Here is a 144,179-nt window from a genome sequence, read left to right on the forward strand (position 1 = left end):
CCAAGAGGACCATAGCAATTAGCAAAAATATGCCATTCAGATTTTAATTTGAATTCAGAGCATTATGGACCATCCCATCCCACCCCATCCCTCTCTCTCTCACACGCACACATTGAGATAACCATGCGGAAGTTCATGAAAGCACTGTCTATCATGACGGGATGAGGCCACATGTCCTCCGCCCCTTTTCAGGGCAATGTACACATCTAAAGCCACATGAAGGAAATGAGAAAAGTTGGAGACAGGGGAAAGCGGAGTGCACTGGGAGGTGGCCCTTGGTCAGTCCAAGTGTTTGAGAGGAAGAATGAAAAGCACAAGATACTGTGAATGAAAATGATCGTGTCCAGTAATTCTCATTCTGTACACTGGGATGCAATTTAATAAGGACCAGCGCTGCAGTAAATGGCGTATTTTAAACATCCATTTGAACAAAAAGCTTGTTTTAAAACATAGCCTAAGGCACTGAGCTCTTTGGATAGCTCAGGGGATACCAGGGAGAGTTAAAACTGCACAGCAAACCTGGTCCAGAGAACAAGTACCGATTGCAAGTATGACTGCCGTGATTTGTGTACAAACTGGCAAATAAATAAATAAAAAAATAAATAAAACACACACACACACACACCATACTTCTGTACGACTATCGGTTTCCCTAGCTGGCTGTGTTGGTTTGTATCCCTAGTTGTTCTCTTTTTGCACACTTAAAATCCTAGTAAGAAATGCAGTTTTAAATAAAACAACTGGTCATAATTATAAAAGCTTTCTTAGGAAAATGGTTTCCTCACCATTTGGATCAAGCTGTGTTTTGTGAATTGTTCCTTCAAGAAAAGCAATTTATTTCCAAAAATCCTTCCCAGCAAACTAACAAGCCCAAACCACAGATCAAAATAAAGGTCATAAGCCAGTAAACAGCAGTTGAATGCATCTAAACAGAAGCTATTTTTGAAAACAAAGAATAAAAGATGAGAGAAGACATGTAATTAAAATTAGATCATGGGTAGAGGCTTCACTTTGGATTTTGATCACAGACTACAGTTATCTATGATGTAAATTCTCTTGGCTTTAGTCCGTCTAGATGTTGAATGTTTTCAGGTAAGTAGAATTCTTTAAAAAAAATTTTGTTTATTTATTTTAAATTTCATGTCATTGCAAAGCAGAACCCTATGCTAGTCACAGTTTCACTTGGGGAAGCAGGCTTCCATGGAGTTAAGAATAAATAATAAAGTTCTAGTTTGGACATATGATATTTAATTTAGGATTTGTGATTAATATTGAATGTGATATACGACATACTAAGATTATATTTTAATACTTCTCACCTTTATTACTTAAAAAAAGATAGCAAAATACTATGTTAGAAACCCATGGATGCATTGCACAGAGGTTGAATCTGCAGTAATGTTGAAAAAAAAAATCAGAATTGTTCAGTCGGCAAGAAAGGTGAGGTGACCTTAGAGGTAGCCACATGGAGGGCCAAACCTGAAATCTCCTTAGACTAAGAGTGGTAACGTGACTTTCATAAAGGCTAGTGTCCTAAATGACAACACTGGAATGAAGGACTAGAGGAGCTTTCTTGAATCACTGAACTCAGGACACCGTGTCCTACAATCTCTTTCAGGAACTCTTGCCAGTTCCCATCCCACAGATTCAGAACACAGGAAGATCTGGATGGTTTGAAGGTATCTCACAGTGTTGTTAAAGTCCCCACCTAATATTAACTCCAAATTTCTTTGCTTTTTTAAAAAACAACTGAAAGTATGTATCCAAATGCTTGGTCCCTTCCTCAGTGAATTATGCTATGATATGATTAGAAGTTCATCGGTAAGCACAAAGGATCAGATGATCAACAACTAGGAAGACCACAGATCCTGCCAGATGCTAGAGCAGCCAAATGCAAGAGCCCAATGGGTGTGGGGCTGCTGCAGCTCCATGTCCCCATGATCAGCCAGTAGCAAGGCTCAGCACACATTCCAAGTGGACGTACATACACCCCTATACAATGGCATGTAACATGTATATACACATAGCCAGCTGCACAGGCCAACGAAGACAAAAAGCTGTGCCTTACCGGCACACACATCAACACACAGCTCTCACACAAACATGAATGGCACATGAGCCCAGGAATGGTCTTTCTCTCTGGCTGATCAGGATGAAATATATATATTTTTATGTATATGTATGAATATAGATGATATAGGTCCCTCCAGGAGCTGTCCTTTGACACGCAGTCTGAACACAACTAGCCACTTTTATCCCCTTATCCTTCTGTTCACGCATGCATACTCCTCTCCCAAACACATTGATCCCTCCTTTTCGCTGTCTTTGGTCCCCCCTGTAATCATCCCATTTGTCTTGCACATTCTCACAATCATCCTAAAGATATCCCACAGTAAATTTTACACAATACCCAAATGCTCTTCACCTGCATCCCACAGTCAGTCCCATATTCCTGTAGGCAGTAACCTGCTCAGCCTGCAAGGCCTTCCAGGAAGAGTTTCTCTGGCTCCTCTGGGCTGACCCCAGCTGGTGGGTCTTACCTGGAATATGGGCTGATGGTCCTGCTAGGGTAGCTGTGGGAGCAGCCAAGTCAAGGTATTCCCTTGTTGCTAATTGCATTACTGGAGTTCCTCTACCCATCCATGATCTTCAGCTTCTCACCAGGCCTTTGTATTTATGCTGATTAGCCCTTAATCACATAGACTAACAGGCAACTTCCTGCCCGCTGCCTACTTTATTGGTCCTCTAGCCAGTCCCTGCACAGTTCTCAACACAATTTTCCCATCTGCTGATCTGCAAATATCATTCTCTTCTGCTTCCCCATGTCTAGGCTACATTAACTCTCAAGGCTTGGGGAGCTCTGTCTGGCCAACACCTCATTGTGTTCTCTTCCTTTCAGCCAACCCTTATTAATCACCAGCTTCCCCTTGTCCATGTTTATGAAGGTTTTGAGATCCTTTAAAACTCTTCCTGGCATACAACATTTGTTATTGTGTGCCTTTCCCTTTGGATCCTTCCCTCCAATTAAGACACTAGTCCTTCCCTTGGGTTCCCATCTCATTCACTCCTTTCTGCGTCAGAGGCATGATATACAATCTACAACTCTCCCTCATTCACATGTCAACTCACAGCTCCTTTCATTGGAAAACTCACCAAGACAGCTGATGAAACATCTTCTCCACCCCAGCGTGAGATGGAAAGGCAAGAATGAAGCAGTAAGTGAAAAACAGTAAGTGAAAAACAGTAACAATTCTGCTTGATCAAGCAGATGTTTTAGATTTTGCAGACTGGTGTCATGGTAAAGAAGGAATTGATTTTCAGTCAGGGTGTAAATGAAACAAGTTTTATTTTTTCTTTATCAGATTTTATTACAAATATTGTCAATAATCTCCTTCTTCCACTCATTTCAGAAGCCAAGTAATCCATGCAATCATTCTGCTTCAAGAAATGACTGCAATCAGAGAAAAACCGCAAAGCAAGGAAAAAGCTCCACCTCCAGAGTCTTGCATCATAAAATTTAGCAAGAGCTCATACATGCCCAAGAGCTAATACTTTGCAGCCTCTAACAAGAACCGATTGCTCAATTTCCCCCCTCATTTTACTGGCCATTGCAAGGTATACTTTTTGCATTGCCGTGAATTTCTGGAAACCAAGCTATTAGGGCGTAATTAGATTCTTAGTTGGATAATCTGAATCCTTTGGTGTTACTCTAAACATGTGTAAATTGTACACCTCAGCTGAGGTCAGAGATCTAAACGCAGGGCCAAGTCTTTGGACATTTCACCTTGGCCTTTCCAGCAAGCTCATGTAATTTAACCCAAGTCCATGAACTAAAATAAAATTCACAATTCATGGCTGGTTACATTTGTGCTTATGACCTATTCCTATCCGAACAGGAGTTGGACAGGACAAAGCACAATGCACTTCCTTGCTTTTATTGCTTTCATTCACTTCATGTCATGCCAAAGAAGGTTGATTTAGGAAGCTCTAGTAATTAACTGCTGATGTTTTTGACTGCTGTTCCCAAGAGATTTACAATGACTTGCAACGGTTGTTCTGTAGGAAACTCTTTTCGGAACAATTGTAAATAACAAATATTCTCCGCATGGCTTTGCTTTTGCAAGGGCTGGGCTGGACTTCACAATCTTTTTAAGCAGGGGACATTATTTTTCCCTTAAGCAAAAGTCACCTGTTCCCTGCCTCCCAAAGCCCTCATAAATCACCTTCTCTTTTCAAACTCTACTGCCATTTTGCATTTCTTTCCCGAGAAATAAAACCAATAAACGCGCAGCAATGTATGCATTTTGCTTGTCCCATTTGCTAATTGGAATTATAATTTTAATAAAATTGGATTGTTCTGTACAGAGCAGACTCAGGAAGGATACCACATATGATAAGAATTTAGCACTGACTCGAGGAGAAGGATGTCAGTCATAATAACACTGTTTTATATCAAAGTGCTCGTAAAAGACCAGCTGTCTTCATACGCCACGAGAAACTGTTATAGAGCATTACTCACTTGTCACATTATCTAGAACTGACATTTACCATCCCCAGTTTGCTATTGTTATATTTTACCCTTTTACTTCTATTAACCAAATACAAACAATGTATGACAGCAGATTTAAAATCATATGAACAAAGTAATAGTCAGTTAAAAAAACAGAGAGATGTATTGTAGCAATGAGACAAAAAGATAGAAACCATGAATCTTTTCCTGAGCCAAAATATAATAGCATGCAAGGCCACTATCTTCGTGTGAGATAAATAAAAATACTGAGCACAGTGAGAATGGTATTTAGCTGGTTTGCACTTGGTGTGAGTTTGGCTCTTAATACACTTTTCTCCTGAATGTAGTGGTCAATAAAGTAAGGGAAGCATAGGCCTAAAACTGCATCACAAAGAAGAAAAATCTGAGTAACATAAAATCAGTGATTCATGATGTTCTATTTCTCTAGAGTAAAATCATTTGTAGCTTCTTCTTTGTTCAGTATTTAAGGTGGTTACTTTCTGTTTACATGGGTTCATAATAATGATTTACTGTTGTACCTTCCACCTCCACCTGTGACGGCTTTTCTTTGATGTTTACGATTTCTTTGCCAAATTTACTAATGTGAACCACATCATATGCACAGTTGAATGACTGGCTACTCAGTAACTCCACGCTCTCCCGTTGGGTTTTTATGTTCTCTTTGGGAATAACTGTGCAGAAAGCTAGACATTCTCGTGGGAATTGTGGCAGACACCATCACAGAATCACAGAATAGCTGAGTTGGAAAGGACCTCGGAGATCACCTAGTCCAAACTCCCTACTCAAGCAGGACCAGCCACAACAGGTTGCCCAGGACTAGGTCCAAGCCAGTTTTCAACTGCTCCAAGAACATAGAAGCCACAACCTCTCTGAACAACCTGTTCAGTGTTCAACCACCCTCACAATAACAAAGTGTTTTCTTGTTCCAACAGAATTTCCTGTGTTCCAGTTTGTGCCCACTGCCTTTCGTCTGGGCACCACTGAGAAGAGTCTGGCTCCATTTTCTTTACTCTGCCATCAGGCATTTACACACATGTATCAGATCCCCCTGAACCTTCTCTCCTCCAACCTGCACAGTCCCAGCTCTCTCCACCTCTCTTCATGTGACAGATGCTCCAGTCCCTTAACCATCTCTGTGGTTCATTTGCTGCACTCACTCCAGTAATTCCATGTCTTTCTCATACTGGGGAGACACGTCCCCTCACTGGACACAGCGCTCCAAGTGTGGCCTCACCAGGGCTGCATAGAGGGGAAGGATCACCTCCCTTGACCTGCTGGCAATGTTCTTCCAGGACACCCTTGGACTTCTTGCCACAAGGACACACTGCTGCCTCCTGGTCAACTTGTTCTCCTCCAGGACCACCAAGTCCTTCTCTCAAAAGCTGCTCTCCACCTGCTCAGCACCCAGCCTGCCCTGTGAAATATGGTTATTCCTCCCCGGCTGCAGGAATTGGCACTTCCCTATGTTGAAATTCATGAGGCTCCTCTCCGCCCATTTCTCCAGACTCTTGAAGCCCCTCTGGAAAGCAGCACAGCCCTCTTGTGTATCAGTCACCCCCTCTCACTTTTGTGCCATCTGAGAACTTGCTGAAGGTGCTTTCCATTCCCTGGTGCAGGTCATTAATGAAGACAAACAGTGTTGACCCCAGCATCAGTCCCTGGGGGACACCACCGTGACTGGTCCCCAGGCAGACATCGTACCATTGACCACAATTCCTCTGATCCTTGTAGTTCAGCCAGTTTTCAACCCATCTCAGTGACCACTTACCTAGCCTGCACTTCATCAGCTCTTCTATGAGGTTGTTATGGGAGACAGTGTCAAAAGCTTTATGAAAATCAGTGTCCTTGGACTTGTGCACGTTCAGTTTGTTAAAGTGTTCCCAAACCTAACTTTCCTCCACTGAGGGTAAGTCTCACAGTGCTGATTCCTGAAGGTCAGTTTTACTAGTAAAGACTGAGGCGTCTAATACCTCTGTGTTTCTGGCACCTTTTGTTACCAAGGCCTCTACCCAATTTAAGAGCCGGCTCACGGTTTTCCTAGTCTTCCTTTTGCTGCGTATGTACTTACAGAAGTCTTTCTTGTTGCCTTGTGAAGACTGTGAACCACTCCCTTCCCTTAGACAGAAGCTATATTTTTCCATGTTCCCTGCAGTAATGAAACAAAATTCAAGGTCTGGCGACCTTGGCTCATATCCACAATTCTTAATAAACCAAGTACATCTCAGCAAAAGGTATGTTTGCAGAATGTAGCTTTTAACCTTATATTCTTTGTATGCTTTCACAGAGGAGGTAAACTTTTTTCTTTTTTTGGGACGCATTCTTTGCTAGTGTTTTGTCAATGAATAAATATTTGCTGAATTCCACTGCATAGAGTATTTTTACAAATTCCCAGAATATTTTTCAGATTAATTGGAAGTCCTTGCCAAATGATAAGATAGTGATAAGAAAATAAGCAGAACACTCATATAAGGTATTGGTATCTTGGGTGTTTTATCAGGATTTAGGATTGTGACATAGTCCCAGAAATGTTATAGAAGAAATCTCTGCTTACAACATCTCGTGCCTAGGAGACTTTCCAAGTCTCAACTTTGATATGCCTCCTGTGTTCCCATTTGAGCAACCTAATTTTATTAGCAGCTCCTTCTCCAAATGCTGGAAGGTTCCTACTGCTAAATCCTGTGGTTTCTTTCACAAAGACATTTCTCTAGCTCATAACTAAAAGCTGGGAAGTGGAAGACAGAGGTTAGAATGTTGCAACAGCCAAAATGAATCTGTAACCTGCCGTCTCATCCACTTGTTCTGTCGATTACACGGGTCTATAAACACACACTTTTTCTTTTTTGACTTTATTATTCCCATAGAGCGGGATTCATTTATTCTAGCCTCCCTATAACCAACATAATCTGTGAAGATCCAGTCAGTAGCAGGCAAAGAAGTGAAAAGTGCAATTCATTTCATCCTACAGCCGGCACCTAGACCAGGTCAGATTACTCATATCCATACAGCACCTATTTCTTACCAGTGTCTGTAAAGGAAGTCCTGGATCACTACTTTACATGAAGAAATCTATCCTGCAGACATCTCTGACTAGACTAGATGAATCCTACCTGAGATTTAAAGATTAGACTAAATCTCCTACAACCTTTATTTTGAGGCTTTTTACTGTGGATGCTCACCACTTTCCAGTCTTGTTATTGGCATGGATATGTCAGGCCACCAGAATATGTTACAAACATCTCCCAGTAAGCACTGCATGAACCAGCTGTGAAAATTAAATCAATTTGGCATCTGAACCCATTAGCCTTGTCGCATCTGAGCCAATAAGCCTTGATTACAAAATGAGGATTTATTAACTCAGCTGCAGAGCAATATTAATGTCACTATGCTGCTTCCATATTTACTGTCTCTGAGTATCTGGACTGTCCCATATCAATCTGTGGCTAGCTTGGGACATCACTATCACAAATAATCTAAGGTTTCTCAAAAAGACTTTGAAAATTGAAGCATCTAGATCCATGAGTTGCTGTGAAATATCTTAAACTGTGCAGATCCAGGATCTGCTACATAATGGGTGCTGAACAGCATGTGCTGTGTGCACTGCCAGAGAAACCACACACTGGCCAAAACTCACCTTGATGACAACAGCTAGAGCTCAAGGAAAGAAGGCTTTAGTTTGGGGGGCATAGTGAAGGTCTCAGCGTTATCTGTTCTTCGCACAGTAAAGAATTCTGCCTGTAAGCACAACTTGCAGCATGTGTCAACTGTTGCAATCTAACGTAACTCCTTCAAGTAAATGAAAAAGCAAATGAAACTTGAAATCTTGGACTGCCGATGAATATTTATCTAAGAAAAACAATAATACGTAACTGAGAGGGGTTTTTCTCTTTTAAATCAATGCTTGTTTCCATTTTGATACAGTCAACAACTATTGTTAATGTAGGACATCACAAAAATAGGTTACTTTCCACTGTAACAACAATCCCATCCCACCCTGGTTGAAAGGACAAAATATTTGAAAATGTGATTGAAAATGTGCTTTTTCCTTTTCTAGTTTTATAAACAAAGCTGCTAAGGAGAAACTACTTCCTTATTTCGGAGGTAATGTTGGATTTATTAGCTTTCAGCCAATGAAAACAAATAGATGAAGAGTGCTAATATATACAAAGTGTTCTTAATGGGATGAGTTTTCCTTAGGTTATGTAGCAGGCTGGGCTCTGGGTCATACAGACATGTAGGAGCAGTCATTTTCTTTCCATGGCTAAATCTCTATGTTATCTACTAGATCTTACTGATCAACAGAAAAGCAAAATAATGCAAAATAATACGAGTTAGATTTCTACAAGCATGCATTGCAGGAACAAATTATTGTGACACAAACTTTAGCATTGATTTACTTTTTTCACCTGATCCACTGTAACTGCTCATGTACCAGGTCTGGTAAAATGGAAATAACTGGACACACCTTCCTCCTCGGTAAACTTACCCTGGGTTAGGAAAATCCATGCAGGTAGCTGACACATTAGGTAAATCTACAGCTTGTGTTGTAATAAGTTTCCATAGCCATATTCCCAATCACGTAGGCGCTCTAAAGTGCCTCCTTCAGAAACTCTTTCAGAAACCGTCAAAAAGGTTTTTAGAAACGATTTGAGGCCCACACGCTGGAGATTCCAGCCACCACAGAATATCTGGCCTACTACGAGTATTTCGGGTTCAATACGTGAACCTTTACAGCCCCTAAACCAAAAATCACTCCTGAAAAACTTAGCTTAAAGCTATGTCGTTTTTCAAATCTCTTCAGCTTTTCTCTGCTTTCTACAGTGATCATTTCCTGTCCTTTCAAATTAACCCATTAGATATACCAGTGATAAAAAACAAAATGAAATGATAGAGATAAATGAATTGAAAATAAGACTCAAGGTGTAAGTTTTGCACTATTTTTTTTTAAAAAAACACATATTGACACCAGAGATTCATTCATAATATTCTGCCAATGTATCTCAAAGTTGTCCTAGATTTGACCATTATGATAGGGGCAGACATGCATGATCTTCATATTAAGTCTGAACTTTATTCATAGCAATGAATTATCACAAGTGAGTGCTGCTAAAATGATATTAAAACAATTTTTGTACTGTACAGCTGACCTATGGAGGGATAAGAAACCTAGTGGGTGTACCATCACTGTGTGTACATACCCACTCTGCACAGACTACCAAATAGAGCCCTGTAATGTGACTACCCTTCCCCTGATTTTGATCAGGATGATGCTGCTCATCTCACACTGAGCTACCAAGGTTGAAGAGACCTTTGCAGTTTTCTTTCACTACCAACCTGGATGAGTTTCAAAAATAACATGGTGGGCATAGAATCATAGAATCAGTAAGGTTGGAAGGGACCTCTGCAGATCATCTAGCCCAACCTCCCCACTCAGCAGGGTCACTTACAGCATGGTAGACAGGGTTGCATCCAGGCGGGCCTTGAAGATCTCCACAGAAGGAGACTCCACAGCCTCTCTGGGCAACCTGTCACTCTCACAGGGAAGAAATTCCCCCTCACGGTCAGGCAGAACGTCTCGTGGTTCAATTTCTGCCCATTGCCTCTTGACCTGTCCCATGGGACAACTGAAAAGAGTTTGGCCCCATCCCCTTGACACCCTCCCTTCAGGTACTTGTACACATTGGTAAGATCCTCCCCCTCAGTCTTCTCTTCCCCAGGCTGAAGAGGCCCAGCTCTCGCAGTCATTCCTCAGAGGGCAGATGCTCCAGCCCTCTGATCATCTTTGTAGCACAACGCTGGACTCTGTCCAGTAGCTCCATGTCTCTCTTGTGCTGGGGAGCCCAGAACTGGACACAGGACTCGAGATAAAAGAATCATAGAAGGTTGGAAGGGACCTCTGGAGGTCATCTAGTCCAACCCTCAGCGTAGCCCATACAGAGATTTAACCCATGACCTTGGCACTAGCAGCACCATGCTTTGGAGCCAGACAGTACCTCACATTTGAATCTAGCTTCAGACCACTGGCATAAAGACCTGTAGCTGCCTAGGTGTAACACCACCGAGCTCAATGCGGGCTTTCTACCACTTCTGAGCCATCTCCAGCATTATGCTACCATTCCGCTCTCAGAAGTAGGAGGCTTAACTTTTCATTATTATTCTGCTGAACTGATGAGGCCCACGAAACATTTATAGTCCGATATCTCTGACTAATTTCCACTAGCAAATGAACTATTTAAAAAAATGAGGAAAAATCTGGGTTGTTACTATTACCATTCCTTTGAATGTTTTATTTATACAGGACATTCTGTACAAGACAAAGTTAAATATACATTTCCACAAAGGTGACATATAAAACACCTTACCATAATAGCATGTTTGCTTAACTCTTCATCTGCATATACAATATGCCATGTTTGTTGTCAGTTAAGGGGTCAATTTTCAGCAGAGGGTTTATTTATTATACCACAGAAGGAAAGAGAATGAAATCAAGCCATATATAGAGCCCAAGTACCAAATGTTACCCAGTGTCTTTTCATGCACAATTACCAAACAGTTGCTGCTTTGTTAACTTCAGGAAGTCACGTTCATCTGGTTGTGAAAAAGAAAATGGGAAACAATGAAAAGGAAAACATAATTAAAAAAAACTAGATGCAAGCTGCTGGAACAGGATATGATTCTGCACAGATCCCTCCCATATAACATACTGTGGTCTTCTGTGACTGTTTGAGTCAAAAAAAAAGGCCGGTGAGGGTGAACAACCACTTGTGTTTTACATAAAATAAAAAGATGCAAATATTTTGCTTCATGCAGATAGTGACAGAGGGAATGCTCTGATGTCATTTTTTTTTTTTTTTTTTTTTGGAAGAACTAGATTTAAATGAATGTTTCAGTTGCCCAGTTCCTCTTTATGGAAGGGTTCCCTAGTAAATCTTAAGTGCCCTTTCTCTTACCTAGAAAGGATACTACTACTGAACTCTGGAGAAGAAAAATACTGGAAAGGGCTTAGTAATGCTGAGCTTCTCTACGCTCCAGTTGGGTCACAAGAATCGCCCCGCACATGTGGTGCAGGTGTGGTGATATAGTCTACGGACATTTATTTCTGCCTTTGTGAGTGAAACTAGAGCTGAATCTGGAAGGTGTTCAGCTTAAACAGATAACAGATAGACAGTGGATTTTTCAGAACAAATATATATGCACATAATTACAGATAATGGATAGGAAAGATCTGGCTCTGCAGAATTCTGTGATAACGGACATAAATTTCAGCAAAATACTCCCCATAACCTGTGATGAAGGAGCCTCAAACTCTCTGCAGCCTATTTCAGAAAGAGGCTTAGAGCTCAGGGCCTACCCTCATCTATTTGTCCCCTAAGGTTAGCCATAAAATACAATCTCTTTCCTAACTTTATTCACTAATTTCCACCTCTTTCTTATACCTTGAAAAACCCTCATGTCTTCATGAACGAAATTCATCTGAGGCAGTCACCTTGGGCTCCCGTTAGCAGACGCCTGCTCAGCATACAGCCCTACAGTCGGGTGCACAACTCTTCTCACCCTAAAGCAGATGTTGAAACAAGGCTTGATGACTCACACCTTAACGTGGCCTGTTTCTCCGTGCCAGCTATAGAGAAAGCCCAGAGGAACAGCTCATGTGAACACAGCTGCACCATAGACATTCACATTTTACTGAGATGAAACTCAGGCCAGTCACAAGGCAGCTCCCTGACTTTCCCACAGAAATGCTTATCTTTGCTGCACTTCCACCAGGCCATGGAAGTTTATCTCCAAACTGGCATACTTTAAAGCAGTGCTTTAAAATAATTGGTGTGGGTGTACTAGATTAGAAAACCCAGGAATTTTTTATGTTTTACATGATCCCCAAAAGTTTTCCATCATTTTTCTGTCACTACTATTTTCTGTCCAGGGTCAAACACATTCTGAATATTCTGATTTTTTTTCTTACAGCTGCCCTGTGAGGTAGGTGGGAAAAATCAGACTCTGCAACATAAAACAAAGCGTGGGCTACAGTTCATACAAAATTTAAGCAGGCCAAACTTTTACCATAGGCTGATGGATTGACTGACACCATGCTCAGCCATCCTTAGCTGTGATTTTTTAGGACACATAAGAGAGAGCTTTGCATCTGGGATCTTTCAATGTTTGTGATCTCCCACTTGCAGGAACTCTTAACATCAGTTACCTTGAATTACCCTGAACCTTGATGCAATCTCTTAGTGGAGAATTGTGGTGTCTGCAGTTTACATGATGAGTGAATTTGATCTACAAAGGCAGTCTTGAGCCCACGATACAAACATGCCCTGAAACCCAGAGATAAAGGGGTTTACCAAAGGCCATATAACATTCCTGTAGTAGAGTCAGGAATGGATGATAAAAAGCAAAAGTCCTTTACTAAACTTTCATGATACAGTCACTCTCCAGATAAAGCAGTAAGTTATAGGCACACTATTTATCTGCAACCTTTCCACTAGGAAATAATTTTTTTTGAAGTGTATTTTCCAATCTTCAGTTAAGTAAACCGTTTCCATTTTGGTAAAGTGTTGCCACAGTATGTCACTTAAAGAATTTATTTCAGAATACAACATGTTGTTTTGGTATCTCCAGATATCTTCTCATTACACTGTTTTCATACATGCATTTTATTTAATCATGAAGAATGGTATCTATCACAGATATGCATGCCTTAAATGTTAATCCTAAAACTTTTGTGTTTTCCTGTAACTGTGGAGAAGCAAACCACCACAGATCTTATCCAGCATTTTGGTACAAATAAGCCCTAGTGTTACATCAATGTAAAATTAAAGACACTGGTATAGCTTTCTCTCATCCCGAAAGGAAAATAAGACACATCAGTGTGAGGCACTGTAACATACTTAACAGTTGCACCAAGTATAAGGAACACAGTTTTACTATTATTATTTTACTATTATTCTGATAACACAAAACCACTAGCCTTACTGCAATTTTTATGAGACTGCAAGAACTTTGTCAGGCTATAGCTGAAAAGTCCATATGGCTACCAATAACTTCAGTGCAAAATGACAGCTGCTAATATCAGGGAAAGAAGTGAATATATATTTCTTGAATGACATTTTGTATTTATTCTGGAGTTTTCCAGGTGAAGAACTAGGCAGGATTGAGAAGGCAAGGAAAGTGACAGAAATCTCAGTACAGCTCCTTTCATCAGATTTTTTGGAAATAATTGCAGGATAAAGAGTGGATCCAGAAACAGACCTCAAGGGGATGCTGACAACTTTACTGCTTCATCTGAAAGCTTTATTTGGCAGTGGAAGCTCAATCTGCTCTCAGAAACTGTATGATAAAGGCAGTGACCAAGAGTTTATGTAAATGCTGTTTATGTTACAAGCAAAATACCTGACGCATGAGGTGAAACTCTTTCAGCCTGCACACAACCATGTCATTCTGCCTCACGATAAACTGCATAACTCTTGTCCTATTTCCTGTATTGGTGGGAATAGGAATGTGAGAATTCAGTCGTTTCCTTTATTTCTTTACAAATAAAGTGCGGGTCACGCCAGTCACAAGATTGGTTCTGTGCCGTTCCAGTCAATAACAGCTCCGTGCCACCTAGAAATGAAAGCAATCATTTTACATCTGTCAGTTAATCACATTATTGGAGTGGTAACCCAACATCCCTCAAACAAACTACTTTAGAGCTTTGGATGGACTCCCTTGGGGTAACCACTTATATCTTCTCCAAGGGAAAGGAAGGGAAATGAGGTATTTGCATCCACTACTTTCAGTGCCCAACCTACACTTACTCTAGTCTTTTTTAGGCAATAGAGAGTCCTTAGCAGCAGCTGACTCCAAACAGGCCCCTTGGCTTTACAGAGACGGTAGGGAATCCCCAAGATGGTTATGAGAATTAACCCTGTACAGCCAGAATGCTCAGTCTCTTAGCTGTTATTAGGCAACTTGCACATTCCAATACAGACAGGCCTCCAACCAGGAGCTGTGCGGATCTGAGATCTTGAGACCAGAGGACTCCATTTAGCAGCTATCCTTGTTTCTGTCTTTGGTTCCTTTCAACTATTCAATGGTACACTTCAATGACACAGTTTTGCTTTCTCTGTGGTTTTGTTCTGCTTTTTCTCTGCCGTTTTTATTCTTGGCTCCTTTTTGGCTGCTACTGCTCAGCTGCCCACTCCAAGAATGTGACCAATACTGTGAGGGCAAAGAAAGTATCTATCCTTCATTTGTCACCAAACGTGCTTTCAAGGCATGGTGAAAGATGACGAGGTGATCCAAGACCCAGTGAAACCATGATGAGTCTCTCCAATGATCTTGCTGGGTTGAAGTGAGTTAATTCACTGTATAGCTGGAGTCATTCATTACATGAATGGCAGTCTGGTCCTCGGCACTTCTTGTATTTGCAAGTTCATGTTCCAGATCTTCTTAGAATTAAACTCGACACCATTCCCAGTGTTGACTATTTAGATCTGTTTTGCAAATTTGTGCTCAAGAGCACAGCATCAAGACACTTGTGAGGGGGTAGGGACAACAGTGTTTTGCCAGAGTGCAAGCCACATTCTTTCTGTCACGGAGGAAAGGATGTGACAGCAGGGGTATGACAGCTCAGTCTTTTTGTTGGGCAGGTTAATTAAGTGGAAAACAAAACCAAAAGCTGAATCCACACAGCATTCAAGCCAAAGTCTTAAGGGAAGTGGCCACCTCAGGGCTCCTTCTCAATCTGTAACTAGTCACATCAAAACTGCAAGTAAATTGATATGGAAAATTCAGGCTGCTGTGAAATTTGTCCTTACTTTTTCAGCAGAATATTCTTTCTTTTTTTTTTTTCTTTTTTTTTTTTTTTTTTTTTTTTTTTTGCTGACCACATGAAAGAAATGCAGAAAGACTGTCCCCATCCTGGGGGCATAGTAGGAATACACAACGGTGATCTCTTACTGCTTGAGTTAAAAACAGAACATACGCTAGCCAGGCACAGTCCGCTTAGTCTGGTATTTTCCAGCGTTATCAAACTATTCTTTATCTTTGTGGACAATCTTCCCAAGGAACCATCTTCTTTCTCACCACAGTGATTAAAGCTTTGAGAGGGATACTGGAGCAGCAAAAGCCAAATGACACAGAATCAAATCTGCTCTACGGACGTACTGTCCTCTGTGAAAATAGTAGCATGGCATCACTGCTGCTGACACCATTTTTGCTGGTATGGGATAAGATATGGCAGATCACTATGCAATGAGGAAATGGCCTTTTCTAAAACAGGTTTTGAATAAGGAGCTTAAGCAGAGAAACATATTCCAAAGCAGGACTGAAGGTAACTTTCATAAAATGCCTGATCCTCTGTATTTATTTTCCAACTATTTTTCTTGAGCTGTTTACAGAATGAAAAGCAGCCTATGGTTCTTTGCCTGTACAGAGAGGGCTTCAGAACTTTTTTCATCTAATGAATCTGCACAAGGAAAGGGTCAGATAGTCAGGGACCTCACTCACAAATACTGAACAAGTGTTTTTTATGTGGTTAGAAACAAAATGGTCTGGACAACGCACTGTAATCATTGTGCCACACTATCCTACCACAGTGCAATTCAAATAGAACCTAGATTCTTGCTGCTAATTCAGTTATAATTTATCAGATAAACAACAAAAATCAACATTTGCCTCATCTGGTTCAATTATAACCACATCCAAGGTCACGGAAGTTAATGGGAATACTTCTATTGAACCTAAGAGGAACTGGTTCAGGCCCCGAAGAATGCTCAATCTGGAATAACATGCAGAGAGTACTTCTTGTAGTAGTCACTTGATATTGTTATAGAGCATACCAATAATTCAGGCTTAATTGCCCATGCTCTCCACTCCTTTAATCCACCAAATATCCACTTGTCTCACTTCAAAGAAAAATTAATGTACTATTTATCACACAGCCCTGCCACCCCAGAGGAAAGCTGACGCTAGAGGGTTAATAAAATACTTTACTGAATTCAGATTATACACTCAGATCAAAGTTTTATTCCCCTCAGGCAGGGCTAACAGATGTTATTTCCGCTAGTGGAGACAGTGGCTAAGGATTGTGACTGTGATATAAGAGTATTCTTCAGGGGAGAATGGAATAAAGAAGTCTGCACGGCATCTCCCAAACAACCCAGGGAAGCACATTCCAGACATCCTTTGGTCAGAATCTGACTACTTCGACTGATGTCTACAGTTGAAAGTCATAGTAAAAAGACATGTGCTTGCACTGACTCTTTGGTTGGGAGCCTGCAGGTTCAAGCAATACCTGCTGGTGACATGCTGTTCTAGCCCTCTGAGGTGTTAGCTTCTTTAAACTCAAATTTCTCTCATTTGATGTTTTACAGTATGGGAACTAAAAGCATGAGCCTCACCTCCCTGCAGAAGCAAAACAACTCTTCTCCTCTAATAATAATAATAATGAAAAAAATCCTAAATATAGAAGCATTCTATTACATATGCAGTTCTCCTTTTGGAAGAGGATAAAACAAACATCAGACAGATGTTAGGCATATAACTCAATGCACTACGAGACGATGTTCAGGTATTAGGGTAAACAATGGGTAAGGAATGGGCTAAAATAGAACTCAGTATTCTGAAAAAGGAAAAATCTTGATCAAAATTTGGAACATGGAGTTAAACTCCTCAGTTCTGATTGTTCAGGCTGGGAAACTCTGCAGTGCCTGAGAAATTGTCCTGCATTTTTTGGTAAGAAAGGATTAGTAAGGAATTGCATTATGGATGCTTGGTCAAAAGGAGTAATGACTGCATTTTGTTTGTTTGTTTGAACACTTGTTTGAATAAAAATTAGGGGTATTTTCCATGCTTGTATGATATAAAACTTACTTTTGTACCTCCCAATTTGTTCATACCTCTCAATTTATTAACAGGTTAGCTAGTTTGGTTTCTTTCTACTTTTTTGTATATACTGTCTAATAGTTGGAAGAAAATGTTCTTAAAAAAAAAAAAAGAAGGAAAAATGTGATATGAAAAACCTTTAACAGCAAGGCCATGATCAAATAAAATACAAAATACTGAAGAGGCTCAGACAAGAAGCCAGACTGATCAGGGTAAATCAGATAATCTTGAGAATGGTACAAACAAAATAAAATGACACTGGAATTTGCTGGTAATTTACTTCTGCAAAAGATTAAAGTACAGAATTTAAAATAAACAAACATCATCACTACGAAAACTGTGCACAGCTTTGAGGCTATGCCAGGAATGGAAGCCATTTTAACACCGATTTTAAGCTGCATGCATTATTCACCTCATTGTGTGGGGTTCCTGAGACTATATATAATGTATCTTAATCTGTAGACAGTCATGCATATGTTTCACTGGAACGGAGAAACCAATACAATATATGTGTGCAGGGAGCCTGGGCTAATATTACTGTTGTCAAGTTACAGGATTTCTCTTCTACTTCTCTGTAACTGTATAATGGCAGCCCTGCATGAACAAAGAATTTGGCAGCCAATGCCTTCATTTGTTGTTTTTCTATTTTTTTTTTAACAGGAAAAAATGTGGCAGAGAGATGAGGGAAATGACAAGAGAAATCTGAAGCCGCTTGGCTTGCAGATGTAACAAATGTTACGGGCTTTGACAATGAGGCTTTTACTTCTTGCTCCAAAGATACGCAGATAGCATCTTTCAAAGTCCTGCTGCTGGAGTTGATATAAAACTGATTTTTTAATCCAGTAAAATTTCCCCATTGTGCTTCCTCTATATCTCACTAGAGTAACTGAAAAATGTTCCCATTAACTTCAGCATGACTTGGATAAATTTCTTAGAAGTCCATCGTTTAATATCTTACAGACCTCAAAATGGTCATGAAAATCTTAACAACTCAGGAACTGGTCTTGTATTTAAGGAGAGAATATGACATAAGAACTCTCAATGATGGCTTGACAAAACATCAAAAACACTATGTTTTGGGATCTTGAGAAGCTTTTTGCTCTTCTTGGACATATGAACAGTTAGAACAAACTGAAGCTTTTGAGCACAGGGCTTCGTGCACAGAGAATGGTACCCAAGTCCCTCAGTGCAATTCTAGTTTTTAGAAAAGACTATTGATGATGGAAGAATTTTTCACCTTTTCTCATTATACTTCTGTAACAGGAGTCAATCACTATTAGGTATCCAAACTACAAGCTGAGTTCTCAAACTGATTTTAACTGAGTAAGCTTTGGTGATGTAATGAAGGTACCCCTAAAACTGAATTGAATGTCTTAGCAAGTTTCCTATTAATTACAATAATAAAACAAGAAAATGTGTAATACATATTATCACAGCCTGGCCCTCTGATACCTGTTCTAATTATTAACCACTAATTTTACAAGACCATCTATTGCAATATTTAAGTTTTACAACAATCCAGCCTAATACACATTATGTTTATCAATAACTGAAAATACCTGTGTGAATAATTTCAGCTCTCACTTACTTTGTCCTAATACAGTGCTCAAGCGGCGGAGTAAGATCATTGTCTTTAGCTTCAGTGCACATCTGCGTTGTGTCTGCAGGGACATATCAGATACGATTAGTGTCTGGAGTATATTTGTATTCGTCTCTGTACTGCAGTGGTTTCTAGGAACCCCAACCAAGGAAGTGAGAGAGAAGATGAAGAGTCACTACTGCTCACGCTGCAAAGCACTTAGCCCACAGTAAGCACATTCCTACTTCAGACTGAAATGAGTACCACTCCTGGCACTTGAACGTCAGCCCACACTCTCATTCACATCATCTGAACGGAGTGGGCACGGACAGGGCCAAGAATGCTCTGAGTAGATACCACATGCATAGCTTGTTGTAGATAGCATGGACTTTATAACCGACCTTTATAGCCCTGAGTGGGCTATATGCAGGTCATGGCACTCACTACTTTAGTCATATCTTGTATCCTCTTAGCTCACGGTCTACAACCTGTCCATGTGAAGGCACTCCAAAGCCTGAAAGAGGCTGACTGAATGCAAACTTTATATTGGGAATGACCCCCAGATTGTGCCTAGGAGTTTTGGGGGGAGTTAATTGGTTCATGCTCAAAACTTTTGCAGGAATGTCCTGACTATTTAACACAAAGGACAATCATGGAACAGTGTTCTGACCCATGTTCTGACCCAGGTTATTTTACTAATATAAACATGTCTCAAAGAAAATATGGATCAAAAGGTGAGAAACTGTGCTGGAGGACTGTCGTGGGGTGTTTATTTTGCAGCTGATGTGATGATTACTAAAAATGCAGTTTTCTTATTTACATGCTAAGGACAAATGTAGTTCTAGGCTTGAATAGGAAATCCCAAGCCCAGTTCAAACCAGGTTAAGATCTCTTCCCCTGGAACGGAAGATGGTCCCTTGACTTTTGGGAGAGCAGTGCACGAACCAGAGAAGATGGTGTTGTACTAGATGTAAAAGAGCTAGCACGAGCTCTGAGCATATCTTTGGGACGGAAAGGCAGTTGCATTGTTCCAGGGAAACAGAGAGGTCAGTGTCTCAGAAACTGGATCTGTCAACAGTGAAAGTAGTTGCTGAACTTCCCAGGGAGAAAACATCCTGAGACTAACTTGGATGTCAGTCTCCTCAGCTGTTTCCTGTTTTGGAGTAAAACATTTTAGACTGCAGCAGACCAGACTTTTTCGGTTTTTGTATTTTTTCTACCCATCATTCAGCCAGTGGGCAAGTTGTGAGGTACAAAGTATGCCGAACCAGAGTGTAGGATATGGACCTGATTCACTGAGACTGCTCTAGACAGGACGGGGGATGATTGTTTCCATATTCACAGTTGCAGCTGGCCACATTGTACCATGTGTCTGGTCTATGGTTATAATGATGCAGTGGGTACTTTACCTCAATTTTCCTAATATGCTGAATATCATTGGCATAAGTGAAAAGGCATTTGCTGTATCTAGATGTGTGTGAGTTTGTTGCATTTTTTACTGTACCATATAAAAACAATTCAGCTCGGGGAAAAGTGTTGCTATGTCCTATGGTTCAGAGGGAACATTGATGGGTCTGCACTAAACTACTGATTAGCCTGCCAAAGTATTCTGCAAGCCAGAAAGGTAAAAACTAGCAGTGCAATCAGACACTATTTATGCCAGTCTCAGTAAAATCTGGCGTAAAAGATGACCTGACTCTCCCTTGCCTGCTGATCTTGTCAGCATAAACACACACAGAGAAAACTCTGAATGATTTTAGGGGCTGGAGTAATGAAAAACGGATACAGTTTAGAAGTACATAAAGTAATGGCAGTTTTCTTTCTGAACCCCAGGAATTTAGAGGTATGCCTATTTCATCCTAACATTGAAGAGTTTATAACAGATTTTAGAGGACTCCAATAGTATTTGGACCTGTGTGAGACTTCCTGATGCTGACATTTCACATCTTCTCATAGTGAGAAGCAACAGCCTCTGGCCTGACCACAGCACTGGTAGTAGAACAGGGATTTGGCATGGCTGCCTTTCACCGTCATTGACAACCTGCTGAACTTCGTGAATTTTAGACTTGAGTTCTTCCAAGTAGGAGACTTTGAGTGGAGGTATTTCATAGTAAGGAATATGAAAATGTATCACTAAAAGTTTCATCTTACGGAGGCAAGCAAGGAACTAAGTTAACTGAATGAAAAACTGAGCTAAAGTGTTTCACATAACTCATTCGAAGCAAGGAGCATTGATGCCACACTGTTCCATCCTGAAGTTATCAACAGAAGAAGAATCTAAGTAAGATAAAATACAGTTTCTTCACTTACATTCTAATTTAAACTGAAACCTTAGGAAATTATGTTTTATTATCCACCTTTCCAGAAACCTTCTGCATATTGGAACAATCTCAAATGTGGGACAAAGCTATTTTGAAAGAAATTGTTATAATCAATATACTAGGTTGCCTAGTAGCTGTTTCCAATACCTGAAAATCTGTAATTTCAGTGCTCACACTACCTTCAGAGGGATTAGCAAAGGACCTGAGGATGGTGCCTATGGCTCTGAAAGAATCTTCTGAGAAATCTTGCTACATTTTTTCTTAGCAATTATACAACCACTTTTCAAAAACGTTTTTGAAAGGATATCAAGTTCAAGGGAGGTGTCAATTAGGTAAAGTTACATAGACAGGCACTAATTGTATACATTAAGAGGTGAAGTATTTCTCCAAGTAGCACAACATACTTTCATACAAGTGCTCTGTATGACATTTATCAAAAATCCCAGAATCTCCAGCAAGTCTCTAAACAGCTGACAAAAGCACATGTGCAAAATGCACATGGGGATTAGTTTAGATACACTGACTTGTCTTCTTTCCCTAAATATCAGAAATTTCTACCAAAATGAAAAAAAAAAGGGGGGGCAGAAGAACCCAGAAGAGCCTTTGTCTGTTTGGAATAGCATGTAGAATTTTTTAGCAGATGCTGCCTGCTTTCAGAAAGGGACTTTGTATTTCTTTCCATTTTGGTAAATGATCATGAATGGTAGAATCAGGGCAAAATCCCAGTCCTGGATAGTTTCATTGATGATTCCACGTAGAAGAGGAAATGTTATTCTCCTCAAAGTATTATTTTGCTCTTACTTTCTGTTTTTAACTTCTTTTTTGCCCAGCATAATTTCTTTGAGATTTTCTGCAAAGTGACCTTGATTGTACCCTTCCTAATATAATCTCAGTTTTAAGGAATTCCCTTTCTTTTATATGCTAGTCAAAAGCAAACGACCATGCTAATCAGCACCAGTGGAGATGTATCTGTGCTGTACCCAGGACCTCACCTAGCATCTCTGTTTAATGCTGCCTAATCATCATAGTTTGTTGGTATTTCCACTATGAAAATACCAGCAATGCTTATCATTGTAGTATTCCCACCTGGTACTGTGCTGCATGTTTTAGATATATCAGCAATGTAACCTTTAAGAGGTAAAGGAATTTCAGGTTTTTCTCCAGACCTAACAAAGGATTATTATGCAGCCAGAACTAGGAAAGCTTTTCCCTGGAATGACGAAACTATTTGGATTTTACAGCCTTTTGCAGAATTTCACAGATAACAGAAGATTTACTAGGACACATCCATGGAAGAGGTTACACAACAAAAAGATGTCTACCTCTTAATGCAAGTTTAATCCTCGAGGAGAAATAAATGCAACAACAGGTTGAATAGTAAAGGAAATAATATATACAAGCTCTAACCGCTTTCTTATCCTGGGATCTCAAACTGCTTGGTAAGTCTGGATTTTGGAAATGTTCATTTATTAATGAGGAAAATGTTCATTTATTAATGAGGAAAATATAGATGAGGAACCCTGTTCAGGACTGTATGTTACATGACAGAACAGAACAGAACAAACGTGTCTCAATGTCTCTAGTCCTATGCTGAATTGTATTATCTGTGTCACTTACTTACAAAGAATTCCCTTACTTCATGAAAATTTCCTTCTTTATTTAAAGTCACAATAAATAATTAGGGATTCTCTTGAGTCATTGGAAAATAGTGAGACTGTAGTCACCTCCAAAGCACAAAACTCGCAAAGAGATTATTTTTCTCACATTGACAACATATAATTGAGAAATAAATCATGGAAAAAGTTCATCCTAAAAGGCATGTTTCAGAAAATTAGGAACCTATGAAAAAAGCTAATGTTTTCTGGTAATTATGATTGACTTGATTGTAGTATGTTAACATACTACATTTACATAACATTAACATAACATTTACAATATGTTGCCTCCAAGCGAAGAGATAGTGAGTTTTTGTACGATCTATTTCAGTGTATTTTCTTTTATCTGAAACAGGCCACGTGGCAAACTGTCGGCAACCACAGTCCTGTGGAGGTTGATCAATTTGTTCAGATAATAAATAATGTGATTACTAGAACAGAATGACATGGATTCAAATTAAAGTAAGAGGATAAATAACAGGGAGAAAGACTTGCATTCACTACCACATGTTGAGAGATGTTAAAGGCCTCCAGCACTCCCATCACACTAATAGTTTTGGCACATGGTCTTAATTAGAACGTACAACACCCATTATAAATAATTCTGTCTAAGAAACAGAATGTAGGTGCAAACAAAACATACCGACAGCTTATTTTTTAAAGGATGGACTATAATACAGTGGCTCCCTAAAATTGAGAATAAATTTGTTTCGAGTGTATAAATATATTGAAGGAGAGACAACAAAAGTTAAGGAAGATACTGTTAGCAAATAGGAATTAAAGGGCCAAGAATAACTTGACACCACCAGAGACGAAATGCCCAATAATGCCTTGTACATACCAACTGTTAACCGTATCTCTTCTTCTTGGTTGGCCAAGCCATCGTAATAATACAGATCAAATCTCTGTTCTGTTTTGCAGTCATCCAATAAATTCTTTTCCAAACAAAAAAGCACACTGAAGTGGCTTTCACTGCATACCAACCAAATAGGGTATTTAGGGGTCTTCAAGTAACAACCAACCTGAAAAAAAAAGATAGAACATAAAAAACTTTGGGGGGAAAAATACAAGAAAAAAGATAACTAATTGTGGAAAACAGTAAATGTATTTTTTAGTTATTTATTCTGGTCAACAAACACTAAAGAAGGTTTATTATATACTACTGATTAAGTAGACAAGTAAACAAGGGAACATACAAAGCAAGTATCTGGCCTTAAGTTATAAGCAGGTCTTTCATTTTAGGACCATTAGTATATTTTTACAGATATGTAAAGCATTTTCATATTCCAGATATGTACAATATTTTCATCTACTAGAAGAAAGCAATAGTGGAATAAGGTTTTTTTCTGCTGCTTTATCTCATAGTCTTTAAGGTTCAAGTCCAGCAAAAACCTGAAGCTAGTCATATGCTTTTTCAGCTCTTACCTGTAGATTTCTCATAAAATTCAAAGTGAAGCTAGGAACTGCTCAGGAATTCTGAGTTGAAATTCTTCATGGGATGCCATATAAAATAAATCTCCTAAAAAGAATTTTGTCACTTTTTCCTCACAAATGAATACACTTTATAAGGCAGAACTATATATGTTTGAATACCTGGGGTTGTGTATATATGGCTTTGAAATTTCATATATGCTAATTATTAGCATAATAATAATTATAATCATTTCATAAAATGATTCATGGCAGTTTCCTGCATCCACTGAGTAAGTATCTGACAAGTATTTCTCTCCCCTCGCACTAATTTGTTCTGAGATAGATAACATCCTCCTGCCGCATACTGCTGCTTTAGATCAGCCCTTCAGTTTTAAATAATAGAGAAAAAACTAGTTATTAGATTGTTTAATGTAGCAGAGAAACCTTGCTTATTCCAGCTGGGATTTTAACATTTAGCTACAGAAGATATTTATTGTAAGCTATATTCCTGTCATTGAAAAAACCTTCTAAGTTCAAAATAGAATTGCTTTTTCCTAATGAACTGTTGATTTTCAAATCTTCCATAAATTGTCCAGGGAAATTCAAAACAAAAATACAGCTTTTTGCTTTCAGTGGAATGATTCTGACTATGGCTGTTCTTTGTATTCTTACAGTGGCTGGAATCACTGCTGTGTTGGATAATGTATAAATGTCAACATCAGAAATCCTTTAAGAATCAAGTGATCTTCCAAGATCCATTGTTCTGTCTTCTCTTGTGTACTTAATCTTGTCTACTGCTAAACAGATATAACTACTGTGAATAGCCTTTGATTTATTTCCTGTTTTATCTATTCTTTGCACAACAGTTGTTGCACTGCTGGTATGCTATTAACCTGCAAAACAAGGATGGCAGCTAATTTTACTAATATGCAAGATGAATTTCACAGAATCACAGAATGGTTCAGGTTGGAAGGGACCTTTAGAGATCACATCGTCCAATCCCTCTGCTCAAGCAGGGTCACCTACAGTATATTGCCCAGGACCCTATCCAGACAGTTTTTGAATATTTTTGAGGATGAAGACTCCACCGCTTCAATGCAATTTGTCTCTGTAATACAGACACATGGGTCAAAGAAGCTCTGCTGGTTCAGAGGCTCAGTGAGTTTCCAAAGAAGCTTGCTTCATAATATGGAAACTGAGATTATCTACAGAAATCACCTCTGCCTACTGCTACCTTTCCCTTTATACAACTTAAATCATGCTTCTGGATATGAAAGAGGTGCTAGTGATTGGCCATGAGAGACAGGATCCTATTTTTAAGTAGATGATTGCTAATGTAATTTGGCAGTTGTTTTATTATTCTGTTTTGGGGACTGATTAAGCTTGTCTAAAACAGCTTTTAACAGGCAAATTCTCATCCAAGTTTTCTAGAGTTTTATCATAGACATCACATAAAGAGTACTGCCCTTAATTCTTCATCTTGGGCACAGAGGTGCAAATGTGATTCAATATACAGGTAAGAGGCAGAAGTCAACACATATGCTGTTGTACTCTAAAAGTCTAAACAGCATCTCCAGCAATAAGGGTTATATTTTTTTATTATTATTATTCAGATTCAGTATTTATGCTTGAAGTGTTATATGAGTAAAAAAAAAAAAAAAATTATCTTCCCAAAGCAGAATTTCTTCTCATGTTAGATAACAAGTCTCTAGCTAATTAGGTAACTTCTCTGACTCATTACTTTGCTAATATCTATTTAAAACAGCCTTTTATACAACAGTTTTGCTTTTACATAAATTCTTGGCTTAAAATACAGAAAAAAATGTGAAATCTTACAAAAATACTCTAAAAAAGAAGTTATCAAGAAGGGAAATACACAGATACAACAAAAGATGACAGAGTAGAGAGAAACGGATAAAAAGATTCAGTTTCACAAACATCCGTATTTTAGTTTTCGTATAAATAAAATCCAAAAAGCAACCGTCAGTCACCTTTTAAAAATGTTTTTTCCCATAAATGTGTGCTAAAATAACTTCCAAGCTTCATAAAACAACATTTGACAAAACAAGATTACAGAGATAGAGAACAGTTTCAAAGCACATATTCACTCCAATTCTCTCTCCTATGAATAGTCTCATTGAAGTCAGGACAAGCTGTTCAGATGAGTGGGGTCTGTAGGAGCATTTTTCATATATGTATAGTTTTCAGTTGCAATGCTTGCAGAAGGATTCTGTGGCATGAACTTTAAGACAATAAGGAGAGTATAAAAACATTGCAGGTCAAATCCTCTTCTCCAATAAAAAGGGCAAAGTCTTAATTTCAATTACATCAACTAGCTGAGGATCAGCTGCTGCCTTTGACATCAAGCTGTGTTCTGGGTATTGGATGGTTAGCTTCTTCCACAGACCATGGGTCACTGTCCCACTGACTATGATCACCTTCCAGGGATTTCTCTAAATACCTCAGGCTATTCCTCTGCTAGTAGATTAAACAGGTGGTCCAGAATTCGTTCTCCAGCTTTAAGGTCAAGTGGCATGGAATGGTTTATGTCCATATGGCTAAAATTTCTTCTCTTGCCAAAACAGATTGTTGTGCCCATACTTCCTATAAGGAATATCCTGGCACATAGCATTCCCCAAATCATGTCCAGGCTTTTTCTGGAACACGTCAGTTGGCACAATGCAGCACCATGCTAGTGAACATGCTAACTATGAAACAGTAAGGACAATCAGATCCACACCGTGTGCTTGGTTAGCCTTTTATTACAGACTTGTCCTCCAGGAATGCTAAAACATTATTGCAGTTGTCCATCCATTGACTAGCTGACTCTTCCAGAATGTGTTTCTAATATCTCCTCAACTTTAATTATCCATGCAGTTCAGTTCAACACTGAATTCTTTGGACAAGTTTCTTAATTTAGGATAGTGCGTATGACAGAACTGTAAAACTGCATTAATGACCAAACAGTTCACAGTGACATCTACCTACTCAGCAGCCTGAATCCAAAGAATCTTCCTGTCATATACATCTTTTATGGCTTATCACCTGCTTACAAGCAGCTATCATTCAGAAATAAGCATATAAGTCTAACCACTTACAGCATCACGTGTTCGGTTTATACTGTATTTAAAAATTTCCCTGCCTCCCCATTCTTCTCTGTACAACATAGCCAGTGTCTTCTGCAGAATTTCTTTGGTTCTTTGACAGACTGCAGATATCTGCTTATCACTTCCCCGTTATACAAGTTCTGCCTTACTTCAGTTAAGTAGCTAAAATAATTAGATTTGATATTTCTCAGGTTTTTACAGCACTGCTTTATCCTGTACCAGTGAAGACTGATAATGAAGGACATATTTCTAATATTATAAGGTGTAAAACCAGTCAGGAGTACAATATACACTGTAAGAGTGGAAATGAGGATCCAATTGCTCTATAGACAGGACAACACTCAAAATCAATGGCGCTTAACAAAGTTGACGGAAAAAGTGCTAGGTTTGGACCAAGGCTCCTAAAAAGCCCATTGTTTTTGCCACTACTGATGGCTGATGTAATCAGCAGCAAAAAGACCATGACATGAAGCCTTCAAACACTCTTCAAGAGGAGAATCTGCTGACCACTGTTCCTTAGCTTCAGTCACTCACAAGAAGGGCTTTACAACTTCTGATATCTCATTATAACTCTGTGATGTCTCACACTCAAGAGATTTGTCCTAATGTATTGAAATCACATAGAAACATCTAAACATATTAAATAAATAGTATGTGACTTGAATCCATTTTATTAAATATCACTATTTTTGTTCAGGACCCAACAGCTGTCTTTCTACTTTGCAGAAAACGAACCCATTTTTATGCTGATTATAGTACCATAATGCATTAAAAACTCTTAAAGAGTAATAACGCATCAATATTCAAATACTTATTTTCACACAGGTTTATTAATCTGTTTCAGGCAAAAAGTAAGGAGGAGTAATGTATAAGGTGTCTTTTCACGCGGTATGTTTCCTAATGAATTAGGTGCCTTTCCATGCTGCATGTTTCCAATTCCTATGGATACGTCACTAACCATAATCTTGTCCTTTATAAATCCCTTAAGAATGCTCATAAATTTCACAGAGATAATTCTCGTCTTTGGAAAATGTCAACCTTTCAAAAGTAAGCACCTGCAAAGGGTTCATTTTCAACACTAAGGGTGGTCTTTTTCCACCTCAGACTTTAATGTATATTTGCACAATGGTAAAATTAACTCTACAGACAAATATTTACTGCTAGAGGAATATTCCATCATATCTGCCAGCATGAGTGTTTAGTATTTTACCATTCAAATTTATCTGCTCATTGAACGTGGCTACCTTTTGTCATGTCTATACCAAAAGAAACAAATAAGAAACATAACCTAGATTCTGTGTAATGGGGAATTAACTTTCATGGAGAATTAACTTTCCCATCATTACAGGTTCTTGATCACCTCCCATAACACTGGGAACTCATATGCCTCAGTGGCACTGTGGCTTCCCCTATTTCTCAATCCAACACAGCAGTCGTGGCAAGGCAGAAAGACCTTAGGGTGCCAGGTAGCTGTCAGACCTTTTCTGTATCCTTGCCCCATTCTGCCATTTTTCTCTCAAGTGATGTAATGTTGTGGGAGATTCAGCCCTTGTTTAGACATCAGCACTTTGCCATCCTCTTAAACCGTCTGGATGAGTTTATAATTCATTTCAAGAATAAATCATGTTGCTTCACTGCAGTGACAAAGATAGGCCAAGATTCAGTATACTTGCCTTTCAGCATCGATTTGTAGACCCTCTAACTTAGGCTAGCCCCTAGGCACTGTTTATAAAATCAAATAAGGAAGAGATGGGTATCATCAGAAATGTGGACACATCTGTTTATCAACTATAAAGTGAGTTGACTAGACTCTTACCTAAAACACTCTCAGTTTATAAGGAGTCTGAAGTTAGATGGGAAAAATACAGACACATACGCTGGTATTTATAAGGTTAAGGAATATCTAGACAATATTTGACCTATCGCTTTTTGTTATGTCTGTTTGCAAAGCATGTAAAACTCTTTAAAACATGTGGAGTTTGTTCCTGTTATTGTCTTAAACAAAAATGCTGTGATTCTATTTTGTTTGGAAGAATGTTGACAACAAATCAATGCCAATATCCCAGCAACAGTGACTGGCCCTCTGGGAAAAAATACTGTCCATGGTTGAGTGGGAGGACAATAGGACTTCATTAAAGAGCATTTAATTTCCAAGCTAGAAAGGCAGATGTATAAACAAGGAAGGCAGAACAGGTTTTTAGAATGGTCAATGCCCTGTCAGCCTTGCTTCAGTCAAAATTGTATATATATCATGTTTTTTGCCCACAGTAGCACCCACAAACATCTTACATAAATAACAGGGTCACGTGAAGAATGCATCTATGAGGCATAATCTCTACCACATACTCATTACTGAAGAATAAGTGGAAAATAAAACTGATTATCATTATCCATTTTGCACATATATATTTTTGTTGTAGGTTTTTTAAAGAAGATGGTAAATACCTCTTTCTTACATTTCCCCCATCTCACCAATGACTTTGCTTGAATCCAGTCCATCTGACTGGAAAAGGTTCCTGTGAAGCAGACAAATTTCCTAGCGCAAAAGGTTATAGGAAGAATGTTCCACAGAGCAAATAAACAGGTAAGGTGCCAGAAGACAAAGAATGTGTGCTGAATTTAAGAATACAAATAGGTCTTTTTATAGCACTAAGTGTCTTGGTTTCATCAAAGGAACCAAAGATAATATTTCCCATCTGTGGAATTTTAATGAATAAATTCTGTTCATTTATGCTTCCCTCTTTTTTTTGAAAAGAAATAGGAAAAACAGACATGTCACTTCTTAGTTCCGGGGTTTTCTTCATTTTAGGAAATGCATCAGTCCCTTTTGAAATGCTGACAGCTGAGGCAGAGACTTAGCCACAACGAAGAATCAGAGTAGGGTGAGTCTGAAAGCTCAGCTCATAGGTGGCTACTACTAGAACAGGACTGCCTAAAAGCAATTAGTAGAGACCAAGAAGACTCAGAATCCAGGTTCAAAGGAGCTAAATTACCTTGAATGCTTCCATTATTTTGTGCACAACAGGATATACCTAAAACGTTTTCAAAAAGCATTTCAGAAAGACAGCCAAATTCATCAGCCACTACTGTAATGACTGTAAAATCCAAGAGACATTTTGAGATTTAGAAGACCTGTATTCTTCCAAGTTCATCCACTGGCTTATTGGGTGTCCTTGGGGCAAGCACTTTGCCTTTTTTCATCTATAACCCTCATGGTAAAATAGTAATGATACTGGCATCTTCTGCAGAGTAAAGGTCTCATACGAAGTGACATGTAAATGCTAGATGGTATTGCTATTATTATGAATTATTATTATTAATAATATTAATATCTTCAAATTCTGCAGATGAGAATGCACAAAATTCTTCTCTGTTGTTGTTGTTATTACTTCTTCACATAATCTGGCATAAATATCAGAAACATCTGTTTCTACTTTTAACATGACCTGCAAATTTTAACATGGCTTTTAGTCCAAAGATTCTGACCCAAAAGCAGGACTCTCTCACTTAGGACTGACGTGATTAGTCCTGCCCACTTCTCTGCCGTACCTCTTTCTCTGAGGTCCCTGTTGCAGAAACCACTCAGCTTCTCTGACAGAACTACGAAACCGTTACATGCTGCAGCCCAGCAAACAGGAAAACCTGCATCAATTTTATATATGTGGGCTGATCAGCTTTTGGAAATATTTCTTTCTTTTTAACAGCTTTAAAGACAGCTAAAATGCTAATTTAGGTTCTTGTATGCATAAGATTAGGTCGAATTAATATAACCTGCATATAGGCTTGGCATAAACAAAAGGAATCCAAAGACCTGTAATTTTTCTAGAGGAAAAAAAATGGAAATGGACCTTTAGCTTTTTTTAATTAAAATATGGAATCTCACTATGGAACTAAGTATTAACATGTGAATTAGACTGAATGATTCCATCTGTCATTGTGAAACATTTTACAACAAGTAATTAAATTATAAAAAATAAATTGAGCGTAGTGATATGTTAGGACTAAGAGTGATGATTAGACATTAACAAACCCAGACAAATTACAAGAAACACACATTTTTCCAATCAGCAAAGATAACACATTCAGCATGATCCACTGAAAAAGGTTACTGGATCAGCAGCAGAGGGATTCTTCCAGCAATCACTAGGGAAAAAGTGGTTCATCATTTTGTTTTTATTTGCCACTGTTGATGAAATCTGACAGAATAATTAATTCAGTGCTCATGCCCTTATATTTTCAACTTTGAAGATATGTCAAATGAAATTGTCAGTTACATACAAATATAATTGTTGTTTTACATAAGAGAGATAAAATGATATACAAATCTTTTTCTGGGTGGATTTGCTGCATCTACCCTGGAATCTCGTATATCTCTTCCTAAGTACATTGGTAAGTTGGGAGAAGTCTGGAGTAGAGCAATAAAAATAAGGTTTGGACAGGATGTACTGATGAAAAAGGGAGGAACCATGACATCAGCCTGCAAATGTTTAGCGGATGGGGATTAATTCTTTAGGGGGCATGTTGGATTACAAGTGAGAATGATAATCAGAGGAAACTAAGTAAATGAACAGTCAGGTTTAATATTAGAAAATACACCCAAAGCAAGAGCTGTGTAGTGGATATCATCAAAACCTCCACATTCAGTACTGCAGGTACCTGCAAATCTCTAACTTGCACTTCCTAATTTTTTAAAGTAGAGACAAATGGGATCACCACAAAGAGAAAAATGATAAGATTATAGTTATGTGCACTATAATCAACTAATAAATGGCCATCTGAGAAGAAAGACAGGAACTTCACGGATACAGACTTTTTAAAGAGAGTCTTGGCAAACCACTACTGTGCAACAGGACATAAAATATCCTGTATTATCCCCTGAGAGATTGGCTGGATATGACCTAAAGGGAGTTTTCCATCTCTAATGTCTATGATTCACTATATATCAGGCTCAAGATCTTCTAACTCCTGGAAAAAGAAAAAATGACGGTTCTTTTCCATTCCTGGTTTCAGTTACTATCCTCATAGCCACAACATAATTGGATGCTGAATCTACTTACCGAAATACTGAGAGGAAGAAAACAATCAGTTTGAAAGACTTACACGCAAATTCTATTCTCAGTTTCACCACTGCAAACTAACGGTCTCATTTATTTTTTCTAAATTACTCTAAACTAATTTAATTGTAACAGATAGTAGAATCCAGCTCTTCCTGCTAAAGCTAAAGCAGTGAGGCTCCAGCCTTGGGACAAAAGTCCACCGGAATCTGACTTTTATTCTAGTCCTTGGACACGCATTGCAGTATGCTCTAAGACGTAAGAACTGAAATGAAAAGTACGGACAAACGTTCTTAATAAAAAGTAAGACAGTTTGCATCAAATGCCTAGCTTACATAAGCAAAACAAAAAAAAGAAAGAAAATATGTCTAATGAGGTTTCTGTAACTGAGTAAGAGTCACTAGCTTGGAAAATACATCACTGCTCATGATTCCTACTCCCAAGTGAGAGTACAGCAGTAGAAGAAATGGAGCCTCTCGATCATATGATTTACAAAATAAGTGGAAGATGGTGTCTGATTACCTGGCTAACTTTGATTTTATTTTTAGGGGTAAGAATGCAAAGAAATAGCTCTTACTTGCTCTAACCTCCCCGACCATTTTGTTATTTAGAAGTAATTTTCCTCACTGGATAATGGAAAAAAAATACTCTGGTATTGCATTACCTTCTTTTGAAGTTTGAAATGTTACCTTCTTTACAGGAAAGAATAAGGAGCCTGAACTATATGCAGAAGATAATTTATTTTTAGTCCAGTTTGTTCTGTATTAATCTGATTTGGATATACTGATATGCTTTCTTAACTAAACTTAATGTTTATTATAATCCTATGAATAATGTAAAGCATTACATTAATCAGAAATGAAAATTGGAATTTGTCAGTAGTAGGAAAATACAGCCGAATTCAGCCACATAGGACACAGTTAATATCAATCTTTGATTTCAGACATACATTTATACTAGATAACTACAGACAAATTCTTACTAATCTATTTCTAATCTTTATGGAGATAGTGATTTTAAATCCAGATGGGACCACTACAATTATCTAATATAGCATCTAACACAGGCAAGATAATTTCAAGTAGTATTCCTACATCAAACACAAGATTTTCTGATTAAGATAGAACAGGTCTCTAAGAGAGATACCCATCTTGATGATGAAGTCTGTTGATGAAGAATCAGTGAAATCCTTAGGCAAATCTTTCCAGCGGTAATTTAATGCTGTAATTACTTTGAAACTTTTAATCTATCTTTTTTTTTCAACATAATACAATTAAAATATTAAATTCAAAGATGTGCTAAATGGAACTTTCCCATTATAATGTCCGCTATTTTAACTACCTGTTATTATCATTATTGCTGATACAGTATGACTACTTTCACCATTACAGCATGGGCTACAGGATTCAGTCAACCTGGTTACCCATCACTGAATACTTAGTGTGGGCTTCAGCTACAGATTCAGTCACTTATATTTACACAGCTAAGATATAAGTGTCTACATATGAGCTGGGTGTCTCAATTGCATGATAATCTGTGGAAATCTAATGAATACAGATAAGGGGAATTTGTTCAGCACATGACTACATTCAGTGAAGTGAATAGCTGTCGACTCCACAGAGCAATGACCAGATCTTAGTTCACATACACAGACATACACAGTAGCCACTTAAAGATAAGTGTCTTTGTGAGATGACTCCCCCTTTAGGAGATCAGTTTAGTAAAAAACACAGGCATATAACATTTGAGATGCTGTAGATCACCCAAGCCTTTTACAGAGGGCTGGCAGATGCGAGGTAGAACCTGCAACCAGAAAGGAGACCGCATACTTCTAGAGCATCAGCTCAGAGGACAGGCAGGAGGCCTTAGGGCATCTAAGACAGCACTAGAGTGCTGAGTGGGCAACCCAATCAAGCTCATAATATCTTACCTGATACATTCGTTCCAAACCAATTTTAAACTTGTTAATTGTTTCATTCTTAATTAAAACCAGAAAAATGGAAAACATACCTGGCAAACATCATAGTGCTCGAATAGAGACAGCAAACCAATATCACTGCGACTTGTGATGCCCTTCAAAACTGTGATATTACCATTTCCAGAGTCCAGCTCTATCACATTATTAAAAACATTGGATACAGCTTTGCCAGTCAGAAGCAAGTTCACCAATTCCTGTTTGTGATATATATATATATAAAAAAAATCAATTACACATCTTGTCTGCACTAGACATCAGTATACCCTTTATTCAGGATTGATAACTTCAAGTATGTTCTATACCCTTAATTTATGTGGAGAATTTAAGCTTGACCAGACAAATAGGATTAGTTATAACATCTTTTCAAAAGTTTAGGCTACTCCTAAATTAAAATAAGGAAATATCAGCAGTATTTTCAATAGTCAGCTTTAGAAAGGCAAGCTGTTGATATACTCACACCTGCTTTATCAGATTGCTGATTCTTTTCTGTCTGTCTGAATTACAGTTAAGGGTGTGTAGGAGGCTAAAAGGCAAGGGTATGTGCATACGCGAGCACGTGTGTGTATGTGTGTACGTGCACATGTGTATGCACATAAAATCCAAGGCATAGAAAGAGACACCAGACATTTCACCTAGCATTGGTGACATAAGGACACTCAGGGACCAGCTATGACTTAACAGCAAAAAACAATATCTAGCAGTAGACTCTGCTACAGAAAAGAACCATCTAACCATTAATAAATACCATATGTCAAGAAACATAAGGGGAAAAAAACAAGAAAGTTTCCAGTTTCCAGGAAAAAATAAAACAGATTATCATGCCCTAAGACATGAATAACACTGATATTACCAGCTTGGACTTGATGTATGATTATAAACATAACTGCACCTATTTATACCCCAATTTTCCTCCTGAAGGAATCCCCCAAATTTATAGATTTTTACTGATGCTGATAAGATTTCTAAATCTGCCAGTGATGTTCCACCACCCTTCTGGGGAATCACTGTGTAACTGCAGTACAAAATTCACATAGCAACAATTTGAAGAAAATGAAGCTTGCCTTGGCAGTACTACATATTTAATGACTGCAAACCATATTCAGACCACACAGTTTCTGCCCCTATCCCAGCTTTCAGGGAATCCATGTCCCAGAATTCTAGGATCTACATTTCATCTATATGTCCAAGAAATAATGTTTCCAACTGACTGGATGCTTCTGCAAACCTAAAGCCAATCAGCTGGAGATGATTGGTACAGAACATGAGCTGGAGTTTAGCCTGCATAAATTGTGGGTCTAAGTGTCAGACAGTAAACCAGACTACTTATTTTCAAGAATGATTTCTCTTGTATATTCCTATAATCAACATCTCCAGTTTGACGAACCAGCATCAGCTCAGCTAGCTGAGCAGCGATCATTTCTACTGAAGGATGTCTGAGACACATGCTCTGTTGCCATTCTGGGATGGCAGGGAAGAAAATCATCTGTCATCTTTACTTCAGCCCTAAAACCAGCTAAATTCAAAAAAGTACCAAAGAGATAGTGTACATTTACGTACATAAGTAGAGACACATTCAGACCAGAAAAATAGGCCAAAAAACAGAGGCTCTGAAAGAGAAGACAGTAATTTTTTTCAAGATATATGGGCAAAAAAATAACAGGTGAAGATGCTTAACACTACAGGAAAAAAAAATACGAGAACTCTAAAAGAAGAAATGTCATCTCTTTTTCCAAAGATCTGTTCATAGCTCTGCATGCATAGGCTTATGGCAACTCCAAGGCTCCAGCTAACATACCTGAGTACAATACCCATGGCTGCCAATCAGTCGGCTTGTAAGCACATCAAAATCACTGCGCACCCTGAAAAGCAGCAGAGAATATTTAATCACAATTGCTTCTTTTCACTAGGCTTAATATGTCTTAAAAAAAAAAGAAAAAAAAAAAAGGCTTTCTTGGAAATAGCCTATTTCTCAACCACGAATTAATATTAGATAACTCTACACATTGGAATTTTTTCAAGCTGGATTTTTGCAGGACAAAAAACATTTTCTTAGTATCATTGAAAAGCTGCTGAACCTGTGGCAAACAGAAGTTAATTAGCACTAGACCAAAGAAAATAGCTACAGAGGAAAAGATAAGCCATCTCCACCAAGTGTTGGAACTTTGTAAGTTAGAACTACTAAACTGATTCACTTATAGAACTAGATAAGATTTTCTCACAAATGCATTTGTTATTCACAGAATCACAGAATAGTTGGTGTAGGAAGGGACCACGGAGATCACCTAGTCCAAACTCCCTGCTCAAGCAGGACCAGTCACAGCAGGTTGCCCAGGACTAGGTCCAGGCCAGTTTTCAATTGCTCCAAGAACACAGAAGCCACAACCTCTCTGAACAACCTGTTCAGTGTTCAACCAGCCTCACAATAACAAAGTGTTTCTTTCACGAGGACACACTGCTGCCTCCCGGTCAACTTGTTCTCCTCCAGGACCACCAAGTCCTTCTCTCAAAAGCTGCTCTCCACCTGCTCAGCACTCAGCCTGCCCTGTGAAATACGGTTATTCCTCCCCGGCTGCAGGAATTGGCACTTCCCTATGTTGAAATTCATGAGGCTCCTCTCGGCCCATTTCTCCAGCCTCCTGAAGCCCCTCTGGAAAGCAGCACAGCCCTCTTGTGTATCAGTCACCCCCTCTCACTTTTGTGCCATCTGAGAACTTGCTGAAGGTGCTTTCCATTCCCTGGTGCAGGTCATTAATGAAGACAAACAGTGTTGACCCCAGCATCAGTCCCTGGGGGACACCACCGTGACTGGTCCCCAGGCAGACATCGTACCATTGACCACAATTCCTCTGATCCTTGTAGTTCAGCCAGTTTTCAACCCATCTCAGTGACCACTTACCTAGCCTGCACTTCATCAGCTCTTCTATGAGGTTGTTATGGGAGACAGTGTCAAAAGCCTCACTAAAATCAAGGTCAACAACAGTCACTGTTCTTCCCTCATTTACCAAGCCAGGCCATTCCTGTCATTGCCTCTTGGGTTATACCCACTGACTGAACGTGATATAGTATATGCATAACATTGTCCATGAGAAGGACAACAATAAGAAAGGATGACAACAGGCACACACATTTATATTACTACTGTGTGGTCTTTTTCTATTTTATGAGATCAACAGGAAATGCCCTGAAATGTCATTACAAACAGTTATGGAGAAACATCTTCCCAAATCAAGTTCCCTCTCCTACAACTTCTGGAACTATTGAATTAGCGACTGGCTGATGTCCTAAAACATGAAGGCTATAATTGTGATCAATTTTATCTTGCCAATGTAATGTAATGGCAGATATTATTCTATCCATAAATAAATATCTAATCTGGTTTTGAGTACAACCAATGTACTATATTACATCTGTGGCAATAAACTCCACAGGTAAATTCTGTGGTTCATAAAAAAGTTATTTCCCTTCTTCAGTATAAGATATGTTGATCCCAATTAGTTTGGCTCCATCCTCATTTTGGTACTGTTGCAAGAGATGACAACAGAATGTCTGAATGATCAGCAACTGGCACCTAAGTTATTCCACACATCCTCCATTTGTGATGTTTTAAAATGAAAAATATGCAGTATTCTCATTCATCTTTGGTATGTAAATTCTTCTGTGCGCCCCGTTACCCATGTTTCCCATCTTAGCACAATTTTTTTATTTAAGATTTAGTTTGTGACAATTTAACAGTTGAACTGAGGCAGCTAGAGTAAAACTAGTGTGAAATTTCACTTCAGCATAGCAACATATTTTCATTTAAAATTTGATTTCTTAAGTAAAAAGCATTCTGGCATTTCCTGTCTTCCTCTCAAACATTACAAATATATTTTGAACACCAGAATCAGAAGGTACCATATAACTTATAAGGTGTCCAGCCTTAACGATTCTCAATCATTCAAATTTGAATCACAGCCCTCACGGTCATCCTATACCAGTGCCCATTGCTTTAATGCTATGGACAATTTACAAGTTAGTTGCAATGATAATAAAGTGCTATAGTAACACCTCTTGCTAGTGAAAAATCAAAGAAAAGACCATGGAAAGTGTGTGTGTGCAGTATGAGAAATTCTCTCGTGTAACAGCGCAAGGAATGGATGGGCTGATAATAATCTTTGGAAATCAGCCATTTTTTAGTTTTAGAAACATTTTCATCTTGAAAACTCCATCGTCGTGTTTGAAATGAGTAGACTATACAATATGCGTCAGTTAGGGACGATGGGACACATGAGAAAGACAATAGGAGGAAGTTCTAATTTCATCTGTAGGTACAAACACTATGGGAGTTTAGAGGTGTATCTCAGAGTTTCAAGAAGACGCACATCTGCCTTTCAAATCATCTCTGCTGATGAGGAAACAAACATCAGGCATACAGCTACAAGATTATAAATCACTAAGATTATTATTTGTACCACCAAAGACTTCCCATCTCCAGCACAGGTGTATTTATTTTTATTATATTAAAAGGTGTCAGCTTTTAAGTGCAAGTACACTTCATGCATTATAAAAATATCAGAAGACTATAACAGTATGTTTTGTTTTCTGCTGGCCTATGGGATGGACTCATTGATTACAAGCAAATCTGAAGCATTTTTTCCGTTATGGGGTCAAATCAGACAAAATCAAGTGTCAAAATGGGTGTAATGAATAAATCATTACTACTAATACTGTTTTGTCTCTGCATGGAATCTTCAGTTTGTAATTTTAATATCATTTTAAAACGACAATATATATTAAGTCACAAGATCTTAAGAATCCTATTCATCATCGGGCAGTAAATCACAGGTTTGATTCTGTATGAATCCCTTTTTCTTATGCACAAGCCAGTATTTTGTGTGGAGCTTTAGGGTAATAAAAAGGCATCACTGAAGAGAAGAGTTTTAATGGCAAATATTTTTTTACTAGCACAGCATTATCAGTATTTTCCTCTCTCATGGTTCTACAGAAACTGAAACTGAAGCATGAGAAGTATTTTGACTGCTGACTCAAAATGGTGGTGTTTGCCTGATCTGGTAATATGCAAATCTGCAAAACAAACCGTTCAATTAGAGAGCAACATACTGATTTTGAAAATCTCTCGGACAAATACAGAAAATTAACCATGTGTTGAAATATGCTTCAGCATTATCTTCAGTAGGAATCATTTCCTAAATTGATTCATAATCAAAATAGCTATGATGAGATCTGCTAAATCTCAGATTGTTCCGTAAGATCTCCCAGCTGAAGCATCATGAACATTTTTTTTTTTTTTGTACTATGTGTAAAGTAATACAGATTATGTCTGCACGATGACTGGAGAGGAAAATGCTTTGAACTCCCTGTGGAGTAGAAGAAGCCTCCTGGGACAAGAGCTACAAAGCAGCTGAAACGTTTATTGCAGTGGATTCATTGCTACTGATTTCTAAGCAAACAGAAGCTAAACAGGGCTTTGCTCTCCCCCCTACACCGAGGGAAGGCAAGACAGGCAGCAGGAAAATGGGAGTTTGCTTCGGGTCCCTGTTTTGTAGCTGTTACAGCTCAGGTTATCAGGCTTCCTAAACCATGTAAAGTCACAGTTTCAGCCTTTGCCTTGTTTCAGCCTTTGCCCTGGCTCCCTTGAATTGCTGAATCCCAAGTTTAACAGTGCTGAAATTACCTAGCCCAGCTTTTCTGGCTGGATATATTTTTGTATGCCCACCTAAGCTAAGCAACATGGCAAGACTCTCCACACAGTTTAGCAATTTTGTATTGTTCTCATTTTAAGTTGTTTTTTTTTCCCAACTATCATATTTCAATTTAGGTCTTTTTTTGTTGTTGTTTCTTTTTCATATGAAGTGAGGGAACCTTTTTCCTGGGGAATCTATAGGCAATTTTGTTTCATTCAGCTTGCAACCAAATGGGGTTTTCTCACTTCATTATTGCACAAAACTAATGTGTGTTAGTATGTGGCAAAGCCAAAAATGTGGAAGGTAGCTTCTGAACACATACCAGCTCAGAGCAACTGGAGAAATCTCCTCACGATAGGAATCAACTAAACCTATCTGTAGTGAAATGTGTGTATTTTCTGATGTTTTCTGTGCTGCTGGATTTAGGGCAGGAATGTCTGAAATAGCCATTCAAAAAAGAATATATTAACGTCTGATTTTCTCCATGCTCAAACTGATTCTGTGTTAATCTTCTGCCGTGTTGGAAATGTAGGTTTCAAATTATCAAGAACTGAAATAAGTCATTTATTGAGGATGTGAAGTACTGAAGATGTATACATGATCTGAGTCAAACCTTTGACTGCTCTAAATTTTCACAGCTGTATTGACGTAGCTTGCTGACTTCAAGCCAGTCGCGATAATTTTTATCAGTCAAGAATCTGCCTCGTGTTTTCAATTCATTCACCCATTCTGCGATATGCATGTTACAAACAAATCATCTAAGTGTTTTAGACAGGTGGAGAAAAATACTATCATTAGCTGAAACTGTAATGACAGCATAATTCTGGTGTATGGACTCAAGTTTTAAAAAGTTTTAAAGCTACAGTATAAAATAATCAGCATTTTTTCTTTTAAATAATAATGAATTAGATAAATAACTGTTTTTCAAAATGTTTTTTACACCTTAATTCTCAATCTATTTCCAAGTCTTTAATGGAGAACATCAGTGCATTGCATATTAAATACAAAAGTCACAGACACACTAAACACTAGGAGGAACTCCAACCTATCAAAATGTGAACCTGCTAATGTTAATTATTTTCCCCTTGATATCCTTTGGATTGAAAACAATTTAAGAACAAAAGACAAAACAATATTAAGCAAAGAACAGAGTGTTTAAGTAAGTGCTTTACAGTCCTTCACTCTGTGGCAAAGCTGTAAGAGGTGACCTCACTTTGATCATGGCAACAGACAGCTATATTAACAAACACACAATTACAAGTCTTTTCCCCAAATAGAATTTGGGATGAGAGAGAGAAAAACTCCTCTTCAAGCATAAGGATTTCAATAATTACAATGGGGATGTGGAAAACGGCAGGATGGGTTACTGGCTTATTGTATAATTTTTTCTTTTTTTTTTTTAATGACACACTTTCAAATGAATATTTAAAAAAGAAGGGAAGAACCTCTGTTTAAAAAAAAAGCAAACAAACTATTACTGTTTGTGATACAGAACAGTAAAAGGAAGGAAGAGGCTTCAGTCTTAATTTACCATATTTTTCATGTACTTGCTAATTTAACAAAGTTCTTAAAATCTACATGTAGTCAGGTGATTCTGCACATTTAATTCATCAGTTCTGCTGGTACAGGGTGCTAATATACTATAGAAAGTATTTACACTTCAGAGCGATAGATCTGATATGAAAAGTAATTCAAATCTTGGCAAATTCCAATTGCTCTATTATGCAATCAAATTAAGCTTATTCTTTCACAACTTTGGGTGTCTTTTTTTTAAAAAAAACATTTTATGTCCCTAAAATCAAAAATGTCCATTTCCAAAATGCTTTGATTTCCTGAAGGAAAGGGATCCCGATGAGACTGGGAACAAGACAAAACTAGTCAATCTCTTGAGCGTGGGTTTTTCGTGTCATTATTTTTTATATCTAAAGATGGACAAATAAACTTCAGCTAAACGTTCTGAGTTTCTTTACATTTTAGTATATGGACAGAAACTGGTACCATACAGCTATGAAAGGAGACAATTGATGGAATACAACAGAAATTAAACGGTAAGGAGATGAATGAGGAATATTTACTTATTACTTTTTATAGCATGGACTAGGCAACACCTGGTAAAATTATCGGGCAACCTGTTTAAGCAAACTGAAAAAAAATATATTTCATAAAGTGCATAACTAAATTGTGGAACTCACTGCCACAGGATGTTGTGAAGGCCAAAAGAATAAAAGGGTTCAAAAAGGGTTTAGACAAATTCATGGAAGATTGGTTCATCAAGGGCTAATAAACTTAATGATCCGGATATAACTGCCAGCTAAGGAAGTCTATAAATTACTGACTATCGGAAACATGGAGAATATGCCAGCAGAATAATTGCTCTATATTCACCTAATTTCTAACAGTTTCCTTCAGCAGCCACTGTTTTCCACTGGCAAGGAGGGGATGCTAGTGTAGATGGACCTTTGTTCTGGTCCTATATGGACAGTCTTATGGAACTGAGGGGCAATTAAATGCCTATATTTCAGATCCTCATCAGAACAATACACTTCGTATTAGGTCTGGTGTGGACTACAGCAATAGCCACAGGGATAAAGCAGAGTGTGGAAACAGGGGGAAGAAAGGAAGATGCTGTTCTCTCTATCTGGCAGGTAAAATCTGGCCATTCTAGTTACTTTCTTTCACAGAAAATCACAACATTCCTTAATTACTTTCTTGGCTTTTCATAATTTTTTAAAGTGGTAGTTTAGGAAGCTGAAATCTCGTCTAAACTTTGACTAGGCTTATGGAGTCACACACTAAGCTTATTGATAAACGCTTATTCTTGACCTAATGCTGTTCTTTCAATTAAATAACTATTCTTGGTCGCTCTTGTTTATTTACCCTGCCACCCTTCCATATTTAGAGAATAGTCATATCCCCTATCAAAATTTGTTTTTTTCAGGCTAAAAAAGATAAACACTTTTGCTTTCTTTTATAAGACAGATTTCTCATTCCTACAATCTTGTCTTTCTCTGTACTTCTCCCAGTTTTAATGGGTGAAACCAATTTGACACGATATTTTGGTGAGGACACACCAGTTTTCGTACAATCTATTAATATTTCTCCACCTCCTAAAATTACTTATGCTGGTATGCTTGTTCTCAGCTCCTTATCTTGACATTTATAACTTGTGAACCCTCACACAACAGCAATGAGTAGTCTCTATTTGCATGACTTTGTACTTCATGCAGTTAAAAGAAATCCTTTTTTTATTATCCTTATCATGAAGGCCAACTCTTTTTGTACAACACTATTCTTTCTCTGGATGGTGCCTTCCAACTTTGAGTCATTGGTATATTTCAGTAGCACACTCCTCCCTTTTTCCAGCACTGAATGGAATATTAATTATATTTAATTCCATCAGCGATCCAGATCAATCACTGATGAACTCTATCAGTAATCTTCCCCACACTGACAGCTCTTTTCTCTGCATTTCAATCTCCACTCTGTTCCATTTCTTTATTACACCTTTTAAATGATCTCTCATCTTCACTTTGGAAAATGATTTTTCATGTGGTATTACATCAAATACAAACAAAAAATCCTTTCATTATCTCTCCACTAAATAACGTTATTCTGATCATTTACAACTTTTTTTTTTCAGTTTAACTAAAGGTTTTCCATGTCTCTCACTAGTTCCTTGATTTTTCAAGGTATACCTTTTTAACAACAACAAAAATTGAGTAATATTCAGGCCTACTTGAATGCATTGGATTAAATGCCTAGTAATTTTAAAGAAACTGTAATACTAACTGACCACGGTGCAGGGCAGTAAGAACAGTACCTGACGGAGTCAACGGGGAGGGCTAAATCCACAGTGTTTATAGTGTGTTTTTAACTGTGTCTTCCCACTGACTACAAAAAAAAACCAGGGGTTGGCAGCACAGAATATTCTGTATTGTGCGCTGGATATTCTGCATCGTTCATCACTCTCTTTTACTTAAATACTCTAGTAGATACATTGAGAATGATTTTTAACTACTGATAAATACTGCACTTAATCTAAACTAAATCAGTTACTGATGACTCTAGTCAAGGTTAGTTTCTACAGTTAGTTCTCCAATAAAGCCTTCACTTTTACCAAATCAAAATGAAACTAGAATTATCACATATTTGTACAGCACGTGTCTGATGACGATATCCATGGACTATTACATTGTTAATAGCATTTTTCTTCAAAGAATGTTTGGAAAGTTAAAGTCTCCCCCAGTCTCTCAATTCCTGCAGTACCTCTCACTTAAAAAATATTACAGATGCCCAAACATGATCTTAGAATCAACAATATAAATTTTATATTATTTTATATACATTATTTTCTTAGAATTATTGTGAACCAAACTGATGCCCCTTTGTCCATGCTATCTTTCTGGATTACTTTACAATCTCATACTCAATTTCTTTATGTAACTGTCACACAATGCTATCTCATCAATATTTTCCTTTTCACGTATCCTTTGGTACCTATTAGAACTCCTCTTCTATTCTGTTTCTGCTATATCTAAATTAATCTGTGTATGATTCAACAGTTTTGGTTCTTCCACTTTGTTGCTCAGCTTCCCTACCTTAGTATACATGTATCTGAAATATCTTGATTATATTTCTCTGACTTCACATAATTTCCCTGGTGAGTTAAGGATGGCCATTTCAACATCTTTATCATCCTCTCTAATTTCTATACATTAGCTACAGATACAGACAGTGGAAGGTTATATTTCCAATCAATAGTAGTACTTTCTTTCCTCTCAATATCCACACTCTAACCTGCTATTATTACCTTAACATTTATTTTATCCATGTTTATCTAAACTTATTCTACTATAAATTTTAACTGCAGTATATTTAAGTGAGGGTTTGTGAATCTTCTTCATTTTCTTAGTCTGAATTCTTTTTTTTTCACTGTCCTAACTTGGAATCCCAAACATTCTGATGGAGTTCATGTGTTTAATAAAAAAAAAAAAAAAAAAGGAAAAGGTCCATCTTTTTCCCATCCTGAGACATCCACAGGACACTTCAGACCAACACTGCTAGAGATATCTGTTGATCATCACACTTTTTTCATTCCTTTACACTCATTCTTTAGGGATCAGAAAATTCTTCAGAGAATGAACTAAGCTTCCTTCTCTTTAGGCATGTTACTCAGCTTCACAGACTTATTCTGATCTGTTCCAGGAGATATTATGGGGGACATTCTGGATTTTGTACCCCTGTTCCTGTAAGGAATCTTCGTCTTGCATAAACACACCAAATATCCTTCCTCCTAGCATATAGTGCACTTCTCTGTTCTGTGAACTTTCTTAACAAGGAGTTAACAGTCACATGTGCATTTCTGTTATTTGTTTGAATCTCAGCTCTTCTCTCATTATTTTTTTGTATTCTGTTCTTCCCCATTCTATTCATCTGATATCTAGCCAAATGTAGAGCATGTCTGCATACAATAACCCAGATCCTCAAGATTTTCTTGATTCTTCCCCTTTTTGCTGAAATTGGTTTAATCTTTTCCAGTTTCTTACCACTAACTTTTGTTCTCTGTTGTTTAGTGCAGCAAACTTCTTCAAACCTAATTCAGCTCCTCTTCTTCCTCCTGAGTTACATTCCTTATCTAGTAGGATATATAGCTTCCTTATCTTATCTTCAGACTTTATTTGACAGATGCCTACATACATGGGTTGCCTCAGACCTTTCTCTTCTTTCCTTCATCTTATCTTCAAAACTCCACTCTACTATTCCCATCTATAGCTTTATTCTTGAGTCCTTGGATCCTCTCTCAACGAGTATAAAGTGACACTTCCTGCATCAATATATTCCACTGTATATCCACTTTTATAGAATATAAACACCATCACTGCAGACTTAATTCTCATACCTTCCTTAGAACATTGCTAAGGTTGTCTCATTTATTATCATTCTCTTTTTTTCTTGTCTTTCATTGAAACAAAAAGTTTAACCTCTTTCAAACCATCTGCCTTGCTTATTGCCTTTTGAACCTATGAAGTAAGGGCTGTTGAAGCTACAATCTGTGCTTCATTGAGGTTCTACATTAACAGAAGTAGTATCTTTCCAATGAACATTCAGCTAGAAGGATCTCTACCTTATTCACACACCAGAGCACTAAAGACATGAAAGATTCTGAAAATTATGAATTGCATGCAATCTATCCAGCTGCAGGCACAGAAGTTCACTTACTCAAACAAGGGCTCGCTTCTTCCCTAGCACGGACTGGATCCCACACAAACTCCCCTATCTGCTGTCCTCTCACTGCTCTTGGTAAATTTAATCTCCTACTTCTCCCATGTTGTAAAATCACAAAATAGGTCTTGGGGAGGTCTGAGACTGTCAAATATGGATTTTTCAATTAGGTCTAGGCTGTTTTTTTTTCCCACTGTAAGGTAATCTACAGCTGTTTTCCTTAAAAATAGCTGCTTCTCTATCTTTTCAAAACACCAAAAGATTGAATGGTAAAATACATCATGGCATATATTTATATTACAATACTGTAAACAGAGTGAAAATTGCTCACACATATAATTTTCTCCTTGCTGTGTGTCTTCCAGCAGTTCTCAAGTGAGAGGAAATCACTTATGAAAGGATAGCTTACCCAGAATAAAAATATATTGACATCAAGAACTGAGTATGCCCTGTGTGACTGGATCTTCTACGTGAACTTGTAGGTGGCTGCAGCCACTGGACAAGCCTTACTTTCACAAAAAGCATTTTTTCATCAGTCAAACAGCATCAGATTGTAAAAGAAGAGTAAGTTCATTTCAAGGAAATTCTAGACTAAAGATTGTCCCAGAGTCATGAAATGGTGTCAGTTAAAGAAAACAGGCTGAGCATGGAGGACTCCCTGTTCTACCTACAGTTTACACATTGACACAGCATCGTTTTCTTTTTGAATGTTCTACCTGATTGAAAGAGTTCAAAAGTAATGTAACAGGTGAGAATCAGGGTTATTTTACAGTAAATGATTTACCTGGTCAAGCATACAGACAAAATGAGTAATATATATGAACACTGTGAAGATTATCCTTATTACATATCACTCAATAAAAAAGTTGCCTCTTTGCATAAAGACAGTCCTTCTACAGCTTGGTTTTCAATAAGTTTTAACCACGCTAAAATTTGTTCAATGTTAGTGTACTCATTTAAGAATATTTATCACAATAAAGTTTATAGATATTGAAGTGAGAGCGTTTATCCTGTCCTTCCAGCAATATGAAATAATCCACATGAAAACGGAATAGACCAGCAAATAACATTTGAAAAGCAGGTAATGTCATAGCTACAGAAGTTGAAGGTCAACAGTCAGTTTCCAGATTCCTGTCTGATGTGAGGTAGATCATTCTGGCCACGATAAAGCAATGTGCTCGCATGCATACTTACATCACGTCTAACGAATTAAGCAAGTCTGGAAGCTCTTTGATGAATCAGTTCCCACAGGCTTTAGCTTCCCATTTGTCACATGAACTCTCTGTTCTATGAAAACCCTGTAGAGCAGGAATTGTGTGGATACGGGCAAACAAAAAAGTCATCATGAGGCTAAGCAGAGTGTGACCTGTAGCAGCAGCACACATACACGCTCTTACCCCGCAGCAAATATGAGATAACCTTCTCCTTTTTGAAACAAGGATGAACATATTAGTTTGCCCTACTGGGTAAGTGCACATATGAGCAAAGTTACTAGGGAGTAATAGGTGGCACGTTGCACTGTGACTCACTCTTACCGTCGATATGGTAAAGAGAGATTCTGATCTTTATTACAGTCCCTATATAATATATATATATATATATAACAGTACATTTCACAGTGAAATATTATCCTGCAAAGGTAGGAAGAATGAGCACAGAACTGTTACAGGTTTAAAAAAATAATAAAAATGGTTTGCCAATGGACTAAAGCAGGAATATTCTTGGAATGTGACTTGCAACCAGACATATAGTTGCAGAAGCAAAACCAACTTGACAAATAGATACACTGAGCATAGTAGAGGACATAATAATGATAACAATATACTGCATAATTCTTCCAAGATCCTTGGAACATTGAAAAAATCAGATTCCTCAGATGAGCAAGTTATTCATATTAGGTGTACTGGTTCTTACCCACATTAGGTATACTGGTTCTCCAAATGTTGAAGCTAGATGTTGTGTACAGCAAATTCATGGCAGAGCCATGAACAGAAAAGAGGAATTGTAGCCACTGATCCTTTAAGCTCAACCTTTCCTCTCACACAAAATTTAAACAAACCAAAATTTTTCTCCTGTAAAGCATGCCAAGTTGCAATTCTGTTTCATTTATTATAGGAAGGGTATTTTTAGAGATGAAATAGGTATACTGGACAGCTATCAAAATGATTTGCTGTTTGTGTTTTTTCCAAGGGAAACATTAGCACAAAAGATGAAGGAAATTTAACTTCCCTGGTTTAGAAAAACGGTACCACAGGAATCAAGAGTGAGTGCTCAAGGGCAAAGAACATAGCTTTAATCACATGATTCCCCTTAGTATGAATTGTATTAATTGGTAGAAGATTTCAGAGAACTACATTTGGAAATTAAGAACAGACTTATTCAGTGTGAAAAGGCCTAAATTGAAAAGGAACCAAAGTGTAAATTATTCCATTTCATAAAAAGGTACCGGCTTTTGAAAAATATAACTGCTAAGCTTAGAAATGGAAAAGAGCACAAATCATTTTGAAATGGGGCTGCAGACATTTCTGGAAGAGAAAGAACTACAGCAGGATAGTTATAAAGAGTTGTGGGATCACAGTAAGGAGACATGGGTTGACTCATTTTCCTAGGTTTATAAGTGGCCAGGTTTAAGAGCCTTCTCTTGACCCCTTAAATTGCTCTTTTATTTTCTCCCACAGATGAAGCCATTTTTTTTCTTTACTCACACAGGAACGCCTTGAAGAAAAAAGTGAAAAGATATAAAATGTCTAATGCTGACTGTCGAATTACATTTGTGATCTGCTGTCAATAAGCGATGAAGTATCCTGGCACAAGCTGACCAAAGAGACTGGTGTTTTGATTGCACTGGTCAGCACATTTGTGAGTAACGCAGTGACTCTGTGTTTCAGCTGAGATTTTATTTAGCTTCTATGGATGGCTTGAAAATGGCAAAATATGTTTTTTCTACAAAGAAATTTGCATTAAGGCAATTGCTCAATTCAATATGTTCTTAGTTTTTATGGATCCTAGTAACGATGGTTTTATTGAATAAAGTTACTGCAAATATGCAGAAAAATATGGCAACAAAAACTGACAATGTGCCTAGTTGGTTAGAGCCAGAAATTTAAAGGCTTTTCACTGAATGGATCAGGAACAGCCACAACCCAATAAAGCAACAGTTTTGCATGGGTAAGCACAGTGGGGAAGGTGTCAAGTGTCAGAGACGACGAGACAGCATCCAGCAGAGAACATTTGCACGACAGTTCTAGCATACTTTGAAACTTCAGTGAGACAGTGGTGTTTACTGAAGGTATAATTACTGGGTCCCTGTGAAACGCTCCTGAATGTTCACTCCTTCCCCATACGCAGGCTCCATTCTGATACGCAATGAAGTGAAGTCCACATGGGAGCTTACAGCCCGCCTCTGAGCTCTGTCTCTCTGTAATACATGGAAAATATCTTGTGGCTCTTAACCACATGAAGATTTTAATATGCATTTTGCACATTTGGGAAGATTAGTCCCCTGAGCTAGTATAACAGTGCTACTATTTTTTTAATTCTACACTGGTTGTAAAAAAAAAAAAAAAAAAAAAAAAAAAAGTTACAATTGTTAGTCACTAGCACTCCTTCCTGTACCAGAAGCAACAACACGTTCTGAGCAACTTCCTCAGGAATTCTCATTCCTCTTTGGCAATTTGTTATCCGTTCTACCACTGATGATCATTTAAACATGGAATATGATAAACTCATTAGCAAAATCTACAAAGCAGTGCAAAACTCTGCATTTCCCAGCTGCGTGTTACTGACATAGAGCAACTGCCCAATAGATGCAGCTAAAATTTGGAATTTCCATTTGCAAAAAAAAAAAATCAGTAAAAATGTAAAAATTACGGAGTCAAACCAAAAGTCAGTCTACCCCAGCATCCAGTCAGCAGCAGATGCCAGCAGCACACATCAAAGCAGAACACAAGCATGGAGCACATAGAGGCTGCATCTAGACTGATGGGTTTAAGGCTATTGATGGATGGCTCTTCCAGCCATTTGCACACACCTATTTGAACCTCTTCCTACTTATGGCCACCACAGCTTCCAGTACTGCAAGTTACTTACGCTGTGGAATAAAAAATACTGCATTTTCTTTTAAAATTGAAGCTTGATAATTTCTGTGACTGCTCCCAGGGTTTTAAACTCTGAGAGCTAGAGAGAGAGTTCCTTACTGAACTTTGCCATTATTCATGGAGCTACTGGAGAGAGTCCAACGCAGGGCTACGAAGATGATCTGAGGGCTGGAGCACCTGCCCTATGAGGAACGGCTGCGAGAGCTGGGCCTCTTCAGCCTGGGGAGGAGAAGACTGAGGGGGGATCTTATCAATGTGGAGAAGTACCTGAAGGGAGGGTGTCAAGGGGACGGGGACATACTCTTTCAGTTGTCCCGTGTGACAGGACAAGAGGGAATGGGTAGAAACTGAAGCACAGGAAGTTCCGCCTGAAGGTGAGGGGGAATTTCTTCACCATGAGAGTGACGGAGCACTGGAGCAGGTTGCCCAGAGAGGTTGTGGAGTCTCCTTCTCTGGAGATCTTCAAGGCCCGCCTGGATGCAACTCTGTCTACCATGCTCTAGGTGACCCTGCTGAGTGGGGAGGTTGGACTAGATGATCTCCAGAGGTCCCTTCCAACCTTACCGATTCTATGATATATAAACTTTATCACATCCAAGCTGCCCCTCTCAAGTGCTGAAGAGGAAAGATTTAATCTGTCCTTAAACAAAAACTATTCCATTATCAATGACAATCTTTGTTTTTTCCTTCCAGTATTTTCTAGTTCTAGTGTACCAATTTAGGAAGACAAAGCTACATGCGAGATGAAGACATGAAAAAATTACATATTTATACAAAGATTTTACCATGTTTTTCTTCTATTCTCATTATCTTAATACTGAATTCCTAACACATTATTTCTGTTTTGACTATCTTTGAAAATTGAACTGACACTTACCAGTAATGATGCCAGAATTTCCTCCTTTTCTTATAATAGTTGATTTAAAGACTATAACTAAGCAAGCATAGTTGGGACTGGTTTTGTTCAGCATGTGTAACAATTTACATTATTAATGTTGAATTTCATCTCCCATTTTATTGACCAGTCACTTTAAGACAGAATTCATTTGACTACATGATGTGTACTATGCACAGCCTATATCTGAGTAGGTCATATAGATGTTCTTTACATACTGTGGAGATAACTAAGTATTTCAGGAAATGATTTATCTCATTCTAAGGTAGAGATTCAAATTAAGTCAAATGAATCACGATCTTTTTCCCTTTGTTGAGCACAGAGAGAGCTCAGATGTGAATATCTGCACAGTAAATAATTAAAGTTAAGGAAAAGGAATCATTACATGCAAGATGGAAGTTAGGTGTCTGCTCTAAGCAAGTAATTCTCTCTGCCTCTAAAGTTAAAGGAAAAAGATAGGCATGTCCCTATAGCAAGTTGTCCCACCTTTCTTGACACTTATTTTTTGATGGGATGACTTTCCTAAAGAAGCTTATCTCTTTTCACTGATTACAGATGGAACTGGGAGGACTGAGACTAGATATCACTTCTAGATGGCTAAATATAAATGAGATTATTCCATTGTTAGCACTGCAAGATCTTTCTGAACTGCTAGAAGTTAGTCATGGATTTAGGAAGGTGCTAAAAAGTCTGGATCTGTCTGAACACTACCAACTACTGCAGCTGTCATTCCTGAGCTACGTGACATGGTCACAATTGCATGCTGTCTTCTATCTGAAAAGACTTGGGGAGCATCTGCTCACAGATCTGACTCTCCTAAGCAAGTCTGTATCATCTGCAAGCCTTGTGGTCTCACTATCCTTCACTCTTTCTAGATCATTTCTGGATGGGCTGAGCCGTACAGGTCCCAGGAGAGTGGTACATAGTCCTCCATTAATAAACCTGACCACCTTCAGTGTTCTATCTATAACCAGTAATTCATCCTGCCTCATCATATAAAATAATGTGTTACTATTTTCTTCTAATTTTATCTTACAATGAAATCTTAAGTCAAATACTGGAATTATTCATGGAACAGAAAATATTGGAGAAAAACATTCCCAATTAAAAGAAATATTTCAATATTCATAAATCAAAACACCAGTCTTCTCGTTGTAACATGAAACAAAAATGCTTTGCTCTGGTCTGGTTGGTCATACTTTCGTATCTTGCAAAAATGCTCTGTTTTGTGATAATTACAGTTCAAGACTATTACAACCCCAGTCTTCAATTTCCTTACAAGAGATCTTGATAAATGGGAGAGAAATGTACCAAAGAATCCCAGACAGTCAACACTGTGGGCAGATGATGCAGAACTGACCTAGACTGAGGTATCTGAGTAAGATTTAAAAATTAAAATATCTCAACTTCTCAACTAAAATTAAATATTTTTTCTAGCGTTTTCAATAGAGCATGCACATAAAATCAGGAAAACTGAAATTTCCTTGAAATTTTCTAATTTTTTAGAAATTGTTTTTCTTTTAAAAAAATCAGGCAAAAACACTCCCACTGAAATCCATTGCTGAATGAAAATTCCATTACTTAGCACAACTCCACTACTCTTCAAATATTAATCCAAAACTATGTCAGTTATGTAAATACTTACTTGCAATGCCTGTAACAACCACTAAATGGTACATATTTCTTGATGATATGAGCCATGAGGTTATTTGTAGTATCCTAAGAGAAGTATTATGTGACATAGGCATTCACCTATTGTTAAAAATTACATAAACAAATTTTAGTTTGCACTTTTAAAGAAATAATTATGCAAAGGTCTGAAGACACATTCCACTGCTTCCAGTGATAGAGAAAATTTTCTTATTTTTTTAAAAAAAGGTCTGCAGCTGATGCAATGGACTATACAGTACTAAGCTAGAAGAGTAATGCTACTTTAAAATGAGGTTCTGTGAGAAAGTCATGAATCTTCTTCCAAAGAGAACCACATTTTATAAACAGTTCTCCATTATGGACTAGGCCTGTAAAGACATTTACTGAAAAATGTAAATAGGCTTCATAAGGAATTTTCATGTTCGCTTTGAGATGGCTTTGCCTGAATTTAATCACAAATGATAAATTGGCTCTGTCATAAACCATCTGTTAAGAATTGAAAGGTGATGAGAAAAATAACCCCCTTGCACATATTACTAAAAATGTTTACCATTTAATGGCTAGTAAAGCAATGCAATCAACAGCAATTAGAATATTGCTGCTTTCGATAATTCTGCTAAATGCCAAGTATATTGTTACTCAGTCAAATAGCATTGGACCTTCATGCCCTAAGTAGCTCAGAAAAAAAGGAATAATGATAAATGCTATAAAATTATCATTTCATTAGTGTTGGAATGTAAAAAGGGAGTTAAGTGAGCGGTCTGCAGTGTTACTGTAAACTAAAGAAAGGAAGAAACAAAAACAGGAGAAAAAAAAATCTGTAAACGCTTTTAGGAAGCTCAGCAGGTGAGCAACTGAATGTATACCTCAAATTTCGTTCTCAGTCACTATCTATTTTCAAGACAATGTCTTGCAGCCAGAAAGAAAAGCACCATTTCACCTACTCAAACCAAACCCATGCTGCTTTTAAGTGCAGCTGCTCTCTTCACAACAGCTGTTAATACAAGTTGGAAATACACTTGTCAAGGAACACCTTAATATTTCTTTTCACTTGAGATAATTTTATTAATTCTTTACAAAAGTGGAATTGACAGTATGAAGAAAGTTTTCTGACCAGCTCTGAGATGCAAAGTAGCACAAAAATACATGCAAGATGTACAAAACCACAATTAATGGCAACACTGTTTGGGCACGCTTCAACTTGCTTTTAAAAGAGGCTACTTTAATGACTACCTCTTAAGTGAGAGTCCGACATAACTAGTACACCAGGTATTAAACTCAGACAAGATTTATCATGCTTATAGTTGTAATCGCCTAAGAATTAGGTGTGTAGTCCAAGTTATGTTAGGCTTTCTTTATCATTGTAATTGATGCAGAGAATGGGGCACTACTGGCAAATTATTCATCACACCCTAAAACAGGTATCTAATGTACGTGACAAACAGCTCTCTAGATGGGTCTTGCTTTCAACAGACAATACAAGGAGCATAGCCAACTACTTTAGACATGATGTCTAATATTTAGATGGAGTTATTTATATCTGATAAGGTAGAATGATTATTGTCACTCTAAGAGCATATAATACGACTATATATGCATGTGTATGTGTGTGCACTCATATATATACATATGCAGAGAGAGAGAGAGAGAGAGAGGGTATTATATGCATAATGCTACCATCATGATTCAAAATGAAAACTAAGCAAAGCTGCCTAGGAGATCAGAAATTCTTCTACAGGAGATCAGAAAATCTCTGCTGGAGAACTAAGAGCATAAATGTTATGTACTGAAATGATGAAGAGGAAAATATTAAATATCTACGAAATTATGTTATTTTTGCTTGTGGTATGGATAAACACTACAGCTGACAACCTCACTAATAACATATATGCATTCCAAATGGATTCATTCTATGTCCAATATTTTCTTTACTGAAGCCACTCAAGCCAGTATGTAGGAGGTATAAAGGAATGGTCAAATCTTATTTATGCTTGAACGATAAACAAATAGTTTTGCAGCAGCCAAGAACATATTAGATGGAAATTGCAGAAGAGAAATAAGAACATTGAATCTTTCTAGATTACAGGATAGCAATGAGTCAAAAAATTCTGCAGTGTATCTGGCAAAAAAAAAGATACTCAGAAAAAGATGGAAAAGTATTAATCATTGTATGCTATTTCGGGGAAAAAGTCTCTCCTAAGAGGAAACTGAGGCAGTCTGGCTTGTATAGTCCTTATGAACACTGAGTAGGTTTGTTCACAAAATTCTTCAGGGAGTGAATACGTAGTCCACTTGCTTTCTCCAGTTCAGGAAGGCCCTAAGCTTATTGACAGAAGTTTCACAGGTAGAGATCCCTCTACACTTAGCCAGTCTCTAATACTCTTTTAATATGCAACTACCATGACCCACTGGGTAGGTGGACCTTTGGTCTAACCCAGCATGGCCACTCTTAAGTTGTTAACACCAGGAAGTGGACAAATAAGTTGGGGAGATACTAGCACAACAACAAAACAAACTTGAATTTAGTCATGATTAAATTCAGGCTAGAATTGAGAAGTTTTCTATCCATCAAGTAATGAGGTTCCTAAACTGTTTTTCAAGAGCAATGACAAAATCTTCAATTTTTTAAAACAGCATGTGATAAGCTTTGGTGACTGTACATCACTCCACCGACAGGAGGAAAAAGAATAGATGATCTGGCTGATCCACTTTGTTCTTATCTTACATTCCCATGTTCATAGCTCTCTCCATATTGGTCACTCTTGACTAATCATACACAGGCCAGTCTCAAACTCACCAACAAATAAAAGGGGGGGAAAAAAAAAAAAGATTGACTGAACAAATCTAAATATTAACTTCCCTATATTTATCAGAGTAAGCATCAAGATACTTTTAAAAGACCAGAGAGTTCAGTAAATCATGGCTGTCTTCTCACGTTCTCACAGCTTAGTCGCTTTGCAGTTTAATAAACAAAGATACAAAGATACTCACAGATTGATAGATCTTGATAAGATGACAGACACAGTCAGAAGGATGCAACCGCAGGGACCAATTTCAAACTGAAAAAAAAAGAACCATATTTACTTTGCTTGTTGTTCACATTTGTTAGCCCAATCCTAAAGAAGGCAAATCCAACTGAAAGAAGAATCATTCTCATTTATGCTAAAAGTTAATTTGTTGCTCTATGTTTTAAAATGCAAGGCATGTCCATATGGCTTCTGAAACAATGTTCAGAAAACATCATATGAGAGTGACAAATACAGAAAGACTGGCAGCTGAACAATAACAAATTTAATATCTTCCATATACACAGTACCTGGTGAATATTTTTCTGAAGAAATGCAATTAGATCTTCATATCTTGTGGCACTATATAGTATCAGCTGAGAAGAAATGAAAGAAAAAACGCAACTGAAATGATAACAGTTTGTTTCCGTAATCTGAAAGTTGAATTAAAGTAGCCATAATTTTGTATCTGATTGGTAAGATCTTCAACTAACATGAAATGGTATAAAAAGCTAGTGAAATCTATCCTTTTTTTGGCTGTTGCTACTTGATAAAATATTCTGTCTTAGCACTTTATAAATTCTGAATCTTTAAATGCTGCTTCTCACCTTTTGCAAGTTTATTTTATGGCCACTTTGATTCAATTTTAAGCATTGCTTATATGACAAAAAGTAATTATTAGAAAAAACATTTTAATATAAAGTTCAGAAAGGTTCATGGGACTAGGCCTGTACTTCAAAACTCTATTTTATCCTCTTTTGATTTTGAAAGGAACGATGGTCTTGCAGATATGGCACAATGAAAGGTCAAGTAACCGAGATTATATTCCTGGCTTTATTAGGAGTTTCTTCTACATCACAGATTTCCCTTTACTTGCGCTGTGGCTATGCCCATATGACCATCAATCAGTAGTACTTAGAGGGAGCGTTATGGTGTTAACTAAACTCTGAAGTGGCATGCAGCTCAGAATTAAGTTAGCATATTAATTAAATAATGTATCTTGGCTCTTGGCAAGATCTTGGCATATCTTGGCAAGATATGATAGACAAAGCTTTGTGTTGCATTGACCATATTTATAGAGGTTTTTGTTTCCAGTTGTTCCCAAACTGTCTGGTTCTGAAAAGCGCTGTCTTGACACACCCATTCCTGCATTTAGGAGGCCAGTAATATTTCTTTAAACCACTAAAGCCTGGCTTTTGGCATAAATGTTTACAAAGTCATTGGAAAGCTTTAGATGGAAATAAAGGCATAACTGGAAAGTATTTTGCCATTTGCAGTTAGTGGGGGGGGGGGGGGGGGGAAGACAAAGAATACTGTATAAAACACGAGAAGAAAATACTGCCTTTTGATGCTCATGGCTGTGCTGAGGAACTTGAAAAGATCCACTTCCATTTTTACTCTACACCAACAGAAGTGGGCATTGCTTATAAGCTTGAAAGTTAAAGGAAACAAGGGCTTCAGAGAGCCCAGTTGTCCACAGATACTGGGACAGTTCAGTGCCAGAGACACTACAGAATTTTATTATTTCCTCCTGGTTTTTGGATCACAACTAAATAATTTGACATCAGTGGTTTTAAAACACTATTATAGTAACATATTAGATTATGGAAAGGGAAAACAGATTTATATACTAAAATAAGAAAAGTTACAAAAAGAATATGTGGAAAATATCACTTTGAGTTACAGAGAACCTTACAGTTTCTAAGATTCCATCTGCTTTGTATTTTCCTATGGGAGTGAACTGCTGTTTTCCTGATGGCCTAAAAAGGATATTCAAACAAAAGCAAAGTTCATGTTAAAAGGATCAAAAGCACATTAAAGAGAAATTATCATGCTAAATGAACTGAATGATGAACCAAGGATTTGGTTCAGTATTTTTAACTATTTCTTAAAAAAATAAAATCTAAATAAAAAGTTTATGTTATAAATTAAAAAAAACCCCTCTATTATCAATGAAATACCTACTTTATCTGTGCTCTAATTCTTGGTCTGTTTAATATGAATTATAAGTTTCTATGCACAGAAAGAGGATAAATATAGGTTAAAGGTGTTAAAAACACTTTTTATTGGAAAAGAGTATTACAGCAATGATTAAAATAGAGGCAGAGGAACAGATGTGCAATATCATTGCAGAAGAAACTTTTCATAGATGGAAAATATTAAAGATGTCCATTGAAATGTCTTGGAGTGTGTTGCTTTTATTTCAGGTTTGAAGAACCTGTGCCCAAAAGCTTCTCTGTTATTTTTCAGCTTAGCTGATCTAATAAAAGAAATGATCTCTTCTCACAAAAGCTAACTTGCTTAAAAATACAGTGTTAGATTCAGTACAGTGAAACTTAGGTGTCTGAAAGTCAGATGTCTTGTATATAGGTAACCTAGCTGCAACCTTAGCATAAAATAAGAAACTAGTAGGCAGCTATAGCAAAACGAAATGAATCCCAGTCATAACCGAATATCTTGCATTACAGAACTGCTAGAATAAAATGCCACTTCCAGAACAGTATATCTGGGAAGAGATTTAGGAGGAATTCTAGCCTCAATAAAACCACATGATTGTTCACAGCAATTTCAGAGTTTGTCTGTTTTGTCCTATGACAATACAAATGGCATTTCAAAATACTTCTTCCTAAAGCATTTTAGACTACATAAACACATCTTGAGAACCATTCATTTTGTGAGCTATGTACATATATAACAGACGCAATCATGGGAGCACTGTACAATAACCAGAAATTCTGTTACTTACAGTGCCACAACTGCTTTTTCATTGCCTCCTGCACGCCATAATATGTCTGCAATAGCCATGGTGAGGCACTTGGTCCTGTGAACTTCTGAAGGCTGGAGACTACTGTAGTTCAGAAATGCAAGAAAGAGACAAGTATCAAAATATGTACAGAGAAGCTTAACCATTAGAGAACAAACTGTCAATATTTCAGTATATACAGATTCATAGCAGGTTTGTAGCTAAAAGAACAAAACTGCTTTCTTGGAAATAATTTAGGTGTTGTAATGCCGAATGATGAGGTTCCAGAAAGTTGCTTTAGAAAACTGTCATTAGGTATCTCAATTTCTTCTATAGTCAAGGGAGAGATCCAGGCAGTTCTGAAGGCCAATTCAAAAAAAACCTGTAAGTTAACAAGGAACCACTATGGTTACTAATGACACACACTAGATATAAAGGTATATTTGAACTCCAGATTTTTTCTGAGGCTTATGCATCTGAATCAAAGATGTCAATAGAGTACTCACTGTGGATGCAGTGTGAAGAGTTCGCCGCATTGGACAGAATGGGCAATTGGAGGACATGGTTGTGTTCAGCACTGTCTCCATAGCCTAAAAAACTCTAAACAGGGAGAAGCGGCCAATGGAATATGGGCTTTTTGGATATCTTCCCTGGGGTGAGATATCTGAAATCTTATTTTAGGCAAATAAGTAGGTACCTTGAATCTTACTGAAGGTAATTACATCCATTGAGTAGAGCTATTTCTAGAAAAACTTCCTCTTTAGATTGTTGGGCACTGTGGGTAGATCCCTACTGCAGTCAGAGACAAAACTGCAATATGAAGGAACCTACTTCAGCTAGCTCAGATGTTAACAGCAGTGTGGGTGCATCTGGGGACCCTGATGAGTGTATGCGACTCACAGTGATGGCTAGACTGCTATGAGTACTAAAGCTAGGCACATGAAAGCTTGCTAGCTTACGTCTACATACTCTGCCTAAATATCACTGTAATATAGATGAATCTAAGAGATTACATGCAAAATCGATGCTTCTAGAAGATTAATGCTAAACATGGTGTCTGATTTACACGGAAAGATTGAAACAAAATTATATATATAAAACTAGGTGAATTAAGAACTTGACTGGGAACAGTGGAATCATGGCAGCAGTGCAAAGCATGAAGCAGACGCATTATTTAGCATAAAAAATGATTATAATAAGAACAATCAGCTAAGTCAAGAGAGAACCAAAGAAGGCACATACAGATGTATAATCATATACTGAAAATTAGTCTTCTAAAAGAAATAAATAGTAGATGGTCTTTCAGAATATATATTTATAACTAGTTGGAAAAAATACAGGTAAATGTACTTTAGGGAACAGTACTGTACTGGCAAATAATGGACAGAATAATTAAATCCTTAAATCTGTAATAAAATTGTTTTAATATTCTGTTATCGCATTGCTTTATATATTTACATATATGTGTACTTATATATTTATATGTGATCTCTAGTTTATAAAGGCCTTTATATTTTATTTCCTAAGCTTTAATTTCTTAACTGTCATCGTCTTAAAATCTATAGCATAACGTTCTTACTCTATTAGCAAACTTTGTCTAAAATATCATCTGCAATAATCACTTTTTTTAATACAGTATGTCCCAAAGTGTTGAGTCAAAATGTGGAGGTAACTAACCCAGTGTTGGTCTGTGAAACTCGATTGTTTCTGAAATATTTTCACTTAAACCCTTGGTTTGGCACATATATAGTGATGTACTGAAGGTTTACAATAGTCCATTGATCACAAACACTTAAGCAACACTGTCAATATATTTTATACAAATTGTACTTTGGGAAGTCTCCTAATGCCTCATGTTGTTCTAACTTCTAAAAAATAAATGGAGAAATAAAGGACTACAAGGTCATAAGTCAAATGGGGGAGAACAGGCAGATCTGGGAATAAAACCAAGCATTCATGACTCTGTGCATTGCCTCAATAATTGGACAACAGATCTTTTCCCCTGGGAATGCAGAACTGGAATCTTTTTCCAGTGGCTTCAAGAATGGCGCTCTTTGAAATTCAGATATTATCAGTTTGAGAATGCTACCAGGATGGGAGATGAAGCCAAAACCTGTTTCCAGCATTTGAGTAAAGATGTAATAATTCAAAAGACTAAACAAGAAACAGCCTTTCAAGTTCAATGTCTGTCTTGAATATAATGTTCATTTAGAGAATGTTCCCCTCTGAAGGATATGAGATATGGGAACTAATAGGTGAGAGTTTCAATTAGAAAGAATATAATCACAATGGTCTCCTAGCTTAGCTGTGTTTAATTACAGACACTCAGGAACTCATGTGAAGCACAACAACCAATTTATGTATTTGAGAGAGGTAGCAGAATAAGAAGGAGCCATACTAATTATTTCTTGAAGCTTGAAGAAGTCTGGAAGTGGCTAGTACTTTGAAAATTCAGGTACAGTAGCAAGAAGAAAGTGCTCATTTCAAGCACTGAGACTCCCCTTTCTTCTTGAGTAAGAGTTTATGCCCATGGCAGATACATCATAAGAAAAATGTGTTTATTTCATGAATAAACCAGGCCATCTTCCTATTCATTTTCAGGAGCCTGAAGGCTTCTAGTATTTCTGTGCACAAAGACCTGTTAATCTGAAATCCTTGGAGACTTTCTGCATACCTCAGCAATCCTTTTCATATAAAAAATATGCAAAAGTAAAATCCTTAAAACAATGTGAATAACAGGAGTTAAAAAAAAAAAAAAAAAAAAAAAAAAAAGGAGAGGCAAATATGCCCAAGTAAACAGTATAGGCTGTAGCTCATTTAATTTGCAACACTTATAGCTTAAAAGTCTGGCCTCAATTCACCCACTTATTTGGGTGCCTCATAATTTTACAACATTTACAATTGCTGCATCATGCTGAAAGAGCAAAAGGCTATCATCTTTATTTTTATCAAGGAGGACCTGAGACTCAAGAAGACCATGGAATGGATAATCAAAGCCTGTCCACCAAACTAAAATAAATTCCTGGTTCTTATAATCAGAAATAACTCGTTGGTGATTTTTGAGGAGATCTTGGTCATAAAAATCTATGGAGGTTTCTGAGCTCTTTTTTGTGGACAAGAGCCAGACTCTGCCTTGAAAAATCTACTGTCATCATAATCTGAATTACAATAATACGTCACGTATTTCTTACTGCTTTGCTAGATAATATTTGCGCGAACCAACAGCTGAGATCACAGAACCAGTAAGGTTGGAAGGGACCCCTGGAAATCATCTAGTCCAACCTCCCAGAGATTTCCTGGTGCTGGTTGTACTGGGCCTTGAACTCAGGACCTTCAGCATATAAAACAAATGTGATAACCACTGCACTATCCCTCTACAGATACAGGTACTTTCTGAGTTGATGTATTATCAGCTGGAATATATTTGTGAAGTTTGAAAAGGTTTTCCCAATACTGTTAGTATTTTTCTTTCTTCAATAGCTTTCTTATAAATAATTTCTGTATTCCCTAATGAAAGTGCGCAGAGAGAGACTCTTTGAAAATGTAGTGGCTAAATTGTACAGAAAATGCTTGAAGTACTGGAATTACTTTTAAGACATTTGGAAGTACTGCTTGCTAATTTTAAAAGTGTCTCTGAATGGCAGGCTATTTAGATGAGATGCGATGTTCTGAAAGAATTGAATGGAAGAAGAAAGAACTAAACTACGTAACATTGTAGAATTAACATGACATTACACTTCAAACATGTATTATACCAGCGAGTCCATCTCTTTATCAATCCAGACCATTTATCTTTAAAATGTTTCCAGGAACAGACAATTCTCAATAGATGAATTCATGGCAACTGCTTCAACTGAACCCTTACATTGAGGTCCAAAAGCAACCAGTGCCGTTAATAATAGCAACAACAGTAGCAATAATAGTAAAACTTTCAATATTTAGTGAGATTGTAAGCATGGTTTACAATGTCTCTATTGGTTTACATGCCATCTCACTTCAGGACTGCCCACCCTCTAGCACACCTGGAGCTGGCTGCCTGTGGGGACTCACTAGGACCTGGTAATCCTTTGATTAATTGTCACCTCTCACCTTGTAATTTGATGGGTGCTGAAGATGGACAACGGTGCCTACTGGTGCCTTTTTCTTACCATTGTTTGTAAGAACAGCCCAAGCAATTATTGTGCTTTAGATGCCAATCGACTAAAGCTGAGGAAAACTCAGTAGAAACCTTGCCACTGTCACAAATAGTTTCAAGCAGGGAAGTGGACATCTAAGGCTAATTTTTTTTTACATATATATATACAAGAAGGTCCTTCTACCTTGGAAGGATGTTTTATGAAGTCTGAGTGAATTCTCAGCTTGAAAGCTTTCCTTCTGACTACAATGAGGTCAGTGTATTATTACCCATACAGAACATGAGAGGTGGCAGTTTAAACAAATATACCAGTAAAATATTGTTGTTCTTATTGAACAAACTGCATCTATAAAATGTAGGAAAGCTCTGGGAGATGGTTCTTTTGCAATGAACTTGATTTATTTTTAAAAACAAAAGGTGAATATAGCAGGCCTGGTAATAAATTAAGTCCTTTTACATATTATTTTCCAGTGTTTCACTGAATAAACTCTGTTTCTTTAGCAAAGTGACAAGTAGATTAATGTTATCCAAATAGCAATCCAAGTAATTTTCTTTGACGCTATCAATATTCAAAAGTTTCTGTAAAATACATAGAAAACACATACAAAGAATTTAAATTCTATTAAGGTGTTCTGCTGTGAAAGATCAAAAATATCAGCAAGAACAAAAATATAGCTATAACTTGAACACCCTCATTGAGATTCTCCTTAGTATCAAAAATTGCATGAATTTCATGGTCTTTCAAACCTTGATTACATTTTCTTTGAAACTGTTCTTCCTTGGGATCTCAAGGTTAAATAATTGGCCTTAAATCAAGCTGTTTGATTTTTAGAGGTTCTTGGTTATTCACAAATGGGTAATTATACAAATGAAAAGCCAGCCTTTACATTTCTACAGCTAAAAGGGAAGTAAATACAAATAAATCATATGCTACTTTCTTTCTCCTTCAGAAACAATGAAAGGTTCAACTACATCAAACTCAAAAAGATACCTTGCTGATGGCAGAAGATAATCTTTTCCTTCATTCAGTATGGGAAATATCCCTGATGCCAATTGCTGACTTACCAAGTGTCTTTATTCCTGTTACTGTCTCCAAAGATAAGCTGTTGTAGGACACAAGCTTGAACTGCTGTCAGTACTCCACATGGGCCACCCTGAGGGGAATAATAGCAGACTACATGAAAAAAACAACTTCCACTGTTTGATGCTGGTGAGAACTTTTCTGCAGTCCATACGTTCATGTGCAAGCCAGTCTTCATCTCTCTTTTTCCATTCACAACTTTGCAGAGCTCTCTGCTTTTTGAAGCCACTGAAAATTGATGTTAATAACTTGTTTTGCATTTCTGATCTATTCTTCCTGAAAATGCCTAGAACACAGCATAATGACATCTATAATGTCAAAAAGGGGGGTTTAAAATATATTGTGTAATTATGCAAAGAAGTGAAAGATCTCCTGATCCCTATTGAATTCTAGAGAAAAATCAAATCTTAACTGTTTTCCAGAGTGCGAAATTAAGTCTTGTCCATTCGGCTCCTCTGAGCGCTATGCCTCCCCACAAATTCCCAATTACATCACTAAGCACAGATTTGTGTTTATGTGTAGTCCTCTGCATCAGAGAGCTAACTCACCGGGACAGAGAAAGAAAATAGAGGAAGATTCAAGCTTTCAGCTTACTAATGCTGGAAGAATCACAATACCAACAAATACGAAATTGATAGAATTATAGAATCGGTAAGGTTGGAAGGGACCTCTGGAGATCATCTAGTCCAACCTCCCCGCTCAGCAGGGTCACCTAGAGCATGGTAGACAGGGTTGCATCCAGGCGGGCCTTGAAGATCTCCAGAGAAGGAGACTCCACAGCCTCTCTGGACAACCTGTTCCAGTGCTCCGTCACTCTCACAGGGAAGAAATTCCCCCTCACGGTCAGGCAGAACTTCCTGTGCTTCAATTTCTGCCCATTGCCTCTTGTCCTGTCACACGGGACAACTGAAAGAGTTTGTCCCCGTCCCCTTGACACCCTCCCTTCAGGTACTTCTGCACATTGATAAGATCCCCCTCCATCTTCTCTTCCCCAGGCTGAGGAGGCCCAGCTCTCGCAGCCGTTCCTCATAGGGCAGATGCTCCAGCCCTCGGATCATCTTCGTAGCCCTGCGCTGGACTCTCTCCAGTAGCTCCACGTCTCTCTTGTCCTGGGGAGCCCAGAACTGGACTAAAAAATAGATTAGTGGCCATTTTGAAAGACTGTGGGATAGGGTAGCAATCTGTTTTCTTCTCCTTGTTTACTCCCTGCTATCCAGCTCATCTGATTCCACTGCAGGACCAAAACCTGTTCCTATGGGTAAACTCCATGGCTGAGACATGCACAAGCTGACTCAAGAAGGAAATAGTATGTCCTCTCCTTGTCTAAAAAATGACTGTATCTTCCAAAATATATTAAGGAAAATAGCAAGACTTATTTTAGTCTATCTGGTAAAGTTTCCCATTCAAAAAAATAATTGGAATCATTTTAAATAGCTTGTTATAGGGTCACAATAACTTAATGTAGAAAGGAAGAACAAAACTGTTCAACTGAAATTGAAGCTAGGAAGTGAGGAAAAATAACTATTATACTATTAACTATTTGAAATAAACACATCTAACCAGAACATTCATTCCTTTTGTAGAATTTACTATAGGGAATTGAATGGCCAGTGAATCTCTAGAACTGAACAGATACCCTTTCCATGGCTGAGGGGTCTGGAAGTACCAAGCAACGTTCACTGCTTCTTTCAGGAGTTTAAATTACCATTCAATATTTTCTCTCTAAGTTCAATCTAAATATAACCATACTCTCAGATTTCTTCTAAGACTACCAGCCTAATGAAACATTTGACTAAACTTATTAAATATTTAATGACATGTTTACTAGCCCTTGTCGCAAAGCTCCTGTTCCCATCACTTCAGTATATCACATGACAGTGTATTTCTCTCCGGCCAGATACAGATTTTCTGTGTCCGTTCAGGAGCTTGGTGAAGGTTTGTAATGAGGAATCTACTCTTTCTCTAGTCTCCTCTTTATTAAAGTCCTCAGATCTTACTCTTAACACAAGAGATCTTGTGCATCGGTGTCACAGCAGCATGTCACAAGATAGGGAGTAGCAAAAGTGTTACACTGCAGCTGAGAGGATTCATTTTTCCATGTGACCTGTTTGCATGTGGAGGACACATCATGTTCTCTATGTGCAGACCTTGGTCTGAGTCTATGCTTCAGGCTCAGCCTGCTGAGAAATGAGGCTGACCAGCTGTAGCTGGCATACGGAGCAGAAGAGCAGGACACAGTCTGAAACACTGCAGTCTCACTCTGTCAGATTCAAGTGACCAGGCAGGGGGGGAAAGATAGACATCATATGAGTGAGTCTCACAATGAACACCCAAACTGTAGAGATTTTTGTTAGCACTCAAAGATGCTTTTGGGTTGCTTTCAACCCAGAACTGCTTACATGTTGTCCAGGTTGATCTGAGTCATTGCATGGCAGTTTTACCAGCTCTGGTCACCAGAGGAAACTGTTGGGGATTTTAGAAATGTGGTTGTTGCTGGCTTGGAAACTACTAAGCCTTGTTTCAGGGAGGTTCTAGAATTTTGTGGCTGCAGCCCAGAATTAAGGAAACAAGGTTGCAAAGAGGTGGTCTCACCTGCATAGCAGTCTCAGTGATACTGCTAGGACATTTCTTCCCTTTTATCTTAAGAGTAAATCTCATCACATGATTCCCCAGCATTCAGGAACACAAGACTAGCAAGAATCTCTTTGTGCATTTCCCTACAACTGCAGGCAATTCTTGCTAAGTTCCTCATTTTGAGACTGATAATGCACCATCTTAAACTTTGCCCCCACTATTCCTTTTTTTTTTTCCTTTTTTTTTTTTTTTTTTTTTTTTTTTTAATTTCCACTCTGACTTTACCCTGCTTTATGCCCTTTCAGCTTAAGTGGCTTGTCTTTCTCCCTACGAATCACCCCACACATATATATATGCACACTCTTTGTAGCTGGTTTAAGCTTCCCTCAGAAATACTCCATCCATCTCAAGTCTTTTAATAAGACTTGGCAAGGTAACCAGTGGTACTAAAGAAAGAGAAGACTCTTTTAAAGACTTTTTTCACTGCTGAAACATACAGCCTCTGAAAACTCAGTCTGAAAAGCAATGATCACTTTTGGTTTTTGTTAAGGAAGTAATTTACAGTACCTTTTTCTGCACGATGCCATATTTTAACTGAGGTATGTTATTAAATGTAAAACTCTGTATTTTCCATTCTTCACTGAAGCAACAAAGGCTAGAGCCAAACAAAAGAATTTTTATTTCCTAAACAAAAAAGAAAGAAAGAAATTCTTATTTTAAAAACAGATCCAAAAGACAGGTATGTTTTCTTGTAGTAGTTTGTAGAAAAGAAAGGAGGATTGTGGCAGGGTAATGACTAACTCTCTATAACCTCTCTTTTAATTTCACTTTTATATATGCTGTAAATAGCAGCACTCAGATGAAAAGGAGTAATATTTTCCTTTCCATGCAATATTCCTTCAGCTCCTAATGCTATGTGTTGCTGGGCATTAGAAAACTGTTTATGCAGATTGTCTGGGGCAGAGTTTCCCCTGAAAGGCTTACAGAATACTGCCTTAAACTTAACAGCCAGAAGAGCAACTCCTTCTAATGGTTACATTAGTGAGAAAAAGACCCTGATGGGCATAGTATGTAGAAAACACAGTCTGTTTTGCTCTTTGTCTGATGGCATATTAGAAAATGCAGAATTGAGATGCTGATCCTGAATATATGCAGGTCATTGCTATTTAAGAATAGCTAAACTGAAAAAATTGCATCTATTCTACCGTAAAACTGAGTAAGAACAGACCTCTCATTATTTGGATAGTTACATAGATTTCTTTGGTCTAGAAATGAGGTTAGAAGAGATCCTCATGGTCCTTATCTGCCTTTTTTCCCTTCTCTCTGAATGGGAAAGAAAATATTAAATGTATTTAATGATTCTATATGGTATATAATTACTTTCATCTCTGCTCAAAATAAGGAAGATAATGAAAGGAGAAACAGTGATAGGGAAATAAAATATTGTTCTGAACCACTGCCAAAAGATAGTTAAACAAGTACAGGTGATTCAGTTAGAAAGACAGGTGAAGATATAATGTGGCTTTTCATCTCTCCAGATGTGTTTTCTAAGAGCAGCAGTAATCCAGCAGTATTAATGAACAAGTGATTATTCTTCTCATTCAAACAGATCCACAGCATCACAATACACTGACAGCCTGTTCAGCCTGAACAGAAAACATAGTGTGAAAATATTTCCACTAACTTCAGCAAACACTGAACTCCTTGAGCAGAGTGAGGAAATAAGCAGTCATTTCTTCGTGCCATTTTTTGTCCTAAGCATATCCTACAAAATATTAGGAATATTTAGTACTGAGAATTCGAGGATTTAACTATTAAAAAAAGGAAAAAGTTTTATGATATTAAAGTTTACAGTATTGTGAAGATAAGTATTGTTATTTCTGCTGATTGCTTGATATTAAGGTGAAGAAATATGAATTGACAATTTGCCATTACAATGGCATATCTTACAGGAAGAGATAATAATAGGTTCCTCCCTTCCTTCTTGTCATCTTGAACCAGTTTTGGTTTCAAAACCAACATTAAAAACCTCAAAAAAGACAAAGATGCAAAACTGACTAGAGTCAATAAAATGAATAAATCAATATCAATAAAATAATATAAAATTTCATTAGTTATGGCTATTATCTGTGTTTCAAGTGAGCTGATGCATTCTGGCATGCTTTTCTGGCACTTCTCAGAATTTTGGACTGGCATTCCTATATTACTTTTTCATCTGAATACCAAATAAGGAATATGCACAAGAACAACACATGTTAAATCATATACAAACACACTCCCACTCACAGAGAACAATTCATTGCAGCTTTGGCTAACTTAGTAGAAATAACCTTTTCATACATTTTTTTACGTTTACCATCACTGTTAGTCTTACTTTTGCAAGCGAAATATCAATTGCCTTTGATGCTACTTGAAACATATACAATGTTGAAAGGTCCAGGATCTTATTAACTTCTGCAGCTGTTGCTTCATCCTCAACATCAACTGAAAGAAAACAAATTTCATATAATGTGTTGGAAGAAGAAATCTTGCCTCTGCATCTCCCAAGCAGGCTCAGTGTCAGTAGTTTATCAAAATGACAATTAACACTTTCTTATCCTCAGTCTTTATAAAAGAGAAAGCAGAGTTTTAGACAGAAAAGAAAGATACTGATTACCACCCTCTGATTACTTCTTAGTAACTTCTTTCCATAGTGTTACTCAAGGAGTTAACAGCTAATGCAACTGTTCTGAATCAACTAAAAGTTACAAAAGAAGTGACTCATATATATTTGTTTGCAGCTACTATGAAGACAGGATGGCAAAAGCAAAACTGAAGCTTGATATAACTCACCTAGTTCTAGTACATCTTTCATCACCTCCTCTTTATTGCAGATAGATGCTGGAGACTTCCTACATTAAAATTAAATGAAGAATGATTGACCAAATGTATACTTTTAATGAGAAAAGCTATTTAAATAAACATGAATAAATATGAGGTATACAAAGATATATACATATTATATATTATATTATATATTATCCATATGAAAAGAGATAGAGATAGAGATAGGGAGAGAGACAGATAGGTAAGAGACTGTATGCAACGACTTTTACCTTTAGCTTTTAAAATGTTCTATACAAAGGAGTAATCTCACCGAGATTTTGTATATAGAAATAAATAGTGTTGGAGTGAAATTTATTTCAGGGAAATAAAGCTGAACTTCAGAGTTCATCAGGAAAAGCAACCAGCTCAGAGCAACACACTGCAACTGATTAATGATTTCAGTCCTATTTCAACATCAGTTTTATTTCATTTGTGTGACTTCAAGATAGGTCAGATCCTGCCAGCTCATATGCACTGACAGATTCTATATTGTCCAGAGTTTCAAGTGAGGATATTCACGTCCATGTGACTGCCTCTGAGTTCAAAGGATCAAGACACAAAACAAAATTTACATACCTCCTGGGATCAGGATGATCTTTCATAGGGACCAAGATGAGGTTCAAGTCAGTCACTGAACAACTTTATAAACATCCAAGTAATCTAAGTGGGAATAGGTGTCAGATTGGCTTCCTGTAGTATGGCAATTTTTGTATCAACTAACGGGCAGCTGTTGTTCCAGCATGTGTGATTTAACTGTATATTAATAAAATGACAAGTTACAAATTCTAGTTACAAATAAACTACTAGAAAGGACTAAGTATTTAAACTTGTTTGTGAAACCAAAACCTAAATATATTTTTTTAATAAGTTTTTGCTGTTCTTGTTGAATTTGTACCAAAATGAATTCAGAATCAAGTAAAAGTTTCAAGTGACTACCGTAAAAAATGCTCTTTTTCAAAAGAGCAATACTGCATCATTGGCTATTGCTTGGGAAAAGATATTGCACTGACCGTCCCTTCAAAAATAGTATGGAATAATTTCCTCAGCAACATTCTTTGTATGTGTGATATTATTTTAGCAACAATTGTTGTCATATCACATACTTTCCATTAACTTAATTTCCTTTTGCAGTGTGTGAAAGATGAATAAAAACAGAACTCACACATATCATACTCAGGTCTTTTCCAGTTTAAAAGCATTTTGGCACCTTTCTCACTGACAGTCTTTGACACTATAAAAAAAGAAACACTTCTGGTTTTCTCTATCAAAAAAGTTACAGGACTTACACAATGAAATACAAATAGTCACAATTCAGATACAACAGAATGAACTAGGGACTCAAAGTAAAAATACTTAAGATGCTTAGGAGATTGTCAAAATAAGATGATTGAGAACAAATTTGTACAGTGGCATAAAAAGCATTGAGTTCTTCCTGAATATAACAGTACACTTTAATTATGATATATATTTTAATAGAGTTGACAGTAGTATATTTTCAAATACAATCAGATTTCTGGGTTTTTGCTAATACTGGATTTCAGCTGAGATTTCTTTTTGCCAGTTACTTGCTAGTATTTTCATTTCTCCTGGTTTCAATGACACCAAATTTGCCCACAAACTGTACTTCAGCCAAGTGCTGATGTCACTGGACTACAGTTAGACACAACTATAACCTACATTTTTGTTTTGTCTGAGATTGCAAACTATTGTCTCTTATTTCCTAGAGAATAATGTGTTTCCTCCTAGGTCAACCCATTTGGATCTAGTATTACAAAAACAAAGCTCTTAACACTTTGAGCACAACACCACAGGTTACAGCTGAATTAACCAGGGGCCGGTGAAGGCCTCCTTTTACTGAGATGCAGGTGTTGGAGGGTAGGAGGAAGGAGACATGGTAGAAGGGATTCAGACTGACGTGAGGACACCTGGTCTGAGGAGGGTATTATATGAAGCAGCTGCTTGGCATGGATATAGGAAGGAGAACTGTGTGAAGCAGAAGTGTTGAGTATGAGGTGCTCTTGGAAGAGACAGCAATGTGAAATGCTGCCTGAAGGTACGGTCTGAAGCACGGGCACAGGGAAGCGCTGTATGGTAAGCTAGTGACCACGATCACTGCTAACAAATTCACAAATCCTACTTAGCTTCCAGTAAGAAAGAGGCTCACTCTCCTGATGTGGTAGGTCTTACAGCACTTACATCTGAGTGCTTTTCAAAACAAAAAGGAAAAGAACCTGGAGAATAATTCAGGTCCCTAAAACTGTTCCAGAAGGGCTTGGGTGTCCTGTAGGTACAGTATCACATCTGATGGTTTTATCAGATGTCTTAGATAACTTAGAGTCTCAAAGGGCATTACATGCCTATCTTTAGGCTTATGGATCACTCCCTACATTAAATTAGCACTCCTGATTCATTCTCCTGATTCATTCCTGGCCCAAAAACTTCTTCTTCCCAGTAGTCTTTCATCTGAAAACAACTAAAGATCAGAATAAAGCTGATTTTAGTACACTTCCCATCTAGCTCACTCCACACTACTTTCTGTAATGCTATTGCTTTCTAGAAAGTCTAAGAGACTCTGGTTCTACACCTATTCCTGGAAGAACCAAACCTGGGATGCAAAGTGTTTTGAATTCTCGAGTCACAGGGAAATTCCAATCAAGTTGAGGAAAGCACTGACACAAGATTGATGCAGGGTGTTTTCTAGTTAAGCAGGGGATTTTTTTGCAGGTGGAGGTTATTCAAAAGTTCCCTCCTTACGGTTTCTCAAAACACTGTCAGGATTTTTATCGCAATTTCCATTTCAGCAGATGGTTACTGTTCCAGGAAAATTTATCGTCAAACCATGCAGTTAGACCACTTAGGAACAGGGAAGTCATCTGTCGTGGCAGAAAAACAGGACAGGAAGAAAATAATGCTTCATTATAAACACACCATGCAGTACTTTCTCTAAATGTTTGATCATTCATATCTGATCTTCATGCATAGCAAAAAACCCTAGAATTTACACAGAATAACTGAACTTACAGGGAAAGCTCTTCTCTCCACACAACAATGCATGTACTTTCCACTATTTCCTATTTATACTATCATAAATAAGAGGTCAAATAAACAAAGAGACTTATAAAATAAACATTGTTCATCAGTGACTTTGAAGTGACAGTGTTGGAAAAGCTTATTTTCATTGCCTGACTAAAAAAGTTTTTCTACTGCAGGTATATCTTTTCTTCATAATAATTTATAATGTACAAAGGATGGAAGGATACCTATAAATCACGAAGCGATCCTGTAGTCTCATAATGTTACTGCATATACAAAAAGAAATATATGACATTCCTAATATAGTGAGCAAAATCTGAGGAACAGACAAAAAAAGGATTGTGTTATTATTTGCAAAATGGTAAACAACACTATTATATGCAATGTAGCTAGACACTCCTTCAGGGCAAATTATGAGAATAACGCAATAAAAGCAATTATAAAGATAGGAAAGGAAGGATCATAACCAATTCCAGGTAATATACTTTTATGGAAAAAGACTTTGTTAAGAAGTTTTAATATAAACTTTAGGATGTCTGCAAGTTCGGTTGACAAAGGTAACGAAGCTGATATTCTTGATTTCTCCAAGCTGCCTCTGTACTTAAGCACTACTTATGATTCTATTAGTACAGTAGCAATATATAAAAAAAATCATACACAGATGGCTCATTGACAGATATAAAAATAGGTAAATGAAAAATTGTCATTGAAAGAGTCAGTTCTAATGGACTGTATATGAATCTGCTTTTGTCCTGGTGAATTTTAATGACAGTTGTGATAATTCAGGTTAAAACTACACCTTGCTGGGAAAGTTTATGTATGAAAAAAATATTAGACAACCATGATGGGTGAAGCTATAAGAACCGCAGATGATGAGTTGGGTTCACCTGAAGAGAATACTCCACCATGAATGCATATTTATCTCTAGCTATAAAAGGAGACTTGCTATAATAAATGTGTAGTTCAACTCTATGCTGCTGCAGTCTATCAAATACTTTTTAGTGGAACAATCCACAGTGGAATTTTCAAGGGGCACAACACTACTTATGTGAACTGACCATTAAATTCAGCAATTCAAACATTTATCAGCAAAATAACCATCTACCAGTAAAATCAGACAGGTAGCTAGAATTCCATTAAATAAAGATGCTTCCAAGACACCAGCTAAGATAGCCTATGTAAATCATTAAAATGGGTTCCTAACCTTCAACTCACAGTCAGTTCATGTCAGGGGAGACGAATAAGACCCTCTGTTTTGCTTGCACTGCACAGTACCCACTCTGACAAGTTTTGGCCTTCAATTTTAAGAATATTTATTTCTAAGGATGTGAAAAGTTCCTGGCCTTACATTTCCTGTTAGAAGTCTCAGGGCTTTTAACAGTCCAAAACAATCTAACCTGACAGCTTTTAGAAAAATAAATTATATTCTGAACGCCAGTGTCAAACGTTACATGGGAACAAGATAAGAGCTTACACTGAACAGTGGAGCAGTTCTCTTACCTTATTTTGTTACAAAAAAAAAAGCAAAGAGATAACCGCGCACTGGTGAGCACAGCTACTGCAGAGAGAGACACTTCTTATGTCATGCTAATGTAATCCCAGTGAGAGTAACGCATAGGGGAGAACACAGTCCCTGTGCTACATCCAAACATCTGCTCTTTCTTGTGCTGCTTCCTACTGTGCTCACCCAGCGTTCCTGCTCTGAAAGGAAATGGTGTGAAGCTCCAGCTACAAAAAGGTACGTATACTGACCATTCCTCCTTTAAATCTGAGATGAACTTGAAGCCCTGTATGTTTGTACGAATAGAGCAAATTCTCAGTTGACTGACTGCATTTTAGGCAATGGGCTGGACCTTTCCAGTTTTCTGGCCTTTCTAAAAATAAAAAAAAAATGGTACAGAAGCCATTTGCCATTTCCAGTAATTGCACAGTGCTTCTTCCTATGGAGTGCTGGAAAAATACTAAAAGGGCAAATGGCAGTACACCCAGATGTCATATCGAAGGCTCTGATGCCATAAATCCATTGGCACAAAACAAGAGTCACAATAGTTTAGTACTTTTATTTTAGGTTCTTTTTTTCCGGTCCAAGCGCTATGTTATGAAAGGTGTTATGCAACTCCAGATGCTTGAAGGTTTCCACTACCGAGTGATTTGGCAACTGAACTCTCCTTCTCTTTTTTTGATATGGGCTAATTAAATCCATATCCCCTGAAGGTGCTCCCACCTTGTTTGAGAGGCGTTCTTATAACTATTGCATGAGTCAAATAAAGACTTATTCCCAAGCTGGCAGCTGAGCACGGTCCAGGAGGGTGGCGGATAGTCTCTTAGGGAAGGTGCCGACTGCACTATTCTTACTGGGCTTCCTGTCTACAAAGCCATACCGAAGCACTGACGAAAGCCTGGGGTGACGCCACGTGCTTCTTCACGTGGCTTGAGGACAATGCCTGGTGCTGTTTGCAGATGACAAACAGACGAAGATGGAAGGAAGCACGTAAAGGTAATTTACTATCCGGCAACCTCATTTTGGCATTCTTTTCTGTGCTTTTATCTGAAATGTTGCACTCTGACTCAACTCTTATTTCCTAGAAATGCCAATTGCCTAATACATTCTCTTCCTCCTATAATAGGAGAAATTTACTGCATTCCTCAGACATTGCTCATACCCACTGCATGCCACTGAATATGCTGGCATATACCATATAGACACTGAAATCAGTGGGCATTTTCTGGCTAATTTTAATCAAGCTTTTGTTTATCATGGGAATCTGAACTCAGCCCTCGTTTCATACAAAACACTATCAAGGTGATGAGTATTTTTTGGAATTGCTCAACATCTAATGGACCAAAACTTCATAACTTAGCTACATGCCCAATGTCATTTCAGGCAAAACATTCTCATTTGACACACTAGTTTTGTGTATGACACTGCAGTGGGCAAACAGCTCATATTTTAGAATACACATTCTGCCTAAAAAAGCTACCCTTACATCAAAATGCTCAGCAGAAAAGATTGGGGCCAATCATAACTGTTGGAGAGATACTTTATATTAAATAATTTGCCTAGAGCTTCTTTTCCTTTGAGTAGGAAATTCAGTTTAATTTAAACAATACAATTTAAATTGGAATATTGATTAGTAAATTTTATGAAATCTTTCATTCAAATTCACCCTTGTCAAGGGATTGTATTCTCCTGTTTCTATGATAACATATTAAAAAAAAGGTTGTTACTTTATTCTCTTATTTCTGCTACACGTTCTGAATCACAAAGTAGTTGAGGTTGGAAGAGACCTCTGGAGATCACCTCGTCCAATCCCTCTGCTCAGAGCACGGGAAACTAGAGCAGGTTACTCAGAATCGTGGCCAGCCATGTTTTGAGTATCTCAAGGATGGAGAAGCCACAACCTCTCTGGGCAACCCGCCCTAGTGTTTCCACCCTCACAGGAAAAAAGTGTTTTCTTATGTTGAAGGAAATTTACTGTATTTTAGCCTGTGCCAATTGCGTCTTGTCCTGTCACTGAGAACCACTGAAAAGAGGCTGGCTCTGTCTTCCTTACTGCCCCTGACACATATTTATACACAGTGGTAAGATCCCTTGAGCCTTCTCTTCTCAAAACTAAACAATTCCAGATCTCTCAGCCTCCCCTTGTAGGTCAGGTGCTCCAGCTTCTTTCCCATCTTTTTGGTGCTGTGCTAGACTCATTCCAGTACATCCATGCCTTTCTTGTACTGGGGAGCCCAACACTGGACACAGCACTCCAGGTGTGGCCTCACCAAGGCTAAGTAGAGGGGAAGGACCACCTCCCTCAAACTCTTGGTTCTTCCTAAGGCAGTTCATGATGCTGTTGGCCTCCTTTGCCACAAGAGCAACGCTTCATGTTCAACTTACTGTCCACGAGAAACGCCAGGTTCTTCTCCGCAAAGCTGCTTTCCAGCCTGTCATTCTCCAGCTTGCACTGAATCATGGGATTATTCCTTCTCAGATGCAGGATTTGGCATTTCACTTCATTGAACTTCATGAGATTCCTGACTGCCTTTTTCTCCAGTCTGTTGAGGTCCCTCTGAATGGCAGCACAACCATCTGGTCTATGAGCTGCTCCTCCAAAATCTGTATCATCTTTAAACTTGTTGAGGGTGCACTTCATCTAGATCATTAATGGAAATGAAAAACAGTGCTGGTCACAGTATAAACCCCTGTGTTATTCTAATATTTACTGTCCTCCAACTAGACTTTGTGTCCTGATCACAACCCTGAGCCTAGCAGTCCAGCTAGTTTTCAGGCTACCTCACTATCTGTTTATCTAGCCATTACTTCATCAGCTTGTCTTTGAAGAAGATAGCATTGAAAGTCTTACTAAAGCTGAGACAAACAACATTCAATGTTTTCCCCTCATCCACCAAACCAGTCATCTTATCATAGGAGGCTATCATGCTGGTTAAACATGGGATCTCCTTTGTAAATCCATTCTGATTACTCTTAATCACCTTTTTGTCCTTAATATGCTTGGCAACAGCTTCCAGAAGGATTTGCTATCTCACTTGCAAAGGGAGTGAGGTGAGGCTGACTGGCCTGTAGCTCCAAGGACTCTACTTATTGCCAGGAGTAACCTTTATTTTCTTCCAGTCCTCAGGAATCTTCCCCAGTTGCCATGACCTATCAAAGACTATTGAATGTGGCCTTATCATGATACTGGCCAGTTCCCTCAGCACTCACGGGGGCATCCTATTAGGGCCCATGGACTTGGGTATGCCTAATCTGTTTAAATGTTGCCTAACCTGATCCTTCTCCACCAAAAGTGGGTCTTCATTTCTCCAGACTTTCCCACTGATCTCAGGGATCTGGGATTCCCGAAAGCCAGTCTTACAAGTAAAGACTGGCGGAAAGAAGGCATTGCATACCTTGGCCTTTTCCATATCCTGTGTCACCAAGTCTCCTGCCACATTCAGCAGTGAGGCTACAGTTCCTGTCTTCTTCCTTTTACCTCTGATATACCTGTAGAAGCCTTTGTTGTTGCCCTTCACTTCCCATACCACATTCATCTCCAGGTGGGCTTTGATTTCTATAATCCCATCCCTGCCTGCTCAGACAGTATCTTGGTATTGCTCTTGGGTCACCTGAACCTGCTTCCACTTCTTCTACCTTCCCTTTTATGTTTGAGTTTTGTCAGGAGCAAACTGTTCATCCATGCAGACTTTCTGCTGCGTTGCTTGACACTCTGCATGTTGGGATAGACTGTTCTTGAGTTTTGAGGAAGTGATCTGTAAAGATCAACCAGTTCTCCAGAACTCCTCTTTCTCTGGAGCTATATCTCTCAGGATACTTCCAGGTACGTCCCTGAACAGCCCAAAGTCTGCTCTCCTGAAGTCCAGATATGTGATCCTGCTTTTTGCCTTGTTCTCCCCTCTCAGGATTCTGAATTCCACCATCTCATGGTTGCTGCAGCCAAGATGTGTCCTTGAACTTCACATCTCCGACCAGTTCTTTCTTGTTTATACGAATAAGGTTCAGCAGAGTGCCCCTCATCTGCTCCTTGTATCAGGAAGTTATAATCAATGCACTCCAAAAACCTCCTGGATTGCTTATGTCCTGCTGTGTTGCTTGTGTTGAAGAACAGAACACCAAATCCTGCTCTGGAATTACTCAGAAATTTATAGCTAGAATTCTCAACCTATGTTTTAATGTAAATCAGCACAGTTTGTGGGCAGGAAGAACACAGGAGAAAAATGCTTGAGAAGGGTATAGACAGCTTTAAGCAATTCAGCTTGTGCAGCTAAATTGCTTAGACTCAGACAATAGGATGGTTTATCCATATTAATAATTTCAAGTGTGAATGTTGATCCTTTAAAGGACCATAACACTTTCAAAATAATATTTTGAAAGTCTCAGATATCTAAAAGAATACTAAGAAACTGCACATGCTTTTTAAAAACAATCATCGTCTGGATTTTCTACCGAATTTCTTTGAAGAAGACTGGTATCTTTTATTTTCCATAAAAGTGATTTTTAGGGTCTTTCTGCTGTATTATATGAAAGGAAAAAGCCAGGATTATTACTGCTCCTGGGAAAGATTTTTCAGTAACACGATGCAATGAATTTGCCTATATTGGTCTCCATTCAAGATAAAGAAAGCAAGAGGTATTTCAGAAGGCAAAGTGAGTCCACTCCTTTTTGTCTATCCTACGTAGAAACATAGAAACACCAAGTAAAAAGGAGGTACCTCTCTCCACCAAGAAATGGGAACATCTATTGTCTTACTGAAGATTGGATAGTTTTCATAATTATACTAGCCTATAAAGGGCATTTCGGAGAAAAACACGTTAAAGTATTGACGACAGATTTTGCAAGAAATGTGCCTGAAACAAAATAAGAGGGCATAAGCCTGGGATATGCTGCTGTGACAAGTGCATTAATATGATTTTATAATACTAAGAGTCATGTCATGACTATCTTTACACTGCATTAGTCAGAAACACAATGTTATAAAGTTATGGTTTAAATACATGGAAGAAATACAAAACAAATCAACAAAATCCTAACAAAAACAGTAATAAAATTCTAGAGCAGGAAAGATAAAAATGTAAGCACACAATACTAGCTTTAGATAAAAAAAGTGCCTAAAGTAACATGAAAAATATCTAAAAATACTGTAACAAAAGTGAATATGTAGCAAGGGAAAAAAAAGTCATAAAAACAACTTTAGCTATGGATAACATGGCAGAGTGAAGTAAATGAGATGTGACTATAAGGTAAAAGATCCTAAAACTAAGGAAAATTAGACATTGGAATATATTCCCATGGGAGAAGTGTCACTTGAGTCATTTAAGGCTGGACTAGGCAAAGTCCTGGAAAAAGTTTTAAAGCAAATACATGCATGGATATGTACACACATAGATAGTGATGAATAATCTGCCATAGAAATGAATGACCTTAAAAGGCCTTTTCCATCTGTAATTTCTACGGTTCTATGAAATATGAGTCATGTTCCACTAAGGAACTTCGTATCTATGGCAATTTACTAACACTACCCAATTTGTGTTAGAATGTAAAGCACGGCTAGAAAAAAGTTTATGACCAAAATAATGAGTGATATTTTCGGAACAACTAAGGAGTGCCCAGCTAGGGCAAGCTTAGCTGAGAGATTGTATTGCAGGGAAGAAATTCTGTCTCTGGACTCACTGGCACTTGTTCTCCTGGTGGTAGAGATGAAGCACATCAGAGATACTTAGGTTTTGGTTGGAAAAGTCATCTGAAGCCAAGCCACATGCTCATAAAACAGCCACTACTGTCTGAAATATCCATCTGCACTGGTAGACTTCTGAAAGGAAATCACTAGCTCATATTGAATTTGTAGCCAAGACTGATGGCAATGCAAAGGAGGGTATGGCAGGAGCATTTAGAAGAACAGGACAAGCAGGGCAGTTGTTCAAAAAGAAGGGATGATAGAGAATCAGCTAACTTCCCTACACCCAAATGTTATTGATCTCAGGCTTTGGACAACAAGATCTACTGCTGTATTCTTTTGCTTGCTAATGCCAGAAGGAAATTTTTATTCTCATGCAAAATTATTCCCATTTCTTTTAGTCTTCCTGATAGTCATTCCCTTTTAAACTCTACGAAATTGCAAGATTAATTTGAGGGCTTTTTAATTCCTCTTGTTCATCTGTTTTTTTGATTTCAGTTTTACACTCTTTCATTCTTTCATTGCTGTGATTCTAGTTTCTATACTGCTTTTCTTGAGATTAGAGATTTTTTTTCAGCTTTATACATGAAAACTGAAAGTTCAAACATGTCAATATGTAATGTTAAGAAACTGCTTAAGTTTCTTAACTTAAGAAAGAAACTGCTGCCTACAGGAAAAATCTGCCCATCCAACTTAGTATAAGGAGAGGTGGCACGCTGCAGAATCACCCAGTCAGAATGCAGCTTGCCAGCTCAGATCTACTCATTCAGAAACTATTCAGCTGAGGATTGCAGGGTTTCCACATCATCATCAAATCTTACATTAGAAGAATTAAGGGGCATTGAAAATTAAGAGGGCACTTCAACTTTGGAGGATGTATGAGCAATAACTGTACTATGTCTCTAGTTGAGACAAAAGAACTGTTTCTCAACGATTACGAAGTGTTTTGCTTCTCTTTTCCCCAATTTGTTTGCTCAAGCTGTAAAAGGGGGAAGTTTTGACCTTCTAGCACCATTCAACCTTCCTAATAACTCATTATTCATCATGGGTTTTCTCGAAAAGCAATAGAATGATTTAAACCCAAGGTCAGCCATCAACTTCAACAGCTATTTATTTTTTTACAGGTCCCAAAGGTCATGAATTCCATTGCACTGTAGGACCTCACTTTCTGTTCCCTGTGCTCCCTACTTCCTTGCTCTCAGCAATTCAGCATTAAGGAGAAGACATTGGTGGTAGCAGAGAATCCTTCCTCATTGCCATTCAAGACTCTCCCAGGTTAAAACGCTCAGGAAGATCTTCAATGGTTTATTACTTTTGATCTGAATACACTCCTTCAACATTACCTCTCCCAATTTCCTATGGAACTTGCAGTGTTTTGAGAGACAGAATCACAGCTACAGTTATGGCAACTTTTTACTTGGAATCTCATAACATTCACTTATATTGTATATTTTTTAAAAACATCTTTGATTCCTGTGAAAACCTCAAAAGCAAAAAATAGACAAAAAGTGAAGAGCAAACCGCATTTTACTCGTGCCTCGTACACTACCGACACAATGGAGAGAACAGGGACTCAAAGGAATGGGGAATGGCAATGAGAAATATGGCTTTGAGAATAAACTATAAACAAGAGCATCAAAATGAATGAAACATTAGATGGAGTTCCTAATTCTGCACTGAGTGGTATTGATAGATTAACTGTCATTTTTCACTTGTTAAGATAAATAAATTTGTTATTAAGAGGCATGGAAGAATCACTAACATACTTCTATAAGCATGTGTGTTTGTAGTTCGATATCAATATACAAACCCTGGATTATAGAAGTGTGTGTGTACACATACAAATATATATGTGTATATATATGTATACATACACAGAGAGAAAGACAGAAAGGGAGAGAGAGAGTGTCAGAGAAACATTTTTCATTTTCCTAAAATGAAAGGTTCAAATTTCAAACAGGAATGTTATATACATTAGTTTATACAAGAAGAAAACTTACAAACAATCTAGCCAGGCATGATAAAATAAAGCCACATGGAAAACTATCACAAATTAATTCATTGTTAATTACGTCAGCTCCCTGATTTCTCCATTAAAATGATCCTTTCTTGCTCCTGATTTACTTTATATATTTTTGTAGTTTAGGCAGAAGTAAGAAGCGTATCCTGGCCTCTGAAGTGTTACATCTAAGTTACTAAACGTTAAAGCCTTGGAATAGACATCTCAGTGCTCAGACATCTGAGTGCTGAGGAAAATAAGTTTAAAGCTCATATTAAAATACTGTTCTCGTTACAGCTTTCTGTATGTACAGTTTCCAGAGATCAGCACAGTGACCACCATGAACATCACAACGTGTATGGTACAATACACAAAACAGGATGAATTAAGAAATTAAATTAGTTGCTTTTTCTTTACAGCTGAGGATACACGAAGATTTGCTGCCACCTATATACTGCTCTTTTCTGGGTTCACTGGGAAAAAAAGGGAGGAATTCTAGAATTAAGACATACATTTACAGTCACAATTACTGCTCAGTAAGTATGCAAACTGGAAAGCACACTGTACTGTCTTCATGGAACAGAATGTAATAACGTATAGGGAATTATCTATAACCCCATAGCACATACATTTCTGTTCCCTTGTAATACAAGAAAGAAAATAAACTCTTCTAATTATTTGTAATCCTTATCCTTTTTTTTTCTTTTGAGAACTCATATATTACATTGATAAGTACTATACAGATAAATGGAGATGAAGGTGAAAAATTGTTGTTCACCTCTATCTTTAAAGCTATGTGGAGCACTCACTATGTAATAGTAAAAACATTTATGTCTGCAAGGGGATCCATAATAAGCCTGGAGTATACTGGATAAAATAGCAAGTGGTTTCCTACAAAAAATCAGTATTTTATCATAATTATGAGTAATTAGGCAATAATTGCATTTGGCTTTTAATATTTATCAAACACTGGCTTTTTAAAACATTATTAAAGACATCTTAATTTGAAAGAAGATGTTATTCAACAAAAAAGCAAAGATTACACCTGTATTATTAGTTTCTGATTGATTTCACTAAATTAATTCCACTTTTCTAAGAAGAAACAAGGAATTTCAGGAACACCATTTCAAGTAAATGAATTTGCCCTTTTTTTATGTATCTGTGCTAGAGCTAGATGTATGGCTTTGTAATTTTGGAAAGCTTACTGTTAACTTCTGACTTCCTAGGCCCTCTTTGTAGGGAAGTATTTAATTTGGGTCATCACAGAAATCCAAATGCCTTCTCATTGTCAAGAAAGCAAAATGTTATCTATTAGAACAAGCCAGAACCACCAATTCTTATTTAGGATAAACTTGTGTATCAACTACTGAACTTAAGAGGTCTAATTTCATGTCAATGTGGTAACATCAGAATATCAACAGTTATAAGGCAGATCTCTGGGCATACCTATTCCTCTTCCTCCCCCTACTTCATGCTGCACCTAAGAATGTTGAATGGTTGATGGAATAAGAAGCTATGTTCATCATTTCTTTTATCAAAATGTGTGAGTCAAAATGCAGTGGGATCTGCACTTTGCCAGTGTACTTTTATAGCTAGGTATTTCTGCCCACTCAGTTTTTAGGCATTTATTCAGTGATCCTCTGTCTTTTGAAGCACAGCAGTAATTTTGACTTTTTTTTTTTTTTTCCCCTCATATGTAGACAATGGAAGCCTGCAGCCTGTGAGTAACAACAGAACTTTTTGCATATCGTAAAAGAGAATGAAGAAGTAAAACAAATTGAAAGAAAAATAAGATTTGTTTGTCTTTATTTTGCTATAGGAAACAAAACCAGAACTGCAGATGCGTGTGAATGAACTAGCTGTGGTCAATCCTACAGAGAGTTTGGCTACTCATCTGTACAGTTAAATTAGCACCTTTATCAATAAAGCCAAGTAGCAGTAACAGTGAATGGAAGAGGATCCAGATAAATACCCAATGCTATGTTGTAAAGTTGGATGCATCAAAATGGTGAGATACTCTGATTTAAGTCCTGAAAAAGCTCTTAAATACTGAAGGATTTGCCCAAAGTTTTGCAAGAGCCAGCCCTTACATTGTAACAGCCTCACTTCCACTCTCTGTTACTTCCACTTAGCTTCAAGTATATTAGCAGTCCTGATGATTTCAGTGAGAGTTTTCAGAAGCTCAGAGCTCAGCATGAACTCAAATGCTTTACTGCCTTTAACTCAAATCATGTGGCAGGAATGTCCCAGCTTTGCTTAGAAGATAGATTAAATGGACTCTGCTTAGGAAATAGCTCCCTCTCCTGTTCTTGCTGAAAACAGCTCAACCACTGAAGGAACCAAACTTATTTCAAGGCACATTAGCAGTGGAGCACGCTCCTACAGTGCATTGCGCAAAATGGTGCACTGGGATCAATCCCCTTTCAGCGTATCTTTTCATTTTCTTCTGTCTCTACAAGCATTACACGAGCTGAGTAAGTGTCAGCAGGTCCATCTAAAAGGACTGAAGTTATTACAAGCAATTTCTTGGTCAAAGACAGACTTGGTAAGAATTTTACCCAGCCCACCATGCCCACTGCCTTTACCACTGTGAAAACAGTCATAAATAACCTATCGTATATTCATTGATTAACAAACACCAAGAATAATGCTCATTCTTCTCAGTTTTGTTGGGGAGCTGTTAAAAGCCCACGAAAGCTGTATTCTCGACCTGAATTAATGCTGAGCTTGAAATAATAAACCATCCTTAAACTGGCAAAGATTAGGCTTTATGTCAGCCTTGCCCCAGCTCTGTCAGACCATACGGAAGCAGACCCAGGTGTTCCTATGTCCGGAGTGACTTCCAGGCTGGCTCTACGCACCCATACCGAGTCATGCACGACCTAATAAATCCTTCTGAAAGTAGAAACATCGAATGTGGATCTGCAAGCATGAGTTTCAGTCCAGCAACAGTCGGACTCGTACTGCTTGGGTTCGGCTACTATCCGTGGTATCTCAGCTCCCCAGAACGCTAATTAAGGGAGATCTGACCTCTTGTGGATTTTGAGACCTAAAACTGCAGTATTCTTTAATCTTTTGCAGACAAGATTTGTTAACATTCAAAAAACTGCATTAGTGTGGCTGGTGGCTGGTTGCTGGTTTTGGTTCCTGCCAAGAAGTTGCTCCAACAGATTCCTCATTTGCTAACTCCCGCAGTACCTAACATGTGAAGGGACTCAGTGTATCATTTGTACTCCTGATCTCAGCAGGGCCTCATCACACTGTGTCCCATTATTATAACAAAGCAAACAGGAAACTAAAAACAAGTAAAAAAAAAAAAAAAAAAAGAAAGAAATTGCTTGCCCTTTTAGCACTTAAATACCCCCAGCCATCTACACAGCTGTTCAATTTAGTACAACAGAAATGCTACTTTATTGTCCCCAACAGAAGGTATCAGCAAGTGTCTTAGTTTATGCAGCAGCAGGTGACAAGACTCCAAATCATTTCTACCAACTATAACATACACTCATTTCTCACACAGGACCAACTCACAGAGTGCCTGAGCCCTGTCTGGCTTTACTACTGGCCTGCTATTTGACTTTTGGCATGAAAGTTTCCCTCCACCTGCTTCATTTTTTCCCATCTATAGTAAAAGCAGAATGAAAGTCATTCCCTGCTTAAAATTGTTTGAGAAAAGCACTAGATATGATGTTGTTTTTATTCTGATAATTACTGATGTGCATCAACAGGGCACAAAGTCATCCTGCACTGCTCAAACAAGCAGCGTCTTCAGTAGTTCAGAATTTTAGACTGCTTAAACCTGATGGATACCTTACCCTGAAGCATTTCAAAACATAACCCAGGTCATAGCCTCACTATGAGGACAGCTTTGAGATGCTGCAGTCTGGATCCTGTTGCTTTAGCTTCCCTCAAATAAACTAAATCTCATACCCTTCTACTCTTAAAATCTGGACAGATATTTATCCACAAAGAAATGATCAAAATAACTAAGAGTTGTCTGGAGAATGGAGAAAGTTGTTTGGAGAAGGATGGAGAAGATCAAAACAACTAAAAGATGGAAAAAAATCAAAAATATGCATTTGGAGCTCATAGAAAGAGGCTCTCTAAATCTCTTACATTAATACAAAGCAATGTAGTACCATAAAAAAAAAAAGGCATTAACTTTGAATAAAATACTATGAGACACAAGAAGAGTGGCAACAGCACCAGAGTGTGCAGGGATACTAATTGGGCGTCATCTAAATGCTGCAATGACTTGGGCTATCCTGCTTCAAGGACTCAGTGCAGTCTCTGTGTGGTACAGCACTGTGCTGGCAGCTAAACCAGCTTCCTGGGTACGGCTGGGACATCTCGACACTGCACTGAACCACGTGGAAATGCACTCCTTCATTTAGCTGTTTAATTATCCTCACTCTCTTTATAGGTAGTAGGGAGAACCTGGCACCTTTAGCGTCTCTCCATTGACTAAAAAGGGATTCCTCGGTGGTTTAGGATGTTACAAGTTAATAAAATAAATACTACAACTTTTCTGCCTTTCAGTTTCTTCACTTCTTCCAGCTACTTTCCCTCAGGGAAATCAGAAAGCAAGTCTCAGACTCTCTTTGTCCTCCGAACCTTTTAGTACAACACTCTTATAAATATTCTTACCTGTGGCCTGATAACCAGCTCTCGTTTTTCTTGAGGGATCTTTCTCTTTTCTCTCTTGCGGTTCCTGAATGTCTGTGAAGAGCATTCATTTTAAGGCTTTTTTCATTACTGTCCGTATCAAAGCTTGGAATAGATTTTCTTTCTCCTGTCTTAGTCCTCTCTCTTTCAGAGAGCAATTTGGCAAAAAAGTCATCTGTATCTTTGGGGAAGCTTCTTAGTTTTTCAGAGGCAGAAATCGTGTGTGAGCTTGACAGAGTCTTTGCTGAAAATTCTGTATTTCCTTTCAAGGCATTATCACTGTGTGAAGAGAAATAACTTGTGGATTGTGTTGAAGATCCTTTACTTTCTTGAAAATCAGGACTTGGGACACTGCGGTCATTTTTTTCATGTTCTTCACCCTTGAATTGTCCTGGGCTGCTTATGCTAACGGATCGTTTTGAAGGCCTCCTTTTTTGCAAATCCTAGAGAAAAGTGCCATTAAAACCATAGATTAAATTTCAAACATCTTCAGATAAACACAAAAAGCAATGGAAAGCTCTATCACTAATTTCTGCACTAAACAATTTTCTCATTATTAGGATCTGGTAGATAGTAAGTTATGTAAAACTTCTGGATAAGAACAGAAATACACATTCACTTAAAATTTAGGCCATACTAAAAATGTTTTAATTTGTTCTATGCCATTATAAAATTCTTTCTTTCATCCAAGAATATCAACAAAATACCTCGAAAATCTTTCTTTTGGGGCTGTACCCAACTCAGAGGAAATCAAGACTTACTAGACATTTTACTAGAAAACCTCCCTAATACAGATACCTATTTTTTATCTCCAAATAAACTTAGAAAAATCCAATTAATCCACTTAACTTCCACATTTGCTTCAGAATTATCCAAATTACAAGCTTCAGGTGACTTATCTTTTTTTATAGGTGTAATTTTACACAGGGAAAGTTTCTGTACATACAAAAGCAGCATGAAGGAAAAAAAAAGAGGAATAAACATGTATTGATGGAGAATTGTAAAAACTGAAAACATTTCTTAACAGAGACTAACTTTTGAACCACAAACTCCTACTGATTAAATGTGGGGTTTCAGAGAAGTCTGAGGAAATCAGGTACTTATATCTAGGAAAAATTTAAGAGCTGTAGATACTGCTGAAGTAAAAAAGCAATTTCCTGAAGAAAATGGAAAATCCTAGTTGTCAAGAGATATGAGATACTGAATATAGAAAACAAAGTTATAAAGACGTTCTTTAACTAAAGATCACAGATTTGCTGAGGGTAGCTCGTGTGTTGTTTCTGAAAGAGTTTTAATTTCTAAAGTAACCAGAATCATTGCCCTAACTTACCACATATTTACAGACTCTATATTTAGTGGGTTAACATGCAGAAGTTATTTTAATATTATGATTTTATTGTAGAAGTTTATATATAAAACTTATCAGGCTCAAGCCTGATAAGTGTTGGAAATCACCTCTGGTGAACTTGCTATTGGCCCAGCCATCATTCCTCTGACAGTGAGACCAGACCTGGACCTTTGCTTTTCCTTCACTGTGGCTTTCAGCTCCTCAGAACTTGTTGTTGCTTTTAAATCTTCCTGACTATCTTTAAATTTTTTATCCCCATCAGAAAGTGAGTGGCTGCTGTGTATTGCCCCTGTGTGGCATTTTTCACTTTTGTGCCGATGTTTTCTGGACGAAAGGATTTCATCTAGTGGACCGTCAGCATTGTATCTACAAGTGAGAAAAAGAAGCAAAACTTCAAACAGCAAAGTGATACCCAGTGAAACCAAGAAAAACAGCTACTTGTCTGATTAAAGCACTGTTGTCAAGCTAAGTCCCTTCTTATCGATGGTACTCAAACATAATGAGAGCATTAGAAAATCTGAGGACTGTTATTCCTGACCTAGGACCACATAACTCCTATTGCCAAAGAGCAATGTGTATCAACATCGGGGCAACTTAAAGTTGGAGACTTCCCAAAAACATGAAGCGGCCAGCTAGAAGGACAGAAATGGAAGTTTTACTTTCTAGTAACGAACTGGCAAACTGGATCTGTCTAATTATTGGCCTGTATAGTCTCCACTCCTGCAAACACTGTTAAAAATTACCCTGGTAGCCGAGATAAAAACTAATTTCAGACACTGGTTGCTTGACACGGTAATGCCTCATTTCTCCTTGGCCAGAGGGGGCTGAAAGAGTGAGGAAGATCACAGAAGGATGTTTCTGCCATGGTATTTCTCTCAAATGATTTGTTTTGTGGGCCACAGAAGGAAGTGGATAGCGAGCCCGGCAATCCGTCTACAACATTTCTCGTCACAGCAGCCTTGTGGCTTCTTCCTCTTGCCAAACTGCGGCCCAGAAGCGCTATCAAATTGCACAGCGACCACAAGACCTGATCCACGTGATATGTGAAGCCACCTGTGCCACCTGGATGTGCTTACCTCTGGCTTCCTCTGCCCTTGATGAATCTGGGGCTCTGGTGCAGATTTTCTTACCTATCTCGCTCAGAATATGCTTAAATGTACCCAGAAAGAGAAACCAAAGCCCTGACTTTATGCGAGCTGAGCATGTTCTCAGTGCATGCAGCCAGCGGCAGATCAGAGAGGAAAGTTTTCTCCATGAATTTGTGTTTGCAGGATTAGATTCTCAGCTGGTATAAAATTAAGAAGGCGCTGTTATAAATAATAATCCCCCATCCTGCCACAACCAGCCGGTTTTACCCCCGTTCAGCCCCCTTTCCTGCCTCGCACCTCCAGCCCTCTTCGGCCTAGCCAACCCCCTGGCAACCAAAATTGTCCCCTCCTCGCAGCACCGGGCCACCTCCTGCCCCCTCCCTCCCTCTCCCGCTTTTTTTTTTTTTTTTTTTTTTTAACTGAAAAAAACAGTACTGAAGGCACGGTCTGTACCCTCAACACCTGTGGAGGATTAAAAACCATAGAGTATCCTTAAGTATAAGGCAGAGCGGCCCCTTACGGTGCCACTTCCTGAGCAGTGAGGGCCTCTCTGGGCCAGCAAGCCGGCTCTCGCCTTATCGTCTCCCTTCTCTTTTTCGCGCCTATTCTGGAGATACGCAGGTGGCTCGGGGGGGGGGGAGGCGCCATTTTGACGGCGGTGTGGGAGCGTTTGCAGTGGAGTATGTGTTAGTGTCAGAGAGGGGAGTTAGGGGCTTCCTCGGTATATGAAAGCTCTTTGCCCAAGTGGAAAAGGTCTGTGGGGGCTACAGGTGCTGCAGGAGGAGTGGGGCAGCTGCTGTGTGTTGTTGGGTAGGGGGGAATGTGAGGCAGGCTTTAGCTCTGAGGCAGCATAAGGTGGGAGAGAGGAGTGCTGGGAACATGCTGAAAACTCCTGTATCTGAAAAAGAAACAGTTTGCCCTTCTTCCGTACTCCCTTCTCTTTAAGGATTACTTCTCAAATGGTTCTTTCAGCTTCCAAAGCCTGCCTTCCTATAAGGAAGGACATTCTGGGTTTTTGCAAGGTTTAATGCTCAGAAGTAGCAAGTGTGAGTATACTGTGTTTAGGATAAGGATTAAAATTAGATAAAGTTTTGAGCATCAAGGCTGGGAAGCTGACTCCCTTTGTGCTGATAGTGTCCTATAAGTGCCCATTTTAAAAACTTTGATTTAAAACACAGTTAAGACTATTACTCCAGCATGAGGCATTAATAAACACAATGGAAAGAGTTAACCATATATTTTTTTTTTCAGGTAAGCTTCAGGATGGAACTAATCATACTTCTTATAGCAATACTGAATTTTAGGTAGTCTGTGTTGTTTTTAAATACGCAAAGCATGACTACAGCAGCTGTGTGAGTGCAGGTGGGTAGTTTTTCAGTAGAATAGACTTCCATGTGAGTATTTTCCAGTCAAGTATAAAAACTCAGATTTCTGTATGCTTCAGTGACCAAATCATGTAATTGGAACTAAGGTTCAATAATGGATAAGGTGTATAAAAGAGTATTTTTGAAGAGGTGGTTTGCATAAGAGATCTTAAAAATAGGGCAGTTTAAGCTTTGTTATTAGGATAACTAGTAAAAAGTAGTGTGGCTGAAGGTATAAATGATATCTTTTAATGGTATTTAAGCTGGAAAAAAGTTGTGACTAAATGGGGGGGGGGGGAAGGATGTACCTGTAGTCTTCAGTTTTGCTTAAATCAGACATAATGGTGTTCCGATGCACATGTTCTTCATCTGAGTAGTTGGGTAGCTGAACTGATGAGTTCTTACTTTGAGAATTTGTCAAAGAACTCGATGTTACGGTTTTAGAACTCCGGACATGTTCAAGGAAGTAATTAGTAATAATTTCGAGAAGTGTTTTCAGTGGATTCTCCTTTGCCTATTCAAGAAGAAAAATAAAACTCTTGGTGACTATTAAAACTCTTTCATTAGTCTTGCTGTAGTCTGAGATAGGATATTTCCTTTTACACTGTACAGTGACAAAAAATGTTTAATGCTTTCTAGGTTTAGCTACAGACATGCACGGATGTTACTGTATGAATAGTACAGGAAACTAGAAGTTCCCTGGCATAAGCTTAAAGCTTTGAATTCTTAAAGCAGTCAAGTAAGCGTGGTACAGGTGAAATTAGTTATTTTGGTCATTCTTTTGCCTAAACATAGTGTGGAAACCACGCTAGTTGCTAGAACACATCTTAGCTGGTGTTACTTGGTCAACTTCAGAATGAACTGCATATATTTGTACCTGACTTGAGTATTTCTGTTTGATATTACCAGAACTCTGAAAAGCATCAGTTCTAGACCTGTACTCATGTGCATGAGCTAATTCCTAATTTTAAGGCAACAGTCTCCTACCACACACACACACACACACACTACTATTTTTCAGTAGTACACAAGAAAAAAAGGTCCTGTGAAGATGAGGTTCTAGGACTTAAGCTAAAAAAAAAGAGAAAAGTTACAATGTTTGCTGTAGTAATGTAAGTAGAGTGGAAATTATTATTTTTAATGATCTAGTAATGGATAGCATTATCCTGAAGATGCTGTTTGTCAAAAGAATTATGATTCGTGAAGTCCTGAGTGGCCAAGACTAATTTTAGGGACCAAATGGAAATTACTTACTGATGTCTCTGACCTCAAGCATTGTGGTCTGTGTTATCTTAAAGAGTGAATACATAGTAAGAGTGTAATCCTGTCTTGTGCATCTTGCATAAAGTCACAAATAAAGGTACTTTCAGTGGATTCTGAAATTGGACTTCTGAAATTGAATGGTGATAACAATGGAATAGGTGTTAAAAAGAGTAACTGCTTCTTGTTCATTTGAAATTGCAGTTTGTAACTGAGAACTTCGCAGTTCAAAAACTCTTGGTCAGTCCCATGAACTGTAATGTAATCCTAGCTCAATGCTATGGTCTCCATTCCTTCTGAGAATTGCTGGTATGTCCATAGCAATGCAATAGTGTATATGGGCTTTAGTATTCTGGAGTTTGGATATGTATTACAGCCTTGATCTGTCTGGCCTAGTTTCACAGAATATGATTACCACATTCTTGGGAAGAAGATCTATTTCCTTACCTTGTTCTGTTTGTACAAGGAATGCAGATGTAGGACATTTCGAAGTTCATTCCTGTTACTGATGCTAAGTGCTGAACGTGGAAATTCTTGGTCCATGGTAGCGATAGTTTTTTTCAAACCCTGAGAAGAAGTGTCAGATTTAGGATGTTTAAGACAATACAACTAGTTACCAGAGGTTTTATTCTTGACTTTGTTGGACCTAATATGGAACTTCTGGAGGTACTGAAATAATAGTAGTTAGTAACAACAACCCAACCCAAAAACCCTGTACTGTAGTCATACAATCTTGGATTACTATAGCACACAGAAGTTGAAATAACTGTATCTTGCAGCTTTGATGTTATCTGTAAGGTAGTAATAATCAAACATGAAAAAAACCCACCTTGCAGCTAGCTTCATCTGTTTAACAGCTTTGTAAAATTGAATGGTCTGTGTGAAGCCCCCTGCTGATACATGAGCTTGTGGTTCACATAATTCCAGAAAAAATGAATTTACTTTTTTCCATCAAGATAATACACTTTTTTTCCTAAATGCAGTTTTGGCTTCTGTAGTTACATAGTCTAAATATCAGATCTAAACTTCATCTCTTGGCCAGTACAGAACAAATTTCAAAAGCTTTATCCTAAGTTGAGGCTAGTCTGGTCAGTTTCTGGTCAGAAATCAGTCAAATTTTCGTTAAACCAACAAACTGGTTTGGGGTCTTCATGTGACTTAGTACCCAGCTGTGGTTTATAGGACAGTGTGAGGATCATATTAATTGAAGTCATGTTAAGAATCAATCTTCAGTCTGAAGTTGTTGATCTTATCTGGAAGAAGGAAAAGGCTCTTGCATGAGTTTTAAAAATCTGAAATGAAAATTTTACACCCTCAAGCCTATTCCAGTTGTGGTCCACCATTCTTCAAACTTTCTCAACTATTTACAATCTAGTCATGCATGGGCGATTCAGAGACTATAAGTACGGATATGGTGCTTTCCAGGGTGAGAGCCTGATTTCCTGTGAAATATGAGGGTCAAATCCCAAACTTATTCAAGCAGTGCGATATCAGAACATTTGAGAGAGAATGTTTTATTACTTTCTACAAAGTCACTGCTCTTGTTTTTTTTTTTTTTTTTTTTTTAATCTCCCCTGCAGATGGTTTGTCTGCTTCAGAGATAGGGATGCATGGACAAGTCCTGGCAAGTAAAGAACAGTTTTCACACTTGGGTGTATATTAAAGAAGGATTGGGGTAGAGGGGGAAACATGTGCAGAAGTACAAAGGATTTCCATGTCCCTTATTTTGACATCGCAGTATATAGTATGAAACAGTTAATGCAATTTATGTGTGACTTACTGTTGTAAACTCTGTGGTCTGTTTTACCAGTACATCATTGCTGTTCCTTTTATGCTTTTACTCATATGTTTTTTGTTTAAACATATCCAACTTTGAAACGGAAATGTCTTTCATTTGAAAATAATCTTTGTAATCAGTTGAATTGACAGACCTGAGCCTCTCATGTAGTCATACCTACATGACAGTAAGTGGCAAATAATGAATTTTGCATCTGAAATTTAATAAGCAAACCTTTAAACATGGTTCACAAACACTGAGAACGTGCATTTGGAGACGATGCAAAACAACAGAAGTGGAGTTTGTGTAGCACTTAATAGCATTGTGGTTATTTAATTCGTGATACAAGCAAACTTAGTGCTAACACTAGGAAATTAGGCTGAAAACAGCAGTATTTTCTCAGATTGGAAGTAAGAAATAGGAGGAGGTAGACAGTTTTCCCTGGATACATGAAGGTGTATTTCTTCTCTGCTCCATTCCACTCTCCTTATACTTACAATACAAAGGATTACTTTAATGGCATTAAATTTGTGAAAAGTACACTAGACTCTTTCTTCTCACTGTTTTCCTCCCCCCAGATAAATCTACTGTGTGCTAAGCTATAACTGAAAACCAGGAAAAGACGTGTTACCGTTTTCTCTAGCAGTGTTGCCTTTTGTCTTTTTGTGTTATTGGCTGGTCTAGGAAGTTTTCTAAGTCTCTTGTAATCCCAAGGGCAACAGCAAGATTGGTAATATAAAACTGAAACCTGCATTTCTTGAGTTAATACTGGGTTTTGCAAGCACAGCTGGGTAAGAATCAGGTTTTCTCAAAGAGGAAGCTGGCTTCCATATTGAGAATAAAACGGAATTGTGGGAAATGTAGTGCAGATGCTTACTCTAAAGGCTTATTACAGTTCAGGACTAGCTGCTCTAAAGCTGGAAGAAGTCCATCCCTCCCCGTCCCACTCCACATTCCTTAATCTTCAACATCTAACATTTTTCATGTGTCCTTCTCATTTGTACTAGCTGGAGAAAATCGAGACAAAATTACCTTTCTACTGAGAAATTCTCTCACCAGTGATGCAGCCACTTCTTCCACAAAGGAGTTATCCATTTTTAGCCCCCAGTGTGTTTAGGGGGCGTATTCTATATTTCATCTAACAAATCAGTCAAATCTGCCGACATTGCAGCTCTTCCGTGCAGCTTTTAACCACTGCATTCCTGAAGTAGTGGAGCGCAGGACTGCAGCAGCAGGGCTGTGTTCAGTGCAGTGTCAGGGATATGTTGCTGTGGAGACCATGTCATCGGAAGCAGGGAGAACTCCTCCCCCTGGGAGGGAAGCAAATGGTAGACTGAAAACTAAAGGAGCTTGTGTTCCAACAGTGCAATAAACATCTCAGTAAATGCTTTTAAAATTAAAAAACTCTGTTAAATAATGAAATTCGAGAAGAATGCTCAAATCTGGCAGATGATCATTTTCTGATTTTTCTTCTAAAAGAAATATATATATTTGCAGCCTTCTGTGCTACTGCTAAATTTAACCTTGTATTTTGGTAAAATCACACATTTGTAAAAACCAAAAAAATACCCCCCAAAACCCTAGGCTGTTAAGTGAAAGTCTCTTATACTCTTATACTGGTAACTTCTAAGGTAGGAGCATTCATCAGTTGAATGTATTCTTTCAAGTTGCACCTATATTATCCCATTGTGCAACATACTAAGGGGAAGGACTGGAAGGTCATATTTTGGGCCTAATTTTTCCTTTTTTGGAAAGGATCTCTGGAGTTCATCTAGTCCAACATACTGCTTAAAGCAGGGTTAGAGATGGTTGTGCAGGGTCTTATCTAAGGATGCAGAACTCACAGTCTGGGCAACCTCTTTCAATACTTGACCAGTCTTACCTGGGAAAGCTGTTTCCCTTACCTGGTTAAAATTGCCTGTGCTGCAGCTTCTGACTCTTCCCTCATACATTTTCTGGAGGCTGAACCTATGTAGCCCACTTAATTGTCTTTCTGATGCTTTGTTGCACTTGCTGCAACAGATAAGAGACTTATTGGGGTCTCTTGTACTTGGCTGATGTGGGAAGCAAAATAAAACAGTTTTTCACATGTGGCCTCTTGAGTGCTTCAAAGAGGAGAATAAACACTCCTTTATCTGCTGGCTGTGCTTTTATTAGTGCAGCACAGTATGTGGTTACCCAACTTGGCTGGAAATTTGGCTTAAATCCTGCTTCTGGAGCTAATGGAAAGAGGAAGACCCTACAGCAAGCACTGGCAGTGTTTGGGATACTACAAGCTCAGATAGTGCAAGCCCTTAATCTGATGAAATTTCTTTGAGCTTCACAGAATGAAAAAACACTGGACATAATTTTTGCATCAGGGAAAGATACTATAGTTTTTCTTCGAGTCTCTGTACAGCATGCCATGGCCTAGTCTGTCTGCAGCAAGTGAAGTATTGAGGCTGAGAGTTTCATGACATGCACACTGCTGTTCCTTTTTCCCAAGATCCTAATACCCTCCACTGAATAACACTCTGTGCATTAATTTGGTGTAGAACAACTTCAGTAGTTCCACTGCTAAGGAAACTGAAGTAGATGAGAAAATAGTTGACACTGCAGCTTACGTGTAACTTGTGAGCTACCTGAACTATATCTGTTGCCCAATGTGGGCAACAGAAAAAAATGGCAGAATCGCTGCTAACAAACTGAGTCCATGTGGAGCTGGTTTGCGGAACAGGAAAAATTCTGTAGTTCTTGCCAGGGAAAAAAAAAAAAGAATAGACTGATAGGAAACTGGTGTGATTGGGTGAGATTAACAGAGCCTGCCGGCTGGAATTCCTCCTGATCTTTGTGTAGTGGGGAGCTACAAGAGGCCTGTGGAGAAATCTGTATTCAGATTTTGGGTGGGATGTAGGGGAGAAAAATTTAGGCATTGGTCTTGGGTATCTCAATTGAGTATAAGCAATAGGTCTGCACAGAGGAAGAAAAAGTCTTAACTGGGAGAAGTGTTTTGGATCTCTATGTTAAATAAAATGTGATCCCTCTCCTGCTTATCTAACAAGGTTGTGTAAGCGTTTAGGAGTGGGGGGGAAAAAATGATCAAGTTTGTAGGCCTATGAATTCAACTATACTTAAGGTTTTGGAGTGGGGATGCATATTTTGTAGCTTGCAAAAGCAGGAGTAGCAGCATGCCAGGAGCAAGGTTTTGGTCCTGACCAGAGGGCAGTGGTAAGGTTCTTGAGTGAGACCTCAGGATTAGAGGAGACCTTCAAAAATTGCTAGCTACGACACTGAGTAAAGTCTCTAGGTTAAGAGGTTATTGTTTCCTTTTACTGGTTGAAGCAGTTTACATTCACTAGAAAAACCCTTGTCTATGGAAAACTTGTGAGGGAGGAAAGAGAAATTGCACAGGGGAGAGATAGAGAATAGCCCCAAAATTGAAATGTGTTAAGAAAAAGCCTTATGCAGATTAGAGTAACGAGGTAGAAAGGGCTGTGCAAATCCAGCACAGTTTTGATGCGGGAACATTTTGCTGCACAAACTATCAGTCGTGTTTTGGGGGAAGCAGCAAGACAAAAATGAGTTATATAGTACTTGGAAGTATATTTAGAAGATACTTTTTAAATAGGTATATTGGTAGAGCAAATGTTTAGATTCATGACAGTAGAACTTCAAATGTATAAACTCACTGAGGAAGAGTCTGCTGGTATAAAGTAGTTATTTCAAAAGCAAATGAGCAGTTATCAAGAACTTGCAAAAGGAAGAAGGAAGGAAGGACTACATCAGGTTTAGCTCGGTTGGTTAGCTCGTGGTGCTGCTAATGCTAAGGTCGTGGGTTCAGTCCCCGTATGGGCCACACTGAGGGCTGGACTAGATGATCTCCAGAGGTCCCTTCCAACCTTACCATTCTAAGATTCTGTCTCCAGGAGCATGGCCAACAGTAGTGGCAGCAGTTAGTGGAGGTGGAGGTTTACTACTGCAGTAAATACCAGTATGTACAAGCAGCCTGTGGAAAGAGGGCTTAAATGCAGTTCCTGAAAAAAATACTTAGTGCCTGTTGCTTTCTTGCTGCTTTCCTGGTAACAGATAGTGAAATACAAAGCTTTTATAATATAATGAAAAACCACAGGTCTTAGGAGCTTTTACTTCTGAATGATGAAGTGTCTCTCTTTTACAATCCATTTATCTTAGAAAAGATGGATGCTGTTAGGCATGTGTATAAAAATATAGCACTGTTGATCTATAGTCATTTTTTTCATGTGTCCTGAGTGGTAGCAGCTCTCCAAAGTTCATTTTCCTAAGCTGAAGTGTAAATGGCAGGAATGCCCTCTTGTGTCCATGGGTTAGTATTGCAATACCGGGGAAAGCTCTCATAAATGCGTACTTACTTTACTTTAAATGCGTACTTACTTTACTTTAGCAGTAAGGGTGACTTCTGTACCTTCTGTACTGTCTGGTTGCTTGCAGTGTCTTTCCATGGTAATATTCCCAAGGGTTAATTTAACACTTACCTGTTAAAAGAATAGCCCAGCTTGATTATAACCTGCAGATTAGATGAACTGGTTCAAAAGTAGTTCAGTTATTAAAGGTGTGGGGATTGTTTTCCATAAAGTAGCTCTTCTGGTATTCCTAGCAGTGGGTACTTGTACGCAATATGACCCAAGATCTCACTAGGACACAAAGCAATTTCAGGTAGGTGGAATCAGAAAGTAGGAATTGGAAAGTTGTATTTCAGAGCTGGTAAAGGTTTAGTATTAAGTCACGTTAAAGAAGAGTCAGGGGTTCTTTCCTGAATCAGGGCTTCTTTAGCAAGTAAGGTCTTCTTTAGCAAGTAATAAAAAAAGATTATAATATTAGTTTTATGATTTTTTTTCCTTTAGCACTGATAAAACTATACGAAATGTCTCATTCTTAGTGCATCCACTGCGGGTAGTTATTGTATGCGGCGAATATAGCTCTTGCAGGACCTGGGTCATTCTTGTGCATGTAGGACAAAATTAATCCAGTGGTATGTGGCAGATCTCCTGGCATAGCTCTGTCTCACATTTGGCTGCCAAAGACATGTTCCACCTCACTGCAGGCCAAAGAAAGAAGTCCTGAGGTCTTAAGGTCCCTCAGCAAAGTAGGGTTGCATTAGACAGCGGGAAGGGGGGTGTACTGTTTCTATGGAAAATGAATGTAACAAAAATCAGTGTGAAGTCCTGTTGAAGGAGATTGCTACTATACATCTCTCTTTCTGCTAGTAACACCCTCTTTTTAGCTGGAACAGTTGGTTCCTGCCATGGTTCACTGCCATGTTTACTGTAGTAAAATTTCAGACAAGCTCAGGATATCACACCTTGAAAACTACCCTTATACAGTTGCCCATGCTGCATGTACTGTGTTGCACTGCCCTATAAATCTGTACTAGCTTGCCTTGCGCAGATCTATCTGGGTAATGCATTTTCTGTGGCCAGATATTCCAAGTAGTGGCAAATCCTGTTCCTAAATGCTATGCTGTATTAACAGAATTACTTAACAGGATTAGTTTGAATATTACTGTTTACTGTCAAGCAATAGAAGCCTCTTGACTGTGATTTGGACACTAGAGGAAAAAAAAAAAGTTAGCAACCCCCAGTCTTGTCTTCTCTTATTTTCCCCAGGGATACATTCCATCAAAATTAATCTGACAGAAATGGACATTGTGAGGGACTAAGGTGGTAAGCATGCTGTTTTCTGCTGCTCTGGACGTAGTGGTTCCTACTTAGCATAATGTTGTCCGCAGGCTGGAGCTCTTGAAAGTGCATCTACCCCAGCATGGTATGCCTGTTTCCATGAGAGTCCCCCAGACAATTACAGATTTTTCTTTAAATACTATATTTCAGACGAGGATTTCTTTAAATATTGTATTTCAGATGAGGTGCTGCACACTTCTCTGATTCAATTAAGTTTTGGCACAGGATAGGTTTTTCTGCTGCTGTCACACTTGCCTTAGGGCAGGCTGGAAATAGTTTTGGCTGGCCCCTGTTGGTTTGTGACTTTTCCCCTCAGGCCACTGTTGTGCCTGCTGTTTCTTACAGCCTACAAGACTAAAAACTATCCCTCACCCTGTGAACTACATACTTAACAGTAGATTGTAGAGATTATCATCATAAATTTGAATTATTTGCCATAATTTAACAAAAGATTATAGAAAAAATTATACAGGCAAAGATTAACACCGCTATGGGATGCAACATAGATTGATAAGCCTAACAGCTCTAGGGCTGTTCTCTGAATCAAAGTGGGTGGTGAACAGTGTCTGTTAATTGCAGTGTGGGCATTTCACCAAAGGGTAGAGTTGGTAGGGACTTTCTCCTTAGCGATTTCAGCTGCTGCAGGGTGAGAGTTGCAGTCTCCCCTCCCTGTGCAGGTACCCCCAGGGCTTCTTAGTAGCTTATCACCTAATAGAGTTCAGAGTGTATGGTTTTCCACAGGACTGTTGTGACAGGCTCCAGGCTTTGTGTTAATTAACCACATAGCTTATTGGAGGTGAGCTTCCCAAACCTTGAGACTACTTTTCCTCAGGCTCTTCAGTAGGGCTTTTTGTTGCATTGAGTGCCAGTCCTATGGAAGCGTAGGACTGCCTGGCAACCTTACCCAGCTGGTCCAATAAATGGGATTACCCCAATCTGCGGCCAGTTTGGCCAGAAAGATGCTACATAGCCTGGAGGCTGGGGCAGCAGCTTCTGATGGTTTAACTGAGCTTGCCCCTGTGCACAGAATACTTTCCATTTAAAGCCATCAGCTGTATCCTACCTGCTTGTTTCCTTGCACCTCCCCAGCCACTGCAAGGGTTTCTTGAGGCCATTAGCTGCAAGTTTTTCCCATTTGTAATATCACTCTTGAGTAAGGGACTGCTGAGTGGTCACATTATGGCAAATGTGACCATTATGGCACTCTTATCTGCCTATTTTTTTTTTTAATTACAGTAGCTGGAGCAGATTGATAGGCTTGTGTTTTTAAGTAGTCCTCCAGCTCCCAAATATCACCATCCCACTTTTCCAGATCCCAGTCAGTGGCAATCACTGCAGACACATTGAGCTCACTGGCTATTCGCATGACAGCTTGAGTGGTTTGAATTGTTTACCTAATTTGGCCAATTCAGCACCAGCGGCTGCTGAATTGATGTGGATTACAAATGTTCTTCTAATTAGGGGTCAAAGGAAGATGTTATCAATGTAAATGCCAGTCCCAACAATCTAGCAAATGTAAGATCTGGAAAGCGTCCTTAAAATGTTCTTTGAATGCTCTGATGTCTGCAAATACCATTATTTTCCAGAGTGAGTAATGCAAATGAATAAAATAAATCTGTCTTTCAAAAGACATCTGCAGTTAGTTGTTGATGTTTTTTGGTTTTCCTTTTTTGGTAGAGAATTTGAAATAAAATAGATTCTAGTATGGACACAAAGGAGCTAGAACAAGTTACGTGTGTTCATCACTTGTGTTGCAGTTGTTGACACCCCTTGTTGCTTTTCACTGTATACTGTAGAGAACATAATTGCACTTGGGCATAATTTTTATATGCCCCTTTGTAGTGACCTTTATGCATCTAATGTTCCTGTCTGTTGTGAAAAATTCAGAGTATTTCATTATATGTTAAAGGAGAAAATGAAATGCATAAAGAATGTTCTAAATGTGAAATACATAACATTTTCCACCTTGCTTTTTGTGATAATGAAGCTAATACTGCATTTTTTAAAAAATAAAGGCTTATAAGGATTTTGAAGAGTGACCAATTCGTACGAGAAAGGACTTGATAGGTACTTGCTGAACAAGAAACCTGGTTGAGCTGCATGTTACAAAAGCATTTTTTCAGGTTCACTGTAGTCCCCGTGACATTTGCTGGAAGGCCAGTGAGGCAACCAATCTATGATTCTATGAATCCAGATTTCTGGAGATGTCAAGGATAAATTTTTGATACAGTTACCAGTAGGCCAACCAGGACTCATGTGCAACTGGATGTGGTTTTCACTAACTAGGAAGATATGATTGGGGATGTTACAATCAGTGACAGCCTTGGCAGTAATGACCTTGAAATAGTACAGTTCCGGATCTGAGGAATGGTGAGGAAGGCAAGCAATAGAATATGTACCCTGGCTTTAAGGATAGCGAACTTCACCTTATTCAGGAAACTTGTAGGTGGGATCCCATGGGTTGCCAGCTCTGAAGAGTAAAGGACTTCAGGGAAGACCAACTTCCTCCAGCACAAGCTACCCATAGTTAGGACCAGGATGTCAGTTCAGAGCTTGGGGTCTGCAATCTCTGTGTTGTATTCCTCACAAAAAATAATCTGTAATTCAGAGGCATCCTTTAAAGAAGTCTTTGTTCACTTTCTTACCTATTTGAGTGATCTGTAATGTAATCCAATTACGATATTCTGCTTACTGGCCTCTTCTTTGATCCTGACTCACAAGCTCTCAACCAGCCAGCTGTCCGTCCCATACGTGTCCCGTACATCTGAACTGCTTCTTCACATCTCTGCCACACACATTGTTCTTGACTGTCTTCCCTGGAGAGCTTGTATCTGTCCATTGCAGAGTCCTAGTTATGCAAATTGTCCCACCAGGTATCAGTTACACATTTCACTTCTGTTACTGCACATGGAACTCTGTCTGGTTCCTCCTGCTCATTTCCTGTGCTGTGTGTATATCTGTGCGTACACTGGAGATGGGCCTCCTTTTGTCTGGTTTTGACATTCCCATGGTCTCTCTTGTTCCTTTCACCCTGCACCCTTTACTGGTTCCTGGTTTACTGGTTCCTCACTTAACTGTAGATTTTAATCTCCCAGCCCTAATATAGATTAATTTTATTCTTAGCTGCTAAACCGGCCCGTTGGCAAAGGTGTGCTTTCCTTACTTTTTCAGGTGAATCTTATCTCTGCAGAAGACCATCAGAGAGGGTCCTGTAGTCACAGAAGTCAAGAATTTGTCTATGACAAGAGCTGTGCAACCATATGTTGACCCACACAATCTTCCTGCTTCTCCCCAAGTCTTTCCCCTTCACCAGCAAGATGGAGGAGAGGCGGCAAGCAGCACCTGGGTCTCTGTGCCTTTCACCCTCATGGGTGTGTGGTCATTCTTGACACACTCAAGGAATGCCTTAGCAGCACTGTCGCTGCTTATATGAATAATCGTGTCCAAGGGCTGTCTGTGGCTTGGCAGCCTCTCCTTAGCATCCCAGATCCAAGCCCCTGGGGAGCTACAAAACTCTCTGGCCCAGGAGATGTTCTCTGTCCTGACATCTGCCTTTGGGGCTCTCAACACAGAGGTGGCTGACTACAAAGCAGAGGCTCTGAATTGGAGCCCTAGCTCCAATATTATATATTATGGGAGGCTGTACCAGCTTACACTGGTGGAGTGGTTTTGATTCTGAGCCATTGAAATCTCCGGAGTCTGGAGGACTAGGATGAAACTGGCCTTTGAGCTGTCATGGGACATCTTGATCCCTCCCTCCTCCCCTTTTCTGTCTTAGTCCAGGTTCACTTTTATGGCAAAAATAAGTGTCTGTACCTCTTGTTGCTGAGGATAATTGCCCTGTCCCGGGATCTTACCCTTCTCGATTTTGCCAAGCTGTGTCTAAGTGGCCCTGGTGTGGGCATTCTTTGTGGGATTATCAGGTTATGTGCATTTTCCACTGTTTGAGACCTTTGGAAGACGAGGTATATGTTGACAGTTGAGCTGTACCTGGGCAGGCTCCCACAGGTTTTCTGAGTAGTGTAGTAGCAGATTTGACCAGATTTGGTGGTGAACTGGTTATCTTTTTGCCCTAAGAAAAGAAAAGAAAAAGAAGAAGAAAAGGTACTGTATGTAACTATAATTTTACCTCTCCATTTAAATTTCCTTTCTTTGTATTGCCTAGTATAATGGATTGATCTTTGCACGTCTACATTATGTAGATACAATTTTCTCTCTCTTGTGATTCATTTTCTATTATTCACCTGAATAATTGCTTTTCCTTTTTCTCCACCTTTTTTCTAAACTAAGTTATTTCATGCAGCAGTGCTTGAAATACTGTATTTTAAGCATTGAATTAACCTTGGGTGTGAGACATAGATCAGCAACATTGTGCTAAGAAAGGATTTCTATTAAACTGACAGATTCTTTTAAAGCAGTATTTAAGCTCTTCAAGCCTCTGATACCCACTTCAATTTGCAGAATTTGGGGTTTGAATAAAATGATGCATTTAGCTTCAGTGTGGCTCATTAGTGCAGATATTTATTAAAAATCATTTCAGTGGTGTAATTGTACATTCTGTTTAAAAGTGTAGTGTATTTTGAGTTGTCTACATACTATTTTACAGTTGCCTTGAACAAGAACATAGGAAATTACTGCTGATAAATCGGAAAAGTATTAAAATATATAGTAGGAAACAGCATTACACAAGGAAACTGGAAGGGTTTTTGCTTCTGAAGTGTGTACGAGGTGAAAGGCAGTAGATATGTACCCATACCAAAATAAAGCACCATGAATAATATTTGACCATATTCTGAAGTAGCATAGTAGTGGAAGCAGATCAGTGGAGCAGTGCGGTTGGTGCTGATCATCTGATTTCCATTTTGTATTCGTAAGTCTAAGTCTGGATCTAAGGCTCACTTATCTACAAAACATAAGATTTTGGCTGTATTATGTTGCTGGCCATGTGCACCCTCTCCAAAGTGTGCCTCATGCTGGAACTCCAGCCCTGTTCCCACCCATGATTCTGCCACTGAAGAGAGAACTAATAGTGATGACATCAAGATACTTCCTGAGTTTTAACAGCCACTTTCAAGCTCAGACTATGTTCCTTGATGCATTATTTCATGTTTATCTATATCAAGATTCATCTGCCATTTTTTGGTTTCTGTGTTGTGAGATTTTTGGAATTCCTTGTCACCAATGTGTCATTCATAGAATCATAGAATCAGTAAGGTTGGAAGGGACCTTGGGAGATCATCTAGTCCAACCTCCCCACTCAGCAGGGTCACCTAGAACATGTTAGACAGGGTTGCATCCAGGTGGGCCTTGAAGATCTCCAGAGAAGGAGACTCCACAACCTCTCTGGGCAACCTGTGCCAGTGCTCCGTCACTCCCACAGGGAAGAAATTCCTCACGTTCAGGCGGAGCTTCCTGTGCTTCGATTTCTGCCCATTGCCTCTTGTCCTGTCCCATGGGATAACTGAAAAGAGTTTGTCCCCATCCCCTTGGCACCCTCCCTTCGGGTACTTCTGCACATTGATAAGATCCCCCCTCAGTCTTCTCTTCCGCAGGCTGAAGAGGCCCAGCTCTTGCAGCCGTTCCTCATAGGGCAGATGCTCCAGCCCTCGGATCATCTTCATAGCACAACGCTGGACTCTCTCCAGTAGCTCCACGTCTCTCTTGTCCTGGGGAGCCCAGAAGTGGACACAGGACTTGAGATGAGGCCTCCTCAGGGCTGGTTAGAGGAGCAGGATCACCTCCCTCGACCTGCTGGCAACACTTCCTAATGCACCCCAGGAGACCATTGGCCTTCTTGGCCACAAGGGCACATTGCTGGCTCATGGTCAATTTCTCTGCCTTTAAAAGCTAAGTGTCATTTGCAAACTTGGAGATGGTTCAGTTTACTCCCTTCTCTAAGTCACAGGTGAAAATGTTGAATAACACTGTTTCCAGCATTGATCCCCAAGCAACCCTACTTTAATTCCTCCCCATTCTGAAAAATGACTGTTAAGCTATCTTTGCTGGTTAAAGAACAGGATGTATTCAACCCCAAAACAGGACCTTTTTTCCAACCTTGCGGCAACATAGCTTAATGAGGAGGAATTATTTCAAAATACAAACTCGTCATTTCCACTGGATTCCCTTTACCCCGATGCTGATTGATGCCCTCATGTAAGGCCATCAGCCTAGTGAGGCTGGATTTCTCTTTTCAAAAGCAATGCTAATTCTTTCTAAACAGATTGTGTTTATGCACATGCTCAGTAATATATTCTTTATTATGGGCTGTCACGTTGCCAAAGAACTTGCTCGCAAGCCCATATTTCACAGATACCCTCCAGAGCCCTTCTTGTAGATGGGACTTAGGTTAGCAGCACTGCAGACCTCTGGCACTTTAATGGTGTTTGTAATGGTGGATAGCACATCTTTGCCAGCAGTTCTGCAGTTTCATATTTGAAGGAATGCTACATAGTCCTAGTGTCTTCTTAACATTAATTTATTTGATCCGATATTTCTTGTGTAGTGAAATTGAACCATTATAAGGAGTGCTTAGTAAGGGAATCTTGGCAGGGTCTTCATTAGCAGAGACCAGTGCAGAGAATTCACAGAGTGGTTTTGCTGTAGCCTTGTCTCTGAGTGCCCCTTTTACACCTCCTTCAACAAGCAACCTTGTTAATTCCTTAGCTAGTTTGCTGCTTTTGATGTTTTTAGAGGACTTTTTACTGTGAACTTCAGCATCCGTTGTAAGGGGCTGTTCACATTCATCTCTGTCCTCTTAATTTCTTGTTTACATTTGACCTGCCTTGTAACACGGCTTTTATATTCTCTGCATGTGGGCAAGCTTTCTGTTTCTTTAATTTCTGACCTTTTCTTTCTGACAGTCTCCTTAACTCTGTGTTGAACCAAACAGGAATTAATTGGGTTGTTCTTTTTTTATCTTTTTTTTCTTTTTGGTGCATATTTTACCTGGGCTTCTAATTCTGTATTCTGTGTAGCCATTAGGTTGTCTGCAGGCTTCTTGGACTATTCTTTTCAATGTTATTTTTTCCTTTTTGACTAATAACCTTGTTTTTTAACATTTGTCCTTTCCCAATTTTTTATCTAACTCTTTCATTAATTGCCCAGTAAGCTAATTGTGTTGTGATCACTACTGAGGAAGAGCTCTCTCAGTGATGCCACTTGAACATGTTCCTGAGCACCACTTGAGACTAAATCCAAAATAGCATCTTTTACGTGAGCTCCAGTATTGGATCTTCTAGGATTTTTGTCTTTGCATCTCACCCTGATGAATCGCTCGTCCAGTCTGTGTGTAGGTAACTGGAGCTCCTGCTATTGCCACCAGTCCAAAACTTGCAGTTTCTGTACTCAGCGTTTCCTGATCAGTGTCACTGTGATGATGGGGGACAAGATGGGGATCAAGAATTCTGCCGTGCTTCTCTTTTGCTATAATATCTCGTGCTGTTATGCTATAAGCCTACATAATCGTTTAAAAACAGTGGAACTCTGCCACCCAACATGTGCCTTTGCCGTTCTTGTGAAGTTGATAGTGAAGCAGTACTGTATCCCATTGATTATCCTGCTTTTCACTGTGACTTTGGAATAGCTATTTGGAATATCTGTTAATGGGGTGTTAATTGGAGTGGTTGAGTGTCAAGCATTTCACCGCCTCTACTCCTTAGATTTTAGGTTTCTAGATTTAGTGGTTTGACCAGAGCAGGCAGCGCAGTGCCAGGTGTGGCCTCAGGAAGGGGGACCTGGTGGTCAAGGCAAACTGAGAGCAACCCCATCCTTTCTCAGGAGCTCCATTTAGGTCAAGGCCTCTGGCCACTGGCTATTTATAAGTGTCAAGAAGAGCCTGACAGGAGCCTCCTTCATCATCTTGCTGTAGACAAGTGATTCTCTGTCCCTTAAAGAGGATATATGATCTAAGATGATGCTTGTGTTTAGCAAAGCTATCTACATTTAAGTGTTAGATAAAAATGACTGAAAGAGCAAAACAATAAGAATAAGAAATTTTGGAAAATTTTACAAGGATGAGGTGTTAAATTCTGATGCTTAAAACTTGTTACACTGTGTTTTTTTTTTTTTTTTTTTCTTTCTTTTTTTTTCTGTTCAGGGCAGCCACTATAAGTCAGTGTTGCAAAAATTACACTATCAAAAATGATGCGTGGAGACTACACTCTTCAAAAAAAAAAGAAAAAAAAAAAAAAAAAAAAAAATCCTGAAATACCAGCCTAGGGACACTTCACTAACAAGGTAGCTTTCTCTGTTTTTTTGCATGAAACTGGGAAAATCTACCTCATCCACAAATAGATTCTGTTTATACTGTATGAATTGTTTAAAAAGTATATTAAATCACAAAATCCATTTTAATAACTGTCTTATTGCAAATTGTTTGGATTACTTGAAAGCTGTTGGGCTAACTTTTTCTTAAAAACTTTCTGATGTGGATGGAAAAGCTGTTTCATTTTGTAAAAAAAGAATAGTAGTACTATGCTTTTTTCCAGCATTCTGGATAGCTCATCAGTTTCAGGCAGATTTAGGAACACAAAGTATAGGGCTACAAAGAACCTGTGTTTCTATATTCTGTGTTAGCCTTGGCTGTTTTCCCTAGAGGTCTATACAGTTTTATATATTTCAGAGTTAGAAATATGAAAAAAAAAAAATCCAAAAAGCCAGTATCCACACAGATGCCAGATGCAATATGAAATAAAATAATGTAAATCTTTGTGCAGCTCCTAAAGAGTGAGGTAAGGGGTTGTTTCCATCTGGAACTTTATCCATTTTTTTGTCTTGCCTCTGAAAGAAGTACTAGTTTGACAGGAACTTAAGCTTTCTGTTGTAGAAAAGGTGGGAAGTGTAGGTAAGAATTAAATTTCATAGAAACATACTAATTAAAGCAAACAATATGTACTCTTCTACCACTGAGTTTTATAATTGCATCTAAAGCCTTTGAGACTAGGTAGCTCTGTAATTTTTAATATCATGGAATATTTTGCATAGGAATGTGATGGATGTGTTGTTCTTCATCAGCCTTATTGTTGACAGGCTACTGCATATCTTAAAGCGTACTTCACTGTTAACTATCTGTGTGTATAATTGCATATGTACCTTCTGGGTACAATGCAGTTATTTGCTTCCTAATATCAGTTTGTCATGCTTCTGTGAATATTGCATTCTAAATAGTTAAGAACTAATTTAATTGAGAACAGTGGGACTATCAGCTAATGCAAGGTGTTAAGCAGCAGGAGTCAGATACAGTCATCTTACCTTAATGTCTGGAAAATATCTGAAAATAAATGTTCTTCATTAGCCTGTTGGAAACATGCAAACAGTACAATTTAACAGCAGGGCTGTGCTTGTAGTATTCATGCAGCTTCTAATAACGCTAGGCTTTGTTGTTCATTTTTTGTGCAACTTTCACATGGTAGCTGATGGACTATTGTTTTTCTCTCCTTTTTTTATTTCATCATGTCTTACTGGATAATTGTGCTGGTGAGACTCATACAAAACATCATTGTTTTTCTATAATTTATAAAGCAGGAGAAGAGAGAGAGAGAGAGTGCAGAGGCCATGGATGGATGCACTTCACATCAGATGACCTTGATTCATCACAGTTTATTTTCGATTATTTCAACCAAACATTTTTTTTTCCTTTTTTAATATGCATTCTTTGTTTGCTGGAGCAATTGTGTGGGCATAGGAGTACTCATAAGCCCATACTGCCATGGAAACAAGCTCCATTGGCTTGATATTGTGGCAATTTAGATGATTTATTTAGGATCCTGAAAGCTTAGGGCTGTTGTACTGTGTTTGTGAGCCCCCTTTATAAAGTGCATTATGTTATAGTATTGCCTATTTTTTCTTGGCTATGTGAACAACACATATAAAGATAGTAATTCATCTGATCCACATGTGGGCATATTCATCTAGGGTGCTACTACATTCCCAGTAAGTTCATCTTTCCTACCACTTAGAAAGCTTCCCAGTCTACATTTCATAGGAGCTGTTGCTACTTCCCTGCACAGACAGACTTTGATAATGGCCGTTTGTGCCTTGCTGAGTCCACCTACTACCACCCCAAAACCCAGACCTCCTCAATGGGGCTTGTCTGTGTGGCCAAAAGGAGCAGGTATCTCCTTTCTCTTAGCACTTCAGGCAGTGTTGAAATCAGGGTTGCTATTACCTGTTTTTTAGGTAGGAGTTACTAAGCCACAGTGACTAAAGTGCCATTCTGACCTCAGATCACTCCAGGCTAGAGAGGGCCCCAGGTATGCTGAACAAATCTATACGTTTTTCCTCAGAATAAGCAGCAAGAAGCAGTGAGTATGATTACATCAGTAGCTAGGGGAAGCACTTTGTGATGGGTGTACAGGCAGTATTGCTTAGTCAGTGTGTCATAACACTAGAGAACACACTCTAGGAAGTGTGCTGATCCTAATATGAAAGCATTCAAGACCAACATCAAGGTTTTTGCTTAGGTGATACTGAGTGCGAGCTGTGATTTTCTATCTGTTTAGGCACAATATCCCTCTTGCCCGAAACCGCTGGCAAAGCTTAAGCAATATGTGGAAGGAGACAAATTTCTTGGTTTCCAGACCTGGCAGGTAAGTACCCACACTCCATCCTAAATTTATTTCCTTTCCCAGGCTGGACAACCAACAGTAGGACTGATTGTGAACAGTGTCCTACCTTGCACCTTCATGGGAAATGAGTCTTTGCTGGAGGCTGAGGATAGTGAATGTCTCGGACTCCCCTCCTTCAGTTGAGGAGTTCCTTCTTCAGGAACCATTACCAGATGAAGTGAGCTAATGGTAACTAACTGCGTTGTTGCTGATTGTGCTGGATCAGTTGCATCCACACTGTGTAGTAGTGAGGTTGTAAAAAACTTGGAATGAAATGCTGGATGTGTCTAGTCTAATGCCTGTGCAGAGCTAGCTGCAAAATCAGATTGTTAAGGGCTTGTCCAGTTTAGTCTTGAAAATCTCCCAGAATGGAGATTTCCCCAGGCTCTCTGGTCACCTGTTCTAGTGCTTAACTGCTTTCATAGTGTTGAATTCTTTTCTTTTGCTGCAACTTAAGATTCTTGCTTCCTGAGCTGCTGTGTCAGCCTGAGTCCTCTTGTCTATAACAATATATTAGATAGTGAAAAACAGCAGTCTGATCCCCCATTTACTTTCTACTCTAGACTGATCAAATTCAGGTCCCTCATCTTGTATGCCACATGCTCGAACCTGCTAGTCTTCTTAGTTGTGCTCTGCTGGACTCGGTCTACTTTCCTGACATTGCTCATGTAATAGTGTTCATAACTGGAGACAGCACTTCAGATGAGGCTTCATGAGCGCTGAGCGGAAGAGAATAATCATTTCCTTCAGTGTGCAGGCTTTGCCTTTGCTAATGCAGCAGGGTTGATACTCATGTTATCCTTGGACATGCTGTTAAATCCTCAAATAGAGGTCCTGTATAGGGGAGATGGGGGAATAGGCTTGGTGCTAGTAACAGGTTACGTTGACAGTTCAGTGGTGGCCAGACAAATACAAAGGGATGAGTCAGGTCTGAGGCTGAGCCAGGAAGTGCAGCCAGCAGGTCGGAGTCATGCCTGAGCACAGGTCTGCCTATGACATAGCTCAGGCAAGGACTGAAGGCCTAGGCTTGAGCTTAAATGGAGCTTCTGGGCCCCTAGGCAGAGACCATAATGACTTGCATTAGAATATTTTCCTTATTGTACTCCAGAAATCACCTTGGTCAATTGTGGCCTGTCATGTTGCCCTGCCAGCAAATTGCAGAGGTTGAAGTTTTCTATGAGAACTGAGCTCTGTGGCTGCTTAGCTTTCTCCTGTTGTCTCTCTATCCCTCTAGGTTCACTTGTAATAACATCGGAGGAACCTTCCTGAATCACCTAGTTCCCTTCTTTTTTTCTGCCTATGGCTCCTCTACTAAACATCCCAAAATAAGTATTACTCAATCCTGAAATGTTCTCTCCCTGCATCCCGTGCTGTGTCCCATTTCCACAGGCAGTGATCCCCTCAGTCCTAAAGGTGCTCTGGAGAGCTGCCCCAGTTCCTTCACCTTGCTGGGCCTCGCACCTGGATCATGGGTCTGATGCGCTCTGGGACAGCCTTAGAGGAGCTGGACGTATTGTCTTTTCCTCTGACAGATAATTTGTGGCCTCCGCTCTGTTGTGCCTCTGTGCTCTTCTGTGCTTGTGGCAATGAGTTTCTATCAATAACAAGTGGTACACGTCATTTTTTCTATGGTATTCTGCATCAGAAAGCTTCAGAGAGGAAATTTTTTTCTGCTTATGAGTTATCTCCAATAATAGCAATGTGAGCACGTGGAAAAGCAAGAACACATTGTGTCATTTAAATAATAATTGAAACTATTGTCAGAAAAATAATTATCTCAGGACAAGTACTAAACAGCACTATGCTTTGGCACATGGCCTGAGAAGAAAACAAAATGCAGTGATCTCAGAACACAGTTACAGAAACAAAATACATATTCTGACTGTAAAGTCACTTTTCAGAACTACTTTTGTATTTTTAACTCTTTTAGTATTTTTTCCTTCAAATACAGCATGTGCTTAATGCAGTGAATCAAAAGAGTACAGATGTTTCATTTCTCTGCACATAGCATTGTCAAGAAAATAAATTGTTGCATTGACATTTTTTTTGGCAGGGTGGAGCTTCAGGAAGGATTTTTGAGGAGGAGGTGATGAGGAAGAAGGACGACTAAAATGCCCTGCCTTATCAGCCTTTCAGAAACCTTTAAAGCTGTGAAGAATAAATGAGAAGTGCTGTCTTTCTTTTAATTTCACCCCCATATTTCTTAATCCATCCCTGGATTTCCTCATCCTGTGTGTTTGCAGAGGATTTGACTTCAGGTGGGAATGACTCGCCACCATCTGACAAAAGCACTGACAAATCTTTGCTATTCTGCTATGTAATATTTACAGTCCTTAATCTTTGTTATTCCGCTTCTTTTATACCCAGTTACACCGGCAGATCCGACTGTCATCACATTGTCCTTTTCCTTCAGGGAAAACAAGTACCGCAAATAGCTGCTTGTCTTCACGAGTACAGTTGCATCTCAGGGCAATTTCAGTGGTTTCTGTGCTGGTGGTCATTGGAGATCAACGCACTGCATAGTGCAAAACTCCTGTTTTCTTCCCCTGAAGTGTGCACCTAGCTTTTAACTATTAAGGAGCTCAGCTGTCATGGGCAACACGCTTACTGTCTCTTCGTCAACACAGGGCAAACTGCAGAAGGTTTCCCGTCCATCCTTGAGAAGCTTCTCCTGTCGTAGTTTTTAAAGGCGAGATGTCACCTTCCTTTCTCCCTGAATTTGCAGCCTACTGCACGTTTGCGTTGAAGTGACACGAATGCCGTCTCACTCCTCGTGAATATTTGCCATCTTCCTGGTTGTAGGTAGACTGGAGAAGGTCTCTTTGCCAAGGTGATGTGTATTACTTTGCCCCAAAAAATCCTATCTTTTTCCCCTGTAGTGCACCGTCATTACTAACATAAAATCTAACGTTTTAAATGTGTTACTTTATTCGGAATTAAATAAAATAGGAAATACTAAATAAAATGGGAAAAAATAGGAAATAAAGTAGGAAGAGCCGGAAAAATTGTGGAGGCAGTATGTAGCTGCATCTAGGCTGTTTTTATGTAAATAGAGCAGTTTCTAGAAAACCAGGTCATGAATGAATTGGGAATGAATTTCTTATAAATATCACATGAAATGCTTTAGATTTTCAGCTATTGTTTTCTTTTCCTCTCCTTCCTGCTGTCTTGCATCTTACAAAGCTATAGACAGAGATCTTGACTGTAACAAGTTGCTATGGATTCTTCATGATAAATACTGCAATGTCTATACTCCATAAAAAAAAAACAGTTGTTCATTGCTTTGGCCTTAATTGGTGAATGCGCTTTAAAACTCGCTTTTAAAGAAGCGCTTGATTACGTTCAGTTCATTAGAAAATAGATCATTCAAATGAGTAAACGTTTCCTAAGTACTAACAGTAGAAATCTGAATTTCAGCAAGAAAGTTATTGTTTTAATATAAAACGTAATGTTACTTAGGAAAATCCTAAGTATTTCCTAATATGAAGGATTTTTTAGCGTCTCACTACAGTATTACTTTACAACACTAGGGTGTGCTCATGATTCATGATTTCTTCTTTTTTCCCAAAGACTTGTTCTAAAAGCTTGTCCTCCTCACATTCTGCTAATCGTAAATGAAAGAGAAACTTTAAACAAAATAATATCCTATACTGCACATTGCAGGATTTTTTGGGCTAAGTCAAGTTAAAGTGTAATTTAAAAAAGACTTAAATAATGTTCTCAAAAGTGAATTAATAAAAATGGTGATGAAAGTCAAGATTTTACAGATCCTTATCAACTTCTCCTTAAAAGCTCTTTGCTTTTTTTTTTTTTTTTTTTTTTTTTTTTTTCCTCTGCCATTGGCAGTCCCAGGTCTTTTTGAAGTCTTTTGACTTAAGCTTTTATTTTCCTCTGAGAACAGCACAGGGTTTTTAGTGTAATATTAGAATTCTTATCCTGCATTTTTTGAATGTTTTCACTGTCATAGTGGCCCCAACTATTCTAAATTTCCGTTTTGGTATTCAGGAGCATTTGGGTAAATGAACCACAAGCAGTGGTAGTATTTCCGTTCCTTGATTGGATGAGTAGTTCTGGCATGAATAACATACTTGTGTGTGTGCAGATACAGTCTTTGGAGTCTGTGAGATCTTGAAACTAATTTCTTATGAGTATTTCTGCTAAAAAAGGAATGCTTGGGTATTTGCTGAGAGCAAATGTAGAAAGATCTGGCCATCCCAAGCTCCCGTAGGAATTTAACTATATTTGCATTTGTTACACTGTAATTCTGATCAAGTTCCAGTCAAGCAGCTTACACACTTGCTTGGGTTTTGTACTGTGTCAGACTTAAGGTCATTGGAGTCTGCAGCAGCCACACACAAATTGAAAATGGTTAATGTTTTGAGACATTCACTTACATTAATGCATATCTGCAAATGTTAAGGACAGTCATACAGTTTCTGTGACTGTAATCGTAACCATTTCTCAGCATTGTCACCATCAGACACAGGGCAGCTGTGCTATGTATTTGCACACCCAACCCTGGACTACAGCACACTCCCAAATGTTCTTGTTAAATATGTTTGCCTCAGACTAGGATCAACGAATGCAGACTCTACAACAGGGTTCGGAGTCCAAGTTCTGGAGAGAAGTCCATCCTGTGAAGTATTGACAGAACAGAATTGTATTTTCAGACTAGATTTATGCCGAGTTCTGGTGGGAAGCTATGATGGTTATTTCAGAAGAAAGTGCAGGCAAGTCTGAAGTGGACAGGTCTGGCCTTCTGAGATCTAGTTGGATTTTTTCTTGTATAGCAATAGTTCTGACACTGATAAAACCAGAGAAGAAATAAGAAATGGAAATTAGAGGAAGAAGTAAATTAGAGCTCATTTGCATTTCATGGACGTCGGACTGGGTCATGCAGGTGGTGCAGCACAAGTGAGCCTTGAGAAGAGATGTTTCGTTAGGATTTTAGCAAAGACTGACCTCACTTTTTAAGTCAGAATGAGAGAGGAGGCCTGGTGGTTCTTCAGCTTTCAGCGACAGATGCTTCACAGAACTGGGCTGTTACTTCAGCAGGTCGGACCATGATACAGGGTGCTTACTAAGAGGTTTTTATAGGCTATTCATTTTGTCCTACTGTTTGTGGATGTTCTCAAAGTTTAATCCTTTATTTATTAACACCTAAGCCCTTCCTATGTTTATGCATGAGCAATTATCTATTTACTCCAGCATGAGTGAAAGGCTGTAAGGTTACAGTTGTTGCTGACCTCTCTTTGAGTGTCATTTCTTTTGATTGCTCTGTTTTTCTGGGCTTTCAGTTTTCTCAAACAATGCTGGTCTTTGTTTAACAACTATTCTCATTACCGGTGTGTGATTTGATAATAATATCTAATTGTTAAAGCTTTGACTTCCCCCAACATTCATCCACACATGTAGGGAGGTTTTATTCGTGTTACAGAGTTTAGCAAAAACCTTCCTAGGGGTAGCATGGGTTTGGTAAAGTGGCATGGGATTAAATTATTTATTAAAACAAGAGCATTTAGTTGAAAATGGCTCATTGAAATTCAGAAGAATGTGGGAATTGAGATTCTTTAGAAAAAGTAAGGTTAAAACTTTCCCTCCTCAGATAGCCTGTGATTTACAGTTAGCCTACAATTAAACTTTACAGATGCTAAGAGTGTTTACCTTTTATAATACCAAACTTTTCTTCTGATGCAGATGTCCATTCTGTTTCTCACTCTTGTAACAGACAGTCCCTGAACCTTGAATCTCTTTCAAAATCCTGAGGTATTTGAAATTTGGATTTAAAATGTTTTGTGCCTGAGGGCTGTTCCTATTTCACATGTTCATCTAATTTGAATGAAGTGCTTGAGATTGGCCCAACCTTACAAAGATATTGGACTTTGCTGTTTTCAAGAATATTAAAATTTTGACTGAGGGAAGGGAAAGGTAAAATTCCAATGGAAATTGTATCCTGCCTTTCCAGCTGTCCTAGCATGCATTTATCGTACAGTTTCTGTTCTTACTGAAGTCACGTCTTCTATATTTGAAGCTTGTTATAAATTACAAGTGTCCATAAGGTAGCTCTGAAACATTCATGGCTTGGAAATGTTCCTGTGCTCTCTTTAGGATAATCACTCAAACTTTATCAAAAATACATATTCTTATGTTCATGTGATTTTGGAGAAGCTAATTATAGAAGATAGAAAGAAACCAGCTGAAGTGGAGAGTTTCTTCTTTTCTTTTTTTCTTTTCTTTTTTTTTTTTTTTTTTTTTTTTTTTTTTTTTTTTTTGTGGTGGCATAAAGCCAAGATCATATCATCATTATGAAGTTGCACAGTTTGTTGCCTGCATAGGCCTGGGGAACAGATGGAGGGAGGTATAGGAACTATCTCAAGTAAGACTGGCTGAGAAACAGTGCATCTGCTTTGTGAAAAATGTGGACATACTGAAATATGTGTGAATGCTAGTGTAGAGTGAGAAGCAGTGCTGCCATGGTAGATTGAGAAAGGAGGCCTGCAACAGCAGACCTGTGTTGAAGACACCTTTTGGTGTTGCCAAATGCTGTATTTGGAGCATGTTTTGAAGCTATGTCGTGTCTGCACTGAGTGAGGTAATACCATAGGGGAGAACAGGGAGAAGAATGGGGGGGGGGGGGAGAGGGGAGGGGTAATGCATGATTTGTTTTAAAGCTTCTTTTAGTCATTCTTCCTGATTTCTAATAATTTAGGAAGAGGCTGCCCTTACGCCTAAAACATCACTATAGGACTCCTCTACCCTTTTTCTTCTCAGGTGTTTAATCAATTGCATTTTAGCAGTAGCTTTGCCTCATCTACAGCTACTTGCTACCAAAGGGTGGTTCTGTGGTCCGAGCGCTAAAGAGGCACCGTTCGTGTCCTTTCAGCTTGACAGAGTGAACTGATCTTGCCTGAATCAACCTTGCATCTACTTAGCTTGCCTTGTTAGAACTGTAGAAGAATTCAGTTCATAAGGGATCTCTGAAGGTCTCTAGTCCAACCTTGACTCAAATTAGGATTCACTTCAAGTCAGAAGGTCAGACTGGATTGCTTGTGGTGTTGAAAATTCACAAGAGTGGAGATTCCACTCTGGGCACGTGTCTCAGTGCTGCACAAGTCTCACATGGAAAAAAAAGCTTCTCTTTCATGTCCTCTTGAAATTTCCCAAGTTGTAACTTGTGTCCTTTGCGTCTTGTCCTATCAGTGTGCACCTTGGAGGAAGGTCTGGCTTCATATTCCATATACCCTTCCATCTGATAGCTGAAGGCAGTAATTTGATTCTCTCCCCATCCTTAGCTTTCTTTTCTCCAAGCTGAACACACACAGTACCCTCAGTCTCTCCTTGTACATCAGTAATTCTCAGCTGAGGATCAGTGAGTAATTCTCATCACTAACACTGCAGTCATTAAAGCTTTGGGAAATACTCAGTGCTTCTCACGACCAGGACTTTCAGGGCCTAACAAGTGTGGGGTTTTGATCTTGCTAGGCACATTGCAGCTGCCAAGCAATTGCAGCATCAATAGCTTATTGCATCCCTGCTTCTTCCTTATCGCTGCTTGTAGAGCATCCTGATGGACTTCAGTGGATTTAGTGGATCATTTTTATAGTTTCATTCTTTCATCAGGAATTGTTTTCGCTTCTATGTTTGTGGAAGATTTCAAGCTCTATATGGACTTCTCATGTTTCCATAGCGTTCTGACTGCATTACTGTAACACTGAATCATTTTTCTCTTGAAAAAAAAATAAGGATGATAATTTTTTCTGTAAAGTTTCTACAGTAATGCATTCAAATTCCCTCTTTTATCAAATATCCCTGCCAATAAACTTTCTTACTTCGTGTTCTTGGAACACAAAGGGAGAGTGAGTGTAGTCAAAGCTCATTTTAAGATCCATATGTTCATGGATATTATTGAATTTTGACCCAACTACAGTCAGACTTTACCTAATAGAACAGATTTTATCTGGATGTCTGTATCTCTTGGGCCAATTTATCTAAACACCACATAAGAGAGAGTGGAATTTTCCTGCCTTTTATTTTAAATGTTCTAAATCAGATAATTACTTAGAGCCCTGACAGATTTACAAGAGTAATTGCCTAATTTTATGATGCAGCACCACTGAAAACAAAAATTACTGGATCTAAATCCTGCTTTGAAAAGGAAAGTCTTACTGAATGCATGTGAGTAACAGCTGAGGAATACACCATCTAAAATTCAGCTGGTCACTGGGGAAGAGTCAGTTTAGGAGCTGGCCAAGCCAACTTCTGGAAAGCAATGCAGAGGAACTGGAGATACATGAAGCAAACCCCTTGATAATTACAGTGGGAAAGGAGGAAAGAAAAGTGCGACTGGAGGGAGATACATGAGAGGGTCCAGAAAAATGATTTAAAGGCCTTAGTGAACCATTCATGCCAGTTAGCAAGATGAGTTCAATTTAAATAAGACTCTTCCTTTTTTTTATTTCCACCCTCTCTCTCTCTCTCTCTCTTTTTTTTCTGCCTCTAGTCATTCAAAACAATGCAACTGAGTGAATTTGATCTCCTGTAACTAATACAAGACATTCTCCTTTCTCTTATGTTGACTGGCAGCATTTCTGGACTTCTAAAGTGCTGAACTGCTCTGGAAGAAGAGCCCGTTATAATAATAAAATCCCAGGATTTGGGGAAGTTTGTCTCTTGTCATTGTCACATCCTCTCCTCAGTGCTTCCCTGACTCTCTTCGAACCTTACAGTGTCATAATGGCAGTTGTAAATCAAACAGCAGTTTTTTGGTCTATGCATCCCTTCACAGGAAACCTGTTGCACAAGTTAGAAGTTACCCTACATGTGGAATTTCACCCCCTTTCATTGATGCTAAGCCAGAATAGCATCCAGCTAAATTTCTTACTGTCTTGAGCTAACCTAAAGGAAAACCTGCACTTGTCAAAACAAGAAAAAGGGATATACTTCCTAGCAGAAGTGCTTTCTGATCACTGGCCTTCAGTGCTGCATACTGTGGCATCCTTTCAGTACTGCTTTCAACACATCAATAGATTCTGAAACAATTTTAGCTTTGGGTCAGAGCTGTTGTGATTTTACTGTATTTATACAACTTCATAGATGTACAGCTTTTCATGTGTCTGCGTTGTTTGCAGAGTGGAGATTATGGGAGATGGACTCCGTGCATCCGTTAAATCTGTACCAAATACTCCCTGTCCTTCAATAAAACAGAGCTTGTACACCCAGGAGTCTCTATCCTGAAGACAAGATCATGCAGCAATTACTCAAGAGCAGCTGTCTTTCTGCAAAGTGAATCTGATGAACTGAAGACCACACAGTATGTCAAATAATGTAGGGAGCTAGGTGGATTCCTTCTTCAACTGATTTTGGACTAGGGACCAAACTTCTAGGTGGGTAAGCTAGGTTGCCTTGCCAGGGGATGAGGAAGAAAGCATCCTGGGAGTGATTTATCCCATCTGTTTCAGAGAAGTGTCTAAAATGCAGTCACATTCTGGAGGTGCCCGTCTCTTCATTTACTAATGTGGGAGTCTAGAAAACTATCTTGGACCTAATGGTCAGATTCACATTCCAGGTAAGCATGTGGTGCTTAGTGTCCAGCTTAGGAGAAATAAAATGCAGTGAAATTAATTCTTGGGACCTGCTTTAGGTTTTCTTTACTTAGCAAACTTTGATCAGACTGCATAGTTAAATTAACTGTATTCCATTGAAGGTTAAAAGAAGAAAGTGAGGTTGATGCAGAGCAACGAGTTAGGATCCTATGTTACTCATAGAGATTGTCGTCTTGTTGAAAGAGGGATTAGTGTAACTCACAGTGACAAGGCTCTCAGAGGTACAAAAGTCTGCTGCATCTATTAATAATGATATTTTTTTCTTTCTTTGTTGCTAGTCAATTGAAAATGATAGCCTCCTGTAAGAGAACTGTATTTTGGTTGGGTTTTTTTTCTTGTTTTTTTTCTAATCCAAGTTTTTCTTTTCTTTCTCTTTTTTTTTTTTTTTTTTTTTTTTTTTTTTTTTTTTTTTTGCTGTTGCTACTAAATAATAGGTTTAGCAGCTTCTACACTTTTAAAAAAGACTTAGCTCTGTTCAGTGGAAACTGGAGAGAACACAGAAACACAGAGCTCTGTGGGGAAAGGAAAAAAGAGGAGCAGAAAATAACAGCTTTGATTTAACCATTCAGATTTGCCACCTTGTATATCTAGCTGATACTGCTCTAATGCAGAGTGCTGGTATATCCAGAAAGCAAGATATTGCTGCTTTTTGAATGCGGCTTCCAGTTGCAGTTTCCTTTTTGAACCAGTTTTTTGCAATACCAGCCTTCCCACTGCAAATTGCTATGGCAATAGAAATCAAACACAAAAACAACCCTTCCAAACATGTGAAGGTTTATTTACCCACATTAATTTGAGTGCATACTTTCTCATGAATATTTTTGGGATATGGGTCTCAGAACAGAATGATCTGCGAAGAATTGCATTTAATATGAAAAACAAGGATGACAAAATGACAGCTCCTAGATGCCCAGCTCTCCTGAGGAACTGACTCGCAGAAAGTAGATACTCTACATCTTTTGGGAAACAAGAATCCTTCCAGTGACAGCTGGCTACTCAGTCCCTCTTGGACTCATTTATTTCTTTTGAAAGCACAGATCACTTGAAACGCTGTACTAATCTAGGACATAACTACATCATCAACTGATTTGGCTCCCTACCTCTTTCCTGGGTCTGTGGTTAATTCCCAGGCCTTTTACAAGAGTGAACCAAATAGTTCTTTCTGGAGTGAGACTTTGATTTGGTTCATCAGAGGACTTCTGTGGACAGCAGTGACAAGACTACGCTGAATGTGGCTCCTTTTGCCCTACAGTGCTGCGCCAGAAAGCTCTGTGCTTTCAACCGTGCAACATGTCTCCTCACTGTTACATCTTCAAAACATCGGGTGGGCTGTTGCGTAAACTGTTGCCATGGACGTTCTGAATGGTGAAAAGAAGTTCACTACAAGAAGATTTGTCCTCACAGCCCCAGTAGGGCCACATATTGGTGCCAAACGATCCTGCCGTGAACCCAGCCAGTCTGCAGGAGCTGCTCTGACAGCTAGGGGTTGCTCCTGGTGTACCCATGTTGAGCAAGATGGAGGTAGCCACAAAGTGGCAACAGGCAAAACCAAAGAGCCACGTTTTGCTGAAAAGCCACCTTCAAACTTCTTAAAGTGCAGTTTATTTAAATGGAGGACTGTTGCTTTATATAAATTGTGTGCTGTTGCTAAAATGGTAGTGCTTTAAAATTCAACACTTTATTTTTGATATGCTTTCTCAGTGCTATGTTAAATCCTGTATATCACCACCTATTTATTGTCTGAATGGCAATACTGAATCACAAGATGAGGCTTCTGTTTCCTTAAATAGTTTTAACAGGGTTGTGCTTAAAATGCTCTAAGTGTAAACATACCTTATGGAAATAAATAGAATTAAGTGTGGTAGAGCACTTTCTCTCAAGTTAAATACACCATGTAATTTATCATTACTTTATTAATGAAATCATGTCTCAGCAAGTGATTTTTCGTATAATCTTTTAATTAAAGCTGATTTGTGTCTCCATGGAAGCTCTTAGCCTGAACTACCATTATTGTAAGTCCATAAACAACCAGAAAAACTTATAGCCTGCTAACAGACCCGTAACTACAGATTTTTTTTTATTTTTAACTACTTAATAAGCAACATTTGTTGAATTTCCCTATTTACAAGGTGATTGCTATTCTGACAGAGCATTTCAAAAATCAAGCTGAGTCTAAACTGTTGGCGTTTACAACCCAATCAGTACCGCAATGATGGTAGGCCATATGTTTGACTGGAAAGTGACTTTATACCATAATTGAACACAATTTAGAACAAAGAATGGAATAGTTCTGTGTTTTGTCTTTTCTGCTGTGAAAACATCTCCTGAGGGGGAAAGAAGAAGTGCTCCATAATGGACAGGGAGTGGAGGAAACAGCCATTTCTGAAGTGCAATATAAAACTAAATGACCCCTCCATCCAAAATTAGATACTCCCATCAAGAATTATTGTAAATCTAAATGGCAACATCAGAAGTACGTCACTGAACTTGTAAAACTCTATCCCTCAGAAAAGAAAGACTTTTTAATGAGAATGGATCTTTCACGTTACCTCATCCACATGGGTGTATTGGTGATTACCACAACGTTTATATAAGTCCATGCTCAGATTTCTTCTACATTAGCATAGCCCAAGAGGGTACTGTTTCATGTAGCAGCTGGGTTGCTGATAAGTACCTACTGGTTCCCTGAAATATTACTCCGATTTAGCAACGTAAATTAACCAAATATAAACTAATGGCTAATATAAACTGGCCATCTGGTGGAAAGACCACAAGAAAATAATAATAATAATAATAATAATAATAAAAAAGTGGAGTGGGGAGAAGAGCTAAACACATCCATGGCAGCAGATGTCCTTCTCCAGCATCACTGGAGCCTGGTAAACTTCTGGTGTTTGTTGACCATTGTTCTGGGTTTCCCACTGCTTTTAAAAGATGTTTGTCAACAAATACTGATTTGTTATGAATTGCTTGTTTGGCTTTATGCCTTCTGAATTACAGGTAGGTTAGCTTGGATTCTTGTGACCCTCAGACAATTGCATCAGCTATATACTTGATAGCTGTGTCATAGCCATGGGCCAGTGTGGCCTTTCCAGTCTCATCTGTCCCTTACTGTGTTGCCTCAGTATAGATGACAGAGTGTTCTGAACTTTCCTTCTTTTACCTGACTGAATGATGCAAAAAGATGGAAGGGTAAAACTACCTATTGACCAATTCCTGGGAGGAAGAAAGATAAGAGGAGTTAAAAGGTGTGATGGAAAGCATGAGCCTTATTTTTCCTGTCGTTTTCTAGGCCATGCATCAGGTATTAGCTGAGGTTACTCGCTGAAGTGTGAAACGATTACATAGTATCACTAACTGGTGGAAAGATTTATCTATGGGATCTGAATATGTTGCAGAATTATGGTCCTCTGAATTATCTAGCATCTATGCTCTTAGGGTTCTGGGTGAGAGGTTTGTATCTATTCTGTAGGGAAGATGCAGTCAGGTATCATTCTTCTGCTTCACTTTACCCTGTAATATTTCTGACTCAAACTCATTTTGTGATGCTTTTTGTATTGCAGTGGCAATGGTTGAATTTCTTTCCATTGCTTTTTATGTCATCACAATAAACTAATAGTAATTAGAAAATGGATAAATGAACACGATTCCAGGGGAAAAGCTCATTTGAACATACCTGCCAGAGTCAGATGTTTGGGGAGGAACATGCTTCTTTTAGTGATATAACTGGTGATTCTACAACACTAATTTGTATATGACGAGGGGAAAGTCATTTCTGCTAATTGTTTGTTTTTTCATTTCCTGTCTGTTAATCCTCCCTAACAGGATGATGTGATTTTGAACATGATGTGGAGCTCAGATATCCTTACTATTTCTACAAGATTTGTGAAAATCAGTGGCAGAGAGGAGATTTAGCCCAAATCAATTGGTGTCCCCAGCACTGGTGCAAAAGATCGACTGCTTTACTAGCTATCAGACAGCCAGTGCTAGTGAGGATTATTGCATGTGCCCAGACAGTGGAAGAGCTCTGGTGAGAGCTGAGCCTTGCTTGGAGTGGGATAACCTGAACATGAGATGTAAAAACTACAGTGATTGGGCTTCCTGTGTCCCTCTACCTGCAAACTATTTTATTTTCTCTTTTGGAATGAGGTTCGTTCTGAAGAGGCAACATATTGAGATTGTGCAGTAACTTTCTGTCTCTTCATATTCCCCCAAACCCCCAGAATTTGGAGTGGTATCTACCCAGTTGGTCTAATACTTGTAGTTTCTCAGCTTCCCTAGAAATGTGCCAGAAAGATGCAGTGTGGCCTAATTGAAGGACAATTCATTTAAAATGAGCAAAGGTGTCTGCCCCAGCTGTCAGCTCTGTGGGCTTAGAGGACTGTAGCTGGACAGAAATCAGCATCTGTGTTGCAAACTTTCTTTAGCTGTTTTTATAACTTAATGAATGAAATGCTGTAGTCATAGACTGTGATTGTAAGTTGTTGAATGCCAAGCATGCTGTAATTGTAATTAAGACACAAGAGGTAATCAAAATGTAGATAATTATATCATGTGCAACTTGGCTTAGCTGTTCCCTGTAACAGCCAGATAAAATTTCTTCTCTGGTGAAGCATGACTTTCTTGGCTGGAAGGTCTAGTCAGTTGTTACGCCTTTCTTCAAAGTATCATGTTCTGGACTCTGCAAATGATTTATCAGAGAGCAGTGGATCCACAAAGGCAAATCATGTATTTGTCATGTTTTTCTATGCCCTATTGAACGTAGAGAGTGTGTTTCACTCCAAATGTTAACACTGGCTCCTGTTCTGAAGCCTGCGTGATGAAACATCCATTTTCAAATACTGTAATAGTGTCTTTCACGGGCAAGTCTTGCTTGGGTTGAAGGTGAAAACTCCAGAAAATTATTTTCTTTCCTTTACCATGCCCTTCCCTTGTGTGATACGTTTGCTGTGATTGGTGTTCTGGCTTATACTACCCTTGGCAGTTTGAAAGTAGGTAGCAGCTTTATCCTGCCACTGCAAATCCCATAGTTGATCTTGTCAGTAAAAGCTGTGTAAGCAATTGGTTTATTATCCAGATAACATGATAAAGGGATTTCTAGCAGAGAGTCCCAAGAGTTGACCACTTACTGCCATGGGGAGAGGAGGGAAGTGCTTTATGACTTGTAGCTGCTTCACAAGCCCTTATTCTACAGTGAGTGACAGAAGAGCACTAACATCTAATTTCTGGCAACTGCATAAGGTCTAATACAACCAGGTGCTGTACAAATAAGGGAGATTCTTGGCTTTCCAGACCTGAGCGTATGGCTCCGAGTTACTACCTCTCTTATTGTTATTCTAACTGGCAGCTTTACATGTTTCACATGTCAGAGGAAGATTGCTGGGTGTTCGCACAAACCATTTTTATCCAGACCAAATGCTGGAGCCGGTCACTAGAGCTTGACCTGTGACTAACTATGTGCTAATAATAATGCATTTGTATGCTGGCTGATGCTAGACCAAAAATGAGTGTATAGGAACCAGAACACCACTTCTTTGCAAATGAGATAATGCAGTTTCAAGTGAAGCACTGTGTGAAGTGATGCAGCAGTTTCTCAAGCATTGCTTCTCCCAGGCAGTTGGAGGACAGTCAGGAGAAACGGGAAAAACAAAAGGAGAGAGATTAGGATATTTAGGACTGTTATCCAGTCTGTTTCACTCAAAATGAACGGGTATGCCAGAGGGCTACCGATTAACTGTATTGTGGTGTAACCCTAGTATTTCCTCCATAGCAAACCTTCGATTGGCAGACTTTCCTTAAAGCCTTCCTTATCCTGACCATTTTTTCCAGCAGGATTTAAGTGTAATTTGGAACTTTAAGTGATCATCTCAGAAAAGAGAATTAATAGGATGTAATTGAATTTGGAAAGGATTATATCAGTGGGAGGAGATAAATCACTCTGATGGGAGCAGCTAATTTTTCTTCTCCTTTGACTCAGTCATCAGAGTCAGCCCATTCCTCCCTGCCACATTTTAAAAATAATAATTGGGACTGGGACAGAAGAGAATTTCCAATCTGTGCTGTGTTGGGAAGCTCCAGGAGGGCCTGACTCAGAAAATGGCTGCAGCCTCAGGAGCTGTAATCTCATTCTTGATGTGCTGTTATTTGGTGTGAAAACTGCCCACACACAGAGCTGCCTGTCCCAAGGAGCTGACAGTTGGGCATGTTGATCGTGATGGGAGTTGGAGGAGGTAAAAGCAAGCAAGTTGGAAAGAATAAATAAAAGCAAGAGTAAAACAGCCTCAGATACAATAGCTTAGATACAAAGTCTCTCTCCTTGAGACCTGTACTTATTTATCACTCTCTCAAATTGTAATATGGCTCAGTGGACTGGAAATTGTAAGAAGATGAGGTTTAGCTAGAGGAACTGTTCTCAGGTTGGTATGAGAAAGTCATACTGCAGGCTGTGCTTCTTTGCCCTTACTATGACTTCTCAGTGGAAGCAGAGAGGAAAAGGCAAGAAGAAAAATCTCTTAAATGACATTTCTGCTAACTTCCAGCTTCCTGGAGCAGAGCAGGATAGATTCTGCACTGTCACGTACAATAAAGTTTGGGCAAGATGCGGAAAGATGCTCCCCAGCCCTGTTCAGGAGCTGCAAGGACCACTGGCTACGAAAGTACAGCCTGCCATCCTGACCTGGCACGGAGATTGTCTGCCCCCTTCTACGCTGCTCTCCTCTCAGCCAAGCTGAAGATGTTTTTGTCCTGTGGGTGAGTGTGCCTGAAAATCTCCATCTCCCCTGAAGCTGTCAGTACTCTGTGCCATGTGGAGTCTCTATGAGGCTGTACAGGCCATGGTGGGGGGGGCTCAGAAATAGGACTGATCACCCTGAGTGACAGTGCAGGGTGAGCAAGTTTGTTTCTTTTCACCATTAGTGGAGTGCAAGTAGGTCAATGTGCTGGGGAACAGGAGAGAAGAGTGGATCTCCTCGACTGAGCTTTAACAGTCTTTTTTTTCAAAATAAAAAATATTCATGCTGCATTTATCCCACACGGGGTTATGGGGCAGGCATGGTGTCTGCAGGTGCACATCTCTCTCCATGGCCTCTGTTTGAGCTGTGCATAGCACAAGGGCATGTGTGGGTGGGCTGACACACTGAGCATGCTACGAAGACCAGGCTGGGCCCTTGGAGGTGGTGGGTGATTTCTGACATAGGTAGTTATCTCCCACAGTGTCCTGAGAGAATTGTTTTGGCAGTTGTAGCAGTCCTCATGGGTGAGCTGAGTTTGGACATCGTTTTTCACTGCTGATCTCCCTATAGAACCCTGCTTTGAATCCCAGCCTACAGACATGTGCAGAGGAGCAGCATGTTAACCCAGTCTTGCAACCAGGAGCATTGCCTCCTGGCAGAGCTGGGAGCATTTGTCATCTCCCCCCATTTGAAACATAAGGTCTAGGGGGGCCACTTTCTATCGTGTACCGTGCCTACACTAGGAGGGGAGCAGGCTTATAATAGTTCTACTGCACAAATTACAGTGATGGTTTCTGCTCTTCCCTTTTCTCTTCACCTGGCCACTTGTTTGACTCCAGTGACTTTAGTGGATTATTCATAATGTACTTTTTTAAGGAAGGGATTTCCAGCTCAAAACTAGTCTATAATTCCTAAAAAACCCCAAGAATGAAAGCCCGGAGTATGCGTGTCTGTTACCAAGGAAATGACTGCTGGAAAGCAAAGCACATCTTTAGCTACCGTTCAGTTAAGGGAACCTTAGTGTAGGAGACTCAGTGACATTAAGGAGAAAAGTGACTCTCTAGCTGCCAGCAGTAAATTGTTCCATCTCCAAGTATGACATTTCTATTTGTAAAATACATGTTTCTTGCATATGTTGTATCTTGATCTAATGTGAAAAGCTAGAGATATGATCAATATAAACTACTTGTGATACTGTTTTAAAACAAAAGGACACTTTAATTATCTTTATGTTGGGATCTAGTCAAGTGAGGTGTTGATGTTTGATCGAATACACTTACCTTAATACCATGTGGACCTTCATTCCACAGTAGGGCTTGCACATTGCTTTTGAGTAGATGTAGAAAATGAAATGACTGGATTTTTATGAAGGGACAAATTGGATGTCCATTTGTGGCAGACTTAAATTTAGTTGCTTAAAGCATTCTTATCAGGGAGAAAAGAAGCAGAATTTTGGTATGATTCTGAGGAAATAGGTTATTACAGCTAAAATTTCAGTAAAATTTTGCAGCTGCAAAATATGGTACATAACCAGGTTGTGTTAAAAGAAAGGGAAAGAAATCAGTAATTTCTGCAAGGTGGTCAATTGGTGGCCAATTTATGATCAAATTTGGAAGATCAAATTTTAAGCTGCCCTTGGACCGATCACTGTAAAACAGACACAAAATTACTGGTACTGATTCCATTGCAGTTCTCATTTATAGACATGGATTAGCACTGAATGAGTTATTTACTCTTCCACTGCTTTTCTGATTCTTCTGAACCACTTACGCCAGCAGTCAGTGGGTGGCTAGCTATTCGCTTCTGCCGTAGGCTTTCAGATGAGGCTGCTGCTGGCACATCAGTAGAGCTGGTGTGATAATGTTACTGTGACTATGGCTGTGAGCAGTCTGTATGTTGTGGCTGAAACACTGTTTTTGGACACCTTCCCATCTTACTCTGAAGGCTTCAGGCTTTGGAGAGGGGGCAAAAGAGAGAGTTTTCTGTCTAACTTGAGCAAAAGTACTCTGAAAAGCTTTATTGGGAGAGGTTTATTTTGAGGACAGATAGCCTGCAGCTGTACTTTGGAGAGGGACCAAAGACACTTGGTCTCTCTTCTCAGCTTGAAGTTAGATTTTTTGGTGATCCTCTGTGGAAGCCCTTTAATTGTTTTGCCTCTCAAGTCTTCTAGTATATAAAACAGGAATAACTGTCCCTTTCTCTGCTTGACTCTTTCCTACTTAGGTTGCAAGCTTTTTGGCCAGATTGTTCCTCAAGCAATGTTACAGCAGCCAGCATAACAGGACCCCGTCTCACTGGGACAGCCAACACTATCATAATAGAAATAAATGATATGAAGAATCCTTCCAAACTTCCCTGGAAGTTATGTATGTTTGCAGGACACTTTAGAAGGAGTCTTCAGACCACGGCTGTGAGAGCTAGCTCATGTTTTTTTTCTTTTCATTAATCGTTTTTGCTTTGACAGAATTTCTTCCTTTGAAAAAAAAGAATTTTGTGATGTTACTTTGTGCAACAATGTTGCTTGGATCAAAAGCCTTCATGTTTTTGTTGAATGAGCAGGCAAAAGAGTAATCTTTGGCTCTTTGAGAAAATGTACTGTTTATTGCGTAAAAACATTTAAGTAGCTCTGAAAGCATGTGTTCAAGTACTCTTTGAAGGACCAGTATGTTCTTGGTGCTGTTAAAGTATTCCTCTTACCAAGAGGACAGTCACAGAAGAAGTAATGCAACTTCCAGACACCATAATGTAAATGAGGAAGATGAAAGCTGTTAAGTGCTTAGAAATTGGGATAAGAATCAATGCATTGTCTTTATTTCCTCAGTGGTTGTATATAGTTTGCTGTAGTAGCAAGAATACTTCTTGCTACTGTACTGAATTTTACTATGATGGTCTCTCAAGTAGATTCTTAAGATGTTTTTCATGCTGTGGGAACGAATGCGTCAGGACTGCTATGAGTTCTTGCCCTATTTCAAAATATTTTGAATATGAAACACATTCCCTCCACCACCCTAAAAAAAAAAAAAAAAGAAAAAAAAAGAAAGAAAAACAGACAAGGATAAGGCCTATCAGTAAGCAAAAGAGCCAGGTTGGTCTTATCAGTGTTCCTACAAAAGTGCACTGATACTGAGGCATGAGACTAGACAGATGTGGGCCACCTGGACCATTCCTCCAAGTGTAGCCAGCTGCAGCTGCAAAATCAGGAGTTTTTGACTAGAAACCAGAAGTTAGGCTTCTGAATGATTAAGACCTGTCATATCACAAACTGTCTTTCACAGCAATTCTGTTTTACCATGCTTATCACTGGCTGATGATACTTAACAGCATCTCTAAAGAGTAGCTATTGGGATTGGACAGAACTGATAGACATCTACCTAGAATAGCTCAGCTGCTTATCTTTTAGAGATTTGTCATCCTCCTAGCTTATGCTGCTTCTCTGTTAGGAAGGAGCAAACCTACATCTTATACTTGAGTGCATTTACTTGTCACAGGCATGGTTGTCGGTATTTTGGGTCATCTTGAGTCCATATCCAGATGTTCGTTCAACCTTATCTTAATTCTATGAACAAATTCAAGCCCATGTACACCTCCAGGTCCCTCACAATGCAACATTTATGTCAGATATAGGCTCTTAAATGTCTAATCTACATTATTCTTTTACTTCACACGTTTCTCATCCATTTCTCTTTTTAAAAAGTAATACTGTGCATTTACCAAAAGCATATGCAAAGTTGGAGTTCATGAACTCAAACTCATACAGAAAGTAGTAAGGAAAGTTAAAAGAAAGGATCTGGATGAAGATGATGATTAAGCTGTTGGAGTGAGATTTGGGAAAATGAACTTAATTCTTGATCTGTTGTTGTCAGGAATGAGTGCAGGGAAATCACCTGACCTTGCATTCCTTGTTCTTCATAGCGATAGACGCAGCACTTGTTGTCTTTCAGCCAGAGTCTGTCTTGTCTGAACTACTTTCATCTTTGTAAAACAGCGCCCCATACGCTGGAGCCCTGACTCAACTGTGATGTTTAATCATAAAATCACAACATGATTAGGTTGGAAGTGACCTCTGGAGGTATCTATTCCCACATGCTGCTTAGAGCAGGGCCAACTTTTATGTCAGAATGGGTTGTTCGGGGTTTCAGGTGAGTTCTGAAAATCGCCAGTGGTGGAGACTGCACAGCCTGTTGGAACCTTCACCACTGTCATGACAAAAACATTTGTCCTTTTTCAGATTGGAATTTTTCTTGGTCCAGCTTGTAACCACTACCTCTTGTCCTTCTGCTGTGCATTTCCAAGAAGAGTTTGTCTCCTCTTCTCTATTACCTCCTATGCAATAAATAAAAGAGGGCAGTTAGATCCCACTAACCTTCTCCGGGCTGGACAAAGTCTTTCAGGATCTCCTCGTGCATCATCACATGTCCTAGACCGCAAACCATCTTAGAGGCCCTCCACTGTACTGGGGGACCTCAAAACGGTGTCAGAGTATTAGTATCAAAGTCCAGTATTTTCTGACCAGGTTCTTTTAGATACTCCATGCATAGAGAATATTTAATATAAGAGTTTACTTTGAAGGTATTTGGTGCTGCGTGGGATTTTTGATTTAGAGTGATAAAGTGATATACTGAAATCACAATATAGGTCTGTACACTTAGCAGAATATAGCAATTGTAGTATATAATTCAATCACGATACCAATGTGATTCCCATTGTTGGTGTCTGTAATGCACCCATCATCATCACGTCCATCTCTAGTTGCCAGTAAGGAATACATGGGTTGAAGCTCAAGCCAGTTGCTCTCTTCAAAATTCGTTTGTTGTTCTAATTTTACGCTCTGCGTTGGGCTGAGCCACATACACACTTCCCTCATACTGATCTGGCTAACTCAAGAAGACCTTCACAATCTTCTGATCAACTGAGGAAGAAACATTTACACCACTTGATCCATTCAACAGATACAGCTGCTTATCTGAAACAGAGGTTATCCTCTGGTTCTCTTTGTGTGGAAATAATGTCAGCTTTCTGTGCAACAGCTGTGGTTAATGAGTCAGACCCTACATTATTCCTGAGCTTTATGGGTACCTTGCCCATATCTTCTGAGCCTTTTTCCATTGTAGGGATTTACTGATCAGTCACAACCGGACACTACTGTGTCTAGTAGTGTCTGGACACAGGTGGGTCCTCACAAGTGTCACATAAAGTGGAATAATCACTTCCTTGGATCTGCTGGCTACCATCTTCCCAAAGTAGTCAGTATTTTACCTAAGCCTCCTTTTGCCATTAACTATCAAATCTTGATTAAAAGTCTAAGATACCAGTTCTGAGACATCTGAAATGAAATGAATTGAATGTCTACCTTTGTCTCTAAAGGAATAATTGATGCTGTGCTGGGTCTAGCTCCTCCTTGATTACTTTCTGGATATGCAGCATTTAACTAACAAACACATACAGCCAAACTTCAAAAGTAAAATCCCACTGCTATCATGTGACACATGATGAAAATGTCTGGCTATATCCAGAAAACCTGGATATAATGTCTACATGAGAAAGCCAAGGAGGATTAGCAGATAGAAGGAAATTGTTTCCAGCTACAGGCAAAGTCACTCAACATCTGAAGGTGAAAACTGCCTGAGTTTTCTTTTCTTCTTATTTACTTGACTTCTCTGTGTGTTCATTTATACTCTGCACTCTTGAGCCACTCACTTTTTTTTTTGTTAAACTATGGCTCATACTTACTCTTACAACCCATTCAAATTATTGTAACATCTGCCTGTTGTAGCATCTTCTTGATGCCATGAATGGCAGACAAGTATCGCAGATGTAGTTGGAGTGTTAAGCTTTATGGTAATGCTGCAAAAAGTGTGTCTGATGGAGAGACAGGGAAGACCTGCAAAGGGGAAATAGCTAGATTTGAGAAAGCAAAGCTTGCCAGATGAAGTAAGCCTTTTATATCAATTCTGGTATTTTAAGAGGAAGAATGCTTTTAAACTATGCAGATGCTTCCAGCTGGAAACAATAGCTACTGAGCTCCTGCAGAAGCTAGTTAATAAACCCAGTTTTTCTGCTGCTGCTCATCTCATAGTACGTTGACTAACCACAGAACTGTATGAGTGATCAGCATTAGCCTGAAAAGAAGACAAGATCTGAAGCCCAGCAGATGATAGTACAGTTTAATGATTTGTGGTGGACATTCGTCTCCTCACATCATCCAGAAGGACTGCTCAGTCACTCAGGAGCTCTATCCCCAAGCCATGGGTATGCTGACTCCCTTGCTTGAACAGAGGAATTAGTTGCGAGGAATTAGTGACAATGGAGACTGTTTATTTTGTGGTGTTCCTCGAAGCAAAAGCAATGAGGAAAGAAAATTGCTATTTCAAAATAGTGTTCATATTGCATCACTTCCTGTAGGTAACTGGTGGTTTGAGGGTGGCCTGTGCCTGTTGGAAGTGCTCAAGGCAAAGTACTGTAGGACACTGCAATAATAGATCTTTTTTCTGTGTCCATAGGCTTGTTTCTAAGGTCTTGGAGACCTTAAACTTCAGTCTCACTCATGAGCGGACACTGCAGTGCATGTCTGGTAAGTGAACTTGTTCTGCTCTTCAGCTCTGATGGAATAGGCCTGTGTCTGTGGTCTTCACCACAGCTCAGCTGTGGATGAGCTGATGACAGACAGATGCCTTTCCCTTTCTTCAGGAGGAACTGTGCTTCTGTAGCCATGGAGGAAGTGTTAGGGTAACTCACTGGGCTAACATAATCCAAGGCCCAGCAGTTATGAATGGTCTTGACCTCTGGGGAAGATCCCAGCAGAGCTGCCTATGTAGTTCAGGCTCGTGAAACCTCACACAAGGTCTTCTCAACACATGTAGTCCTGCTGGGGTCACAAGGCTCTTTCCATTATTTTTATCAGCACTTACAAAGTTCAGATCTAGCAGGATATTTAGAGGCCTGAAGACACAATGTTCCTCTCACCTCCCCAGCTGACCTGAAGTTCCTGCTGCTGGTTTAAGTGGCTGCTAGCTCCATGCATCATTTTTAAATCTACAGCTAGTAAGAGAGAAAAATCTTCAAATGCATATGAGAAATTTCAAGGCATCTAAGTGCCTGTACCTTTCTGAAAGCAGAAATCACCTTCCAAGTCACTTTAATACTCTGGAAATTTCACCTCTTTTTGTGCTTCAAACATGAAAAATTCCTGTCTGGAGCATTTCCGTATTCCTTGAGATTTCATTCCTGCCAACTGCTAACATGAGAACAAGCTCCCATGAGTTTGACTGGAGGTGGATTCATCCGTTGATAAGTCTAGGTCGTGTCAGAGCTGTCTATGACATTTAGCATTGCATAGCTCACTTTTATCACAGTAGAATTCTTCACCGATTATCCCTGAAAGCAAGTTCAGGCTAACTGATTAGGAATGCTTTTATATACTGGTCCATTAGAAGGAGGAATTAGAGTGGAATTAAAATCATAGAATCATAGAATCAGTAAGGTTGGAAGGGACCTCTGGAGATCATCTAATCCAACCCCCCTACTCAGCAGGGTCACCTAGAGCATGGTAGACAGGGTTGCATCCAGGCGGACCTTGAAGATCTCCAGAGAAGGAGACTCCACAACCTCTCTGGGCAACCTGTGCCAGTGCTCCATCACTCACAGGGAAGAAATTGCCCCTCACGGTCAGGTGGAACTTCCTGTGCTTCAGTTTCTGCCCATTGCCTCTCGTCCTGTCCCATGGGATAACTGAAAAGTTTGTCCCCATCCCCTTGATACCCTCCCTTCAGGTATTTGTACACATTGATAAGATCCCCCCTCAACCTTCTCTTTCCCAGGCTGAAGAGGCCCAGCTCTCGCAGCCATTCCTCATAGGGCAGATGCTCCTGCCCTCTCAGATGTCTAAATTATATAAAGGTAGAAAAATTTGTAGTGCTTAATGCAGAAATAATAAAAGATTAAAGAATGCTAAAAAATAGAAGTTATATATTTCAGGGATACATCAATAGAAAGTGCAGAGGACCTTATCTTCAGCTAACAAAACTAGACATTGGTCCATTGGGTTTTGGGAGTTGCATTCATTTCTACCAGTTAAGATCCAAATCAGGTGTGACGGAGGTGAGGTTATAGTGTGTGTAGTCAGTATGTGCGTAAAAGAGAACACTGGCTGGTGGTTAAAGCAGTAGATTGCCCTTGAATCATCTGTTATATTCATGACTCTAACAAGAACAAGAGAAGAGATCCTGCACAAATCTGCAGTATCTTATGTACATAAATCAAGGGTGATGCTATTTTGTCTGTTTGAGAAGTATTTTTGAGCTCTTCTGAAGGAATAAAAAGAACAACAGCATATAAAACCTGACCGAGGTGGAATAAGACTGAGCAGTTTTTAGACTGAAGCTCTTGTAATTAGCTAAGAAGCTACAAAAGTTACAGAAGATTTAAAATGGCTGACTTCATCAGACTTTCTTCACATACCAGACTGTCTTTATTTCTGTAGTGTTCAGTATTTCCTGACAGTGCACAACTAAACTGATACTTAAGAGAGCAAGTGAGTTTTTTCTTGTTTATGGAACCTGTAGCTGCTGTTACCATAATCTATTTAAACCCACTATGACACTACTAGATGCACTTCAGCAAAATAACCCTGAAAACAATATTCTCCCCAAGCTGATTTAAAGCCAAGCTCAGATAATCCTAACTAAACCTGTCATCAGAATCTGCACTGCGTGGCCCTTTTGTAACTGAGACCCACATTTTTCTTTGTAGTCACTTCAAGTCAGCTGCCAACAGTAACTTTAGTTCCCGTCTGTCAGAGGTGAAATAGCAGCCCTCTGCCCTTGGCTGTTTGGCTCTTCAGCCCCAGAGGGAATAGAGCCAAACGTAACAAATGGGAAGACCTGAGCCAAGAAATAAACACAAAATAGACCCAGTCATTGCTACAGGGGGAGCGGCTGGAGGAAAAGGGTGCTTGCCTACTCTAAACGTGCATGATGCAATAGCAATATCGGGGACTGTGTTCAAGCTTCCTGAGTAATATTTTGAACTGAGGGGTCTATCTGGAGCAGCAAGGTTTGTGGGAGTGGACAGCGGCCATCACCTTCGAAGGAGAGCCACAGGGCATCTCCTGTGCCAACCTCACGATGTCGTCATCACTGGGCTATGTGCTATTTTTGAACTGACAGTTATTCTGATATTAACCATCTGTCGGAAGAGAGTGAAATGAGCCGTCAGCTGCTGAGGGGATTTGGCTTGTGTTTGGTGGTAGCAATAGGATGATCTGAAAATTGCCACTGGCTGGAGGGAGCCGACAGACTCTGGATGAGAGTGGGAAGTGATGATGAGGGGAGAGTGTTGGGGTCTTGATATTAGAGTATGCTTGCAGATAATCTGTTTCCAGCTCTTGTCTATCATGGGACCTCTGTCCATGGTAGTGATATATATCATTTATTTAGCAGCAGAATCTTTTTCCACTATAGAAAGAAACATTAGACAGGCAAAGTGTTCTGCTGATGGAAATGAACAGATCAAAGCCCAATATAAAGGAGATTTTTAATGCTGGCACACATCAACTGCCCGTCTCATGACTGGGCTTCTGCCCAAGTTGCTCTGATTTTCTGCCCTCATCTAATCTCTCTTTCTTATGTGTGTATCATCTCAACTGGTCTTTGCAAAATGCCTTCTTCTTGTTATAGTCCTTTCCTGAATTCTTCATTCCTTATAATTCCTTGTTTGTTTGTTTGTTTGCGTTATTCTGCTCTTTTGTGGCCTTCCATTGTGCCCTGTGTAGTGTAGTGTCGTGTTGTATCAATGCCTAATTATAGATGTTGCTGAGGGAAAATGTGGAGCAACAACACAGCTATTGTGGAAGTCTCTTTCCAGGTTAAAGAACAAGCACTTTGGGTATTTGCCTATCCAGCTCAAAGTACTGTAGATGGTTGATGCTGTTGAATATCTGGTTTTGGCTATATTTCATACTTACAGTGGTTCTGGACATTCAAACCAAGCCTTTAAACCAACAGATAATCCAAATTTGTGATTAGTGAATGGCAGAAAGATAAGCTGTTTTTCAAAGATTCGTATCACCTTTGAGAGAAGGTCACTTGCCTTGGTTGGGTTGCAAAACCAGCAGTCTAGTCAGAAGTCAAAATCCAGACCAAGGTCCTCAGTGTCCTTATTCACAGGAACTGGTGCAAAAAAGTGACTTAATATCTTATCTTTAGGGTTTTATAACCCCTGACCTTGTGGGTCCATCAGTTCTTCTGTAACTCCTTCTCTAAGGAAAGCATGTGGCATCTGCGTATCTTCTAGTTGTTTCCTTTTCAGAATCTATTTCAGCTTTCTCATGGTTTGGTTTAGCACCAAGTGCAACATCTATTCTTTATGTGCTTTACTAGGGCCAGATTGCAACTTTAGGGGGCCTTCTCATTTGGCTTAATTTTTCACAGCCTTTGGGCTGCCACAGCCTATTTGTAGTCTCTTACTAAAGGCTTTTGTGTCTTCTTTCTCTTCTGTATAATTATGCAGTCATGTAGCTTGACATTTATTTATATATCTACTAGCTGAAGTGGTATTAACAACAGCATCAAAGGTTGTTCAAAGTAAGCTTTCGTGTATACAGCATGATGTCTTCAGGGTGTGGTACAAAGCTTACCTAACCCTCTGAGCTTTGATATACAGTGTGTGAGCCTCTTCATCCACATTTTACAGAGATCAGAAATTGAGTTCCAAATACTTCATCTCCACTCTAAAATACCTAAGACTGAGAACTCATAGTGCAGCATTGTTCTTGCTGGGTTAAGGATTTCTCTTCACTTTGTGGTGGATGTGGGCAGGCCACATCTAGACTGGAGTGTAGCTCCAGAGGGTGAGTTGCAGCTTTGTCTGTTCATGTAGCAGCTCAATATTTGATAAAGTGAGAGCTGTAGTACCCGAACTACATGTAATCTCTGAGCAGCAACTGATGTGTGGCTGCAGTGCTGCGTGCGCTTTTTGTTTTCCGGAATCACCTTTCTTTAGAGTTACTGAAAAGCTGTCTACTGATTTCTACACTTTACTTTTTATGTAGCCCAAGGCTACATAATACAGTCCAGTTGTGTGACTTTGAACTAGGAAGCTTGTAAACAGTGACTCCCATAGATTTTTTTCCTCCTGCTTTTTCCTAAGGTTTGTGGCTGGATTTTATCAATGTCTTGTTTTATGTGGGGCATAAATTGTTGAGGATGTGACAAATGTGTGACAGCCTCGGCAATAGTGACCATGAAATAGTAGAGTTTAGGATCCCAAATGGAATGAGGAAGGTAAGTAGCAGAATACAGACCCTGGATTTAAGGAGAACAAACTTCACTTTCAGTGGGACACCTCTGCTTTTGAATATCTTTAGATCTAGACCTTATCTAGAGATCAGAAACATTTTCTGTAAAATAAAACAGAGAAAGAAGCTCACAAATACTTTTAATTGCTAGACAAGCATTACTGTTCTCCAAAGAGGCAGCGTGCAAGTCTTTTGAGGTGTGAGTAGAGATCACTAAAGAAGAGAGAGAAGCTAATCACAGAGAAAGAAACAAGTTAACTCATCCATAAATTCAAGTCAGTTTCAGACATTTCTTAAAACCTCCTTCATGGTTAAGAGTTCACACATTTGTGCTTTCTTGAGCTTGCAGTTTTAAAGTGAAGTGAGTAGCCATGGGGATTAATATAGAGCTAAGTGGAGACATTTTTAAATGAAAGATTCGTTCCGAATGCAGTTACTTAAGTCATAATCTTATTCTTAGACTATAGTATTTTGGTCACTATGGTGATGAGCAGGATATGTAAGAATATAGGTAGCTAAACAAAGTTAGGTTTTGTGCTAAGATGCTTAAGTGACTGAGGAGCTGAGAGCGCCATTTATTCAGCCTCACCAGCTTCCTTGCAGCTAGATCTGCCAAGGCGCCGGTGTTGTAGCCCTATGTCACATTTTCAGAAGTGGATTAAGCCCAACAATCGGAAGTGTTTAGGCATTTCATCTTATGTGGATTCAATGGGATGTGTCATGGCATTTTTGAGAACTCAGCAAGGAACTAATTTTAGATGTCTAAATATCAGCTAATCCAGTTAACTACATGCCAGTTTATTGGATTTCTAGCCCTGGGCAGAATTATGGAAAAGCTGATACGGGATTTGATTAGTGAAGACACAGGATAGAAATGCAATTACAATGTTTGTCAACATGGCCTTATTGAACATAGATCTTGTCATACACTTGCTCAAAAGCTTCATGCATAAATGTACTAACACATCTTTCCGGTGGTTTTAATTAGTGTTGAACAGTATTCTGGACAATAATAAGGAATAGATCATGTGAGTGGAATTTTTTGTAGAAACACTTCCAAATGATTAAGAGCAAGTGAAAAGGCATTCCTGTAACTAGTGAGATGACTTTTTGAGATACTTTACTGGCATTTTACAGGATTGGCAATAAGCCTAGTACTAGTCAATAATGTCATTAATGATCTAAAAGTAAATATGCAATCACAGCTGATAAAATTTGTGGGTGTCAAAGTGATGAAGCAGCTATAAATAATAATGAATGTGAGACATTTAGAGAAGGCAATTTTGACTGCCTGTCAGCTAGGCCTGTGCGAATGGTCTATTTATTACAGATAAATGCAATCTGCTCCTTCTAGAAATGTAGGTAATTCTTTAGGAATAGGTGACACTATACTGAAAACAGTGACTCTGAGAAGGCTAAAGGTCTAAGCAGTCCAGTCTGCGCTTGTAGTCACAGACTGGGAGTTGGGGGGCTCTTTAAACTAACAGAGACAAAAAGAATCAATGCTAGAAGGCAAAGGCAAACTCAGACAAAAAGATCCCTGTTTTTAACAGAAGTAATTAACCATTGCAGCCGAGAAGATGAGTGACTGAACATCTGATGTCTGAAAACAAACTCTGAAGCCTCTCTATGAGAAAAAAGCAGCAAAAGTTGCTGGCTCTCACCAAGGGTAGCAGTGCAATCACATATATTCACTAGAGCAGGTGTTTGCAGTGACTTTGCAGAGGATAAAATATGAAGGTTCAACTGGTTACAGCAACTTTGAGCTTTTTGAATGGTTGGTGAGACCTAGCACAAAACCCATTACTGCCACAGGGGCTTGTTCAGAAAAAAACTTCAGTGACTCATGGAGAGGAAATAGTCAGATCTTTAAGTCTCTGCTGAATTGTCTAAAGTTTTTGATATATCTGGTTTAGATATCTTCCTTGGGCGACTGGTTCTCTGCAAGTGTTCAGTGCTTGTCATCTGGCACATGTCACTCTCCAGCCCTTTCTTTGTATTAAAACAGCATGTTTTCAGCCAGTGCTTTGTGGGTTTAGTCCTGGATCTTCAAAAAGTAATGAAGAAGAACAAGTCTGCCTTCTGGCCTAATTGTGCCAGACAAGGATTGCATCTCTTCTGGGAAATCACTAGGGTTCTCTTAATCAGAAAAGGACAAGAATTCCTGCTTTAAAAAATGTTTCTGGCCGCTTAAATAATGCTTTGAAAAAAGACTGGTGACATGTGACAAAGCTCTTGAAAGCATGAGGAATATTAGGAAGTGAGACCAAGTCCTTAGTCATCTTCTAATGATTTTTTTTTCTAGTAAGAATCTCTCCATTACACCCTTTTTTAATGTCTTAAACTTCAACATGCTAATAGGAGAGTGACTCTGTTACAGTTATTACCCATGAGTGGTAGATACAAGGAGTGTCTTCATTTTCTTCCGTGGCCCTTGTTCAGTCATTGTTTTCACATTGTTTGCTTTAATTAATATGTTGGCAGCATTTTAATAAATCACCAGGTTGGACATTAATGTTGCACAAAAAACTGCCGTTCACCTGAAGCACCTGCTCTTTCCCTCTCACTGTAAGAGCTAAATCTTGCCCTTCTCTTCTCGTTCTCCTGTCAGGGAGAATGCAGTCATCAAGCACTCTCGTGCTGTGAAAAGACTGGAGGAAAAAGAAACAAGATGGAGAAAAAAAGATTGTGGGCAGAACCAAGGAGGAGAAAAGAGAAGGGGTATGAGGAGTCAAAGGCTCAGACTTGCGTTGAGAGAGCATCACAGGGGCTAGTACTCAGAGCACCCAGTGTCTCCCCGAGGCAGCCAGGAAGCCAGGAAATGCTATCTATAGGTGTTGTGCTTGGAGACCTGAGAGGTCAGGGCAAAGAAACAGTCTGTGTCATCACCTCCATCTTCTCCGTCACATTTTGTCCTCTTAATGCTTGGACGAACAGTATTGTGAGGGTTAGGAGGAGGTCAGTGAGGAGATAACACAGCTTGGTGTGACATGGGATGGCGAGGAGATCCATGAAGAGGAGAGGGGAGCAGTGGAGCCAGAATCAGGAGGTTGAGGAGGAGCCAGAGAGGACTGCAGCGTCAAGCCCTTAAGGTTGCATACTGGAGCAGAAAACATGTAGTTCTTCAGTTGCCAGTTGAGCTATCTGTCACAGGTGGCTCTGAGTGAGAAGGTAAGAGGACAGTAAAAGTTCAGGGAAGGCCAAATCATTCCCTCTGCCCCCCCAGGGAGATTTTAGGGCATGTGTGTGCAGCTTAAAAAGCAGGTTGTGGAAATGGATAAAAGCTTGGAGTGATTCCAGTGAATCAGGCCCAAAGGCAGTTTTAGAGATCTATCAAACACAAAAGACTTCAAAGCGCAGTGTTTCGGAGGTGCACGTTAAGCACAGCTCTTGTTCCAGGCTTTTTACGGTATGTTCCAGCAACTTTATTGACTGTAGACTTGCAGGCAAAGCTGTGTATTATGAGTGAACACATGGTGGACTTTTATGAACACCTTGTTGGGAAGGGGCCAGTTCTGCTAGAATACAAAATAACTAGTCCCTTCTGCAAAACTTGGCTCTTATCACTCTGATATTTTTAGTGGTTTCCTAAAATGCTGAACACTTCTGCTGAATACTTTAGGGGAGAAACAGATGGGCAAAGATGCCCATCTCTAAAAGCTCTCATTTTAATGTTAAATATAATGTGCTGTTTTGAGAATTAGTAGAATAGACAGATTGGAGGTTGCAAAGGAAAGTGTTTGCAGCAGCGTGACAATAGCAGTATAACATTGCTGCTACATCATTTTATCCATTTAACTACCTAACTTATTTTTTTTAATTTACTTTAAGAAGAAAACTACAGGATTTTACTTTGAAAACTTAAAGGTTAGAGAGCTGCTAACAGACAAAGCTAATTCGTATCCTATAAATATGACTTTAACATGGAAGGATGCAGTTTAGCCTTTAGGCACTTAATTTTCCCCAGAAATCTTTCTAAAGCCAGTTTGTTATAACAGCATTAACAAGGTTCATGACCTTTCCTGTGAAATCTGCATCCAATTTGAAGTAAACCTGGATTGTTAAAAAGAGTTGCAAGAGGTTGGAGTTAAAGTCAACACAAAGTTTGTCATTCTTAAAAACTTTTTTTCTCCCTTTTGGTAAGCCTATCTCTGAAGGAAATTCTAATATTTTTTGTGCTCAAAATGAAAGGAAGTGGCAACATCAAAACAAGATGAGTATAACATATATGTTCCATATTTCCTACTTTAAACTCTGGGGTCCAGTGATCTTTGAATATTTTAAATTATCAGCCATTAATCTGCTACAGTAACATGTGTGACACAGTTCATGAAAATTATATTCTGGCCAATGCAGAGAGTTGGCAATGGTTTTCAGACAGTACAGGCAGCACACTTAGTGTTACCTCTGCCAAGATAAAGGACACAGGAAGATGAAGTGGGATGTTCATGGTCTCACAAAAAATCTGTGATGGAAATGGGAGTTAACTTGTAGTCAAGTGTGTTAAATCCACTGGGCTGCTGTCTGTCTGGGAGTTCCTAGGCAGGCCAGTGTATTGGTCTGTTGTCATTGTACACCACAGAGACAGTCTGACATTTTTCAGAAAGCACAGAACTTATTTCTCACCTAATATAGGTACATCAGCATTTCTGGATGTACAACAGTCTCAGACTTACTATAGTCTAAAACAGAGGTCTAATAAAACATTATGTTTCACCCGGTCAAAAAGTCCATGAAGAAAGGGAGAGGTCATCCAGTGAAACCTAGGTTTTACAGTGGCCTCAATCATAGAGTATCTTTGCTTGCAAAAGCAAAGATAGCGGGATGTCATGTAGGCCCACCACTGAGGGAATGTTGACTTCATTCAGACATGCTACCTGTAATTGTTTATTGCTTCATCATCACTGATTGCCAGTGAATACTGTAATTCAGAATGCTTAAAGCTGTCAGAGCACTCAAAGTTCTGGGATACTTCAAAGAATTCGACTCTTCTGATTAGTTTTGTATCACATTTTTAACCAGAGATTTGTCTCTTCCCGGCTGTTTTCCCTCAGAGGTGGTAGTTTAGATCTTGCAGGCGAAGACAGCAGCCTTGTTCTCTTATTCACACAGTGCTTGATAATATAACTAGCCAATTTTATAAATTATCAGGCAGTAACAAAAGCTCAGGGCTTGACTTCATGCAGGCAAAGCAAGTGGCTGCTGATAGCTTTGTTGTATTCATCGCGTTGCCAGAAGTGCCGCACTGTGATCTAGTCAGTCTGATTGCTGTCACCTGTAGCAGGACCGTTCCCCATCACAGTACAACGGGACTCAACTGAAGTCCTGCTGTAATAACGTTGGGAACGATGTCGATCTGTTGGCATCCTAAGGAGGTCTATTAGGAAATATCAAAACATGAAGCGGTCCTGGATTTTCTACTGAGAACTTTTCAGTCTTAAAAAGGTAACAGCATGGATGTTTGCATAGAAGGAACTAGGTAGGTAGCTTTTTGTACTAATTATTAACATTAATTTGTTCAAGCGAACAAATCTGGTCTCTCTGACGAATGTGCTTTTCAAACCTTTGATTTGCATGCTCTCAGACCCCACCTGAGAGCATAAGTAGTGTATTTGTTGAGGTCGCTGGAAAATCACCAATTTCAGGGCTATTTAGAACTGCCTTGTGGAGAAAATTGCACTGACCCAGAGGTCTGTCAGAGAAACCTGTACTGGCCCCTTCTTCACTATTATCCCCAGGGAGAGTGTCTTAGTAGGGTCTTGTTTGGGGGGTGTGGCGTGAGGAGAGACTCTGTCCCTGAAAGAGCCCAGTTTTTGTAGTGTCTCAACCTTAGCACGTTTCCTCCCATTCAAAGGTCCCTGGGTCACATCCTCACAGCTTGTGAAGTAAGGCAGTGGTTCTGCAGGAGGGACTGAAGTGTCCAGATGCCCTAACTGCAATGTGGAAAGGATATCCTTATAGCTGAGGCCAGAAGAGAATTTCACTTTTCTTCCTAACTCAGTTACAGATTCCCTATGTTGAACACCTAGGGCTAGAGCTAAAAAAGGGTATAGGTGCCAACCACAGGATTTGGACAGATCCTTAGAGCTGTGCCATGCCATTAGACATGTAGACATCCTCAAGACTTCCCTCCTGGGTTGAGAGATGTTCCAGGTAAATCTGTTCTCTTCTGGAGTTTGTGAGAGATGGAACTCAGATGGCATAAAACACCTATTTGTGGGCAACAGAGTAAAACCACTCATGCCCATGTTTACAATTTTGGTCCAGCATCCCAGTGCTGAGCCTCCTTTTAAACCTGGGGCATTTCTGTGGTTCTGCCCTCTCTGGATGCCATCAGTCCTACTTTTGCAGTTGTACAGAACTGATCACAAAACTTCCCAAAAGCTGCTTTGATCCAGGGTATAGTTTACACTTATGAGATCATGCCCCATGCAACATGTAGCAGAGTAGGAAGAGATAGGTATCTAAAATATCCTTAAGCTGAAATTTAAAAGGTCTGAGTAAGGGTCTTGAGAGTGAGGAATGTCATTTAGGATTTGTATGGTCAAAACATAGTAAATATAGGTCTGAACTCTTTAGTACTTCTGGACCAGCTCTAACACAAATAGTATTTCTCGCAGCATTACCTTTCACTTCAAGGAGGAAAAGGGGATGTGAGCAAGGCAGCTCTGTACTTACTCAAATGAAAACATAAGCATCTAAACAGTCACAATGAGCTGTATTGCATTCCGTTTTCAGATTGATTTTTTGCATAACTCAGTGCTGCTTCTCCCAGGTTTCCTAAACTCTTCTGCAACACACAAAAACTGATGCTCCACTCTTTCTTAACATAGAATCATAGAATCAGTAAGGTTGGAAGGGGCCTCTGGAGATCATCTAGTCCAACCTCCCCGCTCAGCAGGGTCACCTAGAACATGGTAGACAGGGTTGTATCCAGGAGGGCCTTGAAGATCTCCAGAGAAGGAGACTCCACCACCTCTCTGGGCAACCTGTGCCAGCGCTCCGTCACTCCCACAGGGAAGAAATTCCCCCTCACATTCAGGCGGAACTTCCTGTGCTTCAATTTCTGCCCATTGCCTCTTGTCCTG

At 38.9% G+C, this 144,179-nt stretch overlaps 1 protein-coding gene and 1 long non-coding RNA gene across 3 annotated transcripts; one reads left to right on the top strand and one right to left on the bottom strand.

Moving 5' to 3' along the window:
- Positions 1-10,793: 10,793 nt before the first annotated feature.
- On the bottom strand, positions 10,794-94,420 carry MINDY4 (MINDY lysine 48 deubiquitinase 4). Of its 2 annotated transcripts, none has more exons than XM_062568751.1 (18): positions 94,201-94,420; positions 91,839-91,958; positions 90,440-90,645; positions 87,787-88,045; positions 86,314-86,774; positions 69,424-69,482; positions 68,966-69,075; positions 67,159-67,275; positions 64,002-64,090; positions 58,805-58,906; positions 57,755-57,818; positions 56,370-56,435; positions 56,045-56,112; positions 36,301-36,364; positions 34,538-34,699; positions 23,795-23,975; positions 18,987-19,059; positions 10,794-14,134 (listed from the first exon to the last, which is right to left on the bottom strand). In XM_062568751.1, the coding sequence occupies exons 1-18, from the start codon at positions 94,261-94,263 to the stop codon at positions 14,086-14,088; spliced, it is 2,313 nt and encodes a 770-aa protein (XP_062424735.1). In that variant the 5' UTR covers positions 94,264-94,420; the 3' UTR covers positions 10,794-14,085. The 2 variants fall into 2 exon arrangements, with proteins under 2 accessions (XP_062424735.1, XP_062424736.1); XM_062568752.1 differs by lacking the exon at positions 10,794-14,134 and adding an exon at positions 15,926-15,980.
- Positions 74,881-83,450, top strand: LOC134136740 (uncharacterized). The gene is made up of 3 exons (XR_009957528.1): positions 74,881-74,986; positions 82,086-82,202; positions 83,367-83,450. It is a non-coding gene; the product is annotated as an uncharacterized LOC134136740 (long non-coding RNA).
- Positions 94,421-144,179: the final 49,759 nt, after the last annotated feature.

The sequence above is a fragment of the Rhea pennata genome, chromosome 2 (assembly GCF_028389875.1).
Source record: "Rhea pennata isolate bPtePen1 chromosome 2, bPtePen1.pri, whole genome shotgun sequence".
NCBI lineage: Eukaryota > Metazoa > Chordata > Aves > Rheiformes > Rheidae > Rhea > Rhea pennata.

Excerpts from the sequence above, each read along its gene's own strand:
- MINDY4 (XM_062568751.1), bottom strand. The coding sequence starts at position 94,263 with ATGGATAACTCCTTTGTGGAAGAAGTGGCTGCATCACTGGTGAGAGAA. Across the intron at positions 69,076-69,423 it reads GAAAGATGTACTAGAACTAG|TTGATGTTGAGGATGAAGCA; the intron begins GTGAGTTATATC and ends GTTTTCTTTCAG. Across the intron at positions 36,365-56,044 it reads TTATCAAGATCTATCAATCT|GGTGCGCAGTGATTTTGATG; the intron begins GTGAGTATCTTT and ends GCTGCTTTTCAG.